Raw genomic sequence first — 144,179 nt, 5'->3', positions numbered from 1 at the left:
CTTGGATTAGTACTACCGTTCTTGTTGTTCATTTGGTTATTTAATGAAGTACAAGATGCTAAAGTGCCTGTACCTGTCAAACATGTTTCTCCTACATTCAACATGCAAGCTGTAGAAATGGCTGAAGAAATTAATGTGCAAATCAGTGCACCAACCGAAAGCTCACAGAGGCCAAAAAGGATTGTGTTGTTATTTTTGTCATGTTCCAGGCAAAGCAAAAGAACTTGTACTTGTTGTCAAGCACAATCTTGGCAAAACAGGATGGCTGTTGTAAGCAGAAGAAAACAGACAGTAAGTTTTTTAGCTATTACATTGTATGTTGTGATTTGTAAGTGTTACTATTGTTCTTGTGTTTCTCACTAGACATGCATTTACAGGCTCACAGGATACTTGATGAGCCGGATGACTAGTGAAGATGCATGGAATTGATGTAAGCTGAAGTAGTTGCTGCTAAAGATGTTCTACTCTGTTTGCTGCTGAAGATGTGTAGATGGAAAGTTGTCCTTTGTCCACTTTTGTATCAACAAATGTCTTTTGTACTGGTTGCTCATTGGATTATTGCCCAGCATTTGCTGGAAACTGATATTAGGGAGTTTTAAATGGTTTTGTGGTGGATCATCAACTGAAGTTAGTTCTTTTTTGCTAGTAGGACTTGGATTGCCATTCTAAACATTGTGTGCAGCTTTGGAGCAACTGATTACTTTTGAAATGAAGTTATATTAGATGCTGTGAAGATATTCATATTAGCTTATGACTATATATTGCATTCATTCAAGCAATGTTTTGTCCAATTTTTTAATCTCAAGCAGGTATTCTTGAATTCTCTTCCTGAACCACTTGGTGTTGAAGTCCTGACTCTACTGAGCAAGAATTTTTTTAATGGTCACTACTTCTGCAATTCTTCCACTTCAATCAACAGTGATGTAATAACATTGAACTTGTCACCAAAAACTCACTTGACCAACCTTGGATCTAAAAACTATTACAAATACTAAATAATCCAAATGCAAAATAGAGTAAACATAGATGAAAACTCAACAATTACTTCATTTCTAAAGTACATATGAACCATAAAATTTCATACACTATCCAAAACTACTTCAACATCTTCAATTCCAACAAACCTTGTATCTTCCTTTCCTTGCCTCCAAGTACAACAAGAAGTAAAATGCAAAAACAGACACAAGCCATAAACAATATTTTCACTTTTGCCTTCAACTAGTTCATTTCAATCTTTAATTTTGCATTTTCTCTCTCAACACTTCTCAGGTCCCTCAAAATTACACCATTATATTTTTCATTTTTTGGGGTATGGGTGGATTATACCACTAAAAAAATTTATGAGCACCACGTTTCTGTATTCAATACCATTTCATAGTTAAAATTCAATAAATATTTTAACAAATTCTAAACTTTAGCACATATAAAAAATTACCCCATAATTTTTACAGCCATGAAACCTTTTTGATGGGTTTGCCACTGTCCATGCAGTCACAATTCGGCATTGTTCTAGGCAATGGCATAGTACGATTTTGTCTCCATTGTAGTATTCCTCGTTTCCTTCATAAATCGAGTTTCCTGTTTCTGAACCATTTGATCCGATGATGGTGTTAACAACTCGATCGCTAGCTGAGCTTGAGTATGTTTTGTCCCAATTCCTTCTCGAATGCATTTAATTGCAGTGATTTTCCTACACGAGTATGCAAAAATTGGCCAGATCTCTCTTTTTTGAAAAAACCAAAGGTTTATAATTGGATTTTTCCATCGATTTACTTCTTTTGGTTAAGGCTCCAGAATGGAAGTCCCTAAATACCCCTTCTGGGTTGCTCGATTAGGAACCTGATGAAAATTATGCAGTGGCGCTGCTGCTAAGCTCCTTGATTGGAACCAAAATATAAGTTTAGGGATCAAATTGGCTATAAATAATGTATAGGGACTAAATCGATGAAAAAAAAGTTTAGGAATTAAATTGGCCATTTTCCCAAAAAATAACGAGAAGAATAGTTTCCTCTTCCTTGTTCATCAAATCCTTCCTCATCGACTCTTTAGGGTAACCGCCGTTGCTTTACTGCATCCTTTCTCGCCTTCACCTTCCATCCTTCGCCTGTTCGCTTCATCAGTTTGTAACGTTCTCTTGTGGGTAGGCATTTCATCCCACTTCTCTGCTCCGTCATAACTTTCTTCTCTCCGCTCTCTCCTCTCCTACAGACTCCGTGTTCATCTTTGCCGCCTTCGCCTTTAAAGGTAACTTCCTTCAAAAAAACTTACATTTTGCACCTTATGATCTAGTAAAATATCCACTGAAAATTTTCTCGAAAATTAAATATTGGATCTTCCCAAATTAGTGAAACTAGGAAAGGAGACTTGGTTAAAAATGAAACGTGCTCAATTTGGTTGAAATCTATAGTTTTTAATTTCGATATGCCTAATTTTAGTTCTTAATTTCATGTTCATTGGTTGTTGCAAGCACTATTCACATACTTATCTTGGCCTTCTTTTGGGATATGTTAAAACCGTTTTGATAATTATGTCCTTATGTAATAAATATTCTTTACCATTTCTGCTTATCAGGTATGATATTTTTAGTTTTCATAGATTCTTGATCATCAATTAGCCATTTACAATTATACGTACTTCTTTTTTCTCCTTACTAGCATTTATATGTTTGCTGAATTGATCTTGAAGATAGTTTCTTTATTTGTGTATGCAAATAAGAAAAACCTTTTAAAACATATATCTGCACGAAAATTCGGTTTTTACACTTTGACTTCATTTGTTTTCTTTGATGATTATGGTCCTAATGGTGAATCTCTCGCATGTCACAAGAGTGGTGAGTTTGGTCACTAGTTTCCAGAGTTGCAAGAGTGATATATTGTTTAAGATATTAATCATAGTAAGTTCAGTTAAAATGTCTATATGTAGAGTCTTTATTTGGTTGGAGTAGAAGAAATTGTAGAATCTAGTTAGGTGCTCAAAATCTGAACGTGTTCAAATGCTCCGTGTTTAGATTCTTCTTGTGATGATTGTATTCAACAAAGTCTTTAAAGTTGTAAGACACAGAGATGATTTAAATTGGTCCCAAGAAAGGTTTTTGAATTTGTTTTCATTAGATAATTTTTGTCACATAGTTCCAATATGTGTAATCACACGAGGTATGATTACTGTCATTGTGGATTGTCGAAAAATTATCAAGAATGAGACATTTGACTAATATATTCATACCCAGAAATTCATGTAATTTTTGTTTTGTGTTGCTAAGGACCATTTTAGGCAGCAAGCAATTTTCTCGTCCACAATTTCAGAATACTAGTACTAATGTTGTGGTTTATGTGATGTAATTTATCGTGCCATGCAAGATTTATCAATCTAGAAATATTTTTATCTTATCTTATGTAAGGATCGAAGACAACCAAGTGGAAGAGATAAGCAATGTAAAGATCACAAATGTAACAATAAGTAAATAAAAAGAAAAGAATTGCAAACCAATTAACTACCCAACTCCTCTTGAGCTTGTAAATTAATTCAAACAAGCTTCTTCAAGTTGATGAATTAAAATCACTCTTGTGTACAAAGGAAGGTTCACCTCCTTCTTGCCCCGAACTCCACTCGGTCAAGTTAGGAAGTTTTACTATCCCTCAGGACAACCCTCACAGAGCTACACTCATAAAGTATTCACTCACAAATGAAAAGTTTACAATGAACCTCACACCACTAAGACTACAAATCTTTTTTGGAGAGTGTTTTCTCACTAAAACTACTCTAAATCTTTTGTATCTTCAGTGTGCAAAAGTTGTTTGAAATATCTGACCAACCACTATTTATATAGGACCAAAAAAGTGCCTCATTAATGCTTCCAACGGATAGAAAGTAGCTGAAGAGTTAACTAGTCGTTGGAGTATCGGACGTCCGGTACTCCTGTTTTTTGCGTCCGACAGCAGGCAGTGAGTTTGAGAAATTTTCTTCAATTCTATCGGACGTCCGGTGCAAACTCTTTGTGCGTCCGACAGCAAACAAAGAGATTTGAGAAATCATCTTATTTTTATCGAACATCCGATGGAGACATATTCAACGTCCGATGGTTTCGTCGACTTTGAAGGATCCTATCGGACGCCCGATGCTTGCGTCCGATCCAGGGGGAATGTCTTATTTCCTTCGGACGTCCGGTGGTGGAGTTATTCATGCGTCCGAAGTTACGCAATAATTATCGGACGTCCGATCCAAGCGTCCGACAGCTTTCAGCAGCCTTTGTCCCTTTCAATTACACTTGATCTTTGAATCTGATTTGCTTCACAATTGAAAATATTTTTTGAAGAGATATTAGTATTATCCATTATTTTGTAAATATCAAAAGTTAGGAACCAAGGTCAACATTCTCCCCTTTTTTTATGATGACAAAATAATGGATGGAAGAAGGAAAAAGATTGAGCATATGAGCATAAGCTCCCCCTCATTCATTGCATCCAAACTTATAATCTCAGAATAACTCCCCCTTACACATAACATTCATTTCTTCCCCTTTTTGTCATCATAAGATGAGAGTAAAAATCTGATACCGTAATCCAGCAACAATAACAAAGTATCCAATATTTCAAACATAAACAGAGAAATGATACCAGAATTCAGCAATCACCAACATACCAATATATCACAGAGACTTGATACCAAAAGAAGTACCAACATATCACAGAGAGTTTAACAAAGCAAATCATCATTAGATCAGAATTATTCTTTTCTCTCCCTTTTTGACATCATACAAATTCAGTAATATTCAAAAATATCAAGAAAAACTCAGTTCAAAACATCAGAAATATCAAAAGACAATTATAAAAAATATTATGAACAAAAATCTCATCAATTTTACCAATATCTCCTACTTATTAGAGTTAGTATCATGTTTAACTATCCACATGCATTTCATGCCTCTTCTCATGTTCTTTCTCACATAACAATCACTTTTCATGTGACCTTTTTGACAACAAAAATTACACATAATCAAAGCGTTATTTACATGAATAGATTTAATAAATCTTACTTGTTTTCTCTTATCAATAGCAAATTCATTTGCACCAGAATTCAATTCTTCTCATGAGTGCTAAAATGAGCCTTTGATTTATTACCTTGAAAATAATCTTATTTTTTATGTTGGAGTAATTCATTTAAATTATCCATTCTTATTTTCAAATCACCTTGTTCTTTTTTGAACATTTCACAAAATCTTGTTTTTCTATGAAATTCAAAGTGTAAAACAGTCTCACTCTTTTTTAAGAAATCACTTTCTTTCTTTTTTTCTAAACGTTAGAAGATATTCATTCATTTGGAAAAAAGAAATTACATGTACGAGCAACGGCTCGAAACCACTATACAACTAGTGCACATCAGGCACTGAGGAAATTCCATTCCTCATCCACTAAAATGCCAAAGGCATGAGAACTTAATTCTCTACTTCGTTTAATACTATCATCATTTGCCAAACTAAACAAGCACATTCGAAATAACTTTTGCATGCTCAGTATGTCCTCTATCAAGGTAGCTAACCTACTGTTAGAGGGGCTGTTGTGCTTTATCTGTCGCATAAGGTCCTGGCTTTGAGAACAGATCGTGATTCTGCTCCACTGATGCTCTAAAGCTTTGCACAAAACCAGATGGACAGCCACTGCTTCATCTATGACTGGGTCCCCTTTACTTCGCTCCTTGAGTGCCCATTCCGCAAGCCTAAAACTTGGGTGCTTTGTTGCCGTGACTCCTATCCCCAGTGTTGCCTGGCCATTCTGGCTTGTTGTAGCCACTTCCAGCTTAATGGTGCCGTCTTCATTACACCCCTGATATTGCTCTTCCTGATTGAAAGATGTTTCTCTTGTGCTCAGTCTAGTTTTTCCTTTCATAACTTCCTCTTGCTCCAGCCACTCTTTTTGAGCTTTACCAATTGTCCGAGCTGGAGAGCAGCTGGTCTTGTTTTCAAATTCCTTACTATTCCTTTCTTTCCACACCTGCCATAAGATATTGGCAGTCAGGCCTATGTGTTCCATCCCCCCTTGCCTATTCTTTGCTTCTAAAATTCTGATCCACCACCTTTTGAAGTCCCCTTTTTGATCAATAGCACCGTCCCATTGTATTAGAGCTGCCTTCCATACCTGCTGCGTGTGTTGGCAGTTTAGCAATAAGTGTTCAACTGTTTCCTGGTCTTCTCCACATAACCTACATACTGGATCTCCCAATCTTGTTTTCCTGAAAATTGCTGCTCTTACTGGCAGTGCCCCTGTTATACATTTCCAGATGAAGATCTTCAGTTTATGTTTGATGTTGAGCTTCCACAAAGTGTTCCACATTTGTCGAGCTTGCTGACCTTCTCCTGTGATGCTTGGGCCAGCTGCCTCTGGTGCTATCTGCTTGGCATTGGTACTCTCTTTCATTATACATTTATAGCCTGAGCTGACAGTATAGATTCCCCCTGGGTTGTGTTGCCAATAGAAGTTGTCCTCCCTCCCCATCAGACTTAAGGGAATATTCAAGATCTTCTCAGCATCGCTTGGCGTGAAATGCTGAAAGATGGTGTTCCTCTTCCATCTATGGTGACTTATCAGCTCATGCACCATCTTCAAGTTGTAACTCTGAGGTCCAAGAGAGGTTGGTCTACCTGAACTGGAACCTGGAATCCATCTATGACCCCAAATGCTCGTACTTCTCCCGTTACCAATTCTTCTTATCACCCCTTTCTCGATTGAACTTCTAGCTCCTAGCAGTCCTTGCCATATCCAAGAAGCATTCTGTTGAGGTCTGCAAGTAAGTATTGAATCCTTAGGGAAGTATCTAGCTCGCAGCACTTTACTAATGAGAAGGTTTGGTTTGGTGAGGATTCTCCATATCTACTTTCCCAATAAAGCTTTGTTGTAAGCTTCAATGTCCTTAAAACCCAAACCTCCTGCATTCCTGTTCATTGACATTTTCTTCCAAGATAGCCAATGCAATTTGTTTTTTCCATTTGCTTCCCCCCACCAGTAGTTAGCCATCAGAGCACTTATGTTTTTACATAGCTTTCTTGGCAGCTTGAACACAGACATGGCATAAGTTGGCATTGCCATTGAGACTGCTTTAAGCATTACTTCCTTGCCCGCTGTGCTCAGTAACTTGTTCCTCCAGTCTTGCATCTTCCTCTTGATGTTTTTCTTAATGAACCCAAAGATTTGCTCTTTTGTCCTAGAGATCACCATAGGCAGTCCTAGATACTTTCCTTGTTTCATCTCTGTCATTCCTCCCAGTGAGCTGCACACATCTTGCCTTTGTTCCATGGCCATATTTTTACTAAAGAAAACAGATGACTTCTCCAGGTTGATCAACTGACCTGAGGCCTCCTCATAGGTTTTAAGAATCTTCATGACTTCTTTGGCCTGCTGTTTGTTTGCTTTGCAGAAAATGAGGGAATCGTCTGCGAAAAAAAGGTGAGTAATAATTGGTCCTTGTCTACTTATCCTCAGCCCTTTTATATCATTTCTCTCTTCAGCTTTCTTCAACAAATTTGAGAAACCTTCTGAGCAAATTAGAAATAAGTAAGGGGACAGTGGGTCTCCTTGTCTTATTCCCCTTTTTGGAACTACAAAACCTCTGTTTTCCCCATTACAATTGAATGAATACGTTACAGTCTTCAAACAGCTAGTTATCCATGTAATCCATTGTGCACAAAAGCCCATCTTTTGCATCATTGCCTGTAAGAAATGCCACTCCACTCTATCATATGCTTTGGCCATATCCAACTTGATTGCCATGTATCCTTCTTTTCCTTGCCTTTTGTTTTTGAGGTAATGCATGTACTCATGAGCTAGGATTACATTGTCTAAAATTTGTCTGTCTGGGATGAAAGCAGATTGTGTGTTACTTATGCACTTGTCCAGAACAAGCTTCAATCTGTTAGCCAAAATTTTGGAAATGGTTTTGTAGATGACACTACACAGGCTAATGGGTCTAAAATTCTTCACATTTGTTGGATTCATGATTTTAGGGATAAGAGAAATGACAGAATGGTTTATGGATTTTAGCATGAAGCCTGAGCTAAAGAAAGACTGAATTGCTGGAACCAAATCTCCTTTGATAGTACTCCAAAAACGTTAGAAGAATAAAGGGGTCATGCCATCTTGGCCTGGGGCTTTATCAGGTTGCATGGAGAAAAGAGCTAATCTGATCTCCTCTTCCTCAACTGATTTAGTTAAATTGGTGTTCATTTCCTGAGTTATAGAGTGGGGGATACCTTCTAGCATCTCAGTCATATCTCTCCTTCCTCCACTGGTAAACAACTCACTGAAGTAATTAGAAATTTCTGTGGTAACTTCCTCTTCATTCTCTGTCCATGATCCATCATCCCTTTGTAGATTTCTAATCTTGTTCCTGGTTCTTCTCCCTTTAACATAAGCATGGAAGTACCTTGTATTTTTATCCCCATCTCTTAGCCATTCGATCCTTGCCTTTTGACACCAGAATTGCTCCTCCTTTTTGTATGCCTCCTTCAGTTGATATTTGATCCCAGCAGTAACTTCTTTTTTGTTACCAGAATCCGAAACTCTCACATCTTCCAACTTTTTCCTTAGTTCCTCAATCTGACTTCTAGAATTTGCTTGGAAGGTGTTCCTCCACTTCAACAGTTCTACCCTACAATTTCTGATCTTCTTAGTAATCCTGAACATACGTGAACCAGGCTCTTCCAACTGCCAACCTTTCTCCACCACCTGTTGGCACCCTTCCCTTTGAAGCCAACGTTTATCAAAATAGAACTTCTTTTTCCTTTTTTCCTTATGTGGCTCAGTGTCTAAGAAGAGCATGCTGTGGTCAGATGCAAAGGTATCCAGGTGTTGACATTTTGTCTTATCAAAAGTCTGGACCCATTCATAGCTAGCTAGACATCTATCTAGCCTCTGTCTGATTTCTCCATCTTCCTCCCAGTGGTTACTCCAAGTCCAAGGATGTCCTTCATAGCCTAAATCTATCAAGTTATTCTGGTCAATAAAGTCCCTGAAATCCTTAAAGCTTCTTTCCTCCCTGAAAGTTCCACCCCATTTCTCATCATTTGACACAATATCGTTGAAATCTCCAGCAATCAAGAATCTATCTCCCCACAGCCTACTTCTATTTCTCAAAACTCTCCATTGTTCCTTCCTAATCTGAGGATCACAACTCGCATAAATTCCTACAAGCCACCAGTCACAATGAAAATCTTGATCCTCTATTCTGACCTCTATGGTGAACGCAGTCTGATTGACTTCCATGATCTTAGTGTCCTCTTTCCACATCACAGCCATACCACCTGCCTTGTGCATTGCTTCCACTACAACACTATTATCAAATCTTAACCCTTTAGCCATCCTGTCTACCACTAGTTTCCTGTCCTTAGTCTCACACAAGAAAATCACATTTGGGGAGAGGAGGTTGTTAACCTCCCTCAGGTGGGGAACTGTCAAGGGGCTCCCCACTCCTTGACAATTCCACACCAAAGCCCTCATTTCCTTTGTGGGGCCCCATTAGGGAAGGACCCCACCTCCACCTCAGTCATAGCTGTGTATCCCACTATCTCCAGAGGCTTAGCTCGTTTGCCTGATACCTCTTGCTGATGTGTATCTTTCATATCCTCATCATATAGCTGAACCTTTCTTTTCCCTCTTCCTTCAATGATAATATCCTGATCATTCCTCTCTTTCAGAGCCCTTCTTGTTTTCATTAGGGACTTCAACTTCTTGTAAGACCTTTTGACTTGCTTGCTAATAGCTTCTTGAATCTTAGCAATACCTTGGGGCTCTTCCTGCCTCCCTGCCATCTGAACTGGAATCTCTAGTAAACTATTCTCCTGTGCCAGCCACCTTGTGCAAAGTTCTCTGTCCTCCTCCATATCCTCCATTTCAACTACGGACTGATTCTCGTCTACATTCACCTGAGCTAAACGAGGAAAATCAAGATTCTCCTTGTTCAAAGATTGGGGATCTTCTATACTTCCATGTTCCCGTCCACTAGTTTCCACACTAATATAGGAATCACTACGATTTTGCAGGACCCCCCTCTCATCCTCCTGTTCTTTCGTAAGCTCCTGGGTACTGCTATTTCCTAGCCCTGAGGTTCTAAGTGCCTTTAGAAGCACCTCTCCAGATTGAATCCTACTCTTCTCCCTCTCCACCATTTCTCCATTCTGAAACTTCCAGTATCTTTTATCGTTCACCGTTTCATCCCTTACCACTCTTTCCTTTGCAGGGCTTCTGTTAATCCCAGCACGCATCCAAGGGCCATATTGGTTCTCTAGCAGCCCTTCTGGAATAGTTATGCGTTCCTTGCAAGTCCTGTCCCCATGTCCTACTATTCCACACTTATAACAGAAATCCGGGCACCTTTCATACTTAAAGGCAACCCACTTGAGTGACCCTGTTGCCTGTACCAAAGTACATCTGAGCAGGGGTTTTGACAGATCAACATGCACTAAAACTTTCAAGTGCCTACCATCTTTTCCCCCTCCCTGAGGGATAACAACGTCCTTTACATCTTTAAACACAGCTCCTATTTTCCTGCCCACCTCTTTGGAAAGCCAATGCACTGGAAGGTTCCAAACTTGAACCCATAACGGAGCAGTAACAAAAGCACCATAATTCTCTTCTACCCCTTCTGACCATCTGTTCAACACTAAGATTTGATTATCCATTAACCACGGACCCCCTGTCACTATTCTTTCTTTATCTTCCAGGTTTGGGATATTGAATTGGAACAGGTTTGGTCCCAATTCCATGACTGTCAGATTCTTGGGATAACTCCATGCTGCAGTAACAAAATTCTTCACCCCGGTGAAGTTAGCTATTTTCTCGCCCATGATTCTTCCTATCAGACTTCCTTTGCAGTCCTTAACTCCACTGCTCAGGTCCTCCAACTCCAATTTAGCTCCAGAGATCTCATTCCCTTCCAGCGAAAATCTTTGTAATAATTCAGTTAAGTCACCCTCCATAGATATATTCTGAGATGCTAGTAGGTATGCTCTCTCTGAACTTAGAAGTTACGCCTTTTCAACTACCAGCTAAGATTTAGAAAAAAGAAAGCTCAAAGAGTAGCTAAGAAGTAAAGAAGCGAAAGAAAAAAAACAGGGGACAAAAACAAGGACTTCTAGACCGAAGCTATCACAGTAAATGGGACCAGCCAGACTAACGACAAGAGAACCAGAAAGCACAGACAAATAATAAACACTGTAAAAAACTAATGCATGTGTACCGGCCTTACCTCTGAAACGGGAGCAAGGAAAAGAGAAAAATCAAGTTTTACCTTGCTTTCTTCTGTTCATAAAGTGTAGAACTCAGCCAACTTTGTGTTCCCCCTGGAGAGACATCCTTAAAAATCCTTGAGTACGATGATAAAAGCTGCGTTAATCTTTCCTTGGATACAGCATCGGATTGGTAGTGGTGATGGTTGGAATAATGTGTGAAAAAAGTGCGGGATCGCGTGAATTTTGAAAAAGTTTGAAAAACATGCTGAAACCCCCACCAAGGGGAGGTTGGCTCTTACCCCAAGAGAGAGCTTCCTTTACTAGAGAGAGGACTGGTTTCAAGTAATAGAATTTAAGAAATCACTTTCAGTTTTCAATTTTTTGTTTTCTTGAAAAAAACGTGCATTGTCCTGAAGAAGAAAGTCAATTTTATGTTTTAATTCCTTGTTTCTAACATAAGATTCTTTCAAACTATCATGCAATTTTATAATGAAAGATTCAAAATTATCATCAGTTTCATCATCACTTTCAAATTGAGAGTTAGAAAATATTATCTCATCATCTCCAATGGCCATAAAAGCGAATTGAAACAGATTCTTCTTTCTCTTCAATTTCATCTTCTGAGTTGCAGTCATTCCAAGTGATCTGAAAGTTGTTAAACTTTGGTTTTCGTTCAATTTTTCCTTATTTCTTTTTCTTCATTGGACACTCGCTCGCATAGTGTCCAGGTTGGCCGCACTCGAAGCATTTGTCAGTTTGTTTCTTATTGAACTCTTGCTTCCCTTTGTTTCTTGAGTTGTTGAACTAATTTGGGAATGAATTGTTAGGTCCTCCTTTTTTGAATCTGCTCTTGTTGAGAATTCTCTTGAAACTTTTCGTGATGAGTGCAATATCACTGTCATCACCTTCCATGTCATCTTCACCTAAGGAGGTTGAATCATCTTCATCTTGTGAGGCTTTTAGAGCAATACTCTTTCTCACCTTTGTGTCTTCTTCCTCTTGCACTTTGGACTTAAGTTTCAACTCATAAGAGATTAGAGAATTTACAAGAGATTCAATAGGCATTGAATTCAGATCTCTTGCCTCTTCAATAGCAGTCACTTTATTTTTCCAATCATTAGACAGAGCATTCAAGATTTTTCTGTTTTTCTCTCCTAAGGTATATTCCTTTTCTAGAACCTCTAAATCTTTAATAAGATCATTGAATCTACAATACATTTGATCAATATTTTCATGAGGTTCCATCTTAAACGACTCATATGTGGTAACTAAGATAGATTTCTTTTGTTCTCTAACATTCTCACTACCTTCATGAATTTCTTTCAGTTTGTCCCAAATTTCTTTAGCTAACTTGCAACCCTTGACTCTAATAGATTCATTTGAGTTTAAAGCACAATATAACACATTCATGGCTTTTGCATTTAAGGTGAGATGAGCTCTATCCACAGCAATCAGTTCATTTCTAGTTTTTTGTCTAGATTTATGAGTATTTTCATCTATAAGAGAGATATCATATGGACCTTCACTAATAATAAATCACAATTCAATATCAATTGATTGCAAAAATATAATCATTCTTTCTTTCCAATTCACATAATTTGACCCATTAAACATAAGTGGTCTAATCACAGAATGTCCTTCAAAAAAATGGTATTATTGGTTGTCATTTTTACTCCTAAGCTGCTTGAGTTTAATCTCTAGAAGACCAAACTCTGATACCAATTGTAAGGATCGAAAACAACCAAGTTGAAGAGATAAGCAATGTAAAGATCACAAATGTAACAATAAGTAAATAAAAAGGAAAGAATTGCAAACCAATTAATTACCCAACTCCTCTTGAGCTTGTAGATTAATTCAAACAAGCTTCTTCAAATTGATGAATTACAATAACTCTTGTGTACAAAGGAAGGTTCACCTCCTCCTTGCCCCGAACTCCACTCGGTCAAGTTAGGAAGTTTTACTATCTCTCAGGATAACCCTCACAGAGCTGCACTCATGAAATATTCACTCACAAATGAAAAGTTTATAATGAACCTCAAACCACTAAGACTACAAATCTTCTTTGGAGAGTGTTTTCTCACTAAAACTACTCTAGATCTTTTGTATCTTCAGTGTGCAAAAATTGTTTGAAATATCTGACCAACCACTATTTATATAGGACCAAGAAAGTGCCTCATTAATGCTTCCAACGAATAGAAAGTAGTTGAAGAGTTAACTAGCCGTTGGAGTATCGGACTTCCGGTACTCCTGTTTTTTGCATCCGACAGCAGACAGTAAGTTTGAGAAATTTTCTTCAATTCTATCGGACGTCCGGTGCAAACTCTTTGTGCGTCCGACAGCAAACAAAGAGATTTGAGAAATCATCTTGTTTCTATTGGACGTCCGGTGGAGACATATTCAACGTCCGATGGTTTCGTCGACTTTGAAGGATCCTATCAGACGTCCAATGCTTGCATCCGATCGAGGTCAGTGATCCAGGGGGAATGTCTTATTTCCTTCGGACATCCGGTGGTGGAGTTTTTCATGCATCCGAAGTTACACAATGATTATCGAACGTTCGATCCAAGCGTCCGACAGCTTTCAGCAGCCTTTGTCCCTTTCAATTGCACTTGATCTTTGAATCTGATTTGCTTCACAACTGAAAATATTTCTTGAAGAGATATTAGTATTATCCATTGTTTTGTAAACATCAAAAGTTAGGAACTAAGGTCAACATCTTAAAAAAACTATTTTAGTATACTATTATGGATCTTCATCGTATTTTGTGTATTCCATAAGTTATGGACCAGACCAATTGTGTGTAGTGATTATTTGCATTGCTTGTGTTTACTTTCTCAACCAAAACTCCAGCAGCAGCTGTGGTTATGAATTTGGAGCCACACAAAAGTCATTAATGGTTCCCCTTTAAAACCAAAAGCTGCACATGCTCTATTCTCCTAATAATTATTTTACTGTATTGCAAATATGTTAATTCAAATTTTTTTGGGAGATCGGCAGTCACAATTTAACTGAAGCAATGGAGTCAAAGCTAATTTCTGCTCATGTAGTTTTTCAGTAGTGGATACATTGAATTCGTTTTGTAAATCTACCTTTAACTTAGATGTGAAATATGGAATGTACACTACTTAATATGATATTCATTTGATTAATATAATGTTAGCATTTTCTAGAGCAATAGTTTTTTCTCTTATTGGCAAGCTTTGTTTTTTTTTAATTTGTTTTTGGATACAATTAATTATTTTTAGTAGGAAAGCATCTTCATAAATCAAGTGATGATATGGTCATCCCGGTTCGGGAACATCCGAACCGGGATCAGTGTTTAGACCTGACTCTAGCCATAATATTCACCTCGGTTATCCTGCCTCACCCCGGCTAGGGTCCATCCCTTGAGAACCGAGGTAAACTTGACATCTGTTGTCAAGTTACAGTGAAGTGCGTCCCAGCCGAGATTGTGACTCAGGATTTGACAGCTGATGAGCTATGGATGCGACTCCTGACATGTTGACCACTGTTCTGACATACTGTCCACCCAGAGTGGTCAAGTCAATGGAGGTGTTGTCTCAATCAAACGTCTAGGGGGCTGGATCCCACTGTCCTTCCCTCCAAATTGTCCCTTATAAATAGCAGAATATCCCACTAAGAAACGGGACAAAATCTCTGGTAATAGAATCCTTCTCTCTACACATAATTCCCTAATATCTCACCCCGAACTAACTTAATCTTCAGAGAAAAAATGGGGGATTTAGCTCCCACCTCTAACCATCTAAACAGGTGATCCCGGTGTCATTATCCCTTCAAGTTGATAGGGTGCGATTTTATCATTTATTTTATTATTAATTTCCCCTATTACCTGATCCGATGTGGATTAATTGTTAAATTCTATTCACTTTTAGTATTTTGAGTTTATTTCAGGGAGTAGAACGAAAATATGATAAGAAGTGCCAATTTGACAGAAAAGGAGTCCAAGTCATAGAGCTTATCCAATGGGCATTGTTGGCAAAGAAAAATTGGTGCCCATTCTGGTAATTGCTGATGAGGACGGCGGATGAAAAGAGGGGGGGATTCATTGGGAGCCGCCGCACAGTAGCAGTATGCGACTTAGATAGGAAATTAGAATGAAAAACAGAGGAGTAGCATGAGCCTGGAGTTTTTTTGACTTTTCCCTTAGGATCTCTTTTTGCTTTTGATTCTTACGCATGTCAGGATCAAAGGGAAGAACTTTGACTCTTCCTTTCTTGCTTTCATAGTAGCTTTCCTCCATATGTCAGGACAAGTGCTAATCAATTTAGTCATTCTCTGGAAACGTGTTATTCTTTCTTTTGCTCGAACAAATTGAACTCCCTTGGTCAAGGACAATGGCCACGGCTTTCTCTTCAATTTTGCGTTGGCTTTGTTCACCAAGAATGAACTAATTTCCTTTATCTAGTCAAGAGACAACGGATGCTTTGGGTCGCCTAAAATTGTGAGATCGATTTAATTTTATCTTTTCCTTTATTTAATGGTATTCGTATATTCCTTGATTGCAACAACACTTATGATTATTTAATTAATTGATTGTCTTGGATCCGGATGATTAGTTAATTTGGTAATCTATTGTCAATTAGGGCATTTAAATTCGTAATTATTTAATTGTCTTGAAATAGTGACAACTGGCACGATTAAGTTTGTGTCAGGGGGATATGCGGGCTAATCTGAAATAACCCTGATAGTGCATTATTTAATTAGAATAGGGCTCCTCTAATACGTAAGGCAATTGGAAAATTAAATTTTATGGGCGTACCTAGGATTATTTCTCAATTAGAGTAGTGATTAACGGGCATACCTTAATCACCAACACAGTAAGGAGGGGTTGACTGTCATCGCTTGTTTGGCAGTTATAACCTATTTATTAATAAATAATTGGAATTACTTATGCATCAATGATCAATTAGGTGAACCATTGCTGAAGTTATTTCTTGGCTAGACCTTTAATTATTATTACTTTGATTTTAGTGAATTGTCATTTAATTTCTAGTTGGCTCTTTATTCTTAGTTGAATTGTTTCAATTTCCACCCTTTATAAAAACACCCCCTGTGTTATTTTGGATTTCTAAAGAGACAAATATCCCCAATCCTTGAGGATACGACCCTACTTGCCCTATCTACAAATTCATAATTATTTGTGAAAAAATCATTTCATTCGGGTATATCGGATCAAGCAAACTCTTCGGGAATAGGGTGAATCAAGTAACCCATTGCACACCTAGAGTCCCTGCTCCAGTACTTGGAATCGGATTTTGATTATTTTAACTGGCAATTAGGTTTATTCTTATTATTGTACAGGCTTCGACACCCTGTCACAAGTCAAGGGTGTGATCCAGATATCCGAGATATCCGAAGTAGCTCGTCTGTCCAAGAATAACCTCCATTTGCCTCCTCGTCTAGTTACCACCACTAGGGAGAGGATGGATTCCATCCGCTTAGTTACTCACGTTTCTTGCTGACTCAGGCCATTCCCCATCCCAGGCAATTATTGCTCTGCTTTCTTTTATTGGACTTTGATATGAAAACTGTGAATTTAATCGATTTATCTATTATTTATTAATATGTTATAGCATTTGGAAGGCGTACTCCACTATTGACTCCTTTGCTGCTTTAGCAAACTTGAGCTCAGGATGCAATCATGGTTAGTTCGCATAGATTAACTTTTTTGAGTTATTTGTTATATCTATAACAAACTTGTGCACTATATATTTTGCAAAATCAAGAGTTTAATTTGTTTTCAATGTATGTATGACTTTTACTGATGACTTAGGAGAAAAGTATTAAGGCTGGGTTAGAACACAAATATAATTTAGCAAGTATCAAAGTTGCTAAGGTTGAAACTAAACTTTTTACTTGTTCTCTAAACTTTTTACTTGTTCTCTAGTATGTGTCATCATAATTGGGAGCACTTTTTTTTGGGTAATAATTTCCTATAACTTTTGTTGTTTTTACTAGTATTGTTTTATCTTGAATTCAGACCAACATGTTTTCTTTGTTTGCTCTTCGACAGTGTGGGGTGAAATTGAGCGGCATACTAACCAAAACCGCTAAATCGATTAGCTTTCAAAATATTCTTGGAAAGGAATTATTCATTGCTATTTGGGATGAACTGCCTACTATTTTGCTTTTTGTCCTCAATCCATTGGTATAGCTATTTTATGCTTGTAGTTGAATTTCACATGTGGTAAACATACATAGTGATTATGTGTTTTTGAATATATGGTTTAGCATGCTGTAGTCATCTACTGATTATGTGTAAATATTTGGTTTAGCATGATCTGGTGATGAAAAATATAGTCAAGATAAATGCTTCATACTATAAGAGGAAATATGCGAATCAAGAGCCCAAGTATGCTAAATTGAAGTGGAATCAATGTAAAGCAAAGCAAGCAGTGAAACAATCCTTAAAGCAATGTTGATGTTTTCCAGGGCAAAAGGTGCAAAAGAAGATTTACACGTTATACAATGGAAACTTCAGACAACAGGCTATTTTTAATCTTTGCAGAATATGTTTTTTGTGTTGAATTGTATATCCTAATCCATATTTGTTTTGAGAGAGAGTTCATGTGTGTAAGGGGAATGGTCTATTGCATTTACTGCTTTTCATTGGGACTTCAAACAATTGAACAAGGAATAACTTACCTTACTTTTGAAATGGCTCTAACATTGCTGGTATTTTACTTAATGCAGTTTTCTTTCGTTAAATGCTACTATTGTTCTGATTGCTAATGCTCTATCTCTTGTTTTTCTTTGTGGAATTTACTTTTATACATTTTTAAACCTCTAATCTTTTTTGTTTGAATTTTTTCCATATCTTGTAATACCTAAACAATATTAACTGCTAGATTTTGTTATTTGATTTTGACAATATCATATATGCTCTTCTTCTTTTTTTACCATATTATACTTCACATCTCTTTCGTATTTTAATAAATGCTTTTGACAATTTGTTTGGGGAATTTCTCTAGATATTGTCCATAGAAAAAAAAATGACAAAAGTGGCATTTGTTGAGGTGATTTTCTAATATAAGCGTCGACGCAATTGGCAATTGAGGCATCATTGAAAAATTGATTTAAATTTCTTTTTTTTTTTTGCCGTTGGAGGAACTAAAAAGAATGATTTTTTTTTTTGGAAAAGACTTCGCCACATGCCATTTGAAATGTGGTGAAGCTTCTTTCTCTTTGTAAAACCCGCATTTAGCTTTGATGCTGCAACCTTTTTTTAAAAATTTTTAAATATAAATTTTTATTTTTTGTATCCATAGACCCTACACCTTAAACTATATTCCTAGTTGGATGCAAAAACCTTTGATTGCACTATATATTTTGTAAAATCTAGGGCTTAATTTGTTTTTCAATGTGTGTACATTTTTTAGTGATGACTGAGGAGGAAAGTATCGAGGTTGAGCTTGAATACAAATATAATTTAGCAAGTATTAAAGTTACTGAGGCTGAGATTGACCTTTTTACTTGTTCTCTAGCATGTGTTATCATAATTGGGAGCACTTTTCTTTTGGTAATAATTTCCTGTAACTTTTGTTGGTTTTTCTTTTTTTACTAGTATTGTTATATCTTGAATCCAAACCAACATGTTTTCATTGTTTGCTCATCAATAGTGTAGGATAGATTGGAGTGGCATACTGACTAAAATTGCCAAACATATTAGCTTTCAAAACATTCGTCGAAAGGATTATTCATTGCTACTTGGGATGAATTGCTTACTATCTTGCTTTTTGTCCTCATTCCATTAATATAGTTATTATATGCTTGCAGTTGAATTTCACATGTGGGAAATATACATACTCATTATGTGTTTTTTGAATATACGGTTTAGCACGCTATAGTCATCTTACTGATTATGTGTAAATATTTGGTTTAGAATGATTTGATGATGAGAAATATAATCGAGATAAATGCTTGATGCTATAAGAGGAAAGAGGCGATTCAAGAGCTCAAGTATGCTGAATTGAAGTGAAATCAATGTAAAGCAAAGTAAGCAATGAAACAATCCCTGAAGCAGTGTTGATGTTGTTCAGCGCAAAATGTGCAAAAGGAGATTTACATATGTTGAATTTGTATATCTTATTCCATATTTGTTCTAAGAGAGAATGTGTATGTGTAAGAGGGAATGGTCTATTGCCTTTACTACTTTTTCTTGGGATTTCAAACAATTGAACAGAGAATAACTTATTGTACTATTGAGATGGCTCTAATCTTGTTGGTATTTTACTTAATGTAGTTTTCCTTCATTAAATGCCGCTATTGTTTTGATTGAGAGTACTCTATCTTGTGTTTTGCTTTGTGAAATTTACCTTTATACAATTTTCAACCCCTAATATTTTTTGTTTGGTTTTTTTCCCTTATCTCGTAATACCTAAATGATATTAACTACTAGATTTTGTTATTTGTCTTTGACATTATCATTTATGCTCTTCTTTTTATTACCATATTCTACTTCTTCTCACGCTCGTGTTTTATTGAATGCTTTTGACCATTTATGTGGCGGGTTTCTCTCAATATTGTCCATACAAGAAAACATCACAAATGTTGTATTTGTTGAGATGATTTTCTAATATAAGGGTTGATGCAATTGGTAATTGAGGCATCATTGAAAAATTGATTTAAATTTCCCTTTTGTGGCTTCTGGAGGAACTAAAAAGAATGATTTTTTTTAAGTATGGCATACGGCGAAGCCTTTTTTTGTCAACGCAAACTGGATACTGTGACCTTTTTTTAAAAAAAAATTCTAAATATAAATTTAAAATTTTTGTATTCCTAAACCCTTGACCCTAAACTGTAGCCCAACGTGGATGTGCATGGCAACCCTTTTTTTAAAATTTTAAATATAAATTTTTAATTTTTGTATCCTTAAACCCTAAACTCTAAAATCTGATATTACATAAAACAAAAATTATGTTAAAATTTATGCTATTTTTCTTTCTTTACTAGTGATTAATCATCGTTGAATGGCAAGAAGTGAGTTTTAGCTTTCAATGTAAAATACAAAATTAAATTAAATTGAAATATGCCTAAATCATCCATTTTTGAATTTTTTGTTTTAAGATTAATTTAAATTACTATAAATAATGCAGCATCCAACGATAAATGTGTAAAATAACTAAATAAAAAGTTCTGTGGTAGTTAAACGGGAGTTGTGATAAGAAAAAGTCTTGAAATCTGAATTTCATCCACCAACGCGCCTCTTACCCTTATAGCACAGAGTGATAAACCAACTACATTTGAAATGTACCCTCTCGTGTGGTAGATCTTGCTGCAATTGTATCTATTTAGACCTCCAAGGTAGTGTATACACTCCTTCACGCATTTGGTCCTCCTCATCATCAACTGAGGAGTCCACAATGGGAGTCTGACCGTATCTAGAACAAGAACGATCTGTAGACGTCGTGGAAGGAGCATGAATGGGAATGCTGTCGGCGTCCATTTCAAAAACAGGTGAAAAATCGATTAAGCTCCCTAGGAAGTCATAGATATGAGTTAGGTCATTCTCGAACTTATTATTGGGTTGAAATGATGTATGTGGCGCAACTGAGGATGATGCAGCAACAAACGTATAGTCGAATACGGGTTAGAAGTAGGTGTCACAGTGAAATGACCACTGAAAGTTAGAAGGCAAGGAGGTGTAAAAAAAGCTCTAGTGTGGGAAAATTGAGTGCCAATAGGTGGGTTATGTCCGGCATGTGCTGAAATCTGCCTAACTTGTGTCAGGCACATCAACATCATGTGTGGAGATGCCTCTTCTGTAACCCAGACCTATTTGGTTCCTACCACATATCTGTTTAGATGGATGACCGATAGACATCTCAAAAGGGGCAATACCAGAGTTAGATGAGCTAACATCTTGATGGTCAAAGGGATGAAGTGCCATTTCCATTTGTCCATGATGGATATAGCAAGCCTTTTAAACAAATTTCAATAAAATAAATTTTGTTTTATAATTGATCAACTAAAACTAGCAAAGCATGCAAAAATATAAATACTGTAGTTGGCCCAACAACAAATATATCTACACTGCTAGAATAATAGGTTTCTCAAAATTAGTTAAATCTAGTACTAGAGAATTTAGAGATAGTAGTTGAAAGATAGCTACCTTGGGTCTTAACCACCTCCTTCGTGGGATGGATATGAGGTTCAGATCTCTTCTCGAACAATAGATTTATGTGAGAATCAATATTTGCTTTGTCCTCAGATTCTCTCTCCAGAAGTCTGTTTTCGTATTCATTGAAATCTATTTCTGCTTTTTTATCAAAAAAATAAGCGAGCCCCGTGCCAATGATTAAAACCCAATCTCTTCTCTGCAAAGACTGCTCCAGTCTTGTTACCGAGGCTAAAAAGTACTGATACATTTTGGAGTTCTTTTCTGGGGTTTTGGGTTTTGCAGACGATAGGTTTATACCCGAGAGAGAAAAAGGTCGTGTTCATAAAACTAACCCGAGGAAAAAGAGTTATGTTAGTACTGGACCTACTGGGATGGATACATTGTAGAGACAATTATATCAAAAAAAGAAAAAGAAAACATTTGAAATTTATTTGACCAGACTTCTGCGGATGAACTGAGACTTGCATTTTTTCCCACCATAAAAGTTCAAGGGATTTTCCCAGAGATTTTAAACCCCTACACAAGTTCTATGAAAGAGAGACTTGTTTTGTATTCAAATGTTAACTCATAGGAATTTGGATTAAATTTTCTCAAAGGTTCTGTTAAATTTCCAAACACCGCAAAATCATAATAAACATAAGAGTAAAGAAATATAAAAGAAGTATGCCGATTTTTTTTAGCATTTGAAAACAATTTATATTGATAGTTATGACAACAGAGAATATGATAACAAAATGATATTGATCGATCACGCATCATTACTGATACATTTAACATAAATTTTTATGATGATCATGAAAAAAAAGAAATGTTCTAAAAAACATAATAGATCTCTACAAATTTGTAAAAATTTCAATAAGCAATTTAAATCTTTGGACTTATTGTGAAATTTTAGACTTTGCATCTACATTTTTTCAGTAAAGTTCTCTAATCACAAGTTATGGTGGTGCTTGAGGAAAAATGATTCGATTTGGGCAGACTTTATGCAGGTTAAGTACATCAAGGGGAAGCACCCCTCCAAGGTTCAGGTATGTCAACCTTTACCGTTGTGGAGACGTTTGGAAAGGATCAGGGAGACAGCAGAAAGGCGCATTCGTTGGTGTGTGGGTAAGGGATTTATCGACTTCTTGTATGACTGGTGGCTCTCCGACCTACCACTTGTCGAGCTGGTTCCTTTATTGAATCCTCCGCATATGTTGCTAGCGAAATTTTTTGACAACGAAAATTGGATGGTTGAGCAGTTGAGGGAATGGGTGCCGGAGAATTTGGTGCGTCAAATTCAAGAAGTCAGGTTATATCCAGATCAGGAGGACTGCATGGTATGGGTGAGTGCTGCCATTAGGGGAATTTTCAATCAGGGCTGCGTGGGATACTATTAGATAGAAGCGTAGCGTCTCACGTGTGGATAAATTTATTTAGAGTAGTAGGATCACCCTCAAGATTTCTTTTTTCGTATGGAAGTTGATTCGGGGGTAGGTGCCCTTGGAGATAGTCCTGAAGAGGAGAGGCTTCTCCCTGGGCTCTCGTTGTTCTTGCTGTCAAGCTACGGAAGAGTCCTTACTACCTGTTTTTGTGACTGGTCTGGTAGCGAAGGAGGTGTGGGATCATTTTCAGAGATGATTCGAGATTCTGGACGGCCCTTCCTCCTCTGTCTCAGCCACACTCTTTTCGTGATTTTACTCGACTTCTATGGTGACGGTGAGTCATATACGCACAATTATTCCATTACTCGTGTTATGGTTCTTATGGAACAGGAGAAATAAAGTACGGTATGAAGGAATTTCTTTTCAGGCGTGAGATATTGTTTTCATGGTTGAGCAGTTTGTCGAGCAATTGGGGAGGACTAGGATGTTATCAGGAGCCAGCTTTAGGGGTGACCTGGAGGATCCATGGTTTCGTTGGACGGTAGCTATGAAGCTGAAGTATAGAGTGATGGCAGTTTCGTGGAAGAGACCTCTGGCGCATTGGCTCACGCTCAATACGGACAAAAGTGTCAGTCACGGCCATGCTTATGGGCAAGGTTTGTTGCGAGACTCGAATGGCAGGTTAATCTTCGCTTTCTACAAGAAGTTTAGGGAGTTGGATGTACTAACGGCAGAAAGTTCCTCACTATTGTATGGACTCCAGCGGTGTTCGGAAGGGTTCAAAGAGCGACTGATAGTACAGGTGGATTCGGAAAGTCTAGTTCGATTGCTCACTTCAGGAGCGATAGCCAAGTGGCCGCTCTGCAACACGGTCAGAAGGATACGAGCATTACTTCTCTTTTTTTTTTTGGCTTCGATCAAGCATATATTTAGGGAGGCGAATTCCTCTGCTGATATGCTATCTAAGCTGAGACTTCCATCTGAGTTATTATGTACCTCGCAAGATCAACTTCCAGGGAGGATTCGGGCAACCCTGAGCCTTGATTGTCGAGAGTTTTGCTATGTACGAATGCAGGTTGACAAAGGGTAGTCTCTCAGTGACAGTTTGTGTACTCGAACTAATTGTAATGTTACTGGTTATTAATAAAAGCAGGGGCTGACATCCCCACCCGTTAAAAAAAAAAGCAACAAAGAGAAATATTTCTACATTAGTTTTACAACTGGTTGAAAGTATTTGAAAAATAAGTTTATCAATATTATAATTTACAATATCAAATTTAGTTAAATAAAAATTTTTAAATTAATATTAAAGTTCATATATCATCAATTTCAACTTCACAGTACACTTAATTCAAAAGGAATAGAATATTATTCTTTATTTCTATATCAATTGCCTCATATTGGCTTCTCCAAATGATCTTGTTTCATTACTCTTTAAATCATATTCCACAGCGAAGTCGATAGTACAATCTTATGCATATCCTAATAATCCTTAGTGACTTCTAGAAGTTTTTTATATGAAACTAAGAGTCTTACACACTGTTGTCATAATTTTTTAACTTCATGAACCTATAAACTTATAACTATATTTCAACAATAAATAGCAAAATAATTTTGATCAATGCAAGTAGAATGTATATGTAGTCATGTTGTACTAACCTAAAATTATTCTATTTAGACATTACTCTGAAGTTGTTTAGGATAATGAAAATATCAAAAGAGATTTGAAACAGGTCATAATGTAACAATTATTCAAGTCATGTTCAAGTATTCAGCAAATCTTTTATGAACTGTCTCCAACTCACCAGTTGAAAAAATTTTAAATTGCCAAAAGAAGAAAAAAAATACATTCAGCAAATGCCATCAGTAAGTCATATAGATAGTTACCTCGAAAAGAATGTGATAGTAAGATGACATTGATCGCATAACCATCATTATTGATATGCCTAGAATAAGTTTTTAGATGGACAATGAGAAAAAGAAGAATTTAAAAAAAATAATAAAGTATTACAGATTCACCAAGATCCCAACAAGTAATTTAAATCGTCGGGTTTCTTGTGAAATTTTCAACTGAGTATATATATTTTCTTTAAAAAAATCCTATAACCATAAACAACAAAAAGAAAAGAAAAAGAAAAAGAAAAATTTTCAGTAGAAATTTGAATCTCTAGATTTTTTGTGAAACTTTCAGGATGTACATCATTATTTTTTGAGTAAAGTGATATAATGATGACCAGCAAGAGAAAGTTAAATGTAATTGAGATTAAGCTAATTAATTTTACAAATAACTTGAAAGAATATGCATAAAAATGTTCATTAATATTCTAAACCAAAATATTAAATTTTATAAAAATTACAATCCTCAAATTAAAATTAACTTCCAGACCTATGGACATAAAACAATATTTAAATGATCAAAAGTGAAATAGTTTGACCGTTGCATGCAGAATATATATTCTATCATAATGTCCTAACTTTGGATTATTTGTTTAAACACCACTCTAAAGTTGTTTGGTATAATTAAAATATCAATGGAGATTTAAATCAAATCACAGCCTAACAATGATATTGTCCATGATTGATATAGCAAGCCTTCTAAACAAATTTTATTAAAATGAAATTTGTTAAGAGATCAGTCAAAACTATCAGAGCATACAAAAACACAAATTCTATAGTTGACCTTATAATTAATATATCCCACTTCTTATTGTCAATTAAATCTAAGGTTAGAAAAATTAGAAATAATAGTTGAAATATAATCATATATAATGTTAAAAAAATAAATTCAATTATTGATCTCATGAAAAAGAGGTTGGGGTCAAATTCATAAGAATTAGGATCAAATTTTCTCAAAATTTCTTCAAATTCTTAGACATGATAGAGATCCAATAAACGAAGAGGCAAAAAATAAAAATATGTATACTGATTTCATTTTTTAGCATTTGAAGACATGTTCTAATAATCAACAAATCATTAACAGAACAATCTTTCAATTATCAAATGAAGAAAAAGAAATTCACTCAAAAAATATCAACTGACAATTCATAGTAATATTTACCTAAAAATGATGTGATAATAGGACGGCATTGGTCGTGGAGGCACTATTACTGATATACTTATTCAACATTTTTACATAAATCATGAGGAAAAAAAACTCTGAAAAAATATAACAAATTGTGACATATTCGCTAATGTCCCAAAAAATAATTTGACTCTCTAAACTTTTTGTAAACCTTTCAGGCTGCACATGTGTATTTATTGAGTGAAGTGCTATAACCTCAAGCAACAAGAGAAAGTTAAAGGTAATTGAGATTAAGTTAATTAATTTTGCAAATAAGTTGAAGGAATATGCATAAAAAAATGTTCATTAATCTTCTAATTCTGAATATTAAATTTTGTTAAAATTACAATCCTCAAATTGATATTAAAGTTCATATATTATCAATTTAAGCTCACAATACATTTATTCTAAAGTGGTCAGAACGTGATTTTTTTATGTTCACAATTATATTATTTTCTCCAAACAATTATATTTGCATTACTATTTGGATTATATTTCATAGTGCATTTGATGTATAGAATCGTGTGCATATCTTGATAATTCTCAATAGTTTCTAGCAGTTTCACAACCTAACAACTATATTGTCTACACTAGAAGTAACAAATTTTTTAAGCCAACTTTATTAAGATAATTTATGTCATATAAGATATGAACAAAAACAAGTAAAGCTTGCAAAATTACAAATACAACAGATGCCCTATTGCTGGTATAACTAACTTCTCAAAATTAGCCCAATCTAAGATTAGAAAATTTAGAGATGGTAGTTGAAAAGCAACCATATGCAATTTTTGAAAAACGAATTCAAACACAGCTTTCAGGAAAATAGACTTGGTTTGTACGCAAATATTAACTCATAGGAATTTGTGTTTAATTTTCTCAAATTTCTGCCAAATTTCTAAGTACCGCTAAGACATAATGAACATAAAAGTCAAAAAATAAGAGAAGTATGCTGATACTTTTTTAGTATTTTAATACATATTCAAGTATTTAGTAAAACTTTGATAACTGTTGTACTATGTGCAATCGTATGCATATATTAATAATTCTCAACAGTTTCTAGAAATCTTTTATTTGAAACTAATAGCAGGAGTTTTCTCTCCCTCTTACTATAACTTTCTAACTTTCTAGACCTATAGACATAAAACACTATTTTAACGATCAAAAGTGAAACACTTTGACCATTGCAAGCAGAACGTATATTCTATCACGATGTCTTAACTTTGGATTATCTTGTTTAAACACCACTCTTAAATTATTCGGTATAATTAAAATATCAAGGGATATTTAAAACAAATTACAACTTAACAATGATATTATCCATGATAGGTATAGCAAGCCTTTTAAACAAATTTCATTAAAATAAATTTTGTTATATAGGTGATCAGCTAAAACTAGCAGAGTATGCAAAAACACAAATATTGTAGTTGGCCCCACTGCTAATATATCCCACTTTTTACTACCAATTAAATCTAAGGTTAGAAAAACTAGAAATAGTAGTTGAAAAAGAGTTATATACAATGTTAAAAAAATTCAGTTATTGATCTCGTGAAAAAGAGGATTGGTTAGTACCAAACCAATAATTTGTAAGAATTGAGATCAAATTTGACATAACAAAGATCCAATAAATGAAGAGGCAAAAAATAAATGATGTATACTGGTTTCATTTTTTAGCATTTAGCATTTGAAGACATGTTCCATTTACCAATAATCAACAAATCATTAACAGAACAATCTTCTAATTATGAATGAAAAAATGGTAATCCAATCAACAAATACCAACTAACAATTCATCGTAATTTTTAGTAAAAAGGAATGCGATAATAATACGACATTGGTCGTGGAGGCGTTATTACTGTTATAGTTAGTTGAAATTTTTATATGAACTATAAGAAAAAGAAAAGTTCTCAAAAAATATAACAAGTTATGAGATATTTCCTAACGTCCCAAAAAATAATTTGAGCTCTAAACTATTTGTGAATCTTTCAAACCGTACATATGTATTTTTTGAATGAAGTGCTATAACCTCAAACAACAAGAGAAAATTAAAGGTAATTGAGATTAAACTAATTAATTTTACACATAAGTTGAAGGAATATGCATAAATATGTTCATTAATATTTGAATTCCGAAAATCAAATTTTGTTAAAATTACAATATGCGATCCTATTTGCATTACTATTTGGATTATATTTCATAGTAAAATCGATTTGTATAATCTTCTGCATATCGTGATAATTCTCAATAGTTTCTAACAATTTCACGACCTAATAACGATATTGTCTATGTTGGATATAACAAATTGTTTTAAACAAAATTTATTAAGATGATTTATGTTATATAGTAAATGAGTTAAAATAAGTGAGATATACAAAAATACAAGTACAACAGTTGCCCCCACTACTGGTATAACTAGCTTCTCAATATTAGCTAAATTTAATATTAGAAAATTTAAAAATGGTTGTTGAAAGGCAGTTATATGTCATTTTTGAAAAACGAATTCAAACATAGGTTTCATGAAAACTAGAGTTAGTTTGTATGCAAATACTAACTCATTGGAATTTGTGTTGAATTTTCTCAAAATTTTTGTCAAATTTTTAAACACCACTAAGACATAATGAACATAAGAGTCAAAAAATTAAAGAAACAAGTTGGTACTTTTTTAGCATTTTAAAACATGTTCAAGTACATAGTAAATTTTTTATAACTATTGTGATGTATACAATCGTATGCATATCTTAATAATTCTCAACAGTTTCTTGAAGTATTTTGTTTGAAACAAATAATAGGAGTTTTCTCTCCATTTTACTGTAACTTTTAAACTTTCTAAACATATAGACATAAAATAGTATTTTAGCAATCAAAAGTGAAACAGTTTGATTATTGCAAGCAGAATATATATTCTATCATGATGTCCTAATTTTGAATTATCTTGTTTAAATTCTAAAGTTGTTTGGTATAATTAAAATAGGGTTATTATCATTTTACCCCCCTAACCTTTATAGCTACTATCACTTTACCCCATAATGTTATCTTTTAGTCAGTTTACCCATTTCCGTTAGCCAACTCATTGTTACTAATTTTTAAGACCAAAATACCCTTAAGCTTTGAAGAACTTGTTTCTTCTTTTTTTTTCTCATAGTATTTGCAACTGTCTTGATTTTTTTTTTTAAATTCCTTTTCTCTTAAAATGATATCCAACCTTTTTTATTCTCTTTTTTCTTAAATAGTTCACAAATCCCTTAAATTTTAAATTTTTTTATTTCTTATTTTATTCTCTTAATTTCTTGTCTACTCTACCAACAAGGTTATAATATAAAATTTTTCTGGACATGTTTATATTTTTCGTAAGTGTAAAAAAATCATCTAGAACTTCTTATACTAGAAACTATTTTTTGCTTTTTTCATACTGATAGATCCTTTTTACAAACTTTCAAAAAAATTTTGAAATTTCATATACCAAGTGACAATGAAGAAGATTAACGACTGTTGTTAGATGCTACCACCAAATAAAAAAAATTTCTATTGACCTTGAATGTATTCTCAATATCAAGTTTAGCTCGCTGTTACATATACATAAAGCATAATCATTATTGTCTAGTTGGGACAAAAAAATCATCTACTATCTGTCATTAGTGGGAATCCATCAAAATTAATAACAAAATATCATCAATTCATCCAGAAAGAAAAGAACAAAACATTATCTTCAAATTGTTGACCATTAGAAACATCATTTTTTGCCAACTGGTATGTTGGACTTTGAAGCAGCACTTGACGATCCTTGACTGGATAGCAAATGAACTCTATATCTAGTTTGCACCTTGTGAACCTAAAAGAAGATGTGAAAATATGAAAAAGCATACCCGTACAACCAACACTACATCACTGGAGTTTATTAAATTGCACAAGGCTTCAATATTCTAACCCGATTTCCAGCATTGTAGTTTTTACTGCTTGAAGTTCTAAATAGAGCTCCGGTCATAATATCACCACTTGTTTTGTCACTCATAATATCAGTACTTGCTTTCTCACTCATAATATCACCATTGCTTCCTCTACCAGCTCTAATAGTAGTCACTCTGCCTTCACTTCCACTCTGACTAGCACATTTTGTAGGCACCATTTGTGGGGAAATCTGCAATGAATTTCATTTATGAGTGATGATTGTACTGATAAAGGAAACTAGGCAAAAGTGAACAATTTTACCATTCTTGAGTGGTGAATAAAAGTTGTTCCAGTTGACATTCCCACACCATTCCAGTTGCCAATCCCACTCAATGGACCATAGCTAACACCTTTGCCATAACCCCTTCCCATTTTAGTTCCCTTACCTCTACTGTAGTTAACACTTAAGCCACGGCCCTTTCCAATAGCAATTCCCCTACCTCTAACACTGCCTGTACGTGCAACTTGGGAATTTTTTGGTTGCATGCTAGTTTCTTGTGAATTGTTACTGGTAACTTTTTCAACCTAGAACAAAAAAGATAAAGAACTAAGTTAACAAAAAGCTGAAACTTGTTGAATTATGAATCAAATAAAGCTGGTTCACTACCTGTTTTCTTTTCCTAACATACAAGCTGCCGGTGTTTTTGCAGCTCCTTACATTGTGATTTGTATGACCACAGTGACTGCGATGAATTGGTATGCCTTTTTTGCTAAGTTTGTTGGATTGCTGGTTCTCATCAGGTCCCTTTCTTCTTTTCTTTGTTGGCCTGCCGGGTGCTTTTCTGATAAGAGGGGGTGCCACTGGATCTGTATTTGATTTCATCCACTTGCTTTCATCTGGAACTGGTATAATGAGATTCACGTAGGCCCTCTTATACATGTCAATTGTGTACCAATCATGAACAAAGTCAGCTGGCTCACCATCCCTATTCATAATTGCCACACAAGCATGAACACATGGGATGCTTGTCATTTCCCACTCTTTACATGTGCAGCTACCTTGATTAATGGAAACTATATAACTCTTAGTGGGTTCAGCAATTTCCAGATCCCACTTTTGGATTCCCAACTTTCAAAAAATGGCACCTGAGTCTTGTGGTTCTCTATTTTCTCAACTATTCTTGGGCAGATTTTGGACTTAACTCTTTTAATCCATTGTCTTTTCTGATGATACCTACACATGATTTGTCTTCTAATATTCTCAAACATGGTCAAAATAGGTTCTTGCCTTGCCTCCTTAACATATTGATTGAAGCTCTCGCATATGTTGTTGGTTAGAATGTCACACTTGGTTCTACTAGAAAAAGTGTATCTTGCCCATAAGTTTGTTGGAACAACTCTTAACCATGCATGAGCTTCAGGTGATATTGCTTGTAATTCTCTCATACTAGCCTCAAATCTGTCTGGTTCATAGGCTCTAGCAGCCGCCCACATGATGTTCCTCAATTGTTTATCTTTGAATTGTAGCTTAAAATTGGCATACATATGCCTGACACAATATCTATGCTCAACTCTAGGAAATCTGTTCTCCATTATCTCAATCAATCCCTGTAAACAAAATATGTAATTAACATCATGTGTAAAATAAATGGGAAAAAAAGTTGTCAACTAAACCAAAATAATAGTTGACTAACCTTTTGTCTATCAGAGATGAAAACCCAACCTCTTTCACTTGGTAATCCAATATGATCAGTCAGTAGGTCAAGGAACCAGCCCCGGCTATCTTTGCATTCCGACTCTACTAGTGCCATAGCGAGTGGATACATCTGATTGTTAGCATCTCTACCAACAGCAGCCATCAACTGCCCCCCCCCATTGTAGATTTTATATGACAAGCATCTAGTCCTATCACAGGTCTACATGCAACAATAAAGCCTTCTTTTTTAGCAGAAAACATCACAAACATTCTCTTGAAGATCGGATTAGGACACATAGGCAACCTCTCAGTTACTACAACAGCAACAAAACCTGGATTCTTACAAATTATTGTAGCACAGTAGTCCCTAATTCTCCAATACTGCATCTTATGATCACCTTGGATCATCTTAGCTGCCTTACTCTTAGCCCTGTAAAGTTGTTGGTCAGACATATTCACATTATATTTTCTTTTCACTGCCTTCTTAAGTACATCAATTTTTAGAGATGGATTATCAGCAATGTCTCTAATAAACCTTTGGGCTATCTATTTTGCATTAGCACTCTTATTCTTGTAGGAATGTGGACATTGATGAGGAGTTCCATCTAGTGTTTTTATTTGGAATTGTTTGGTATCCCTATACTCACTGGCATACACTTTCCAGCCACAATTTCTTTTGCAAGTGATCACAATCCTATCATTGTCATTTCTTTTCCAATTTATCTCAAACTCATTTACTATAGAATGATGCCTTACAGCAAGCCTAAAATCTTGCACATTAGTAAATAGATGTCCAACCTCTAAGTCAGGCTTCTCCATGTCCCTTTCAATATTAAATTTAGGAAAATCTTCAGGTTGTTCATCATCAGATGAGTTTAAAGCAACAGTCAATACATCATCATCACTGACAACCTCTTTCTCTAACATTTTTCCCTTCTCCCTAGAGGCAACATAAGCCTGGTACTTCTTTGCAATCAACTGAGCATATTCACTATAATCTGGGAAGTTTGCTGTTCATTTGTCTCCCCTAAATTTTCTTCCCCTTCCCATGGATCACACTCATCATTCAATCTATCACCATCAAGAAAAAATTCAAAATCAGAATCATCACTTGATCCTCCTTCTTCAGCATGATACGCTTCATCAGAAGAATCACTATCCTCATTTTCATTTTCTAAACTCTCATGATTTTGAACTCCAGCACCATTTCTCTTATCATTGGTAGCATTTCCAACTTCAAGGTGCTCTAGATGAGCACTATTGGCAGCCTCATTATTAAGCGTATGTTCCTCAACAAAAGCATCATTATCAACACCAAAACCAACATATATCTCAATCATATTGTGGTTCCTGTTGAATTCAAACATTTCTAAGACATTACTGTCACTGTTAAGTAGTCTAAGCCCATGTAACAAGTCAAATCCAGAAATCTTATAGTACTTCAGAAAGTTTTCATCCACATTAATTTTTCTCAAGTAACTGAGAATTTCAAAATATGACATGAGATCAGGATCAATGTCAGGAAAGTGTGCTACTTTTCCCCTCACGTACTCAAACACAGGAGCATGGATAAAATGGCCATCATAGTGAATCTTGAAAGTGTGCATACTTGTGGCTCCGAAAAGTCAACCATAATATATATGATACATCCAACTGAAATACGCATAAAAGTACAAGAATAGAAAAGCCTCGGGCCATTGATTCACAATCTACTAATTCATAAAAAGTCCATATACTTGGCTAGGAATATTTTTCTATAGAACAATTGGTAGGTAGGCTAGGACTAATATAATATTAGTTATTGTAACCAATAAGTTGTAGGCTGTATTTCACTTGAATTTCAAATCCAATAACATGATTGATTTAAAGATTACTACCTTGGAACAACAAAATCATTTTAGCATATTGAAAGGATCAACATGCAGAAGACATGTTACATTACATTTTGGATATTTTGAGATGTACCTTGTTTTGTTTTTCTTTCACACCAACAATTCTCAACTCCTGCTACAAAGTCTTTCGATCTTTCTTTGGATTTGTTGATCACTTCATCCTTTGATCGTCAAAGAGCGGAGATGAAAGGTTAAAGAAATTTAGGGTTTTAAACACTGTAAAATTTTCTTTTCTGCGTTAGAAGAGAATGAAATAAGAATTTCACTTCAGTGAGGGAACCCTCCTAAGTTCCCTCCTAAGCAATAACTCTTTCTTTTTCCCTTTTTTTCCTTTTTTTATTTTCGTACATAATGTGCCTTTTTTCCCGCCCATTGCAATTTTGGAACAAAATGGGTATTTTTGTCATCAACTATTATTTTGGGCTGCATACGTCATTTCATCTAAATTATGTAACGCTGTTTGCTTTGACCGTTAGTCTTGGGGGTAAACTAATTAAAAGATAACATTAGAGAGTAAAGTGATAGTAGCTATAAAGGTTAGGGGGTAAAATGATAATAACTCATTAAAATATCAATGGAGATTTAAAACATATCACAACCTATCGTTGGAGTTTTTACTCTCTCTTACTATAACTTTTAAACTTTCTAAACCTATAGACATAAAACAATATTTTAACGATTAAAAGTGAAGCAGTTTAATTATTGTAAGCAGAATATTTATCTATCATGATGTTCTAATTTTGAATTATCCTGTTTAAACCAAACTCTAAAATTTTTTGGTATAATTAAAATATCAATGGAGATTTGAAACAAATCACTACCTATCGCAGGAGTTTTTACTCCCTCTTATTATGACTTTTGAACTTTCTAGACCTATAGACATTAAATAATATTTTAGCAATCAAAAGTGAAGCAAGTTGATTATTGCAAGCACAACACATATTCTATTATGATGTCCTAATTTTGAATTATCTTGTTTAAACACCACTCTAAATTAGTTTGGTATAATTAAATTATCAAGGGAGATTTAGAGCAAATCACAACTTAACAATGATATTATCCATGATGGATATAGTAAGCCTTTCAAACAAACATCATTGAAATAAATTTTGTTATATAAATAATCTATTAAAACTAACAGAGCATGCAAAAACACAAATACTGTAGTTGGTCCAACAACTAATTTTTTCCACTTTTTATTGTCAATTAAATCTAAGACTAAAAAGACTAGAAATAGTAGTTGAAAAGCAGTCATATACTTTGTTTAAAAAAATTCAATTATTGATCTCATGGAAATGAGGTTTGGTTTGTACCAAACCAATAATTCATAAGAATGGGGATCAAATTTTCTCATAATTTCTCTAAGCTCTTTGACATGATAAAGATCCAATAAACGAAGAGGCAAAAAATAAAAAATTTATGTTGACTTCATTTTTTAGTATTTGAAGATATGTTCTGTGAGAACCCTGAAAATAGACATATAAATATCAGTGCATATTTTATTTACATTTTAATTCTTTAATAAATTTTAGCACTAAGTCCAATTGTTTTTAAATGAGTACGTAGAAATAAACGTTAGGTGCAAAATAAAAGAATTGTGCTAAACTACTAAACTTCTTAGTTTTGTTACAATAACTTCATATTTCTATGGTAAACTATTTCATTGATCTAATAATTAATTTCTTTGAATTCTAGTATTGTAACTAATTGTTTTGAAATAAAAGTGTAAAGATAATTTCTATGTAATAAATAATATAATTGTGCCAATATTGAATTATTCGGTTTTGCTATACTAAATTAATATTTCTTGAGTTGGATTAATTCTATTACTTTAAAATAAATTCTTTGATTTCCGATAACTAGTTTTAATCGTTAATAATGTTAAATGTTAATAAGAATTTCCGCGTTAAGATGAAAACCAATGAATTTTAGATAAATATGATTCTAATATACTAAACATACTTAAGGCGTGAAAATTCGATAAATATATCCTTATCTTCTTTGGTTTCACAATAAGTGCGTAAAAATAATCTTTATGTGCAAACTGACACCCTTGGATTAAATTATTGTTTCACTTGACTTTATATTACTAAAACGATAAATTTCGAGTTAGATTAACTCTAATTCTTGAGATATAATAATTGGAAATTCTAATAACTAATTTAATCGCTAAATAATATAAGAATTACTAGGAACCTTAATATTCAAGTTTAATTGATTATTATTCGATAAAAATGGTTTAGGTATATTAGCGTATAATTAGGCGATCAAATCATACTTGGGATTAATTTTTGGGATCAAATTAGAACCAAGGACTTAAGGGTTCGTTAGAAGGAATGTGTAAAGACTAAACTACCCTCCACTACCCCACAAATTACCATGCAATTCAAAACAGATTTACGGACAACATTATCAACCACCACCCCATTCGGCCAACCGCAGCTCCACCACCTCAGCCGGCCAATCACACACTTCACCATTGCAGCACACCACCTCTGTCGACACTCAACCTCCCTCAAATCCGCAGCACCACTTCACAACCTCAAACCATAACCTCTGCTCACCGTCAACCTCAGATAACCCTCTACTCCCACATTGTTATCATCGCCAGAGTAGAGAGGAAGAGACCGAGCTACAATATCTTCCATTTCTGTTCGTGAGCTAGAGGAGAGGAAGGGGAGAGCTAGTGGAAGTTGTAGGAGTTGCTGGCCATCACCATCTTCGACTAACAACCATCAGCTGCAACCAGATTCTACTTCGGGAGTGAGAGCCGAGAGGAAGGAAACTTCTCTAATTTTCTGTCCGACACCTTAGCTTGCTGTGAGGTAAAATTCTGGATCATTTTAGGACTAATCAGAGGTAGTTTGAGCTATCTTGAAGCATGCATGTACTGTGGTACCATCGGATGATGAAGTTAAGTTATTAGAAAAATTTCTGTTTCGGTTGAATGTCCCTGCCGAGAAGCTGAGTTGGGATTGTAGCTCTAGTGTGTTTTCCGGAAATGATTTGAGCATACATTGGTGACTAATTAATCGAACCTTGGATGATTATTATGATTAGGGTCAGGCATGAATTTAATTAGCCTGGATTACTTTGGAAATAAAAATGAAACAGAATTCTTCATGCAAGCTCATCCGAGTGTAGTTGCACAAAGTTCTGGAATTCTGGATATTTTTCTTGCTGCTGCCGAGCTGATTTCTGGTCTGTTATGTTAGCTAATTAACTCAGCAATTGGGCATGTGAGAATTTAAGGGCAAAATAAAAGGCTTCAATTGAAGATAATATCGGATGATGAACTAAGGAGATTAGAAAATTCTGTTTTGGTTGAGTATGATTTTGCCGAGAGGATGGATTGGAAATGCATCTGTAATTCTGTTTTCCGTGAAAACCTGAACATTCATGTGTAACTAGCCAAGTGAAGCGTAATGATTAGGATGTTAGGACCCTGCATGTTAATTTTATGAAGTTGATTAATGAATTAAGGCACCTAGAAAATTCTGTTTTGTTGAGCATGATTCTGCCGTGAATGATTATGATGGGAGGTACTTAATTTGTCTAATTTTGACAAGCTGTGGCTAGAATCCTAATTATTCGAGTGAAGATAAAATGCTTAAGGGCCTGCATGTTGAGTTACACGATTGGGCAATGAAACTAGGAACTTGGAAAAATTCTGGTTTTGTGAATTGGAATGAACTGAAAATTTCCGAGACCTTGAATCTGATATTGATTGCGCAATCTGTCTTATAGTGATGTTATGAGTTGATATATACGATCAACTAGTTAACAATATGTTAATTGAGGTTTGCATGAGGTCTTGTAGCGTGGCTAACCAAGAAAATAAAATGAAGGCAGAAAAGAAAATTGTTTCATGAATGGCCATCCGAGGTTAGGGGATATAATTTCTGGATTTGTGTGAGATGAGTATAATTGTAGTTTGAATCTGGACTTGATTTGGAAGCCTTACTAGCTAGCTACGTGTTTGCATGTTCTAATAGAGTACCAAAAATTCTGTTTTAACCAAAGAAAAACCTGTTTTAAGAATCATTGCTATTGCTGGAATTCCTTTGTGAATTACCGTTAACTTGAACCTGGAAATTTTGAAGATTATAACGGTGGTTTAGCTTCAACACCTGAATGGAAATTGTGCACTGTTTAGCTAAGTCATCGCATGAGAATGTGAGAGTTTAATAGCCTAACTCACCCGAATAAATAAGGTGAAAACAGAAAATTTCTCCATACAAGATTCAACCGCGGTTTGCTAGATAGATTTTTGAATTGTTTCTGGGATGTTAAGAACCTGAGATGCATGATAAAGTAGGCACACGTAGGCTGTAAAATCTGTTTGGAAATAAACCATTTAATAACTTGGGAATTCGATTTGGATATAAGTAAAGTGTAGCTATGGAAAAACTGGAAAATTTTCCAGACTTGGCTTTGAGTGATAAAGAGTTACGTATTGACTTCTTTATATATCTTGGAACTGTGGAAAAATTGTACTACTTTTGAAGTTACTTTATAATACCTTGAGATGGTCATGTATTTGAATTTTGGGGTGACAATGTGATATTGTGGATGGTATCTCTTGGCTTTGGATCAAATACCTGAATAGGAGGCTGCTGCAAATGTGATCTTTGGTTCTAAATAACTGTTAGTAGATTTAAATATTTGATATGTTAGCTTGGTTGTCACAAGAATTACTGGTTGAGTGCTAAGGGCTAATGATTGATGAAGCCCTTAGCCATTGAAATGATTTCTTTTTATAAAATATTACTGGATGACGGAAATTAATTGCTAGAATGTCTTGGGACTTCACTTTTATTTTATTTGCTTATATTGGGTTGCTGAAACCAAGTGCTAATGATTGATGAAGCCTTGGTTGACTATTTTGTTTTATTCGGGACTGCAATTGTTGAAAGCTAGGGCTAATGATTGACGAAGCCCTAGTAACGTGCTATGTGATTTTTGCCATATCTTGATCCATATTATGATTTCGAATCGGAATCGGAGCTGTGGAAGTTGTATCGCACTTGCGAACTCGAGTAGCTGCGATCAAAATTAATCAAAATATTTTTCAGCTAATATTATATCATAAAACTCCATATCTAGTGTTTTGCCTAAAACTTTCCAACTCGATAATTTCATTTAGCTCAATCTAGCCCTGATAGCTATAGTAAATAAGTTCTATAGCTTTTGAAAACTCTAAGTCTTATCTTAATTCCTTTTCTTTCCTTAAGCTTTGCACTTGGATAGTTAACTATAGGAAAAGTTCCAAAATACGAGTTTTACTAATCTTGGTGAAAAGCTTGGGACACTTGCTCGGCAAGAAACCCTATTTTAGGAAAAATAGTTTTAGTAATAATTTTTGCAAAAGCCGTAACTTTAAAGAAATGTTCAAAGTAACTTTCTAACATTCATATTAAAAGGTTTGTCGACTTATTTCAAGAAAATAAAACTAGTTACCCTTTTATAAGGATAAGTATCTTAAGGAAAACTATAATAAACATTTCTTCTATTTTTGTCAAGTTTTAACCTAAGGGACTCTTGATTCTTCCAAGAAAAGTAGACTAGTAGTATATTAAATATACCTCGATGTCTATAAGCTTAAAAGCTGAGTAGAAACTTATAGTTTCAAAATTTGATTTTTAGGATATTGCGAGGACGCGGAATTCGATTCCCAACTTGATATCTGAACTCCACTCTTGGTGAGTGTCCCTGCCTGTTCTTTTCCTACTTGAATTAAGTGCTTTCTTGACTCGATATGTGATGAATTGTAAAATGAGTTTTTGATCCATCGAAGTGAGCAGTGTGTACTTTATCGCACTAGCCGTTCGAGTGGTGACTTGCGTGAATCATTTTTCTCGTGAATCCTTAATCTAAGAGTAGTTACGTCGTTGGGTGAATCCCTCGGCACCTGAATCAACTACAATAATCCTTGAATCTAAAAGTAGTTACGTCGTTGGGTGAATCTCTCGACACCTGAATCAACTACAAAAACGTCGATTCGTGAATCTCTCGACTAATTCTATTACGGGTATATCTCGAGTATACTGCGTCGGTAGACGAAGTTCGGGCCCGAAGCGGAGGTATGAATGGTGACGGGTTAGGATTAAAATGAGTGGATCTACATGGACTATAAGTAGTGAGAGTTGACGGAGGGTCAACTACGATGAATGGTGATCAAGCGAGGAAAATGGCTCCTGAGAGCCCCTGTATCCTACCTTGTGCTGTTATACGCTTTCCTAACTGTTCAGCTTGTTTAAGTTATTGCTCGTTGATTGATTTACGTGACTGCATGTTTTGGGGCACCACTGAGCTTTAGCTCACCCCACGTTTATTGTTTTCCTTAACAGGTTCTGGAAGTTGAAAGCTGGAATACTTGCTTATATTTCCCTTCTTGAATGTACTGAATACTATGACTTATGTTGTGGGCTGTATTGTGTTTGATTCGGATAATGTACTTTTTATTTTGGATTGCCACTTGAAGCTGGAAAATGTGTAAACCCTAGTTCGATATTTGGTTGTATAGTTTTATATGTATTTGGGATTGTGCGATCCTATTCCTTGGTTGTAATGCGTGAGAAGTTTAAGAGCAGTAGGTGGGAAATTTTAATTACTGTTATCTGTGTAGTTAGTGTGGTTTCGTGATGAGACTATTCGAGGAAATTGTTTTGTAATAGATTAGATTTTTATTCGAAAGGATTTGGGTTAGAATGCTTGCGTGAGTCCTGGCGAGAGCTGGGCAGACGGCCCGCCAACCCTTTGGTTCGCCTCAGGGGGAAGTGGGGTCGTCACATGTTCCAATAATGAACAAATCATTAACAGAATAATCTTCCAATTATTAAATGAAGAAAAGGAAATCCAATCAACAAATGCTAACTAGCAATTCATAGTAATATTTATCTAAAAAAGAATATGATAATAAGATGACATTGGTCGTGGAGGTACTATTACCGATATGCTTTGCCAACATTTTTACATATAGTGTGAGAAAAAGAAAAGTTCTCAAAAAATATAAAAAATTTTGACATATTCACTAATGTCCCAAAAAATATTTTGAATCTCTAGACATTTTGTGAGCCTTTCAGGCTACACATATGTATTTTTTTGAGTGAACTACTATAATCTCAAGCAACAAAAGAGAGTTAAAGGTAATTGAGATTAAACTAATTAATTTTATAAACAAGTTGAAGGAATATGCATAAAAAAATGTTCATTAATATTCTAATTCTGAATGTCAAATTTTGTTAAAATTATAATCCACAAATTGATATTAAAGTTCATATATTATCAATTTCAATCTCACAATACACTTGTTCTAAAATGGATAGAACATGATATCCCTATGAACTTTATAAAAATAGAACATGACTTTTATATGTTCACATCAGTCGCCTCATATTGCTTTCTCCAAGTGATTCTATCTACATTACCATTTGGATCAGATTTCATAGCGAAATCAAAGTGTATAATCTTGTACATCTCAATAGTTCTCAATAGTTTCACAACTTAATAATGATATTGTCTATGCTGGATTCAACAAGTTTTTTGAAACCAACTTTATTGAGATGATTTATGTTATATAAAAGATGAGTTAAAACAAGTAGAGCATGTAAGCAGAACATATATTCTGTCAGGTTATCCTAAGTTTGGATTATCTTGTTTAAACTTCACTCTACAGTTGTTTGGTGTAGTTAAAATATTAAGAGAGATTTAAAACAAATCACAACCTAACAATGATATTGTCCATGATGGATATAGCAAGCCTTTTAAACAAATTTCAGTAAAATGAATTTTGTTTTATAATTGATCAACTAAAACCAGCAAGGAATGCAAAAATATAAATATTGTAGTTGGCCCCACAACTAATATATCTACACTGCTGGAATAATAGGTTTCTCAAAATTAGTTAAATCTAGTACTAGAGAATTTAGAGATGGTAGTTGAAAGATAGCTACCTTGGGTCTTAACCATCTCCTTCGTGGGATGGATATGAGGCTCAGATCTCTTTTCGAACAATAGATTTATGTGAGAATCAATATCTACTTTGTCCTCAGTTCTCTCTTCAGAAGTCTGTTTTCGTATTCATTAAAATCTATTTCTGCTTTTTTGTCAAAAAAATAAACGAGCCTCGTGCCAATGATCAAAACCCAATCTCTTCTCGGCAAAGACTGCTCCAATCTTGTTACCAAGGCTAAAAAGTACCGATACATTGTGGAGTTCTTTTCTAGAGCTTTGGGTTTTGCAGACGATAGGTTTATACCCGAGAGAGAAAAAGGTCGTGTTCATAAAACTAACCCGAGGAAAAAGAGTTATGTTAGTACTGGCCCTACTGGGATGGATACATTGTAGAGACAATTATATCAAAAAAAGAAAAAGAAAACATTTGAAATTTATTTGACCAGACTTCTGCGGATGAACTGAGACTTGCGTTTTTTCCCACCAGAAAAGTTCAAGGGATTTTCCCAGAGATTTTAAACCCCTACACAAGCTCTATGAAAGAGAGACTTGTTTTGTATTCAAATGTTAACTCATTGGAATTTGGATTAAATTTTCTCAAAGGTTCTGTTAAATTTCCAAACACCGCTAAATCATAATAAACATAAGAGTAAAAAAATATAAAAGAAGTATGCCGATTTTTTTTTTGCATTTTAAAACAATTTATATTGATAGTTATGACAATAGAGAATATGCTAACAAAATGATATTGATCGATCACGCATCATTACTGATGCATTTAACATAAATTTTTATGATGATCATGAAAAAGAGAAATGTTCTAAAAAACATAATAGATCTCTACAAATTTGTAAAAATTTCAATTAGCAATTTAAATCTTTGGGCTTATTGTGAAATTTTTAGACTTTGCATCTACATTTTTTCAGTAAAGTTCTCTAATCACAAGCAACAAAGAGAAAGATTTCTACATTAGTTTTACAACTGGTTGAAAGTATTTGAAAAATAAGTTTATCGATATTATAATTTACAATATCAAATTTAGTTAAATAAAAATTTTAAATTAGTATTGAAGTTCATATATCATCAATTTCAACTTCACAGTACACTTAATTCAAAAGGGATAGAATATTATTCTTTATTTCTAGGCTCTCAAATAAACTATGCCAATTAAAAAATGGATTCTTATTGATGATGTAACAAATTTTGGACTACTCGATTTATGAATGGGATCGTAGATTTGAGTCTACCCAAATATTTTCCAACTAAGAAAGCATAGGAACCACACTAATAGTCTACAACTATTAAGGTAACAATTTTTTTTTATTCAAAAGACATCATAGGGGATTGCAAGTTTTAATGTACCAAACTTTAAGTAGTAGTAGTTGAAGTAAATGACTATGCATATTTAGTTATTTTCTGAACAATTGCTCTTAGATCTCAATAGTAGCTAATGAGAAGCAAGTGTACATAAAGAAGTTCTAAATTTAGTTGGAGAAAAATAAAAATTTTATTAAAGCCTTATATCTAGTTAGACTTTTAACTTGGATTACTAGAGAACAAACTTAGCCATTGCTTTACATTCCCAACTTAATAGTATTTGTAGTTCCAAAGGAAAAGCAATATGTGAACAACTTTTGCCCAAAAATATACCTTCATATTTAGTGAAACTAATTTGCTTTTGTAGGCAATGACTAGTTTTATGGCCAATTTTCTGTTTCTCACCGGTAATGCCAATGCTCAAATCAAATGCTGTAAACCTTTCTTTGTTGTGATCTATCCTACTTCTCGAATCCTTGCACGAAGAGTATATATTTTGTCTTTGATGATTTTGTAATTTTAAATAAGTATACTAAAAGCTTGAGAATTTGGCCTAAAAAAATCAAGAGAGGAACATGAATATAAGGAGCGAGAAGCAAATCAAAATTTTAGGCACAGAAAATAGTCGGAAGATGAAACACAAAACTATTTAACTTGACGTAAAAAGCGCATTTATGCATGACTATAAAAAATGGTGGTAATTTGTGCCAAAACCATATTAGTTATTAACTGCTAAAATATTTCTGATGAAATTAACTGCATCATAAATATAAGAAATATTGCAAAAAAGATTGAAATACATGTAACTCAAAACTTAATAACGTAACATAACTTTCCCATCATTAAAGAAGGGGGGAAAATAATAAACCCTACCGAAAAGACATCACATTTGTCTTTTTGATAGGAAAATTTCTTGTAAAGGCTTTCGTGATATAAACTAGCTTTTGTAAATATTTGCATTGTAAATGACCAAAGTTCTATTTGGCCAAATTTCTGTTAGTCAATTATTTTCACTCATGACTTTTTTTTATGGTGGGTTACTTTTCTCGAACCCTAGTACGCTCTTTTTTCATTTGGCTTGAAAAATGGCTTTAGAGCACAAATTTACACTCAATTCAATAGGTCCCATAAATGAAAGTGTTCCTTGCATTACCTGAAGCTCCATAAGAGGTCATTGAGTAACTGAGAACAAATCGGGATGAGTTGAAGAGGCCAAGGGCGTAAACTACTTATGGGACATGATACCTATAAGCTACACATCAACCAATTTTACCACATAAGTCAGATGAAGAAATAGAAGATTGGAGAGTGAAAGGCGATTAGGGATGAATAATAGTGATATAGAGAGGACAGGAGAATGGGATTTAGCCAGGGGATTTTAAACAGAAGACGATAGTGAAAGATGAGGAAGAAGGAGGGAGGGGGCGGCATAGTTTTTGGCGGTTTTCAGTGAATCGCTCAAGGAAGAGAAATATGACCCATGAGATGGAAGTGGTGGAGATTCTTGAAGTGTTAGAACTTTCAGTGGATGACATTGCCCACAGTACCACCCAAATTCACACTATAAGTGGCCTATTTGACTTATTAAAATCAGGATGGTGTTCTTTTGAAAATCCCATATATTACCCCAGAAACCCTGGCCCCCTTTTTTGTCTTCCTATTCTCTTCTCCTTACCAAAAGACTAAACCAGAGAAGCACAAAAATTAACTCTAAAATTTACTTTTGTTCATGGTGAAATTACCAAAATACAACCAGTACACTTGCGTAATTACATACAAAAAGGAATTAGATGATAAATCCTATATTTTCCATAGGATTTATACTCATTTGAATGAGAGGATTATGGCTGCCACGAGAGACTCTTTTGAAATGCATTGCTTTTTGTGTTCGACTCTTGCTACCAACACTATAACTCTTTCTTCTGCCTCCTTAAAACCCTACCCATCACATTCCACCTTTCTCTGACCTTTCTCTTTTATTTATCTTTGTTCGCTTTTATTTTCATTACAAAATCCCTTTGTTTGTAGCCCTTTCTCATTCTTCTTTAGAATCAGCGATTATTTTTCATACAATGTTAGAATTCCTGGTTTCGAATGGCCCAATTCCTTCTCAATCTTCTTCACCCTATTTTCTTCTTCATTCTTCTTTAATATCCCAAAAAATGCCCTATTTTTTTCTTTGTTCTTCTTTAAAATCCCCAAAAATGCCTGTGTTTGTAGAATCCCGGATTCGGAGGTGCCCAATTGCTTCTCAATCTTCTTCATCCCTGACGATTATAGTGTCTGCTGCTATGTTTGTAGAATCCCAGACCCAGATATGGAGGGGTAGAATTCTTTCTCAATCTTCTTCACCCTATTTTTTCACCGGCAAGGGTCTTTCATCTAATGGCCTCTTCCCCAAGAGGATGGACTCTGGTATCAATCATGGTCTCTCTTTTTTTTTTGTGCTCTACTACATTGAGAGTCGAATGATTTGCAATCAAATTTTATTTGCTTTATATTGTTTATATTTTGTTTGTAGGATTTTGGAGGTCTTCTTGTCAATCAACTATTGGTATGCATTCCACTTTAGAGCCAAATTGTGGTTAGTCAGTTAACATTTAACTTTTTTATGATATTTTGTGCACTACCTATTTTCGAAAATAGTAGCTTAATTTTGTTTTTGTTTTCGTTCTTTGACTGTATAGATCCTGGCAACAAGGGGATGAGAAGGGATTTGAAGTTGATGAAGCTTGAACATCTTAGCAAAGATCAAATATGCTAAACTTAAGGATAAGGCTTTCACTCATTCAGTCCTGCTAGTTATCCTGTTTGGACTAAATGTTCTTTTGGTTGGTATCTAAGATTATTGTAGTTTAGAAAATTCGTTAAATTCAAATTAATTAGTTTTGTATGTTTTGTGAAGGCTGGGACAAAAGTTTTGGGGATGTGGGTAATGGTTGGCGGTAACATTGAGCTTGTTGGTAGTAAGGTTGGCTGTAATACTGAGCTTGTTGGTGGTAAGGTTGGCGGTAACATTGAGCTTGTTGGTGGTGAGGTTGGCGGTAACATTGAGGTTGGTGGTGACGCTGATGTTGGTTCTTAGCTTTACAGCCCTGTGTCTAGACTCAGCAATGATGGCTCCTACTTCCACATTAACTGCATAGATTTTTAAAATGGGACTCGAGTATTGAATTGAAATATCAAATAAAGCCAAGTACATAGAAATTAATCAATTGAATACAAAGAAATCTTTTTCTTTTGGGTTAAATACTAAAAGTCCCTTGATTTGCCGAATATTGAACTTAACTTCCTATGGCTTAAAAATCTACATTCTAGCCGACTTGGATAGAAACCATCTAAACTAACGGTTTGCTTTGGGTTTAGGTGGTTGGCGTGGATTCAAGGTGTGCTAGCAATATTTTATATATTTAGAATATATCCGCTACATGGAATATAGACCCTCTGATGGTGGTGGTAGTGAATGGATTGCAGTGTCGCAAGTGTGTGTGGTGAATTCGATGAATAGATGTTTTCTAGGCTTGTGCTTTTGCGCCAGAATGCCAAGGTCCTATTTTAATCAAAGACCAGATGAAAGCAGTATAAAAGTTACTCTGTACATGATTCATGACATGGTTGGTCAAAAATTGCAGCTCAGAATAATGGGCTACCATTGCAATTTTGACCTCACCCATAATCCAAGCTAAGATTTCTTCCTCCAGTAGATTAGAAGGCAAGTCCTTAGAGTAGAAATCATTAGCAAGCTCAGAAAATTGAACAAACACGAATCAAGGTGTTGTCATTAACTGAACTGATTTTGCTACAATCACTTTTGATGATGATCTGATAACTAAATGGGATGCAACACATTAATGACATTATTGTCTGCAACCATTTTCAAAGGTAAAAAAATAATTAAAAGGCTTGCTTATAATCTTGAACTTTCTTTTCAGCTACTTGCAAATCCTCAGTAGTCTTTAAAGAGCTAACATGTAAAGCTTCTGAGCTGTGATAATTGAACTATTTATTAATTCAAGGATGGAGACGAGATGCTAAGAAACAAAAAGATGGACATAGGATCATACCAGGTCATGTAGGGCATCAAAAAGAGAATTATTTTCATCCACTGAATGAATGTTACCCTGAAAGAGTAGATTTATTAGTTAAAACTCATGAAGAGACAATATCTATCCAAGAAAAATATCAATCCATTCCATTACTGAATCATAATACATTTCAAAAGTATCTTAGTAAAGGATATAGATATATTCATATAGGATTAATTCAAGTAGCAGTAAAACCTTTATTCCATTTAGGAGTTGATGCTCCTATATACTTAGCCTTAAGAGATACGAGACTCAAAAAATATAAAACTTCACTTTTATCTATGATTCAAACAAATGTATGCAATGGACCAATTTAATTTAATTGTGCTCCAAACTTTTCAGTAGAGTTAACAGATCCACATGTTTTGAACTCAGTCATATTAGATATTCATTTACAAGGTGATGAATTTGAGAAACATACAAATAATTTTGTTGTAATCTATAGAATGTATTACAGGCCTTTGTCTTCACAATTAAATCCAAAATTCATTATGACTCCTACTTTAAAAGAAGAAACAACACTATTACAAGCTGATACAAATAGACCTACTACTTATACTTCAAAGAGATTAAAATGGAATGAAATCACTATACCTAGTGAATTTATAATTCAAAATCCACAAGTACCACGAAATATAGAACAAACAAATCCAAAAGACATAATAGAAGAACCTGATGGAAAAATATTAATGAGATTTGCCTCATTTAGAGAAAGATCTTCCACTTCAAGTCATTCTTGGATACCAGCTAGAAGATCTAGTTATGAATCCATTGATACAAGTTTTCCTGTAGAAAATTCTTCAACATTCAGATTTAAAACTCCTGTTCCAGAAGTAATTAATCAAAATCAATCAGAATGTTCTCCAACACATTCTCAAATGAAAGCAGAAATAAATGTAATAATCAAATGTTGGGCTCTGAGAGAGCCAAACTCGAGGAGAATTAACCATAAGCTAGAATGGGAACCACAATCATGGGTTTGACACCACATCCAACCCAAAACCTTAAGGCATTGGGTTTATGGATCATTCCCACTTATATGTTCCTCATTCTACTTATCTCTTTCCGATGTGGGATATTGATTCACACTTGATATCCCAACAATCTCCCCCTCAATTGTGAATCTCTTCCACATCGGACCTCTCTCCCTAGCCCATCCATTCCAACAAGCCCACTTCAATCTGGAGTGTACGATTCTTGCTCAAGAGCCTACATGCCCTTGCCTCACTGCAGGTCTGCATGTTTTTTTTTCCCCCGCTCTTATCCAAGCCACGCCTTACCACTCCCACTGGCTTTTTATCCTGGAGTCACTGCCCAGCCGAACCATCGGTTCTGATACCACTTGTTGGGCTCTGAGAGAGCCAAATTCGAGTAGAATTAACCATGAGCTAGAATGGGAACCACAACCATGGGTTTAACACCACATCCAACCCAAAACCTTAAGGCATTGGGTCTATGGATCATTCCCACTTATATATTCCTCATTCTACTCATCTCTTTCCGATGTGGGATATTGATTCACACTTGATATCCCAACAATCTCCCCCTCAATTGTGAATCTCTTCCACATCGGACCTCTCTCCCTAGCCCATCCATTCCAACAAGCCCACTTCAATCTGGAGTGTACGATTCTTGCTCAAGAGCCTACATGCCCTTGCCTCACTGCAGGTCGGCATGTTTTTTTTTCCCCCGCTCTTATCCAAGCCACGCCTTACCACTCCCACTGGCTTTTTATCCTGGAGTCACTGCCCAGCCGAATCATCGGTTCTGATACCACTTGTTGGGCTCTGAGAGAGCCAAATTCGAGTAGAATTAACCATGAGCTAGAATGGGAACCACAACCATGGGTTTGACACCACATCCAACCCAAAACCTTAAGGCATTGGGTCTATGGATCATTCCCACTTATATGTTCCTCATTCTACTCATCTCTTTCCGATGTGGGATATTGATTCACACTTGATATCCCAACAATCTCCTCCTCAATTGTGAATCGCTTCCACAGCGGACCTCTCTCCCTAACCCATCCACTCCATCAATCCCACTTCAATCTAGAGTGTACGATTCTTGTTCAAGAGCCCACATGCCCTTGCCTCACTGCAGGTCTGTATGATTTTTTTTTCCGCTCTTATCCAAGCCACGCCTTACCACTCCCACTGGCTTTTTTTTATCCTGGAGTCACTGCCCAGCCGAACCATCGGCTCTGGTACCACTTGTTGGGTCTGAGAGAGCCAAACTCGAGGAGAATTTAACTATGAGCTAGAATGGGAACCACAACCATGAGTTTGACAACACATCCAACCCAAAATCTTAAGGCATTGGGTCTATGGATCATTTCCACTTATATGTTCCTCATTCTACTCATCTCTTTCCGATGTGGGATATTGATTCACACTTGATATTCCAACATCAAAGAATATAAAATAAATCATAAATACTTACAAGAAGATTTTGATGATGAAGAAAATACAGAAAAAAGAATTTGGTTTTTTCAATTATCCTCTAAATATAAAAAAAAATAATATTAGAATGGAAGAAAGAACTAGAGATAAGAAAGTTTGATTTTCCTTTCTTTACTTGGTTATCATTCTATATTTCAAAAGTAGGAATAGATGATGTATATAATACTCCACAAATAAATGTTCAAACCAATTTATACAAAAAATGGAAATTAAAAGACGATCAAGTAATAACTTCAATTCATCCGTCATTGCAAGAAGTAAAAATTAATATAGGACAAGGAGATATAATTGCATCCCCTTTTAAAAAGGGTAGAGAAGCAGAATCAAGTAATAGTAGTAGTAATAATATAAATTTAGAAGATATTAAAAAATTATATCAACAAAATAATTATACAAATCAAATTCTTCACACTATATCTCAACATATAGAAGTAATAAATACAAAAATAGATAGCATTCAAAAACCAGTTACAAGATTTCCTAATGATATTTCAGCACCACATTTTCAACCTAGAAGCTTAACTAGAGAAAAAGAACAAGAGTTAGGTCAAAGTGTTAATACTCAAAGAATAAACAATACAGATAATATATTAAATAGAATATCTCAGACATTGCAGAGTCTAACAACAGAAGCTCAAACTCAAACTCCTAAAATAAGTACATTAGGCATGGTCAATGAAGAAATATCATCAGAAGAATCAAATTATTCAAAAAATGATGAAAATATGATTTCACCTATAGAAGATCAATTTAGAGAAGAAGAAGATAATCAAATAAATAAAATAAGAAGAATAAAATCTTTCAGAAATAATAAAAAAGATTGGCAATTAGTAAGCACTAGAAATTACTATCCAACACTTAGTCCCCCAGATATTCAATATGAAGAAAGATCAAAATTTCATACTACTAAATATGATGGAGATTCAATTTATGAATGAAATATAGATGGAAGAGCAGAATATGAAGTATTAAATACTTTACAAGAAATGGGAATGGCTAGATTAGCGTATAAACTTAAAAATATTCAAGAAAGAAATATTGCAACATTATTAGTATCAGGATTTACAGGACAATTAAAAAATTGGTGGGATAATGCTTTAACACTTCAGGATAAATTATCAATACTAGATCATACACAAGATATTGAAGATGATCAAGGAAATATTCAAGTACAATCAGATGCTGCAGAATTTTTAATTGTAACAGTAGTAATGTATTTCGTAGGAAATCCAAAAGAAGAGTTAAATGCGAATAAAACATTTTTAACAAATTTAAGATGCCCAACTTTGTCAGACTTTAGATGGTACAAAAATATGTTTTTAACAAATGTATTAAGAAAATCAGATTGTAATGCTTCATTTTGGAAAGAAAGATTTATTACAGGATTACCAAGTTTATTCTCACAAATGATAATGGATAACTTACAAAAAGAAATGGAAACAGATGTTATTTCATTTGAAAATATTATTTTTGGATAATTATTTGCTTTTGTGAAAAAAGAAGGTTTAATATTATGTTCAGAATTAAAACTTCAGATTAAGTATGGTTCTAAAACAAAGAAAGTAGAATCATTTTGTGAAGCATTTGGTATAAAAAGAATTAAATCACCATCAGCATATAAAAAGAAAAGTAAAAAGGAAAAAAAATACCTAAGATATAAAAAATCTAATAAAGATGAAAATTATGAGAAAAAGAAAAGCAAAAAATTCTATAAAAAGAAAATTGTTTGTTATAAATGTGGGAAAGTAGGACATAAAGCAAATAAATGTAAATTAAAAGAAAAAATAAATTAAATTTGTGCAGAAGACGAAGAAATAAAGAATAAATTAATAAACTTATTAATAAATGAAAAAGAACAAAGTACAGAAGATGATTATTACAATGATATAAGTAGTTCAGATGATGAAGAAGATTGTAATTGTTCAAATAATCCAAAATATATAAATGTGATTACAAACCCAAAATACATAAATGTAATTACAAAAAAGGAAGATAAAGAATTTTTATTAGATATAATAGAAAAATTTAATGATCCTTTAGCTAAAAAAATATTTAGAAAGATTAAAGAATTTAATAATACAAGAAGATAAAATGCCAAAAATAATTGAACCATTTAGTATTTCAAAATTAATAGATAAATATCCTAATATGAATAATATGAAAAAAGAAACTACTAAAGATCTTCAAATAGAAATTAATAATTTAAAGACTCAAGTAAAACAATTACAACAAGAAATTATAGAATTAAAAACTAAAGATTTAGAAATAGAAGCCAAAATGATATTAATAGAAAATAAACCTTCCACTTCAAAAACATTAACTACAGAAGAAATAATTATTCCAGAAAAACCAGTAAATGAACAACAATATCTAAATATAATAGAAAAAATGACATTTCAAAAGTGGTATGTTTTAGTCACAATAATAGTAGAAGACTTTAAAGAAACATGTGTAGCTTTATTGGATAGTGGAGCAGATTCTAACTGTATAAAAGAATGAATAATTCCTACTAAATACTGTGAAAGAACAAATGAAACATTAATGGCAGCAAATGGAGAAAATTTACAAGTAAAATATAAATTTACAAAAGGATCAATATGTAATAACAATTATTGTCTTAGACATAATTTTTTAATTGTAAAAAATATAAGTAATGATATAATATTAGGAACACCCTTTTTAATTCAAATATATCCATTTTCAGTAGGATATGAAGGAGTTTCTACTAATATTATGGGAAAAACTATTACTTTTAAATTTTTAACTCCAATTAGACAAAGGGAATTACAAACATTACAATCATCCTTTATTTATAAAACAATAAATACTATTACTATAATTAAACAACAAATAAATTACATAAAGGAAGAAAAATTTTATTTAAAAATTGAAGAACAATTAAAAGAGATAAAAATGCAAAAAAGAATTTTAGAATTAGAAGATTTAATTAAAAAAGAAGTTTGTGCAGACATTCCAAATGCCTTTTGGGATATAAAACAATATATGATAAATTTACCTTATGAAAAGGATTTTAATGAGAAAAATATTCCAACAAAAGATAGACCTATACAAATGAATACTGAATTACTAGAATTTTGTAAGAAAGAAATAAAAATATTAATGGATAAAGGATTAATAACACCTTCAAAATCACCTTGGAGTTGTGCAGCTTTTTATGTTATGAATCAAGCTGAAAAAGAAAGAGGAGTTCCAAGATTAGTTATTAATTATAAACCATTAAATAAAGTTTTACAATGGATTAGATATCCAATTCCAAATAAAAAGGATTTATTAAACAGGTTATATAATACAAAGATATTTTCAAAATTTGATTTAAAATCGGGATATTGGCAAATAATAATAGCTCCTGAATATAGATATAAGATAGCATTCACAACACCTTTTGGCCATTATGAGTGGAAAGTAATGCCATTTGGATTAAAAAATGCACCTTCAGAATTTCAAAATATAATGAATGATATATTCAACCCTTATAATTCATTTAGTATAGTCTATATTGATGATGTGTTAATATTTTCAGAATCTTTAGAACAACATTTTAAACATTTAAATATATTTTTAAAGGTAGTTAAGAAAAATGGATTGGTAGTATCAGCATCTAAAATGAAATTATTCCAAACTAAAATAAGATTTTTAGGACATGATATAGATAAAGAAACAATAAAGCCAATAAATAGAGCTTTAGAATTTGCAAATAAATTTCCAGATGAAATAAAAGAAAAAAAATCAATTGCAAAGATTTTTAGGATGTTTAAATTATATTGCAGATTTCTTTCCAAAATTAAGACAAGAATGTTCCATATTATTTAATAGATTAAAGAAAAATCCTAAACCATGGTCGGAAGAACATACTCAAAAGATTAGATATCTTAAAGAAAAAATTGAATCGTTACCATATTTATGTCTTCCTCATCCTAAAACTTTTATGATAGTAGAAACCGATGCATCAGAATTAGGATATGGAGAAATTTTAAAACAAAGACTAGATGATTTAAAAGAAGAATTAGTTAGATTTCATTCAGGAACATGGTTTGATCCACAAAAGAATTATTCTACTATTAAAAAGGAGATTTTATCTATAGTATTATGTATATCAAAATTTCAAGATGATTTGTACAATAAAATTTTTTTACTTAGAATAGATTGTAAATCGGCAAAAGAAGTTTTACAAAAAGATGTTCAAAACATAGTTTCAAAACAAATTTTTGCTAGATGACAAGCAATTTTGTCAGTATTTGATTTTGAAATAGAATTTATTAAAGGAAAAAATAATTCTCTTCCTGATTTTTTGACAAGAGAGTTTTTACAAGGAAATGGAGTAAAGTAAAGAATTGCTCAAGAAAATTCGAAAGAGAAACAATGATAGAAATAATACGAGAAAATATCTTCGTATTATTTCAAGAGATATAGTATAGTATGTGGTTCAATGAGAAAAATTTAAGAGAATCGAAATTTATGATATTCCTAAATATGATGAAGTGAAGATGAGACATTCAAGAGCTATTGTTAGCATTAGAGAAAGATGCTTTGTAAAAAGAAGAATGATTGATTATACTATATTACAAAGAGAATGGGCAAAAAGAATTAATGGAGAAAATGATGAGTCGATAAAAGGATACAATGAAGAAATCAGAGAGAAGAAACAAAAATTGAGTTGTATTATTTGTTAATTTTGCAGGATTATGAATTCAAAAGCAAGAAGTTCTAGACCAAAGACTCCTCAAGACTATGAGATGAGTCTTACTCCTGTAACTCAAAATAGATTTCAATTATTGCAAGGCTTTCCAGCATTGACTTACAGTCAAGCTGCTCGTACTCCAACATCTCCTCAAATAAGACCAATTCAACAAATTCCAAGAACCCCAGAAAAATCCAATGAAAATTCTTATTTTACGAAACCATTTACTCAACATATTACTTTAACCAAATTCCAAGAAGTGTCTCTTTACAATGCACTTAATTCTTTTACTCAAAGACTTTTCCCTTCAAAATGTTTCTGGCAACCAGATGATCCATCAAAAAATTTGGATTATTATGAATTGTTTCTCACTGATACCCAATCTGTTGAGATTTTCCCTATTCCAGATAAAAAGAATTCAGATATAATTAGCCATTCAAAATGCATTATAAAGAAAGTTTATTCTCCTAATGAATGGACTTCTTTTTATTCAAGAAAATCCTTCTCAGTCAGATTCATTTCAGACGGATTCACTTATCAAGATTACAAAATGGCATGGTATCGTGTTTTTTTGTATAGACCATTCAATCATTCATGATTTTTTACATTTAAAGAAAGTTGTAGTAGAGAATTCCCAATTTGGTTCAATCATTGGTGGCAATGGTTTGGTCCTCAAAAAGAAATTCTACCTCCAAATGTTCTGATGGGATTCCAAACATATCTCAAAAAAGCCAGGGGGAAGAATATACAAGACCAATATTATTCCACATGGAATTCAAAGTACCATGGATTTTTTGCTGGAGTTTCAAAGTTCATCCAGAACTAGAAAAATCACTTCCAATGTCATTAGTCAGAGAATTCAAGATCAAATGGTGGATAGGATTTAATCAAGAGTTTTGCGACCAAAAGAATGTTTTAAGATTTTTAGAAACGGGAGAAAAGCTCAAATGGACAAATCCAAATCAGCAGACTACAAAAAGAGTTAATATCCCAACAACTCCACAGAAGAAAGAGAAAGAGAAAACAAGTAGCTCAGCATCAGAAACAATTGCAAATGATTTCTTAATGAAGAAGATGATGTAAAATCTGGAGATACTCAAAGAATATTTGAATTATTTGCAAAATCAAGATACAAAAGAAGAAGACAAAAAAGATGAGTCAGTTGGGTCATCATCGCAATCTACTTTTGATCCTTTCAGTGGTCCTTGTGCTCAAGACCCGACAGAATTTTGATAAAGATGTCGGCCAATTTCAAGATGTCAAATTCAACATAAGGATAAGAATCTCAAAAGCCACCAATTAGAAGAAAATAAGGTGTCCGCAAATGAAATTCAAATGAAAGAGTCGACAATCAAATGAAAATGATATTCAAAGATAGAAGACTCTATAAATACAATTCAAAAATAGAAGGAGGGCATCGAGTTTTGAGTCATCTTAAAAATCTCTTGGTAAACCCCTTCTTTATCAGTTTTTAAATTTCCTTGTACGCACTTCTATTCAACAAGATTAATAAAGATTCAAAGTTGATTTGGCCTCAAGAAGCTTCCTCTTCAAAGATCACTCTGATTTTCTGTAAGATATAATTAGCCATTCAAAATTCTCGAACCCCAGTACGCTCTTTTTTTATTTGGCTTGAAATATGGCTTTGTCTATAGACTAGTAATTCAACGGTTTTTCCTTTTGGTACTAGAATGATTGTGTTTGGATAGGAGATTATTTGAAATTATGTTTTGAAAAAATACTGTAGTACTTTTTATGATGTGATGTATGTGAGATAGAAAAATATTTGAAAAAATAAAAAGTAGTTGAAAAACGAGTTTACAATGTAATCAAATAATCTTTGACAAATAAGAACCTACCCAATTGCCCTTTTTTTTGTTGTGGGGGTAAGGTGAAATTGCTTTATTTACAGATTGGATATAATCTCTATTTATTGGGATGGTGTAATTAACCTGTCAATGTGAAAAATTATGTTTTAATAGTCTATTTACTGAGGTGGATGGGACAAAGTGAAAAAATAAAATGTTGGGGATAAATTGCAAAACACACCAAACCTTAAAGGACTTCTTGTGATTAACTCTTTATAATTTTAAGGGTTAATCACATTTTATCCCCTTAAAGAATACCCCATTTCTCAGTTTACCCCCTAACCTTTAATTTTGCTCACTTAACCCCCTTTAGGACAAAATTGCCCTTACATTATTTTGACTTTTCATTTACCTTGTTTTCCTTTCTTTTATTTCTTTTTCTCTTTCTTCTTTATTTAATTCTTCCTCTTTCCCACAAAAATTTTCATCTTAATGATTGAAATTAAAAAAGAGGAATTGCAGAGATCTATCTTTTCCTTAAATGATTAAAAAAATATTCAAATCACTTTCCTAAAATACAATTTTTTTAGCCTTTCAATTCTTTTAATTTTGGATTTTCCTCTTTTATTTCTAGTTTCTCATTTTATTCTCAAGAAAATATCATAAGATGAAATTGTTTTCCTTTCTTTTATTTCTTTTTCTCTTTCTTCTCTCTTTCATCATTCCCAATAGAAATTCCTTTTCAACGAAAATTTTTGTTTCGAGTTTGTAATTGCATATTTTTGGGTGAAAGTTTAAAAGACATCAAAAACTAATTTTGATTTTTTGTATGATACCACGTGTCACAAAATTCAATCGATGATTATTAATCAGGTCACAATTTCATCTTAAGATATTTTCTTGGGAATAAAATGAGAAACTAAAAAGGAAAGAGGAAAACCTAAAATTAAAAGAATTGAAAGGCTAAAAAAATTGTATTTTAGGAAAGTGATTTGAATATTTGTTTTAATCATTTAAGGAGAATATAGATCTCTGCAATTCCTCTTTTTTAATTTCAATCACTAAGATGAAAATTTTTGTGGGAAAGAGGAAGAATTAAATAAAGAAGAAAGAGAAAAAGAAATAAAAGAAAGGAATACAAGGTAAATGAAAAGTCAAAATAATGCAAGGGCAATTTTGTCCTAAAGGGGGTTAAGTGAACAAAATTAAAGGTTAGGGGATAAACTGAAAAATGAGGTATTTTTTAAGGGGATAAAATGTGATTAACCCTAATTTTAAATACTCAAAACTTAAGGAAACAAATGCACTTCTCATCCATAATATTTAATGTGCTAACCAATTTCATCCCTAAAGTTTCATGCAAAACACATTTCATCCTCATAATTTCATAAATTTGGCTAATTGTGGACAATTGATGGATTGTCAAGTAATTTAAATGGAATATCATCATTTGACATTTTGACTAGAGCATGCCCTTTAGTAAATAAGAACATTAAGTCCACAATAAACTAAAGAATCTTTCTTAATTCACTTTCTTATTTTTGTACAAAAAAACTAAGAAAATATTAGCTACTATTACTCTCTTTTAATCACAATTGAACAAGAAGATCCAAAGAAAATGAAGTCAAGGAAAAAAAACAATCCGACTATAGCCAATTGGAGAAAAAATGTCAAACAATCCTATTACAACTAATTGGAGAAAAATATTAATGTGAAAGAAGGAATGACTTAGATTGTCATTTATTTGCACATACTTGTTTTGTTGTATCATATACATGTTTTTTAATCACCAATTTATCTTTCGATCTATTTGTTTTATTTCAAATATATCATATCACAAGTTAACAAAAAAAGAAAAGAAAAGAAAAGAGATAGTTTCCTATCTAAAAACACTTGTTATTGTTTCTGTAATTTAATCAACAATTGAATTAAGTATTAATAGTACAATTACTAAAGGAACATATGATGATATTATGTTCAAATTGATTAACAATCATCTAATTGCCCTCAATTGGTAAAAAATTATGAAACTATGAGGATGAAATGTGTTTTACATGAACTTTAGGGACAAAATTGGTTAAAATTATAAAATTATTAGGATGAAATATGTTCTGGATGAAATTTTAAGGACGAAATTGGTTAATACCATAAACATTAAGAATAAAAAGTGCATTTTTCCCCAAAACTGAATAAAGGCTAGCACGAAAAGGAGGCGTGTATTTCACGCCTTTTAACTCCCTCCTTCGCTAACTTGAAACAGAGGACAGCATCTCGGAGAAAGGGATTAGCAGTTGTTCCTCCTATGGCGACAACCGCAAGGCGGCCTCCTCCTCCTCCAGCCTCGGCAGCGGCCGCGGTTTCGATCTCATCAATTCCGTCAATTCTCAAAGCATATTCAATTCCTCTTATTCTCTTTGGTATCGCGCTCTTTTTCCAGCTCGTCGTCACCCCTCGCTCCTTTCCTCCTTCTCATTACGATGGTAATTCTCCGCTATTATTTTGTATATATGTTTGCATGAATTTAGAATTCGAGTATCAGTTGAGGAAAATGAAAAGTGTGATTATGCTTGAAATGAATGTAGTTTTGGGTGTAAAGAAGTATGCTTCAGTTGAAGAAGTCACTCAGGCTTACGAGAAGCTCACTTCCACATGGTAATTTCCAATTTTCGTTGGTTCTTTTTTGTTTACCTTTTGCTTTCGGCACTGTTTAGTTACTTCTCAGTTGATATCTGGCTGTAAATTGTTTTTTTCTTGTTTCTTTTTTCAAAGCATAGTCGTGTCATTTTCTTTTTTGGTACAGAAGAATTTTGAAATTGTTTGATTCAACATCTTATATGTGTTAATCTATCTTGATGTATGCCTTTCTTTTTAGTCAGTCTATTTGGGATTAGAAAGAATACCAAACTGGCAAAACTTAAGATTTATACAATATAATTTTTTGAGTTGGAATCAAATGATTAATTGAACGCTTTTCATTTAAAATTTGCAGGTTTTGTATAGTAGAAGGTACAGTCATTTTTGGGTAAAATACAGCTCAAAATGCTTTTGAACTATTATATGGGTTACATTAATTTATCTTCTGTAATATTCTCAAAGTTTCAACATTGCAAATAGATTTCAGCCTTTTTTTTCAATATTGTTTTCTGGTATTAGGGTGTTGTCACATGACTGAACTTTCTCATTTTCAATTAGGATATATGTTAGGTGGATTTGCATTCTTTCTTACCAGAAAGTAGAACCTATAAAAAGGAGATGGTTGTGGCACAAAGTACTCTTGTGCAGCTATGTCATTCTGCTACAGTGAACAAATTTTTTCTAAAACAAATCGGGTTAAATTTTTTTTTTTCTAAAACAAATTGGGTCTTGTAGCGAATTGTTGATACTTATGGGTAACAGCATTTCAAGAGACAGCTCAAAAAAAAACATCGAATGCTTTGATACTGGGATACAAAATTCCTGATTGTCACATATACTTAATGTGAGGCAATGCCATAATGCTGAACATAAATTTTCTTAGTGCCAAATCTTGTCTCATTTTGTTTTTAATTCAGTATCCACATTGTCAAATGTTGTAATCCTGACTTCGCTTTTCCAACAGTTGTAATATCCATAAATCCTTAATTAACTTTTGTTAGCATGAAAAAGTCATGATGATTTAGTTCTATATTCTTCTTTTTTGAGTTGATTTTTTCTATTGTAGCACAATTGCTGTTGTTTTACCTTTATTTGTGCTACTTCTTGAATCAATGTCGCATATCTCAATGATGATGTCTCTTTTCTATCATGAAGTTATCTTCTTTAACTTAAAATATAGCTAGCTTCTGAGTCATCCTTTTCTCACTGATCAGAAACAGCCATCGTTTTCTCTTTCACCTTACTGGTTTTGATTTATACGAGTGACATTTGTTTGAAGCATTCAGTGTCTGCATTATGATCTTGTTCTTGTACCCTCTGTACTAACTTAGTGATGTCCTCTTATTCTTCAGTCCTGTTTCCCTCTCCTTGATTTATTTGTTTCCTGTCTTTTTTGCTTCTAGCCATAGTTTTCCTCCTATGGATTCTTTGTTCGTTCAACATAGAGCTCTAAATTCTTATATGCATCTTATTCTTTTCTTCCATTGGAGCTTACTTTGTTTATGTACAAAATTTGAGTTAAATATTGTTCTTTTCGCAGCCCCAAAATCATCATATATGAAAATGTTTCGCATATATTGAAGCTAAACTGAACAAAATCATATTTTTATGTAGTCATTTTAGAAAATTGCATTTTCTGGGTTCTGACTGGGGGACGTGTATGTATTTTTGCACAGATTATGTGGATAAAGTAGCTCTTTTACCCCTAATCTTGTTCACCATCTGATGCTGTATACTTCTAAACACTATGAGGCACTAGCAGGGTTCCACGTAGATAGTCATATCGAAGTTTGTTAATCCAACCATTGTGCACCGTTCTTTGAATTATATGAATCCTGAATTTGATTTAAGATGTTTCCTCTGCTCTATTGTGCATCTATAGCTTATAGTTTAAGATTCTAGTTGCTTAGATCTTAAATTCTAGTGCTGAATTGAAAATCATATGTAACCTAATTATAATGTTATTTTTAGGGATTCAGGTGTTCCAGTTCCTTCTGTGTTCGATGCTGTTAAGGTATGTTATTTGCCTTCACTACTTAAACTTTGACCTGATATGTAAATTTATTATATCTGTATATTTTGGCCTTATGTTTCAGCATTCTAGCCAAAAACATGTCACATCTTGGTTTCTTTCTTTGAAGTATTCTGGGGAGGTGCCTAGGCATACGGAGATGAGGTTCGAGAATTACTGCAATGCACACACATGGAGACTAAAAAGAAAGCCATAAACTAGGAAAGGATAATGTGAAAAAATTGTCATGCGTCTGTCATCTCTCTCTCTCTCTCTCGTAATAATAAATTTGTGGTCTTTAAAGCAGGGTTCAAAGAGTTGGCTGAGTCTGAGTTGACTTGGCGTAGTCTTTACTGGAACTCAGCTTACTGCACTGATAATGCACCCCACATATACTGATAACACCAGACTCTGCATCTAATTGTACTTGGTGATTCCAGGCAATCATCCAAGTCAGTTCAAGATGACTTATGAACCAAAAACCATGAAATTTTGGGGCACGAGCCATGCACTTTGATGCAAAAAAGTTCAACTAAGAATTGAGGAAATAAAGTAGGGGCTGTTGACGCCAATCTCAGAATAGCTCATGTGAGAGAATTAGTTTAGGTGCACCCACCAAATTAATCCTTCTTGGTACATTTATGGAGTCTTAAGCTAGTGAGGAGGAACTATAGGAAGGATGAGATTACTATGATAATTGAGAGTAAATTGGGAGAAGCATGATAGAGGGGTTTTGGTTTCACGAGGAAAAATGGAGAGAAAAAGAAGACCACAAAATAGTAGATCCTTATGTCTAGTTTAGTCTTTGCAGATTGCAAGTTGCTAAGTTAATAGAATAAATTTTCTGCCCAACCAAGCAGACCAGAAGAGTTTTTGGCTTTTACCTTCAAAGGTTCCGCTTTTGTATAGAGGAGTTTCTTTGCCCCTTTTGACAATGGAAGATAGAGCTTTTCTTTGGGAAGAAAATTTTGGAGTTAGTTCCTTTATTTTCTTTTTGGGGGCCTCTTGAATAGTAGTTCATATGCAGTTTTAAGTTTTTGGATAAATTTTTTAAAGTGTCCCCCTCCCCCCGAGCTAATCAAGTCGAGCTTGAGCTCAAAAACATTAAGCTCGCTCGCGAGCTTGATTATATATATATATATATATATATATTTTTTTTTTATTTTTTTATTTTAATAATAAAATTACATATATATCCCTAATATTTTATTATTTGTTAAAAAATTATTATTTTATTCATTTTTAAAAACAAAATATATATATTTTTTAGCTCGACTTGAATTTGAGTCGAGCTCGAGCTTGACATTTTGAGCTCGGGCTCGAGTTCGAGTTTCATAAAATTAACTGGAGGCTTGGCTCGATTAGGCCAAAGCTTGACTCGACTCGGCTCGTTTGCACCCCTACTCGGGGGAACCCCATTGTTTAAGAAGAGGGTACTGATTTGTTAGCTTTTGAGAGAGATCCTTAATAATTTTACATTTGGAATATTAATGTTTTCAAATTTAGCAGATTCATAATTTTTCTTGTACGTATATTTAATCTACATAGGTTTTAGAATCTAATTACATCATTTTAGTAGTTTGGGCATTGATGTGCTTTACAGAGCCTCTTCAGAATGTTTGGAAAACTCCACATATCACAAGTGTGGATTATACAATGTGGAATGTTGGCATATATGTCCTTGTCCATGACTTTGAATTTTGCTCCCAAGGTTATACATATCCCAAAAGCCATGAAAGCTTTTGGATAATCCAGTAATCTGTTTATTTCTTTACCATTGTAAATTCATTGTTCAAGTATGGTATGAACTTTTGGATATGGATTTGCTTGATAACTTGTTTCTTAACTCTGTATAAACCACATTACCTTGGATGAATGTGGTCCAAAAATGATGCTGACCCTGTGTTTATCTGGAAAATCATGTCACTAAATGCTTACTAAAGCCTAAGACGAACTTGGGAGAGCTAGAAGCATCATAGTTGATCACTGGTTTATTCCTTTTTCCATTCAGTAGCAGTTCTTTTATTTAGTGTTTGTTTTGCAGGTGCAATATGCTTTTGAGCTGCTGACGAATGAATTATGGAAGAGAGATTATGACAATTTTGGGATTGATGAACAATCTGTGAGTCTATAGCTCTCAACTCCATGTTAGAGATCTTCTTTAGTGCTTAAGTTTAATGCATTCTCTATTCCTTTGTCATGTTTTTTGTCTATATTTTGATTGATCAGGTAATGTTTCTATGTCTTTGCAGCATGTGATTAACCCGGCCACTGAGCAGTATGCTGGGGCTACTGTTTCTGAAATTAAAAGTCCATTGATGGAGCCCAATTCTTTTGGTTTGTGAAGCTATTCTATTGTATCTCCTGTTCTTTATTTCCCTTTTACCTCTCCCAGTGAGAATGTCAAAGCCTTAACCTCCTTATTTATTTTGCTATGATGCATCTAATGTGATCTATTCTCTTAATTTCAGATCTTGCTGAGCATACTTTCAATGTCATTAACTCTGAAAATTTTCTGTCCCAGTTTGATAGCACAAAAGCATGGCTCATCCAGGTATCTTTACTTTTTAACATGTTGCCATTCTATGTCATGACTAAATGTGATTGATGGATGGAACACAAGCTGGCAAACACCTAGGGAAGAATATAGCCAAATATGTTTCCACTAGACAGTCTTAGACAGTAACTAACGTTGAAGAGATATTGAGCATTCACTCGAGATTGTAGCTGCCATTTAAGAAGATATGCTCACTTTTGTGTTATACAGCTAACTCAAATTTCAGCAGAACTTTCAGTTATTAATTATGCTAAAAAGTATATTTTTCATATATTTCATTGATCTATTTATACAAGTAACTAGGTTAAATGGTCAGCCATGTACAGCTGTATATAGTCTGTAATTACAGACTATATATAGCTGTATTCTTAGACTAATTACAGCTACAGACTATATACAGCTGTATTCTTAGACTAATTACAGCAGCTATCTTAGACTAATTACATAGCTGTATTCTTAGGCTAATTACAGCTAATTCCTACCAACTCTCCCACTCAAGTTGGGGCATAGATATCACAAATGCCCAACTTGGATAGAGATGCATTGAATAAGCTACTAGTAACAACATGAGTCATAATATTAGCCAACTGATTTGAACTTCTAGTATAGGGAATTTCAATTGTCCCGGAATCAAGATTATCTTTGATGTAGTTCCTATCAATTTCAACATGCTTTGTCCGATCATGTTGAACAGGATTATTTGCAATCTTAATGGCTGCCATATTATCACAAAATAATACCATAGGACCATTTGGACCAAACCCAATCTCATTTAAGAGAATTTTCAGCCAAGAGAGTTCTGTGATAGCATGATGTATAGCTCGATATTCAGCCTCTGCACTAGATAATGAAACCACGTTCTGTTTTTTACTTTTCCAAGACACCAAGTTGCCTCCAACAAAAGCCAAATATCCAGAAGTTGATTTTCTATCCAACTTGCTACCAACAAAATCAGAGTCTGTATATCCAACAACATCAAAATGTTCGTGTTTGGAGAATAAGACACCTTTTCCTGGAGCTGATTCAAGTAAGCCAAGATTCGATTAACAGCATTCATGTGTTGATCACTTGGATTGTGCATAAACTGGCTAACAACACTGACTGCATATGCTAAATCTGGCCTGGTATGAGTTAAATAGATTAGTCTACCCATGATCCTTTGATATCTTTCCTTGTTTGTTGGAATCTGATCAAAAAAGAAGGCTAGGCCATGATTCACTTCAATCGGAGTATCTATCGGCTCACAAGCAGACATACCAGTTTCAGCTAGGAGTTCCAATGTATACTTCCTTTGGGAAAGGAAGAGTCCTTGCTTAGACCGTGATACTTCAATGCCAAGAAAATATTTAAGAGTCCCCAAATCTTTAATCTCAAATTCTTTGGCCAAGTAGCTTCGAAGGTTCTCAATTTCTTCTTTGTTATTACCTGTTACAATCATATCATCAACATAGACAAGAAGCACGGTAATATTATTGTAGTTACGTTTATAGAACAACGTATGATCTGCTGAAGCTTGCTTGAATCCATACTCCTCCATGGCATGACTCAATCTTCCAAACCATGCCCTTGGTGATTGTTTTAATCCATACAATGCCTTTTTCAGTCTGCACACCTTTCCTTCTTAGTGTAAACCCCTGAGGAGGATCCATGAAAACTTCCTCAGTCAACTCACCATGAAGAAAGGCATTCTTCACATCAAATTGTCGTAGAGGCCAGTCTAAATTAACTGCAGGTGACAATATGACACGAACAGTGTTCATCTTGGCAACCGGTGCAAATGTCTCTTGATAGTCAATACCATAGGTTTGAGTGTAGCCTTTTGCAACCAGTCTAGCTTTGTATCTTTCAACTGTCCCATCAGACTTGTATTTGACATTGAATACCCATTTACACCCTACGGTCTTCTTTCCTATTGGTAACTCAACCATTTCCCAAGTAGAATTCTTTTGGAGAGCCATCATTTCTTCTACCATTGCATCTTTCCACTTAGGATCATCAAGGGCTTCCTGAAAATGACTAGGAACATATACAGAAGACAACTGAAGAGCAAATGTCAAGTTAGCCTTAGACAAACGGTGATAGGATATAAAATCAGAAATTGGATAAGAAACATTGGAAGCTTTTGAAAAACCAAGTCTATCAGGTTCTTTTCGTTCACGAAGAGGATATCTTCTATTCTGATCAATATTAGGATATGAGTCAAGACTTTCAGAAGAAGTACATACCTTAGTGTCAATCTTGGAAGATTCATTCGATAGCATGGTAGTATCATCAAGGGAGGTACAAGAATCAGGAGGCATAACAGTGATATCTTTTGTTCTCCTAGAATATCCTTTCTTAAAGAGATGAGCTGGTCTCTCACTGTTAGTTTCAATTTTATTTTCCTGACCATCATCTACACCTAAGGATTCCCAATTTTCCTTTGCATTCTCTATACCTGAGATCCATATCCTTTTTTCTCCTAGCCATTGTTCTTCCTCTTCTTTACTTTTAATCTCCCCCTGAAGAGGAACCGCAGACATATGTCCAGAAAAATAAGACTCATTTTCACAAAATTGAACATCCATAGACACATAGTAGGTTCTTGTAGGAGGATGAAAACATTTATATCCCTTTTGTGAATTGGAATAGCTAAGGAAAACACATTTGATAGCACGAGGATCAAGTTTATCTCTATGATGAGAATGAACATGAACATAACATACACAACCAAAAACCTTTGGACAAATATTAAGAGCAGAAGGAATAGAATGAAATTTAGATAACATTCTCAAAGGGGTTTGGAAATCAATAACCTTAGCAGGCATTCAATTAATGAGGAAAACAGCAGCCATAATAGCTTCAGCCCAAAAATGTTTTGGAACATGCATGGTAAAACATAAGGCTCATGCTACTTCAAGAAAGTGACGATTTTTCCGTTCTGCTGTGCCATTCTGTTGGGGTGTGTAAACACAAGTGGTTTGATGAAGAATGCCATGTTGTATCATAAAATCAGCAAGCGATCAATTCACAAATTCATGACCATTATCAGAATGAAAAACCTTAATTCTAGTGTTGAATTGAGTAAGAATCATGTTATAAAACTGAGGAATAATATGGCAAACATCACTCTTAGATTTCATCAAATATACCCAACTGACTCTAGTACAGTCATCAATAAAAGATACAAAATATTAATGTCCTGAAGTAGAAGTAGTTGAGAAAGGACCCCACACATCAGTAGAAACACATGAAAAAGGAGTGACACTTTTATTAAAACTAACTTTGAAAGGAACACGATGGTTTTTTGCATAAACGCATTGTTCACATCTTAAGCTAGAAGTTGAAATATTGGAAAATAACTTAGGAAACATATGCTCTAAATAAGAAAAAGATGGATGTCCTAGTTGACGATGCCAAAGGATTATTCTTTCTATGTCTGATGTCCCACTTTTTGTTTGAAAACCTTGAGTAGATATTGTTATGTCTCGATTGTCTTCCCAGTAATATAAACCATCCCTCTCCTTACCAATGCCAATCGTCATCTTCATAAGATTGTCCTGAAAAACACAATGAGTAGAGTGAAAAATGACAGAAAAGTTAAGATGCTTTGTTATTTTACTAATGGAGAGGAGATTATTTGAGAGTTTAGGTGCAAGTAAAACAGAGGACATAGAAAACTTTGGTGAAAGAGACACATTTCTAGCGCCTATGATTGGTTTAAAATTCCCATTAGCAACCTGTACAGACTTCACAGGTGGAGATGTAAGAGAATCAATGATAGAAGAGTTACTAGTCATGTGATCAGTAGCCCCTGAATCAATAATCCAAGTGCTAGGATGAGCAGAAATAACGGACAAACCAAAATTACCTTCTTGAGAAGATGCCCGAGACACATGAGAAGCAGAAGATGGAGTAGTGTCTATGGCAGCAACATTTTGAGCAACAGTATTATGAGCAAATTTTTTATTTTTTCTCTCAACTTGCTCAAGTTTATACCATTCTGGATAGCCATGCTTCTTCCATCCACATTAAATTGGATGGCACTAATTATCGAGTTTGGTCCAAGATTTTGGAGATGCATATTGCTGGAAGAAAAAAAATGGGCTATATTAATGGAAAAAAAGCTGCACCAGCAGTAGATGATTCAAGTTATGATGAATGGGAAGCTGAAGATTCTCTTGTCAAATCTTGGCTCATTAATTCAATGAGTGATAATCTGATATCTCACTTTGTACAATGCGGCACAGCAAAGGAAGTTTGGGATGCTGTAAAAAGAAGTTACCTTGATGTATCAGATTCCTCTGAAGTTTATGAACTAATGAAGAAGACTTTTCATTTACAAGAAGATGGTCGGCCTCTAGCAGAATATTACAATGAATTAAACTCAACCTTTATGGAGCTCGATTATCGACGGCCCAATGACATGACATGTGCGGCTGATATTGAAAAATATAGAAATCGTATTGCCGAAGATCGAGTTTATATTTTTCTTGCTGGGCTTGATAATAAGTTAGATCAAGTTCGCAGCCGTGTTCTAGGTACTTCTCCTTTACCAAGATTAGAAGAAGTCTACTTCATGGTTCGTCGAGAACTACAAAGACAAGTTGCCATGGGAGCAGAATCACACTTTGAGGCTTCAGCTCTAACTGCTCAAAAGAGCACTCCTATTGCCATTAATGGAAATTCTACAGCCTCTCAGTCTCGATTTTGCACCTACTGCTTGCTCTGATACCAAGTTATTAATTATGCTAAAAAGTATATTTTTCATATATTTCATTGATCTATTTATACAAGTAACTAGGTTAAATGGTCAGCCATGTACAGCTGTATATAGTCTGTAACTACAGACTATATACAGCTGTATTCTTAGACTAATTACAGCAGCTATCTTAGACTAATTACATAGTTGTATTCTTAGACTAATTACAACTAATTCCTATCAACTCTTTCTTTTAACAATTAGAGGATTTGGATTTATAACACAAGGTAATATGAGAAAGCTATATCCTAAAAGATGATATAAAAAAATTACTGACTGTACTTGTCAAAAACAGAATTACTTGGTTGGAGATGATTTATATGATTCTGGTCTATGCTGCTGTAAAAAGGAAGCATTCCACCATCTGCTAATATAGTAACCAAAGGTTTATGTCTAATAACTGAGAATGTATGTCCAATACCAATCAAATTAAGCAAATGTCATTCTGCTGAATCATGATAATCACCAATGGGTGTTTATTTAGTGACAGCACTTTATGTGATTTGTGTTAAAGTTTATGAATTTGTTTTATAGTTTCTTTGTATAATGATGAAACAATTTTCTATGTTATAAGAAAAACTATTTTCTTCATCAGTGTGTTCCTGATTTAAAACTGAATGGACTTTGATGACTATTGAAATTACAGAGAATTCTAAATTAACTTCTACTTTGATAAAAAATAGATTTTCTAAGTTTCATTTTAGGCGGTCTGGTAATTGATTCGAAGCACTTTATGTTTTCTTTTGAAAGATTTTAGTTTCTCTCTCTTACACATGCCGACAGATATAGACATAGACTTGAGACACTCACCTTGATTTATCTCCCTTGGTGTACTACTGTTTTTCTTGTTTTAAACAGTATTCTGATGCTACAAGAGCTTGAACCACGGACAGTCTTCGCATTTCATGAGATCACCCTTTATCTGGTGCATCTATGCATAGTATCAAATTTGTATCACCACAGGCCTCAAATGTTTTATCATGCTATATCTTATGGGTATTGATATATTCTAATTAACACTTTCTGGTTTATTGTTGAAAATTCATTGATTTGGCAAAGTAAGTATTTATGTCTGTAAATCCCATGCTTAGCTATGATCCTTATTAGCAATCAATACTGGACACAAGCATCTGTATCTGAAGAGATAATATGATAGAAGCGGTTACATATTTCTTAGAAATGCACACACAGAAAAGAAGAATATGACACGTCTTCCTTATTTTGTCTCTCTAAAAACTAACAGAGGTTAAGCAGAAAACGGTAAAGTTGCAAACAAAAAGAAGGGGGAAAAGATAGAAATACTGCTTGGCTGGATATCATCTGAATTTTTTATGAAATGGGCTGGAGTAGGTGGTAAGGACTGGAAGCAGCCTGAATTCTAATGATTATGAAAGTCATACTAAGTTTTTTTTTTTTTTCCACTTGGCACGAGAAGAATGGACATCGTAACAGTTTTTTTATGTCTTGGGATGTTACTGAAGATATTGATCTCTTATCAGTTAAACAGAGAGTGATAAATATAAGTTCCATTTGACATCCTTTCTACTGATGATTAGTCATCAGTAGTTCCTTTTCAAACAATGCATAAAAATGCTATTTGTTGGATCCCCTAACCAATATTTTGAGCCTTTCAATTATCAGGCTTGCAAGTGATTTTTTGTTGTAGAAGTTGAAATAATACCTTGTACTGAGGTCATTATGTTGTGGATTTACATTTATTTTTTATTGGAAGATACGTCTGCACATTTTACTGATCCTTTTTGATTTGCCTTATTTGCTTCTTGAAATTTCATATCAGGTTTTCTCATTTGGGAGCAACCGCTGTGCGAATTTTTCTAACAACTGGAAACACATTGGTAGATTATTGCATCGTTGTCTGTTATAAATGTCTGTATAGATGGTACCTTTTCATTGTGAGGTGCAATCTTACTTCTTGACCACTGCAGTTACTTTGCTTGATGGGGTTGCAAATTCCGGAATGGTCGAACTTGGTGATGTCCGTCTTGCTGCATACTTAGCTGAGAAAAAGCCAAGTGGACATCCTTTCTTTAAAAATGGTCAGCATTCTGCAAAATTTATTTATTCATATATTGTAAAAATATGCTAAATATGTTTAAATGTTGTTCTCCATTTAGCACTCTTATGTTCATATTCTTGTTTTCTGTGCTCCTGCTGACTTATTTGGCATGGATACAGGTCTTCCCACACTTCTGGCCTTTCCCCCTGGCTGCAGCAGTTCCCGTTGTCTTCATAGGTGAGTTTTGTGATGACTGAATTGGATAGAATGCTTTGACCCACAGGCTTCTGAAATTTCATTTCATAAGTTGTTAAAGTTTTTTGTAGCCCTTTGCTCTTTTTTGTTTGTGTAGCAGTTTTGAGAACTGTTTGTCATAGCATTTTTGTTAACTGCAGGGCTCTTTGATAACTTCTATGTGTCTTAGTATCTTTTTCGCTACGTCGAATGAAACACTTGTTCTTCTATTTTAAAAAATTTAGCATTAACTAAGAACAAATACAGTAGTCCTTTACCCTAATAACCAAGACAGTATGCTGTAACTAAATTTGATTATACTCATCTGTTAACAGACTATTGGAAGATAAAAGCCTACATTTTGAAAAATAACTAAAGCTCTAAAAGAAGGGGATAGGAGAGATGAAGTGTTTGGAGTATGATGGGGATTGAGGGCAGGAGATCGAGTCCAGGGTTGTGGTTTCAGCAAGGCAGCTGCTAAGAGGAGGAGGATTTGGGGGCTGCTGTTGAAGATGGTGTCAGCAAAAGGGAGGAAGAAGGTATTGTGGATCAGAGGATGGGGATTGCGGATGTTAGCTGCAACTGGAGAGGATAAGTGAAGTGGTGAGGTGTTTATATACTGGAAAAGGGAATAGCGAAGAGAGGGATATTGGTAAGTGAAAGGCAAGAAAGGGAGAGCAGAAAAAGAGAGGGGGATGAAAGGATGGGAAAGAGAGGTCTGGGGAGGAAGAACTTGAGAAAAGACGGAGAATAGAAGAGTTAAAGGAGAAGGATATATTAGGGGGGGAGGGAGAGAGAGAGGAACTATTGCAGTCTAGTGACATTTGAACGCTTATTAAAGCAAGAAAGCTCCTACCAAACACCGTTTTCAATTACCCTCTGTGCAATTCGTTGAACAGAAACAGAGAAACAAGAAACATAAATGTTACCATACAGTCATGTTGCATAAGTTCTGATAAAACATACTGTATTACTTAGAGGAAACCCGTTTCTAAGTTTTTTGCAATAATTTCTGTAATCTTTTATAATGACCAACACCCCCTTATTTTCTTTCACAAAACTAACCTCTTGTTGAGACAAGAATTATCTTGAAATTCAACAAATCAATCCCCAAAGCCACAAAATCAACCCGTTACACCTAGAATTATCATATAAATGATGATGATACTGATAATTTCCCCACAATTTAAGCATCAAAAAGATGGGTAAGGAAAAACTGACTTATTTTGCAAGTTAATCCCTTCCAGCCGGAGAAATATAGATGCCCCGTATCCACTAGCTCTAATTCTTTCAATTAAAGGGGGATGCTACTCTGGCCCTTGTAAATACCCCCTATTTGAATAAGGCATCTGAGTAAGACTAGCATCTCCTCCATTGCCAAGCTATGCTCAATCGTGTACTTCCTATTTTCCAAAACTTTACCAATAACCTTACTTTTTGAAAGGGGGCTGTGGATGGGGGATGGGACCATGTTCGTGGCAAGAGGTTCTATGTTTTGAACAGTCTAGCTGAAAGCAGGCTTCAATTGTACAAACCTCGAACAGTTCGAACAAACACTGTTGTTCTCTCTCTCTCTGGGTTAAAGTGGAAAACAGGAAACATAAACATTTTCAAATGGCTTGGAGTGTGCTATACCCTTCTTGTTTGGTGTCACGAATATTTTGTTTATTATTTTGGCTATTTTGGTAGGTATGGTGGACAACTCTCTGTTGATGCAATTACTGATTGGTTGGCGACATCAATTCTAGGTTTGCCACGGATTTTGTACTACTCTAAGGAGTCAATGGTAATTGGATAAGTTCTCTAAGGGCTAATGTTGCTATAACAGCTTAGCTTTTCATGTTCTTTTGATTACCAACTCGTTTCCATTGAATTGTGCTGGTCGATTTAATGTCTGGAGTGCTAAAAATAATGATTGGTTGACGAATTGCTTGTCAAAGCCCTTAATGAGATTGTAGCATTTTCAGAAAGTGAAACTTTGTCATTGATTTTGCATTCCATTGATATTCTATTGGGTTTATCATGTTCATCTTTTTGTCTGCGGATTTTGGTTGCTAAGAACCACCTTGTTTCTGTTGGTGGATGTCCTTGTTTTTGGTGATACCAAAAAAGGTGGTGGAATTTGATATAAAGATGTTACAAAGGACCGAATGCACCAATGTGGAAAGTTAAAGGTGTTGCTTTTTTAAGTAGGAAATATATGTTTAATGGATCTGAATCAAGTAGCCATATATTGTCAAATTTTTTCACTGAAGTTTTTTTTTTTTTCATAGTGCCTCTATCATGAAAGAATTGAAGTTGCATAACAGGTCTCACAGCTTGTAATTGAGCACACAGGCGAAGATTGATTTGTAGTTAGAGGAACAGTATGTGACTAAAAGATTGATTATTCTAACTTAGACTAAAGATGAGACTTTATATGGTGGTTCCTGGTGTTTGATGTTGTTGTGGTGTGTAGTTGGCTTTCTTTTGCTATGTAATAATTACAAACAGGAATGGATGGAGGTGTTTGTGTGAAAAATGTTCTTTTCTCATTTCTAAGGGATCTCTGAAGTTGGTGGGCAAGAAATTCCACTGGAGGCCTGTTATTGTAGTATTAGCTCAATTGCTTTCTTACGCTTTAGCAGCTCTATAAACCCCGACATTTCTTTGTTTGGTATTGATGTTATCCCCACCCGCCCCCTCTTACAGGTACAAAATTTTCTTGCTAAAACTAAGCCTCATAAGGTACAATTTCTCTCTAGCCCTTGGTGGCACTTTTTTTTTTTCCTGCTTATGATATTTTTAGTGCTTTTTCTTTCATTTGTATGGGTCAATTTTGGATATCTACTTTATAATTTTATCTGTTATAATTGCCTACTTGGAGGATTTTTCCTGTTGGGTGCAGTGTGAATTGATTGCATAATTTTGAGAAAGATGCATCTTCTCATGTTGTATTATAAGAACAGCTAAGTAGAATTTCAGAGCATGGTGGCTAAGTGAACAATTCTTAGTCAGACTGGTACTAGTTAGGATGTCACATTTGGGGTTATTCTAGTAGCTCAGCCTTATTGATGAGCTCTCTGAATTACTTTGATAAGTCAATTGCTTCTTCAAAGGGATAGCCTATTTTCACTTTTCTGCTTATCATCCATATCTGTTTGTTTACCCTCTTATCTGGAAATTAAAAGGTAATTAGTTCTGTTCAAGTACAGTGATGATCAAAGGATTTAAGCCAAGATGCAAAATCATCCAACTCCTTTATCTTAGACTCATTGCTAGTCGCTTGGCCTGGACTTGCCTAGTTGCTTGGGCTGTAACTGAATGGCATATTTTTACTGCCTCGTGGATAGTAAATTGAATTTCCTCAATGCTACTATAATTCCACCTACTCCTGAAAGATGAGGAACCCTGGTATCAAGGGCCTGAAAAAGTATTAGGTCCAATAGAAAATTATCAGTTATAATTGCTTAAGACAATGTGTAAACTAAAACAACAGATGTAGACACTAATCCAACAACTGGCAATGCTTGTACTCCTCTTCGCCCTGCATGCTACTATTTTTAAAAATTTGTGGCCTGTTAGCTTTTGAGGGAATAAACTAAGAAACAACACCTTAATTAGTGTCGCAAAAAAAAAAGGCTTACAAAAGACTTCTATTGAAGGCTGAAAATAACCTTATGTTCTTCATTCATCAACTAACTATTTATAGCGTTTACATGAAACAAACTAACATAATTTCTAACTAACAAATCGCCATAAAAATCTCAAGAAAACTACTTGTTGACAAATTAACATAATCTTAATCTTAGCAAAAATATTTGTTAACAACTTAAACATGATTTTCAGTTAACAAATGTCCTAACAACAACATTTATTCAGCAATTAACTAACTTATTCTACTACCAAATGAATCTAGAAAAATCTGCAAAAGTTGGCATATCTCAACAATAGACGCTAATAAAACTACGTTCCATGCTTGTCTTTTCACCCTGCACCTCCTAGCTTCTTAAATGTTTCACAAGTTTCAAGCTTCAAGCTTCAGTACACAATTTTTAAATCGGAGGATCCAGATGTGAACTGTCAGGTGCAATTGCACCTAAAATTGTCGAGACTCCTTTCCCACATTCTGTTGTCAAATATATTTTTCTCTTGGACTTTTTAAACTTTATTTGGTATATGTAAGCTATTTTCAACCATTTGACAGTACCAATATCGTAGACAAACGATGATATCATATGATGATGACTGTCAATGATGAAATTGGAAGTAAACAAATTGATTCTTCACTTTATTGAAGACGAGAATGCTTACATATCCCATATTTACATGGTTGACATGCCTATTGGGAGGTGTAAAAATACAATCTACATCATGGTTATCATTTAATGCTTCAGGCATCCTTTTTTTTTTTTTGGTGCCAAGTGAAAAAGTAAAGCCTGTTTCATGTAGCCAGATTCAACATTATTTTCTCGTTTATGTGCCTATTTGGCATATTTATTGCTTTCTAGAATTGGAGAAAGGTAACGCATTTTTCAGGGTTATTTGACATTCTATTGTCCTTGATTTATAAATCGTTTTTTACGTGGTTAGTGTTTTATATCTTCCTTTCTTCTGGCTGATAGGTTAGAGTTATCTTCTTCTCAAGATCAGGAGAACGAGCCACCCCGTTTATCCGTCAAGCTGCTAAATATTATTGGACCTATGCTGCTTTTGCATTTGCTCGATGGGATGAAGGCGATTCTTCTTTCTGGTGGAACATGTATGTCTGTGCTTACATGCTTTTTAAAGTTCTTTAATTGAAGAACCCTTTTCTTTTCTTTCTTGGTTCTAGGCTCATTGCGGTTCCCTGCTTTCGTTTGTGCTTTTGTCATTTATGCCTCAGAGAAATTATCTATGTTTTCCCACATTGAGTAACTGCTCTTGTGTGTATAGTCCTTTATTGCCCAGATGATCTTAGGTTTAAACTATTCTACAATTTGTATCTTTTAATTTTCTCCCCTTTTCTGGAGGAAAGATTTGGCTCCTCTAGCTATAATTAATTGTCTTATGACAACCCTCTATTTGCACTTTTGGCTAGCAAATGGCCAAGCATTTTGAGTTCTAAAATTTTGCAGTTTATTGCTCCCCTGTATTTGCACTTTGGGCTGACAAATGGATGACTCAAGAACCTTTCATGAGAATTGTTTCTCAGTGCACAAATGAATTTAGACTAATTGCTTTTCTTGCAAAATCAACAATCTGTGGAAACTGAGAGCAGAGTTTTGGTAGTACAATTTTTGTTATGAATGTGTCATATCATTGTCACAATTTTGATTTTGCCAACTCTTGTTTGAGTCAAATATTCCATGATGACTCTGGGTAGTTAAAACTATTGTTACTTTTATCCTTCTTTAAGTACTTAAATCTCGTTCTAGCCATCGTAAGGCATGCATAAGCTACTCAGTTCAGGTTTCTATGACTGTTATTAGAAAACATAATGTGAAAATGGTGTAATTGCAGTTTAGTTTCAGTATTTGTCTGTTTGTCGCCCTTAATTTTTTTTAACCAATATGATACTCATATTTTTACATAATTTAATGTTCATTGGCAACTAAATGCAAACCTTGAATCTCTCGTGTTTATACCTCTTTTGCTTTTCTCGTTATCTTGCTCAGAAACAGGAAGCAAAAATATGCAGTTCCATCAGCCATAACAAAGATGGTACTTGTAACTGATATAGACTGAGAATGGGAAAGATGCTTAATTTTTGTTTTCCCAATTTTTCATTATAACATGAGAGCAACGGAGATTCTGCATGGTTGATGTGGAATGAAAAGGAGTCATAGGTCCTGTTACATGATCATTGGGTAAATAGTTTTTGTCGTGTCACTTTTGTGGGTCAGAGTGTGTCCTTGTGCACTATAACATTGCACCTGACATTATTGATTTTTTGTGAGGATAGATCTAGTAAATGAACCCCTGATTTTTTTCATTTTTACTCCCTCCGTCCCAAAATAAGGGACGTTTTTGGGGATTCTAACTTATTATGCACAGTTCAATCAATTTGAATGTGAGACATTTTTTTCCAATCGTGCCCCTTTGACCGATATCAAATCTTAATTGCTGTCTATGGTGATGTGAAAAGAATCTGTGGGTCCATGTAAAATGTAAGCTCTTTTTCATGCTGTTGCCAAGCACGCGCCTATTTATGGCCATCAAAATTTTTGGTGCTGTCCACGCACCTTTTTTTTGGATGTCTATTTTTTGCTTTTGTGGGTTCCATCATACTTATTTTTTATTTTATCAATGTCTCTTTTGAGGCTACAAATGGAATGTTAGAGAAAAAAATTGTAGTGTGACTCAAATTTTGGGACATGAAAAAAGGTGAACTATGACAATAACAATGGGACGGAGGGAGTACTTCATACGGAAATCTACGGTATTTTTTTAAAATATTTTTTCTTGAACAATGGAAAACCTTTCTCTTGCAGCATAAATATGGGTCTGTTCAGTGTATCAAACGCATTTCACTGAAGTTCTTTTCATTTCTAACAGGTTTGGGGTTGAATCTGCTCCAGCCATTGTAATACTTAAAGATCCTGGTGTCAAACCCACTATTTACTATGGCATGTTCTTTCCTTATGTCCCTTTTGAGAGACCATAGTAGCTGCTGTGAAAGTAGCACGGCATGATTTATTGACAAGCTTTAGGTGCTTGTATCTTGCAGGATCAATCAACAATTCGATGTTTATAGATATCATGGAGAATAACAAATATCATGGTATACTTGTTTTAGTACAGTTTTATTAAGTCTTTCTGCATGAAGTTTACCATGTTTGAACAATTCTCTTTGTCAGATATTCCTCCTGTCACTAGTCAATGGGTTCTGCTATTACAGCATCTGTCATCTCAGATAAACTACAAACTTAATCCTTGTGATATGTGTTTTTCAGCTGCTGGTTTCAACCATGTTATTCATTCTCATGCTTAAGTCTGTTCTCAGTTTTATAGTCGAATTATATGGTGAAGTTTTTAAATTATCCATGTTTCTCTTCATAAACTGATAAGTATGTTTTTGTTTATGTTAAGGGTTTTGAAAGTTGACTGTGGTAACAATCATTGTTTCCTGACAAGGACCTTTGAATAAACCTGGTTCCAATGTAAAGATTGCTTATTCATGCACCATAATAAAATCTGCATTTTAACAACATAGAGGGCTGTTATTGTTTTGGTTTGTTAAGAAGCATTTTAAGCTTAGTTAAAGTTCAGCTTTAGAGTTTGTTACTGTTGTTAATCCTTTCACCAAGTCCTTTTCGTGAAAAAACTTATTTTTATGTTTTCATTTTACTGAATTTTTTCTGATTAAATGTTCCCATGATTATCTTGCTTACCTCCAGTTAAAGACCTAACTTGTCTTCCTTAGAGTAAGATAACTTATCCAAGCTTTCTGTAAATGGACTAGCTGGTGCTGTACCCTTAATTTGAAAGGATCACTGGATAGGCAAACGTCATTTTTCCTGTAAGAAGAGAAAAGGTTTTCAATGTAGAGTCTGGATTAAAGAAGGATTACTTGGCTTCTGTTGGCTTCCAAAATCTGAAGCTTTCTAGGATTACTTGGTACCTTTGTTCCCTTACCTAGAACAATGTGTTCATTTTGTCCTAAACCAAAAAAGAAATGGAAATAGGACTAGAAATGCAAGACTCCAGAACTTCTGCCTTACTTGTTCATTGCATGCTGTGCTGAACCTGAGTAAGATATGACAATGGATGGTTTTGCTTTTTGATGTATGGTTTCAGTGCTTCCCCAGCTAAGGAGTGTCACTTCAATGGAGTTGGGTTGTGATGCTCGAGGTTACTCTCGTGCTGGAAGTGAGATGAGGATTTGGTATTGTGTCATCCTTGCTGGAAGGCTGAGCCAAGAACTAAATAAAATGCGTGAAGTGAGCTTCCTTTCCTTGTTATCTTTTGTTAAGTCAATATCTGGATGCTAGTTGATATCTAAGTGTGATACATACCTGAAGCTACAGATTTAAGATAAGACATTTATGTGATTCCATTTGTGATGCAAACTATTCCAAGTGAGTGAAATCAGTAATACTTTAAAAATAATGGCAAGGAAATACTGTAAACTGAATATGCAGAGACAAAGATTTTTGTGACACAAAGGTGCTGTCAAATTTTGTTTTATATAGTAAATGGTGTCATTACACTTGGTCAAAGACCATTCGCAGGGTACAAGAGACACTGAACAATAATGGTGGTGAGTTGAACACTCTTGATCAAGATTCTCTGTCTACACCAGCAGCTCTTGCTGTGAAACAAAAGCGATTGACGTTTACCTGGCTTGACGGGGAGGCACAGCAAGTTAGTTTCTCTTCATATTTTTCTTTGCTTTTGGTTGTTGATCTGTTCAAATCTTCCAGAACATGGATTGCATCTTTTGAAGTTATAAATCAAGATTTGGCAGTTAAGTAAATTGTGAGGCTATGAATGTGATTTCCTAGAGAAAATGTAGGCATTTAAGAACAGTGCGGAAGTTGTGTTTTGTTCTGTTAATGTGTAGCAAGCATATTCCTTAACAAGTTTTCTAACCTCCATCATATATTGAAACCATGGAAGTTGCTGCTGATTTTTTGTCACTACTCCTATTCTATAGGTCTTGCATTTCAATTTTGTTATTCTGGAAGATTGACACCCCACAGCTGTGTAGTTTAGACTGCAAGAGATTATGTGTAAAGTGGTATATAGTTTATGCAGGGCCAGAAACTTCAGTATAAAGGTGATTAAAACCAGATTGATTGTGGATGCCTGTGTATGGGTATCTCTAGTCTTTCCTGCTCTTGAAAATTTACTAGGCAGTATAGGGTTATAAGTGTTCAGCATCCATCTGTGTAGTTATTTTGTTCTAAAAAAGCTTTGAGTTAATGCATTTATACACTCCAAGATCAGAACTGGCAGAGTGCAAATGTTTTATTTTCTGTGGATATAAGCTTTCAGATGCACCTTTTCAGCTTAATTTTCATCTGTGCTAAAATTAGGTTATAATTATCTTAAGTTGCTTGGCTCGCCAATGGAGTGTACTAAGGGCTAGGGGACGATTTAAAGATTTCCATGTGAAGAAGACTTCAGTATCATAAAATTTATGATGGTTATAATTGCATGAAGATTGTATGGTTATTGGACCTCCAGAAGAGGGCGTGTAGCTTTATGTCTTGTGTGTGGATCATGTAGATGTTATTAACAATCATGCCCAGTAAGGTTGTAGCATATCATGTTGTCTTTTCATTCTTGGGATATAGATTACATGCTCCAACAATTCGATTGTTTTGCACAATTATTAATATGATATGCAGCTTTTTTTACCAGTCAATTACTGGTGCTCTTAAATTGATGGCTGACATATCTCCAATTTTTAGAAATATTGTTTCTTCCATGTAAATTCTGAAGACAGCTATGAAACTTGTGGAACAAGAAGGGCTATGATAGATGTACCGCGTTTGCTAATTGTACGATATGAGCGGAATGAAACAGAGGATGAAGTGAAAATTGAAAGGCAGCCAAGAAACATGTTTGAGGCATTGCATCACAGTGAACCAGATCCTGCATCTCAACTAGTGGCAAAGTACAATGGTCCAGATGAAAGTACAGAGGTTTGAATTTTTCATAAGCTTGTAGTTTTAAGCATCTAAATTGAACTAGTGCTTGACCTTAAATAACGGCATCAGTTAATGCTATGGTTTTTGCAATTCTTTTTTATTGGACTGATCTACTTTGCGCTCTTATACCAAACAGCTTTTCTCCTTTGTATCCTCAACTGTACTTTGGGACTTTTTGCACCTAAGCTCTGATTTTGGGTGCTTTGCTCCCTAAATTATCAAATACTCCCAAATGTACCACAATCACTAGCAGTGCTAACCTTGATTAATACAAGCATTGCATGAGACTGTCAGCACCTTTTCTGGGTGTATATTGATCAAAGAAAACAACAGGATTGACGATAATATCTTTTCGACGTGATCATAAATCTTTAATCTTCATATTCTCAGAGACAAACTTGTTCATTTGCACTATAAGAATAAACTAAATGCAACTTTGTTCAAGAACAGATTGATATGAAAATCTGAAGATTTGGGTATTAAATCAAACCAAAGGTTGAAATTATCAGTTAATTATCCCTCGCTTTCTGCATAGCTTCACAGATTTATCCAAATTGCCATCTGATTTTGGAGTGATCCTGGTGGTGGAGTATAGCTGTGGGTGACAGCCAGTTGAGTTGATGCAGTATTTTCACTCCTAAACTCGGTCCTCTCTGCCTCTCCCCAAAGGAAATTTGGTAGTATCGCTATAGAAACTTCGAGAATTGGAACAGCAGCTGTCCAGAACTGTCATGGACTCTTCTGCTTTCATCGTCTAATAAAGCACTTTCGCAAATATTACACCACTTGCTGCTCAAAAATGGACCATGCACTAAAAAATCATTAGTCCAGTGTTTTCTTGTCCAACTTTCTTGGATGCCTTTGGTAAATAAGCACATGAATGTCCCCTGCATTTTGTCTGTTATTATGTGTAGCACATAAGCAATTAAACTACATTAGGGCATATCGTGTTTAGGCCGAGTACAGTGAGAATGGCCAAAGAGCTTAAGGGTGCAAACTGGAATTTGTTGCCTTCTATTATCTACTGAAAGTGCTTGTTTTATGGGCATTTCTGTATGTTGAGAAACTATGAATAATCATATTCGTGAATTGTTCCTGATGGCTTATTTCAAATTCTTCTGAAATATTGTGGATGTTTATTGGCAGATCATAAGTTGGATTTCCAGGACAATAGAAGATGGAGACTCCAGAAATCTCCCTCCTTTTGTAAGTCAACTGGCAAAAACATCTCAACGAGTCCTCAGAGGATTCTTTGTATTGACTTCTTCTCCTTGTGTATTTATATGATGCTAATTAGCTGCTCCTCTTATTCTTTTTGGGGTTGTGTTTGGGTTCTCTTTCTTCTGTCATTCTGTTTTTGGTGAACAATTGCACGGTAGCTAGTTCTTAATTAAACCTGGAATGTTCTTCCTTTGCATTAGTACTCATTTTGAATAAGAGATGCAGACGCGTATATTTTGTATTTTACAAATTCTACATTGGTTGACTGGTAACTTCTTAGTTACTTAAAACGTTGTCAGATGGTCATTGTGTTCATCTTGATAATTTGGCGCCAATATTGTTGACTTTAAGGTGACACTTTATTATGCTTCTGCTATAAGCAACACAAACTTTTATGCTTATAGCAGGCTGGCAAATGGATATTATTATTCAAAATATACTTTGTCCTAGATAGTCCCTTAGTTTACTTTAGCAATCTTGTCTTTTTTGTGTCTTGATTGTACTTTTGGATTTCTGTCATATTGATATCATTAAGTCTAAACTCCAAATCGCTAAGGCTATGTGCAAGTGTGTTTGGATTTGAACCATACATCTGTACGTAGGCAAGTAGGGAAAGGCAAGTCTTGAAGCAATTCTAAAGGTGCTTAATTTTGACCTCGGGGATACAAGTCGGGAGCAACTTTCTCTTTTGCTTTCAAGGGTGAGGCTGTGTAACCTCCTAGGATGTCGTGCGTTTCTAACCATGGTCGTGGGAGTCCCCATTGGATGGACTTTTTATGCATGCATATGCATGCTAGGATTTCAACTCAAAAACCTTTATCAGTTTGTTACTTGTGCAAATGAAATGGGTAAAAGATGCTTATTTTCCCTTGATATCCTTTCGTAGATGAGCTAATTCAGTTGTCTGAGACAGGTTTGCTCTGTCCATGCTGTCTTTTTGACAGTGAAGTATTCTGTCCATCTTGCAGAGAACACAATGTCCTGAGCTGGTTCCTGAGGATTCAGATCCCTTATGGCAAGCAGGTTCTGAGAAAATTATTTCTTCGAGCAAGGACTTGAAGTATAAGATCACTTCCTTCATAAATCAAATGCATAACCAATTAGGTGATCCAAGGATTGGACCAGTTTTACTTTTGGTGGCATTGATGTTGTGTGGGCGCACCTGGCTGCAGAGAAGCCAACCAACTCCGAAGAATGAGCCAAACACTTCAAATGAATCGAGTGATAAGGTTAGTCAGAGTAATTGTCTATTTGCTAATTTGAGACTCGGTAGTTCATTCGTTCCAATAAGTTGTTCATTAGGTCATTCACTTAATATTGGTGTAATACTAGTAGTAGAGCTCAACCCCATTCACATTTAGTTGCAGTCAAGTTCAATTACGCATTGGTTCAGCTACCCATGTAATGTATTTCTTTTTCTTCTTATGAATTTCCTGTTGCAGGATAAGGTTAGGCAAAATCGCGAGACTCGTCCAAGAAATAACCCTACTCGTCCAAGAAACGACCTTATTCCTCCTTCAGTCACTGATGTGGAACCTAAGGATGCTCAACAAGTGCAATTTTCAGGCTCAGATTCAGACAATTAGGAAAACGTAGCTAGCATTTAAATTCAAAGAAGTAAGGAGAACTTTTTGGCCACACTTTCTGTAAACTAATTTTGAGTCCACTTTTCAGTTAATAGTCAATATTTCTTCTTCCAACCCGGGGATCATAGGTTTCATCCATTTTTGAGTTTTCTCAATCCCATAAATCAGTAATGACTTGTTAAGGTTTTTAAATGACGTCACATACGATGCTAGAATGCCATTAACTACTATTTTGAAAGACGGAAGGCTTCGGAATACTTCCAAAGTACAGTTTCTTTGCAATAGGAGACTCTGGAATACTCCAGATCAGGTTGGCCTATCTAAGCCGTCAACAACTCTTGCAATTGAATTCTTAGTTAATGTGAAATCATCAAATTTTTGCTGGACTAGTATTTGGCAATGTCAAGTAAGTAGTTCGCCATAGTCTTGCCCTAATCTTAAAATGCAACTGCTACTGCTTCAAAAATTAAAAAAAAATGCGACTACTGATGTAATTGTAAATTTGTAATCCATATGAATGTCATATATAAAGCAGACAATGCTTTTTGTATGCAAGCTGATACCTGTAGATGGGTAAAAGAAAGAGAGAATTGTAGTTTTGATTTCAAATATTTGGGGTATGGGCGTTTCTATCTCCTAAAATTTGAAAGAAAGCAAAGATATAGTTTCAAATGTTTCAGTTTCTAAGCATATTGAATCCAATTGACTGATTTTTATCAATTGCCACTAACATCCATTCACGTGCTATTACGTTCCAGCAATTAATTTTTAAAAAAAGAATTTAAAAAAAGCTGAAAAAAATATTGCGGCCATACTTTATAGTAAAAAAGGACTAGTTACTCGCATAGTGATCCCATGAGTAATTAGATTTAGACTAGAAATACAAGACTTCGGTTGACAAAAAAAAAAATTTAGGTTAAAGACTAATTATTCATTTGATCCGCATATGAGTAATTAGTCATCTTTTATTCCAATTATGGCTAACGATTAATATTTTTATTTATTTTTAAAATTTTTTAATAATTAGTTGCCAACACGTGACTTGATTCCGGTAGTAATTGGTAAAAATCAGTCATTAGGATTGAATGTGCATAGAAAGGGAAATATTTGGGACTAAAACTACAATTCTCTCTAAAAGAAATGTGTCATGGCATGACTGAACATTTAACCCAATAATAAGTATATGAAAACCTCACGGGATAATGCCATAGAACATTGGCACAATGTATCCTGTTAATGTCCAACTTAAAAGACTGTAAATAAAGTTCAATTTTCAGATAATGATACTGGTACACAAAAAATGATGTATTTTATTCTTTCGGCTGAAAATTTGTGTAAGGAAAAGACAGCATGCAATTCTCATAAGAAAATTCTTCTGAGCTAGTGCGAAGGAATTGACATTTAACAGAGGTGTTGTATTGGGAATGATGGCAACAAACTATAGGTTCTTGGTTGCATTTGATACAGTGGAGTTTGGGTTGGAAAATAATTGAGTGTAAACTTATATATTGGATCTTGGAACAGCCACTTCCAACTAGTTTTTTTTTTTTTTTTTTTTTCCGTAGTGAAACCTAAATGCTAGGTATCAAGATTTGAATAAACAAAATGTCAGACAAGAGATCAATTATAAAATAAAAACAAAAAGAAAATAGAAGCAGCAATCAAACCACTTATTGCCCATTGTTCATTATCCATGCTAAAATGAAATTGTAAAGTAGAAAAGAGTTTTACAGGCATGTTTAACTTTTCCTTTGTAATTTCTTATCTGTACTATGTACATAAAAGGACAGCATGCTTAGCTTATGGTGTTACAAATCTGTGTTATATGATTCCATATCGACCTATATTCTATTTAAATCTTAAAACTTCAAACTCTCCCTTCATCCTTTCATGACATTTTTAAGTTTTAGAATTTCATACTTCAATTTATTTCTTTACCATGATATTTTTAATATAATAACTTATTCTAGTATACCAAAGAATATATACAATTTCCAATAGCAACAAAAACATGCATTTTTCAAGCAAGCAATGTACTAAAACACTACTAGCAAATAATGGAATATTCCCTTACAAGTTAAAAACTTTACAAAATACCAATGTGAATAAGTTAAATATGTTGTAAATTGGCAAAATTTGTATAAAAAAAATATCTGTGCAATTTTACCACATCACTAGAAGTAGATGCCCTTAAATGGAACTTGAATCCTCTCAATTCATTTCCTCCATTAATGTATTTGTTTACTTCTGTCTAAATTGGTCAAATTTCAATCATTTATCCAAGCACACCATTTTTATGTCTTGATCAGCTGGTTATCATACTCAAATGAAAAGTCATTTCCTTCTTAGAAGGTATTGCCAGTCGGGCTCTTATGTAAATCATTCATAAGATGCATTATGTACTCGAATTGTTTAGAGATGATGCATAGTATTGGATCAACTTTTATTTTAAAGTAGAAGGCATGCTAAGCTCCAAGCAGCTAGACAAGTAAGGTAAAAGACAACAACGCTTGAGATTGTGGAGAATAAACTTTGAACAATTGATGTGGATCAAGGAGATCAGCAATATTAATTCTAATTGCTTGAAAAAATTTAAGAATATGAAACACTATCATAGTAATTGTAGATACTAAAAAAATAACTACGTTTGAGTGGCTCGCTATATCTTTTAATTTTTTTCTGTTGTTCAATGTCCTTTTGTGGGTGCATTTAATGCTCACTTATTTTCATTACAACTTACAAGGAATTGTTCTATAACAAGTTATATGTAACAAAACTTTGTTGTTAATCTTTGGCTATGAATTTCAGTGGAAGAATTTACACCTTAATTACATCCTTTTAAATACACCGTTCTCTCAATTTCTTTTAAATAATTGTCACTTCCTTTTATATATATACTGGTAGGGGTGGGCTGTGCTATGCACAGCCAATGCCCATTGAGGTTAATTGATTGCTTAAGAAATGAGGAAAATTTATAAAGCATTCTGAAAAGGGCATCAATAAGCCTACTCAATGTGGCAACTCCAACTTCTGATCTGGCAAATGGCCATACACGCTGGGGTGAGCACCCGGTCTCAGCAGCATAGCTTTCGTTGCATCAAATAACCTAAACCTCAATCCTCGTTTCCTTGCTCCTCCTTCCTGCGCAATTCTAAGTTCCTCTAATTGGATCTTGTACAACTCTAAATTATATCCCTCTAAGACGGCTTCATTTCTCTTGTAAGGCCTGGTCCTAGGACAGTTTCCACCGCGATCCCAAGTTCCATTTTCAAAGTGTGAGGGGGCAAAGGTCCTCAGAAATATTACATCCTTGAAATTTTGCAGGCTATTAATGGCTCTAAATTATCATTTTGTTTGGAATCCCCACCTTGAAAGTACTCATTTTCATCTGCATTAAGCTTATTTAATTATTTTACCGTTTACTTTGCAGATACTTTAAAGGGCCTGAACTTCTTGTTGATTTGCAAGACTATGATTACTCACTGGACTTGTGGAGTCTTGGCTGTATGTTTGCTGGAATGGTAATCAACCATTTTCTTCTTTGCAATCTGTCCTGTTTAAGAGCCGTGGCATATGATTGTCCGCAAAGTGGAGTAACCATCGCGTTGACCAAAAAAAAAATTTATTAAATAGTTGTACCACAAAGATTCATTATGCAGTTGTGATAATACACCACCCCCACCCCCCCCCCCCCCAACAAAAAAAAGGAAAAAAGGCAAGAACAATTCTGGTGTTTATGTAGGAGTTGCACTCGTGCGTTGAAGCAAACTAGGAGGTATAAACCGCGCGGTGTGCGGTGGTATAAAAAAAAAAAAGATGCCCAGACGAGCATATAACGCGGAAATTAAATACCGGATAAGTATATGGTTGATTAGACCAATGGTTAAATTTTTTTTTTTTTTAGCTTAAGAATAAGATATAGGAAAGATAGCAACTAAACAGAATACGATATACAATTGAAATAATTTTCATATAAAGAAAGCTCTTAAGAATAGATCAAGATACATAATAGGAAGTGGAATAGAGCATAGTTCTAGTACTCATCAACTACAAATTGTTCTCAAAGATTAGTGTAATATTCATCAACTTAATATAGGCTAAGTTAGAGGAATAGTGAAATTAAAATGCCATGGATATTGTTTTTCAATGCCAGCTTCGTTTAATACGATAACACCAAAAGAGGTTGCTGATTGTGGAATAAAAAGTAATATGTCTCTCGGGCAAAGAGCATGTTCGACTGCAAAAGTGGCCCAATTCTTGTCGAAGGATCGGTGTTTCATGCCAATGTAATATGCTTTATAGCCGCTTGTAAGAATTACTGTTGGTGTTGTGCCTTCATGTAGTCGAAGGTCGGTGTATCGTGGAAGGGTCTATTTTAAAAAAAAAAAAATTTTTTTGTTAGACAATTGAAGAATACATTTGTGAACAAAATTGTACAAAGGAAAGCACTTACCAGCCTGTACTGTGAGCGACTTGTATAAAACTGATAGAGAGAAACAAATGATGACCAATCATGCTGCAGAAACTGATTTATAGAGGAAGTGATAGTACATAAACAGGCCTGCTGGTTGAACAAGAAAGCAGATGCTTCAACATTGGGTGCAATGCTCGGAAACATAGGCAAAGGAAGTGTCCATGGCATGAGAATATGTGATCAGGAAGTGCATAAAGCCATGGAATCGTAGGATAAAATTCCTTTGATTCTGAAGAAGACCATGTCATTCTCGCGTATTACATTAGTTGTACAGTACAATTCCCAACCTTCTTCAAAATATCCGTCCTTGATTTTAATGTTCTAGGAGTGAAGGCCATGGTATACCGTAATTGTTATGCCATCTTGGAGTCCAATTGATTCAAATAGATCAGTAGAGATTTTCTATAGAAGGGAAAAACGGGCAAGTAAAAATTAGTATGTGACAAACAAATAAGCTAAAAAAAAGATTTTTTTTTTGTTTAACCAACCTGTTTGGTTCTATCAGAACAGAAAAGAACAAAACACCATGGTTGCCCTATTGGGGTACGTTTTCAAAGAAAGCGATGGTTGTATCTATAGACAAGGTTATAGCGTGAAACACAAAGGAAACGTAGAAGTAACTAATACAGAAGATGCAAGATATGAGTATACCAGTAGTTGTAAAAGCTTCAGGAGAAAGGTTGATTATGTTCTGCTGCCATTGGGTAATGGAGGCAAAGGAATATAAAGATGGCTCTCCTGTATGGCTTAGTAATTTTGGATTAGTCTAAAGGAATTTTTTTTTGATATAACATATGTTCTGTTCTCCAGGGGTTTCAACCATTGTTGCAGCATGAATTTTGTTTTGTTGAAAGTGCAGAGAAAGAACCTGGTTTTGTTGCGGTGGGGAACGGCTAACCATTTATTGAACGGATTCTTTGGCGTAGTCATTGGCAAGTCAGGAAGCACAATAGGAAGAAAACGTATGGGGAAAATGCTAAGAGGTGATCCACAATAAGAGCTGCGGCAAGGCTAGAGAAATCTAAGCATGCAAAGTGCAGATGTTCAGACATTTGTGTATCCTTATATGCTGGAGAAGTTTTCTGTCTTCAATCATGGAATAGCAAGAAGGGAGTAAATATGGTAGTTGAATGGAAGTACAAAGGAGTAAAGTTGCAGAGGCGTAATCAATGGCTATTGATAGAATGGTGGCAGGTGTATTCAGCTGTATGGTGCTAGACCTGTAACTTAGCTGGAGGTGTCTCTGGCATAGTCACTGAAGCAACAAACTGGCAAACCTATATAGAACATAGGTGAAAAGTCCAAGAGTGGATCAACATTGACTATGCAAATGGTTATATCTATCATGTTAGGTAAGAACCAGGCACGCTTCTGATGCATTTAATGGCCATCTGCACTGTTATATTGCAATGGAGTAAAGACACGAGTATCAGCACCCCGGGTGAACAAAATCCTGGGAAAAACTACTGGTTTAAGATCTTCCAGAATACATTGACAAAAGAAAAGGCTAAGGCAATTCCATAGTTTGGAAACAAAAGCTGGCAGACTGCAAACTATCGCTAATGCTAGCTGTAACACAAGTAACCAGATGCAATACGATAGGAATTTTTAGATAAACAATTTAGTGCTCAGCATTACGAGCTTAATATCAGAAGTAGTTTGAAGAGCACGTCAGAGATTGCTTCACAACAGTTCCTAATTGACAATCATTTGTTGCGCTGCCTCTTTGGAGTAGCTTCCTCAGATTCATCAAGACTGCTTAGAAGAGAACGGCTTGTTTTAGATGGCAATTCTTCTTTGTCTGTAAAAAAAAATATTTCGACAGTCAAAACAATTATTTAAAGAAAGTGAGTTAATATACAAAAGAGCAAGAAGTACATACCTGGAGTTGAAGCAACACAAGAAGGAGCCTAATCATTACTGATTTGAAGGTAGCTTTCATTGGCTTCAAACGGAAATTATAAGGACAGTAAAATTAGGTATTTTATATACGGAAGCAACTATATTGAAAGCATCATATCTACACCTAAAACATAAGAGCTTTAGGGAGTATACCTGCGCTAGCATTTGAATCACGATGCAGCTGATTTTCAGCAGAGGTAGTCTCAGCATTTTCCTCAAAATAATACACAATAGTGTAACGCTGATATGATCCATCATTCTTGGTGCTTCCTGGTTTAAGCTGTACAATGAACATCTTATTCTTCAACTCTTATGGAGCCTGGCTAAAGGTAGGTCTTCATTCTATCAGCCCAAAAACAAGAGGTTTACAGAAGTCAGAACAATGATATGTCATGGTCTGATATATATATATATATATATATATGTATATTGCTCAGCTTCTAGGTATATAAGGATTAAAATAAGCAAAGAAAATGCGAATTCAGACCCTGTTGAAGTAATGCATTGCTTGTGAAGCAGTAAATCCTAGCAATGTCTCGGCTTGTTCACCAAAAATTGAAGCCGTAATAGTGTCAGAATGATCGGTCAGGTCAATATCAAAACGACATCTGCAATAAATGTGCGTGGGGGGGGGGAATGAACATCTATGCATGAAATTCAGTAGAGTAAAAGAAACTCAGAAATTGCAATAAATATCTTGCCTTGGCTGAGCAGATTGTTTTTCATTGCAATGGTTGCAAGTATAAGTGCATCCATAGTCAGCGGAAGTTAGACGCCGGCACTTTACATATGCCATATACCAATATTTTTGCAGTATGTGCTCAAAAGAGAACATGCACTTGACCCATGAAACCTTTTAGGATGAGAATATTGTTACCTAATTTATAATAAACAGTAGAACAAAATGGAAAGTTATTCAATAAAAGACAACTGGAACTTACCTTTTCAGTTGGCAAAACATCTCTTATTTCAGTTAGTTTTTGCCGGGGACCGTAAAATATTTTAGGAGACTGGTTATTGTACGGCTTATCACGGCGGAGGGCAAGTAATTCCTTTTCATTCCTTGATGCCCTATGTATATATAATAACAGAAACCGGAGCAGATAGATAATCAGAGGAAAAGTATTGTTTGAGAACCTAAATGTGCATTTGAATACTAATGCTCACCAATTTTTTAGACTTCTAGCATCTCTTACAGGGGGATCAACAACAATGACTGAGTCATTTCTTGTTGAGAGTGCTATTCCTGTTACAACAGTAAAAATACTGTGAGTTCAATTAGCAAAACAATAGTTTCTGAGGATGAACAAAACAAATTAAAGATTCTGTGTACCATTGTATGTGACAACTTTAAGCCTGCGGCATATAAGAACTGGATGCTTGCTGTGGTGATCTGCAAGCAGCTTTCCTTCATTTTCAACAAATGTATTCCATAGAGATAGAACAGTAGGGACCATCCTAGCATTCAAAACGACAGCAAGGAATACTTGTTAGATAAGATTGTTAAATATTTTCTTATTGATGAATGGAAGATTATGGATTGGAGAGAAAATGTATACTCTTCATTCACAATGAGAAATCTCTGGACAAAGGATTCCTATGAATCCCTTTTGATTGGAATCACAGGCATTGAGTCAACAACCACGGCCATGATATATGATAAACATTGCAAAGAAGTAAGCAGCTAGATTTTCAATCAAAGTTCTTGTATTGATGACATTGCAATTGATTAGAAGCAGAATGCATACTGACCAACAGTTTGAGACTTTGAATCAGCGTAACTGGCCAAGTCTTTAAAGCTTATAGGAGTAAACTCGTTAGTCAAAACACAGCTTCCCTGTTCACTCAGCTCCTCAACAACAGTTTTTGCACTTATTACCCATTGAATAGTAAGGTCATTAGTCTGATACTGTTCCTCAATTTCTCTAACATCGGCATTTGATATCAGATACTTCTTAAAAGTATGAAGCTTTGACCCCATCTTTTCAATAGCAGCATTAAACATAATTCCCTCAACTCTTGATCCCTGATATTAGATTAAAAAAAAATATGCTAACTCCATGGGGTGACTTAGCTAACGCAAAGGATAGGATAGATAAAGTATTGTAGAGTTTGATTCGTACCTGGTCATCAGAGAAAACAAATTTCTGGTATCTTGTAGGGGATTTCTGTGAAGAAGTGATATGCATTTTTTCCTGAACAGTAACGTGCGCTAACCAACCCCTCATTTTTGGCTTGATATTAGCAATGGAAAGCAGATTCACCATTCTATAAAAAAAGGGAAGCTTTAATGTACAATTCATGAGACAATGTAGTAATATAATTCCTAAAGAGAACACAAACCAGAAAATAGAGCATTTAAGGGAACAAAATGACAAATGGGGAAAAAAACCAGAAATAAATGCTACTGTCTAGCTAATTCAAGAACTTCATGAAAGACAACATTTCTAGTTTTGCACTCAGTAACTACATCTCGACATGTTGCTGAAACTATCAGTGCTTTAATTGCAGATGAACTTTTTGCATGAGAAAGGGCAACGTATAACTGGCTGTGAGAGAAAACAGGCTCGCGCAAATAAATCCCTACATAATCCAGAGTTTGCCTCTGAGACTTGTTAATCATCATTGCAAAACATAACTTGACAGGAAACTGAGTTCTCTTAAAGAGGATGCCATTCTTTTCGCTGTCAGAAGTTTGGAGAGGAATCTTTGGCAAGAAGACTCTTTTACCGCGGTACTGACCCACTGCAATCTCTGCACAAATAGTGTTGTGGCGCAGCTCTCTACATATAAGCCTGGTACCATTACAAAGGCCTTCCATTGGGTTCAAGTTTCTGAGCATAATAATTGGACAGTTCTCCTTCAAGATCAACTTATGAGGTGGTAACCCCTTTGGATTTAAAGAATTGAGAAAGTCTTCATAGTCTCCTTAATCTCTTTCGTTAAGAGTTCTGTCAAAACTTATATAAGTATGCAGATCTCTAGGAAATCTATCAATAATGAGCTGGTTAACATCATCAACAGCATTATTTGTTCCTGATAGAATACACCGATTAATCATCTGATATGGATCCGAAGAATACACATTTAGATCACCAAAAATAGATTCGATTAACCTGGCGAGTAAAAACAAAGTCAGAACAAAAAGTGAGGGAAAACTGAAAGCTAGACAATCATATATATACATGATACAAAAATACTATACAAAAAGATGTTCACCTGTTAAGAGAAGCCTCATTTCCATCATAAGGGATTGTCATATCCTTACATAAAGATATTTTGCCATCTTCGTCTTCTGGTTCGTGTCTCTCACCTATCCGTAGTAAGAATTCAGAGAAAGAATGATCCATGACAGCCCTCATATTTTCTGATAAAGTAATCGTCTGCAAAGCAGTCCATAGATGCGAGTTGACAAAACTTGACTGAACTAAAACATCTCTTGTTGCATCTTTAATCACGGGTAGAGTCTGCCTGAAGTCACCTCCAAAACCCACCAGCTTGCCACCAAAAGGATCATCGCATTCCATTATGTCTTTGAGAAGCATATCAAATGCTTCGATTGTTTCCTTCTTAGCCATTGAAGCTTCATCCCACAATATAAGTTTGGCCTCTATAAGCAACTTAGCGGTCGAGCTTTGCTTACTAACTTGGCAAGACTTATTTCCTGATATATCAAGAGGGATCTTAAAGCGTGAATGTGCAGTCCTCCCACCAGGAAGTATAGAGGCAGCAACGCCAGACGATGCTACAGCAATGGCTATATAGGCTTGAGAACGCAAAATAGAAAGTATTGACCGATAAAGGAAAGTTTTTCCTATCCCACCTGGCCCATCGATGAAAAAACTTTGTTTTTTTGGTGAGAAAACCTGTTTCATGATAGAGCTATAGGCAAATTTCTGACCGGCATTAAGCTTCGAAGACAGTAGCAGATCCTCCTCTGTGAACTGAATATTGCTTTCAGTTTCAATTTCTTTGGTAATCCGTTGATCTAATGTAACACCAAGGTAGTCAGGAACCAAGTGAAAGTCATCCATGCTTTTACCCATTTGCTCCAAAGATTTACTGATCTCCTGAAGTACCAGCATTCTGATGTACTGAGGAGTATATCCAGTGAGTGAACTATTTTTTGATAATGCCTTGATAGCTCAAGCTCATATCTTTCCCACAAGTATTTGGGATTTGATGGGGAGCAGAAACTTAGCATCACAGCAAACAGGTTTCTAAGTGAAGAAGGCATCTGAAAAGTAGCAACCTCATCAAGGGTGTCTTTGGTATACGTATCAGATTGTAACAGACCCATTTGGAAAGCGCCTTCTCTATAAGAAGCCATACGGACTCCATTAACAGTCAACAAGTGGTCGAACGAAGTAGGGCCACAGACACAGGATAAAAGCAGTCTCAAGAAATACCTCTCTCCTTCTGCTGGGCTAACGGTCACCAATCTTCCAACAACTTTTCGACGCTGTCTTTTAGACCACCGTTTCTTGTCTGGGCTCCATACAAAAAACTCAGGAAATTGTTTGTAAAGGAGATTGAGTTTCTGAGCATCTTTATTTGTCTGATTCATATAAAAGAACTCAGTCAGCATCGTTTTTGAGAAGTCAACATCAGCAACTAAATCAACAAGATTGGTTCTTCTGTGAAAAGAAACCATTTGCTCTCCAGGAAGATGAACCTGTAATGCATAGACGCTCGGGGTTATTTCGTTTAAAGTAAATCGAAATATCCACCAAAAAGCCTCTACAGCAGCCACCCAACGGCCAGACTGGAAGTCTAAAATTTCATCTACATCTTCAAAGGTATTTTCAGAATGGATATAAAAGCTCATATGATCATGCCCTTTATAAACATATTTGTAAAGATACTTAACTAACTTAATAGTGGAACATATCTCTACATTCAAATGGCAGTCAAACAAAGCCAGAAGATACGGACTGTACGGAACAACCCACCTATTATCCAACAAATGATTCCTCACTCTTACATAGTGACCATCCATCCTTCTTTTATAGTGAGGATAACCATCCTCTGTATAAGTTGTGTAGTCACTAAAACTCTTTGGATAATGGTTCTTGCACACCCCATCTTTCATACAAACATTATCCTTTTTTAATGAACCACATGGACCATGCATCATGTGCTTCATAACCAGAAAGTATAAATGTGGTTGCTTAGAAGGATCCGGTATTTCGGCCGAAACTATCATATCATAAGCTTCAAGATTGAGGGGCTTATATTCTGGCTTTAAAATAATCAACATATGAGCATGAGGAAGACCTCTCTTTTGACACTCAATCACATGCACATAGGCAGCCACTTCACCGAATATCTTTTTTTTTTGTAACTTCAGCTTTTAATAATTCCAGCTTTGCTCTAAACACTCTTGAAACTAAATTAGGTCTATCTTGAGCCTCTTCTCCATACTTTAGGTTGCCCTGTACTTCTTTCCACATCCTATTGCAAGTCATAGTAATGAATATGTCAGGCTTACCAAATCTCTGGACCAAAGACATAGCATCTATATACCTCTGTCTCATGTCCCTTGGGCCACCAATAAAGGAAGATGGAAGATAAACGTGGCGCCCAACTTTACTGCCGTTAGTCTGATCAGAAGAGATGCTATCTGTTACACATTTAAGAATCTCAGTTCTGATTTCTTTTTATTTTTTCCTATGGAATTCAAGCCTCGAAGTCTCGAGCTTAACATAAATATCCACGGATAACTGCTGCAATAGTCTCCTTGTGTGCAAGAGCATTGAGGTGTCATCATCTCTGATCTGCAATTTGTAGCAATAATACTCTCGAGCAGAAACAGTTTTCCATTTTTTCTTTCCCTCCTTAGCAACTAAAACAAGAAAAGCAATAGCTAAGACCCTCAGATTTTTTTTAAAAAAAAAACTCAGGATTCAAAGAAAATATTTATTGAAAGGACAACCTTAAAAGAATTTTAAACAAGAAAGAACGAATAGATTGAAGTAGCAGAAAGGGATAAGCAAGCACAAAAAAATAAAAGGGAAAAACAGAATTTATCGAAAGTTACCTTCATTTTCCTTTTGAATAAGATCAATAGCATTTCCTATCTTAGGTAAAGCAACAAGGCTGTGATCATCAGTTTCTTCCCTTTTTCTTTTATTAGCAGTAGTGTTTCTTGGAATACCGTAGTGCCAACCAGATTCACCTCTGGGAAACAACAGTGGGTACTGCAGAGAGTCGTAGCATGCAAAATAGTGTTGGATTCTATGGCTTGTATTTGCATGACTATAAACCTGTATGTTGGTGCCCTCCTCTAAGGTTTCACTATCATGCTCTGTCCATATTGCAACGACTTCTGAAGCTGTCGGCATATTATATAACTGTTGGTCAAGGCCCAGATTGGAATTAAGAAATATGCTATGGTCATCTAGATTAGAAAGCTCTCTTAAAGACTTGAAAACTTTGGTATAAGGATTCTGCTCAAGAATACCCATCAGAAGCTTAAGAGTACTCTCCCGTAATCTTGGAGAAGTATAGAGTCTCTACGACAATTCTTCCTCTTGATCATAAAAGTACAGTTGGATACCAGTAGGAGGGTGGCCATTTGGTGTGAGACTATTCAGAAGATGATAAATTGACCTTGGACGCAGAAAGTGTAAACTCCCAGAGGATTTTTAGTCATTTTTTTATCATATTTTGCAGCAAAAGTGATGAAGGCAAGATTGTTATTATAGGTGCGTGCATTCTTGCGGAAGTGAATACATTCCTCATCTGTATCGGAATAAAGGCGGAAGAGGGCATAAGGCATCACAGGATGAACAACAGAAACTCTCCACCTGAACAGCAAAAATTCGAAGGTTCCAAATGGAATCGATGAGCCCTACAGTGTTGACACTTTGGGGCATCAGGGAGGACCAATGATTCGGTTGGAATCTGTTTCAAGCGAGAAAAACTGGTTTTTTTGGTCCTTCGTTGCCTATCTAATACCGCACCAAACCATATATTTATCAATTTATGGGGCAAAAGAGGAAAAACAATATAATCTACAGCATTTTTAAGGCATGGCAACTTTATAATATAGACTAAAACCAACCTGTTCGCGAGTCGGGTGTTAACAACAATTTGTTGGCCACTACTGTGTTTAGAAGAAGCACATGGATCAACGTTGACAATACAGGTTCCTTCTTCTACCAAGGAGTTATCATGAACTGGAACAACAAGTTTATCGAAAGCCTCATAAGCATTAAAAATATTTATAAAGGAGGAATGCAAATAAGCAAACACTGCTTTGTTAAGAAACATAGGATAAACTGAGCAACGCATCTTCAGGGACAGTAGACTGGTTTGTTGAAAGAGGTAAAGAAGACTGGAGTTTTGTTGATATGTTATCAAACAGATCAGCTAATTCATTGTTGCTAGGAATTGGCTGTGGTACAGAGCTGCATGGCTCAGGTACTGAACTATTCAGACATTGCCCTGTTGAAGGTTCCTTAGCAGAGGAACTACAGCTTTTTGGGGAGCGGATAGACTTGGGAACATTGCATACAGGAGTAGAGGCCTCAGCAGGGGCAACCTTTTTCAGCTTTTCCAAAGTAGTTAACTCTTTTCTGCATTGGCATTTTCTATTTTTTTATTCCTCTGGTATAGATGAATAGACAGAACCCTCAGCAGGATGCATATTAGTTGTCTTATTTCTAGCATACCACTCCCGTCTGCACTGCAACAACTCATCCTTTTTCTCTTTTGGCATATTAGCATAATGCATACGTCTAACGGTATTGCGGTCCATGAAAGGAACTAACTATAGTATTTCATATAGTAAGTTAATAGATTAGAGGGTAGCTATTTTTAAAGGGCAAAACACTAAAGGCCAGTTATTTTGAAATAAACAGTTAGCAAACGAATGCATAAACAGAAACATATAAATGCATAATCAGAAGCATTTCTACCTAAATAGGAAAAAGGAAAAGTCAACTGGCAAAGTAAAACTCAAAACAGCACAACATCAGTTGAGGCTAAGGCATGAAAAGAGAGAAATGAACTAAGGAACCTGATGGAAAACAAAAAAAAAAAGTATATTTCAACTTAATAATAATTTTCTTCAATGGATCAAAAAAGAACACGAGAATGGAAAAAAACAAGTTTCAGCAGAACCTCAAGTTCACTTGAACTATCAAGAGCTATCTGATAGGGAAAACAAACAGGAGAAAATGCATGTGAGAACAGAAAAATTATAAGTTGCCAAGCAATCCCTTGTCTAGAAACACACACAGCCATCAGGGACATTATCATGACCAAGTAAAGCAAGAAAAAAAGTTAGCTTGGCAGCTTTCATAGCCAACAAATAGATTATTTAACTACTCAGTGGCTAAAAAAAAAAAGAAGTATGATCTCAGATATACCATGTAAAAAGCTCCAAACAGAACAAGTTGAAATCATAGCCATAAGGGGTTCATTGATAGAGCAGCACGGTATAAAACAGCCAAAGCAAATATATGCAACAGGTCCAGATAAATGTGTCTAAATGCGTAGATGGTAATAACAGAAATACTTTCATCTATATTCTATAGAGAATGAATAGAAACAAATCTGTGTTCTAGGCAGGATAAGTATATTCCTGATGCACAAAAAAAAGGAGAAGAATCTGCAAGATTCTAGCCTTTTTGTTTTCACACCTAACTACAATGGATCACCTAGATAAGTAGAAGAAAGATAAAAAGAGCTCTTGATAATCTAACAATATCTCCCGTAGCACATACAGCAGCCTACACCATAAAAGGGGGAAAAACAAAAGTATAAGCAGGTAAGTACAAACTGAAATCCATGTTCCAGGGTATTAAATGACTGAGTAACCAAAAGAAGGGGACATAGATGCAGAAATCAGTTTACAGTACCTGTATAACTGCAAGAGATTCAGATTGCTTTACAGGAAAAAACTGGCTAACTGCAAGAAATTCAGGATACAGTACCTGTATAAGATGGACATTAAAAACAGGTCCATTCAAATTGTCCTTTTTTTTGTTTTGTTTGACACATAGTTGGTCATTTCTTGCAGGATGTTTCTTGTAGGCCAAACAAAATTCTAAATAGATAAAGGTATTTTGATTTTTTTATTTTTCTCTAAAAATTTCTCACGAGTTCAAGGTGATCAGTTTATTTGTATAAAGCTTCTGTAACCAACTACTCTATGAAAAAGAATTGCATTTGAACCTTTTCTCCTTGATTCTTTATCAGGAAAGATAGGCCAATCAATTTAGCTCATTGAACTCAGTTAACCAGCTAATCTGTCATAACTCAAGAGTCTGCACTTTCTAATTGGCTTAGCAGGGAAATATTGATTAGGCTACTGCTGAGAATCTTAGTCATTATATTTGCTTTTTCTGGAAACAAACAAATTGCATAGGGATCAAAATCCACAAAGGATACAAAGATACCCAAAAATATACTGCATTTTTCCTGATTACACCAATCTTTTCAACCACAGAGGAGTTGATTCTTTATAAGGAAACATAGGCCAATCAATCTAGCTCCTTGAACTCAGTTAACCAGCTAATCTGTCATAACTTAACAGTCTGCACTTTCTAATTGGCTTATCAGAAAAATATTGATTAGGCTATTGCTGAGAATCTTAGTCATCATCATTGCTTTTTCTGGAAACAAACAAACTGCATAGGGATCGAAATCTACAAAGGATACAAAGATATCCAAAAACATATTGCATTCTTCCTGATTACACTAATCTTTTCAACTACAAAGGAGCCAAATTGTATAATAGAAAAAAACAGAGATAGAACAAAAGCATGGCCCAAATAACATCTAAGCCATGAGAAACTCAGCATTGATTAAGGTCTAAAAGTGCAGAATTCCTGAGCAGTTACAAACCAAACAACCAACTCCACTACAAATCTACCATAAGTCAACCTAACGGTAATAGCCAAAGAGAGTTTGATACATTATAGAATATGAGCCATAGATCCAAAAGCAATCTAGGGAAGTATACACTAAGATCTAAAGGGAATCAGGCAGTGGTCGCTTCAACTTCATCGATATCATAGGAAGTGACTATTGTATAGCGAGCACCCTTTGTAGCCCTCACAGCGTGGCTCGAATGCTTAACATAGAACAACATTACTCTTCCCTTAAGTGCACTTGCCACACAATCAGTAAGATGAACATTCTGTTGACAAATTGGAAGCAATGTCTCATTACCATAGGGAAAAAAAACCAAATTAACAACATTAGGGACTAAAACTATATGTACAACAAGGAAAATAGCAGTACCTCTTGGTCAGCTTGATACAAACGGTAAGAATTGATGCCTATCAGCTTCTCGGCCTCGTCCCCCATGGCAATTGCATTGATTGAACCGGTGTCATCTTTGATAGTAAGAGTCACACAAGCCCTTACATTACAAACACAAAAGCAACTCAACTAACCAAAGAGGCCTCAAAAAACAGCAACGCATAATAAAAATCGCAGGAACAAGTTGAATTTTAAAAAACATAATAGAGGCTACCACAAGGGCACTATACCTAGGAAAAGTATAAATGTCTCGGCTGCAATAGCGGCACATAATAACCCAACTTGAAGAAAAATCATTAGGAAGATAACAATGCAGACAGGCTAGATACCATAGCCTACCCATCCTATATTCAAGAAAAATTGTGCCTTTTATCCAAGCAGTACCTATGTCCTGTGGTGAGTAATATATACAGCAAGGGGAAAAGTTATGGTATACTGAAGGTAGACATGAAAAAATTTACAGAGAAAGACTATATTGTCATCCAAAAAACATAATAGCGAACTTACAAAGTTGGTTGCCTGACCAATGTATGAGATCTGACTTATACGATTAGAAGCAATTGGAGAAAGCAATACATATAGATTAGCATAACTCATTTCGTGAACCATTTGTGTGAGCTCCGAACTATTAGTCTGAAACCTAATCAGATTATAGCAGTTTGTTAAAGCAAAGTAATAATAAAAAAAAGAAAGATAAATAGAGAACAACAAATAAGGAAACGATCAAAGAAACCAAAAGCAACATACCATGCCCGCAAGTTCCCAGATTCTTGCACAATCGGCGAAACTAATATCACAGATGAAGACTGAGTTGATAATGATAGATCTGAAAATTGAGAGATCAAGAGAACAAAGCTCAGCCAAAACCAAACTCCAAATAAAAAAAAACCAGCACAGATAAAAGAAGAAAAGCTATCTATAACATAAAGAACCTTACAGTTATCCGTAAGCACCCTAAGGCGGATACATATCAAAACTGAATTCTGTGCAATATTAGCCATTATATCAGAACCTTCTATGGATTCTGTCAACAGGTATTTTGGGAGGAAAACATCTAGTCACTGTATTATGAGTGACCAACTAGTATTTATAGGAGTACAAACCTAACCAACTATTTACAAGAATACCTTTACTAATATTATCTACAAGATTACTGATATTTTCCTAACACTCCCCCTCAAGTTGGAGCATATATATCATAAGCACCCAACTTATTACAAATGTATTTCACCCTAAAACCCCTTAAATTCTTGGTAAACAAATCAGCCAATTGATCTACAGACGGTACATGAGATATCTTGATGACTCCATCAAGCAATTTCTCTCGAATGAAGTGACAATCAACTTCAATATGTTTTGTCCTTTCATGAAACACTGGATTAGACGCAATATGGACAGTTGTCTGATTATCACACACTAAATTCATAGGTTGTTTATGCTCAAACCCAATTTCAAGTAACATGCTCTTCAACCAAACCAACTCACACACAGTGTGAGCCATAGCGCGGTATTCAGATTCTGCACTTGATCTGGAGACAACTGTTTGCTTCTTACTCTTCCACGACACTAAATTACCAACAACAAACACACAATATCCTGTGGTCGATTTTCGATTTGAGGTAGAACCAGCCCAATCTACATCACTATATCCTTTAATATCAGTGTGTCCATGATTTTGATACAGCAACCCTTTTCCAGGAGCACTCTTAAGATACCTGAAAATTTGTATAAATGCATCCCAATGACTAGTAATAGGGGTATCAAGAAATTGACTCACAACACTCACTGCAAACGAAATGTCAGATCTCGTTACAGTGAGATAATTTAATTTACCCACAAATCTTCGATATTGCCTAGGATCATCAAGTAATGCACCTTGATCTCCTACTAATTTCACATTGGAATCCATAGGAGTATCCACAGGTCGGCAACTTAACATCTCAACTTCACTCAATATATCGATTACATATTTCCTTTGACATAAATAAATTTCATATTTAGATCGAGCTACTTCAATACATAAAAAATACTGTAAATGGCCTAAATCCTTTGTCTGAAAGTTTACCTGCAGATTGGATTTAAGTTTCTGGATCCCCACAACATCATCACCTGTAATCACAATATTATCCACATAAACAACTAATAAAATTTTACCAGCATTCGAATGCCGATAAAATACAGAGTGATCTACTCCACATTTTGTCAGACCGAACTTCATGACAACACTACTAAACCGACCAAACCAAGTCTTCGGAGACTGTTTCAATCCATACAAGGATTTTTTCAAACGACAAACCAACCGCGGATTCTCCCCCTGAACAACAAATCCAGGAAGTTGTTCCATATATACCTTTTCTTCCAAATCTCCATGCAAAATTATATTTTTCACATCCAACTGATGCAATGGCCAGTTATAAGTGGCTACCAAAGAGATAAGAAGACGAACAGAGGTAATCTTTGCAACAGGAGAAAATGTTTCGAAGTAGTCAATTCCATACACCTGAGCAAATCTTTTAGCTACCAGACGAGCCTTCAATCAATCAATAAAACCATTAGATTGTACTTTTATAGTGTACACCCATTTACAACCAACAACCGACTTACCAGAAGGAAGAGGAACAAGATCCCAAGTACCATTTTTCTCCAAAGCAAGTATCTTTTCTTGCATAGCTAATCTCCAACTAGGATAATTGAGAGCATAGGTAATAGACTTAGGAATGGATACCGAATCAAGGGAAGCAATAAAAGAAGAATATGACAAAGAGAGACGAGAATAAGAGGCAAAATTAGAAATAGGATGAGAAGTACAATGTCTCTTACCTTTACGTAAAGCAATAGGAAGATCTGACTCACAGGAGGGTGTCATACCTGGATTTGAAGATTGAGAATTAATTGGTGGAGTGCATAGCATATCAGGAGCTTTCTCAACCATGGAACGACGAGAATAAACTTGAAGATTAGGACGAGATAATCGAGTTGTGGAACCTGGTGAACTAGATAACTCAGGTAATAAAGGTGAAGGGACTGGCAAAACAGGAGAAGGAAAAGAGGAACACTGGTCTAACTCACAAGACATACCTTGCTTCATAAAATAAGGAGTGGATTCAAAGAAAGTAACATCAGCACAAGTGAAAAAATGATTTAAAACTGGACTGTAACATCTATACCCCTTTTGCGCTCGTGCGTATCCTAAGAAAATACACTTAATGGCACGAAAATCTAATTTATCCACCTCGGGAGCAAGCTGATAAACAAAACACACACACCAAAAAATACGAGAAGGTAATTTAAATATAGGGTCATGAGGAAAGAGAATGGAGTAATGTAATTTGCCTCCAAGAATATTGGACGGCATGCGATTAATTAAATAACATGCAGTTTTAACTGCATCACTTCAAAAATGTTTGGACACATTCATGTGTAACAAAAGTGTCCGAGCAACTTCGATTATACCGGACTGATGAAGAATACCGGACGTAGTCATAAAGGTATCAAAAAGAGTGGAAAAATATTCTTTCACATTATCACTGCGAAGTATACGTACAGGCACACCAAATTGAATCTTTATTTCTGTAACAAAAGCACAAAAAATGGAATATAGTTCTGAACGATCTTTCATTAAATAAAGCCATGTAACTCTGGAAAAATCATCAACAAAGATTACAAAATATTTAAAACCTAACTTTGAAATGACTTGACTAGGACCCCAAACATCAAAATGAACTAACAAAAAGGGTTCCGAAACCCGTTTATTGACTCTAGGGGCAAAAGAAACACGATAATACTTTCCTAATTGACAAGACTCACATTCTAATGAGAACAACTGATTCAAGGTAGGAACCAACTTCTGCAAATTTTGTAGAGACGGATGACCCAAACGACAGTGAATTTCAAGAGGAGAAACAGTAGCAGGGCACGCAATCGGACCATTAGAGTTGAGAAAATAAAGACCATTATACTCATGTCCTCCACCAATCGTCCTCTTTGTCTTCAAATCTTGAATGACAATAAAATCAGGAGAAAAAGTAACTGAACACTGTAGAAATTTAGTAAGCTTACTAACTGACATTAGATTAAAAGGTAAATTGGGTACATAAAGAACAGAAGGCAGCGGAAGAGATGAGTTAATTTCTACAGTGCCTAGTTCTTTAACTTTAGTTGTAGATCCATCAGTTAAAATAACATGAGGGAAGGAAGTAGACTCTTGAAAATTAGAAAAATTTCTAGAGGTACTTGACATATGATCAGTAGCTCCGGAATCAATGATCCATGAGTCAAAATTAGATGATGTGGAGAGACAAGCCATAGCATTACCTTTTTGTACTAAAGAAGTAGAGGGAAGAGATGCGTGATTTGCAGTTTGATACTGCAGAAATTTGACATAATCTTCCTCAGATATGGTAACAGTCTTCTGGGACTCTTGTGCTGAAGAACTTGATTCAGTTTGGTCAGTGGTAACCGTATTAACAAATCGAGGTGATTTTCCATTTAAATCCCAACAAATATCACAAGTGTGATTCTTTAAACCACAATGATTGCACTCACGGATGCCTCGACCTCCACGACCCCCACGACCTCCTCTACTTCTTCCTCCATGAGAGCCACGTCCAAAATTAAGTTGCTCTATTCGATTGTTGTTAGCAATTAAAGCTGATTTGTCATTAATTAAAGCACCGTCACCCTATGCATTGTCCTTAGATGCAGAACGTAAGACCCGAGTATATGCCTCTGCAAAGGATGGTAATTGTTCACCTGCTAAAATTTGAGATTTGATTGGTTCAAATTCTGGCTTGAGACCAGCCAAGAATTTGAGCACAAGCATTTATTTTCTTTGCCTCTGCATCACCGTAATATCACTTGAGAGAGGCATTACATCATTTAATTCTTCTGAGACTCGCTTAAGATCAGCAAAATATTCAGTTACTGTCTTGTTATCTTGTTGCAACTGAAAATACTCCAAAAAAATATCATACATCCGTGAGAGATTACTACAATATAATAACCGGACATAATTCCAAACTTCTTTTGTTGTCTCACAATAAGAACGCATGTAAGTAATTCGTGGCTCCATAGAATTTCATATTGCTCCAAGAATTTGAGCATCCTCTTGAATCCACATTAGTTTCTTGTTGTCGTCCGTAGGAGAGTCATCTGTCAGATATCGTTGCTTTCCTAAACCTGTCAGATAAATCTTAACGGCTTTGGGCACTGTTGATAATTGGTATCATTCAACTTTCAATTTGTGATTTGTGGCATCACCATTGGTATAATATTAGTGGACATCACAGTACCTTTTGATAAACTTTCAGCCATAGCGAATAGCACTTCAAACCAAAGAAAAGGACAAAACTCGAGACGAACAGTGCTGCGTGAACAGTACGGCGTGAACAGTGTCATCGTGAACAGTACGCGCGAACAGTGCCGCGGTGAACAGTGCTTTTGCTAGATGTTTAACCCTAACCCTAGGACTTTTGCTCTGATACCATGTCAACAGGTATCTTGGGAGGAAAACATCTAGTCACTGTATTATGAGTGACCAACTAGTAGTTATTGGAGTACAAACCTAACCAACTATTTACAAGAATACCCTTACTAATATTATCTACAAGAATACTGATATTCTCCTAACAGATTCGAACTCATTCCAGAGGGTCAAGATTATAGGCCTAAGCCTTAACACAGAAGGAAAAACAAAGAATACTCATTATTAGCCTGAATACAAATGATACAATCAATACACAGAAGGGGGGAGAAAAGGCAATACGAACTCATAGTTAACAATAACATAGTCGCGCACGATAGATGGCCCTCCTTCAAAATACACTTCTCTAGCAGGGAAAGCACACAAAACAATTCCCATGACATCTGCGAATCCTCAAACAAGATAAATTCAGAGAAAAGCAAATGTATGGGCACAAGAAATTCAAGAAAACGAGTAAAAACAACCCAACAGAAAATAAAGCTACCTATGAAATTTTCTGTGTTAGCAACAGTATCACATGAAGCAATAGAGCGCAAACGAAAATAAGATGGGAGCTTTGGAAGGTCAACTACGATCACCTCCTCAATCAGAGTTTCAGCAGTCAAAACCCAATGAAAGCGATAAGAACCAACATCCAAAGAACAGTCAGGTATCTCATGAACACGAGCTCTTGAAATGTGATACTCCCTAAACGGCACAAGAAGATTGGTAACACGATCAATGTTCTCATCAATCACAAGTACAGTCACCTTAACGCCCTAAAATACACAAATCCAAAATCAGCAAAAGAACAAAAGAAAAATAAACAAGAAACAACATAAAACTGTACCTGAAAATCAGAAAAAACAAAGATGCTAAACTTCTTTGCTAGTCCACTGCCACAAGTTGTCTTAACGTGCGATGCCTCGACAAGCTGGACTTGAGATGTCCAACAAACCATGCAAGAATTAATCTCAGGCACACGTAACATCCTATCAGCATGCTCAGACCACATAGTCTGAAGAAAATAAAATGGCAGCATAAATGGAGGCATTCAAGCAAACCATGAGGCAATAAAAATAGAACTAAAAGGTAAACCGGAGAAAAGGCAATCAAAGTACAATGACAGGCTACAACATGTAGTTAAATGAACCACACCAGGTTGGGTTTGCCTATCTTAAATGATGATGTGATAAATTTCTTCCAACATACATATGTACAGGACATTAATGATTCGTTTACCATAATCAGTAAAATTTGGGGATGAGTCTTAAGACAAACAGGCATATTCAGCCATATTAAGCATTCTGCAACTTCAAACAGTAGAGAGTTTAACAAGGGATGGGTTTTTTTGGTTGTTTGGTTCCAAGTCTTAAGACAAACAGGCATATTCAGCCATATTAAACATTTTCCAACTTCAAACAACAGGGAGTTTAACAGGGGATGGGTTTTTTCTATTTTTTCCCCTGTGATAGACCAGTTCTACATTATCTGCAGCAAGTCTTTTGTTAGGCCATTTTTTTTTCGGATCTAACCTATGCAAAATAATAATGCATGCCATCACTCAACCAACAGCTCTAAAAGCAAATAGAAAAGTTACACTAACCAAAATAGAAATCCAAACACGAGGGAGAGGAAGTAAAAGAACAAAGAAAAGAGAAAAAAAGATAAAAGGAAAAAATGAAGGGAAAAAAGGAAAATATGTAAGAGCGAAGAACAAGGCAAAAAAAACCCAAGCAGTAAACAAAGGTACAGCCAGCATAAAAGGAGAAAAAAGGAACTACGTAGGAGCCAAGAACAAGGTAAAATATACCCAAGCAACACAGAAAAAAATCGTAAAAAACACAGAGTCAATGAAGAAACGAGCTACATAAAAAGGAGTACCAGCGAAAAATGTAGAAAAACAGAGCAGCTTGCCGGAAAAGTTTCAACACAGGGGGACGAATCTCTCAGAAGCAAAATAACAATGTCATTTACCCTGCAACAGCACTCAAGTAATTAGAAAAAAATAAGACTAAACATTAGCTTGGTAAAGGCCGGGGGAATAGGTAAGCAGACCCAACCACCAACAGCTAATACTGAACAGAGGAAAAGGAAGAAAAGCAAGAAAACCTGGGAGAGAAAGCAGCAAGGCGAATAATACTAGGAGTGTAATAAAAGGCCGAAGAGAATAATGCTGGGAGAATAAACTCGAACTCATTAATGCTCCGGCTGAAAAGCTGAAAAAAAAAGGCTAAAGAGTAAAAGCAAAAGTAGTACAGTAATTAGATGAGGACGAAGGCTAGCTGGATTAGAGAAATGGGAGCGACCAAGGGCAGACAGGACGAAGGCTAGCTGGATTAGTGAAATGGGAGCGACCAAATGCAGACAGCTTTTCTGATATACAACAGTGGCGAACGTCATGGAAGAAGACAACAAAGCTAAATCACCAGCGAAAGAGGCGAACAACACAAAACGGCGTCATCAGGAACCACGCACAGTGCACGTGAGAGGACAACGAAAACCATCCAGGTCATCAGAGCTCTTCGGTTCTTATTCTACTTATGTTGATAAGCAATTTGGGCAGGTTCACTGTTTGGTTTGATGTAATTATCAAAACAACTGAAACAATCATCAAGAACCAAAATGCGCAAGCTATTTAGATAAGAGGTGGGTATTGCTTTGCCTGCTGTCGCACTCTCTTCTTATACTCCAGAGCATCCTGCAAATACAGGTGGCATCTCTAATACGTGTTGCTCCTCTTCCAACGAATAACTCAACAAATTCACTGGCAGAAACTGAAAAAAATGGTACTCCTGTTTCTCCAGCCACTGCACGGGCTAGTAATGTTTTCCCGGTTCCTGGAGGTCCCACAAGTAGCACTCCTTTGGGTAACTTTGCTCCTAGCTTACTGTAGTTTATTGCTCCTTGTAGGCACGATACTATCTGTAGATGAAGTGCGTGCATCAAAACCAATCCCAATGGCAACAAACAATTGTAATTATGTGTACAATTATGTGTATGTAGGCTCATGCAAGCGCTCTCTCACACAGACAGACACAAAAGTATACTTAGTGACCAGGGGTATGCAAAACCACACAGCAATAAAAGAAACTATTAAAAGAAAAAGGACATGCCTTGGAGATTTTTATCGTGGTCATAATCAAGTCCAGGAGGCGCATTTTGTATGGTCATCAAAAGAACCTACCAAAATGAGGAAGTTCCATTAAGTGCACAAATACAGTTCAAGAACATGTTGCATCAAGCTCGTTATTGTTATCTGGCGTTGTTGCATATAAAGTCCATAACTTCATTGGGAGATATTTTGAGAATGGTGCATGACCATGAGCCAACTCTAGTGTAGTGGTTCCAAACGAGCAGATATCAGCCCTGATACAAAGAAAAATCACTGTTTCTTTCAGAAAACTATGAAACCAAATTTTGCACAAAGGCCATTCCGGTGCTTGTGGAATTCATTGTACACAATATTGACTTAATTTTTCTTCTTTCTTTCGGGCTTTTCCTTACCCTCTAATTTGGTGCCCATGACAAGCTCCAGGTTGCAAACTTAAAAGGAAAGTATACTAACAACCTTCTAATTCAACTAAAATGTATTAGTCACTCTCCTTCCCACTTAAGTGGAGAAAATTGGAGCATTCTATAAGCAACGACCATTCCTTAGCCATGCTTGTTTAACATATAAAAACAGATAAAAAATTTTACAATTAAAACTCTACAGAAATACCAGGTTACTCACTTGAAATCATAACCACTTTGTGGCTGCAACACCTTTGGTGCCATCCTGTGAAGAAACACAGGGAAAACAGCTTAATATTACAAGAAAATAAAGATAATTTCATGGCTATTAATATGAAAGGTTAAAAAGAAAAGGCTACTAATAAATACCAGCATGGGGTTCCCACAAAGTTATTTCTTGATCTCCATCTGTCACCTTCGTCAAACATGCAAGCTGACACACCAAAGTCAGCAAGTTTTACCTCCCCACTACTATCAAGTAATATATTTCCTGCCTGCAGTGGAACCATTAAGGTGGCCAAAACCAAAATACTCATACAGCCATGGCCAAAAGGCCAAACAAGAGGCTATGCCCACCTCCAAATTTTGATTTTCTGCCAATTGAATTAGCTAAACTATTGCATAAAAGCCATCAGAACACAGACTCTCTCTCTTTCTCTCTCTCCAAACTTTGTCTAGTGCAGGAAAAAATGATAAACATAACAAAAATCTTTGAAAACCTTCAACCACCCCCTCCCAAAAACCTTCTCAATGAAAAACAATTAAAATAAAAATGCTAAACAACCATGACAGCAAGCATAAAATCAATAGAATGGGAATTTTAGATTTAATTAACCTTAACGTCACGATAGATGTGGCCATGTTGATGAAGATACTCCAGAGCCTTGAGAGTTTCTTTCAATATAGGTGCTCATTAAACCAGCCCTGACTCCTGAAAATGTCAAATTTCTTGTCAATTGTCGACTTCCGCAAACCACAAAGTACTTTAGGCCCATAGTGGAACATGGTGGACTTGCGAGGAATCCCCAAATAGTTTTTCACTAAATGCAACCTTTTCTCAAACCATTCAGGACTCATATAGGATTGTTAGCAAAGAAAGTGGCGACCTTCTCCTTTGAAAAGCCAAATTTCTGTAACAACAGAACATTGTTGTCCAAACCGCAGCTTTCTTAATCTACATTCAAAAGAGAAAAACAAAACTCACAAAACGCATGAAAATGGTGTAGGAAATTTCCAGATTATTTACCTGCAACATTATAGCATCATAAAAGGGGAAAAAATTAGACAATTAATCTGGTAAATAATACGATGAAGAAAACCAAAAGACTAATACAGATACTTTGGAAAAAGAAGAGAGAAAAATCGCAGCTTAGATGAGAAGAAAGAGGAAGTAAAGGTTAGACTGAGGGAGTCGGATGACTAATCAAAGGAGTGGAGGAAAGTAACCTACTGCTACTGTCACCGAAAAGTCAGAAAGGAGCCGGTAACCCACTTCTCCTATCAATCACATCTGCATCCTTCTTTTTTTTTTCGAAAAAAACACACGAATTAAACACAAAGAAAGTCGGAGAAGCAACCACTTTCATCAGTACAATCACGTTCACTCCAGGAAAGAAAGAGAAAAAATCATGGGGAAAGTGCACGGAAATAACGAGGACAAGCAACATGTTTCATTATCACAACCACCTAATCCTCAGGAAGGAAAGAACAGAGAGAAGGGAAGACACAGTAAATTTTGAGTGGGAACAGCCTCAGGGTCTAGCCGAAAAGGAAAAAATAAACGGGCAGAAAGCAGCACAATAGCAAAAAAAAGTGGGAGGAAAGACGAATGAAGGAGAGAGGAGAGACAAAATCAGGTGCAACCAAGGCAAAATTTGGAGCGAAAACATAACCAATCTGTGGCCGAAAAAAAGCAGGTTGGAGTGGGTAGAGAGGAAGCTGATGAGTGGGTAGAGAGGAGGCTGATGAAGTGGAAGGAAGAAAAGACAGTACAGAACCAGAACGAAAGAAAGACAGGACGAAAGAAAATAAGGGAAAAATCTGGTGCAACCAAGCCTAGCTGACAACCAATCATCTCACGTCCAATTCAACCGAGGAGAAATAAGCTAAACTTCAGCTTTGGAACTGCCACGTGGCAGCATGGAAAGAAGCTACAATTACAACCAACTGGAACTTATATTGTAATTAGATATATATCTTACATATATATAAAAACCTAAGCATTCTTCTCCCACGTTGATCCACGTGGCTGCTTTTGGAGAGGAAGCCAATTGTAGCAGATCTCTTTTGCCAAAAATGCCCTCCAAATTTTAACTTCTAGGCTGAATAGTGAACTACTGTTAAGGGTCATACGTCTTTTATCATCTAATTACAACTTTGTCCTACCAGACATAACATCACCTCAAAACAGTAGATCACTGTTAAGGGTTATTTCCGGCATGTTGGGTCAAATCATCCTCCTGTCATTTTCATTGTTTCCCGTTTCTTCCACTGCTCCTCTTCTCTTCGGTGGAAAAAGAGCAGCAGACGAGTAGCTGAACAGCTTTTAGAGACAGTGGCCAAAAATGGGTTGTCTACCTGCTGGGTGTTCTTCCAAAACAAACAAAGAAAAGCATGAATTCAACTCTTCCGCCCACTTGGTCAACAATCTCATGCTTTTTCTCTCTTTCCTCTTACTTTCTCCTTCATTTTGCTTTTCTGGTTTATAGACAAAGAAAAGTGCCAATTGAATTCCTCCAACATTTGGTCAACAATTTGAAGATTGTCTTCACCAAATTAAGGCTGCTCATCGGATTTTGTGGTTTGTCCTCTTCTATTCCTTTTTATTCCCCAACCATTGTTTTCCTCTTGCTTCCTCTCTTTTTCTCTGTTTTCCGTTCTTTTGTTTCAGACCAAGAACATTTTCTTTCTGGTTTAGACCAAGAAAAGTACCGCTTGAATTCCTCCAGCACTCGGTCAACAATTTAATGATTTTTACCCTAAATTATGGCTATCCATCCAAATTTATTTTTTTTACTTCTGTACTCTTTATCATATCCCAACTATGGGATTGTGGTTTGTCCTTTTGTATTCATTTTCATTTCCCGGTTGGTAAATTATCAAGAGTCAAAAAGAAAAATCTCTGACAACTTATCAAGTTTGCATCTGTATCCACTCTCTTCATCATGGCTAATACCATTGCTAGGGATATAGGTATATCATTTTGCTTTCCTTATTTGTTGACCAATTGGCAAAATATCAAGAATGAAGTAAAGTGTGTGCCCTTATATTAGGAACAGAAATACCAGTCAAAAAAACTTCATGCTTCTTCCACCTTCTTCTCTACAACCTTTTGTGCTAAAGGTAACTACTCCTTTTCTTTGTCTAATTTTTTGCCCTAACAGTATTAAAGAGATTGGATAATTTGTCTCCTTTTTATTTTGGTTGTTAAATTTCTTCAGGGGGTTAATTGCAGTTTGAAACAATTGGTGCAGAGAAACCTCTGATTTAGCATCCACACATTTGCAGTAAGCAGTTGCTTAAATTTCACGTCTCTCTCTTCAGTCCTTCAGTTTCTTGCCTTTTCTTTTCCTACTAATAATATAGTACAACTAATTACCAAGGAAGGGTTGTTACTACTTACTGAATAGAGATAACCAACCTAAAACAAGTTAAATTCTCAATCTGAAGTGTAACCTTAAGTTCCAGTCCTATGAAAAAACATTAGAATGAGTCTTACATATTAAGGTTTTACCCCATGTTGAAGCTATTATGCACAAAAGTTAGGCAGCCAATAGAAGAAACCGAATTTAAAACAGATAATCCTAATATTGAGCTTATAGGATTTGTTGTAGCTGCCTTAAAGATGTAGAATATTAATTCCTCAAAGCTATTTCTAAAGGCAGCGTTCCAGGTTCTACAAAACTCTCAAATCTTAAAACCACAACATGTTTGCTATTTTATGCATCTTACATATATATAAAAACCTAAGTATTCTTCTCCCACGTTGATCCACGTGGCTGCTTTTGAAGAGGAAGCCAATTGTAGTAGATCTCTTCTGCCAAAAATGCCCTCCAAATTTTAACTTCTAGGCTGAATAGTGAACTACTGTTAAGGGTCATACGTCTTTTATCATCTAATTACAACTTTGTCCTACCAGACATAACATCACCTCAAAACAGTAGATCACTGTTAAGGGTTATTTCCGGCATGTTGGGTCAAATCATCCTCCTGTCATTTTCATTGTTTCCCGTTTCTTCCACTGCTCCTCTTCTCTTCGGTGGAAAAAGAGCAGCAGACGAGTAGCTGAACAGCTTTTAGAGACAGTGGCCAAAAATGGGTTGTCTACCTGCTGGGTGTTCTTCCAAAACAAACAAAGAAAAGCATGAATTCAACTCTTCCGCCCACTTGGTCAACAATCTCATGCTTTTTCTCTCTTTCCCCTTACTTTCTCCTTCGTTTTGCTTTTCTGGTTTATAGACAAAGAAAAGTGCCAATTGAATTCCTCCAACATTTGGTCAACAATTTGAAGATTGTCTTCACCAAATTACGGCTGCTCATCGGATTTTGTGGTTTGTCCTCTTCTATTCCTTTTTATTCCCCAACCATTGTTTTCCTCTTGCTTCCTCTCTTTTTCCCTGTTTTCCGTTCTTTTGTTTCAAACCAAGAACATTTTCTTTCTGGTTCAGACCAAGAAAAGTACCGCTTGAATTCCTCCAGCACTCGGTCAACAATTTAATGATTTTTACCCTAAATTATGGCTATCCATCCAAATTTATTTTTTTACTTCTGTACTCTTTATCATATCCCAACTATGGGATTGTTGTTTGTCCTTTTGTATTCATTTTTATTTCCCGGTTGGTAAATTATCAAGAGTCAAAAGAAAAATCTCTGACAACTTATCAAGTTTGCATCTGTATCCACTCTCTTCATCATGGCTAATACCATTGCTAGGGATATAGGTATGTCGTTTTGCTTTCCTTATTGTTGACCAATTGGCAAAATATCAAGAATGAAGTAAAGTGTGTGCCCTTATATTAGGAACAGAAATACCAATCAAAAAAACTTCATACTTCTTCTACCTTCTTCTCTGCAACCTTTCGTGCTAAAGGTAACTACTCCTTTTCTTTGTCTAATTTTTTGCCCTAACAGTATTAAAGAGACTGGATAATCTGTCTATTTTTTATTTTGGTTGTTAAATTTCTTCAGGGGGTTAATTGCAGTTTGAAACAATTGGTGCAGAGAAACCTCTGATTTAGCATCCACACATTTGCAGTAAGCAGTTGCTTAAATTTCGTGTCTCTCTCTTCAGTCTTTCAGTTTCTTGCCTTTTCTTTTCCTATTAATAATATAGTACAACTAATTACCAAGGAAGGGTTGTTACTACTTAATGAATAGATATAACCAAGCTAAAACAAGTTAAATTCTCAATGTGAAGTGTAACTTTAAGCTCCAGCTTTATGAAAAAGCATTAGAATGAGTCTTACATAGTAAGGTTTTACCCCATGTTGAAGCTATTATGCACAAAAGTTAGGCAGCCTATAGAAGAAATCAAATTTAAAACAGATAATCCTAATATTGAGCTTCTAGGATTTGTTGTAGCTGTCTTAAAGGTATAGAATATTAATTCCTCAAAGCTATTTCTAAAGGCAGCGTTCCAGGTTCCACAAAACTCTCAAATCTTAAAACCACAACATGTTTGCTATTTTATGCATCTTACATATATATAAAAACCTAAGTATTCTTCTCCCACGTTGATCCACGTGGCTGCTTTTGGAGAGGAAGCCAATTGTAGTAGATCTCTTCTGCCAAAAATGCCCTCCAAATTTTAACTTCTAGGCTGAATAGTGAACTACTGTTAAGGGTCATACGTCTTTTATCATCTAATTACAACTTTGTCCTACCAGACATAACATCACCTCAAAACAGTAGATCACTGTTAAGGGTTATTTCCGGCATGTTGGGTCAAATCATCCTCATGTCCTTTTCATTGTTTCCCGTTTCTTCCACTGCTCCTCTTCTCTTCGGTGGAAAAAGAGCAGCAGACGAGTAGCTGAACAGCTTTTAGAGACAGTGGCCAAAAATGGGTTGTCTACCTGCTAGGTGTTCTTCCAAAACAAACAAAGAAAAGCATGAATTCAACTCTTCTGCCCACTTGGTCAACAATCTCATGCTTTCTCTCTCTTTCCCCTTACTTTCTCCTTCGTTTTACTTTTCTGGTTTATAGACAAAGAAAAGTGCCAATTGAATTCCTCCAATATTTGGTCAACAATTTGAAAATTGTCTTCACCAAATTACGGCTGCTCATCGGATTTTGTGGTTTGTCCTCTTCTATTCCTTTTTATTCCCCAACCATTGTTTTCCTCTTGCTTCCTCTCTTTTTCTCTGTTTTCCATTCTTTTGTTTCAGACCAAGAACATTTTCTTTCTGGTTCAGACCAAGAAAAGTACCGCTTGAATTCCTCGAGCACTCGGTCAATAATTTAATGATTTTTACCCTAAATTATGGCTGTCCATCCAAATTTATTTTTTTTTACTTCTGTACTCTTTATCATATCCCAACTATGGGATTGTGGTTTGTCCTTTTGTATTCATTTTCATTTCCCGGTTGGTAAATTATCAAGAGTCAAAAGAAAAAACTCTGACAACTTATCAATTTTGCATCTGTATCCACTCTCTTCATCATGGCTAATACCATTGCTAGGGATATAGGTATGTCGTTTTGCTTTCCTTATTGTTGACCAATTGGCAAAATATCAAGAATGAAGTAAAGTGTGTGCCCTTATATTAGGAACAAAAATACCAGTCAAAAAAACTTCATGCTTCTTCTACCTTCTTCTCTGCAACCTTTCGTGCTAAGGGTAACTACTCCTTTTCTTTGTCTAATTTTTTGCCCTACCAGTATTAAAGAGACTGGATAATCTATCTATTTTTTATTTTGGTTGTTAAATTTCTTCAGGGGGTTAATTGCAGTTTGAAACAATTGGTGCAGAGAAACCTCTGATTTAGCATCCACACATTTGCAGTAAGCAGTTGCTTAAATTTCACGTCTCTCTCTTCAGTCCTTCAGTTTCTTGCCTTTTCTTTTCCTATTAATAATATAGTACAACTAATTACCAAGGAAGGGTTGTTACTACTTACTGAATAGAGATAACCAACCTAAAACAAGTTAAATTCTCAATCTGAAGTGTGTTCCAGCCTTATGAAAAAGCATTAGAATGAGTCTTACATATTAAGGTTTTACCCCATGTTGATGCTATTATGCACAAAAGTTAGGCAGCTGATAGAAGAAACCAAATTTAAAACAGATAATCCTAATATTGAGCTTCTAGGATTTGTTGTAGCTGCCTTAAAGGTGTAGAATATTAATTCCTCAAAGCTATTTCTAAAGGCAGCGTTCCAGGTTCCACAAAACTCTCAAATCTTAAAATCACAACATGTTTGCTATTTTATGCATTCACATATTCTGAATACAGTAAGTGATGCATAATCTTTTCTATGAATACTATTACACCCAATTAAACATTACAGAATATGTGGTAGTTTCTCTAAAAAAACTTGTTTGAGAGGTGATTTTTGGTGGTTGTAGTAGCACTGGTGCTATACATTTACTCTGGTTTTCATGTTAATGTGAGAGTACAAGTGCAAGAGACAGGCTATGTATATTTCTCTTTTACCCTATTGTGGGGTTTATGTTAGAAATTCGATGCAGGAAGCACTGTTGTTTGGTTTTTTATTCTTTTACAGATATTCACATGGATGGAGGCTAAAGAAAGATCTCGAATGTCTACTGCTGATCATGCAATGAGATTGGAATTGACAATTAAAGTGCACACTATAGGGGAAGCAGGAGTATTTTGAAACTTTGCCTGACACTATTTCTAAGAAAGCCGCCTGTCTCCATATTCTTCACTCTTATATTAAAGAAAGGTCCACTGACAAGGCTGAGGCTTTGATGCAGAAGATGAACAGTTTGGGGCTAATTGTAAATCCTCATCCATTTAATGAGATGATGAAGCTTTACATAGCAACATCTCAACATAAGAAAGTGCTCGTTGTCATTGTGCAGATGAAACAAAATCGATTACCAAGAAATGTCCTATCGTACAACCTTTGGATGAATACGTGTACAGAGCTGTCGGGTGTTGGATCAGCTGAGGAGGTTTACAAAGAAATGATACATGACAAAAATGTTGTGATGGGATGGAGCTCTTTATCTACTTTGGCAAATATTTACCAAAAATCAGGAGTAGTTAACTAGGCTTTTTGGGCACTGAGAGAGGCAGAAAATAAACTATCTAGCTGTAATCGCCTTGGTTATCTATTTTTGTCAACAATCTATACCTCTTTCAACAGGAAGGATGAAGTTGTGCGGCTCTGGAAAGCTAGCAAAGGGGTAAAGGGCAGAATCACATGTGCGAACTACATGTGCATCTTCTCATGTTTGGTGAAACTTGGTGATATTAAAGAAGCTGAAAATATATTTCTTGAGTGGGAGTCACAGTGTAGGACATTTGATATTAGGGTGCCAAACATTGTTCTAGGCGCATACATGAGGAATGGCATGATGAAGAAAGCTGAATCATTATTTATCTGTTCATTGAACAGAGGTGGATGTCGAAATTATAAAACTTGGGAGATATTCACAGAGGGATGGGTAAGGAGCAATGAAATTGATAAAGCTATAGATACAACGAGAAGATCCCTTTCTACGTTGGAATATTTGCCTTTCGTTCTATAATTTTCTTTTGTTTGCATCCTCATATAGCTCACTATACCTGAAGATATTCAGCTTTGGTTCTTTCCTGTTAAAAAAACACATTTCAATATTTTTTACACAATATCTTGGGCATTGGCACAACCAAAAATGCTCTAGTATATATATAGTGGAAAGGGTAAATTTACAAGTGAAATTCATCATGTGGTTTAGAAATCAATTTTTTAGCATCAAATCAACTGACACAGTGAATATGTGGAGAAAACTACAATATAACTATCATAAGGGAGATAGGTGTGATCATGAAAACTTGGGCGGGGCTATGTGGAATTGTCAAAAACCTTAGGGATGCTTTTTCAATTTATCCCTTTTAAGGGCCTAAAACGGCTATGTGGAATTTCCCAAAAAAATGCAAATTTTCAATAGCTGCTGACACAGGCAGAGCCTCCCCTTTGCAGTCTTCTCGGCTGTGCTTCAGTTCTAGTCTGTTCAATGTTCATCACAAGAAAAAACTTCAAATTCTAAGGTAAAATTCCGGAAACGCTTCTCTTAAAATTTCATTTTTTGATTGTTCTTTATTAATTCTAGAGTAAATCTGGTCTTTATTCATTTGGCTTTTGTTCGTCCTGCTTGTGAACTTTCATATTAGAAGATGCCAAATTTCAACATAGAATTACTTTGTTGCTGATGAGGGTTAATGGATAGTCGACATACTTGTTTTAAAAATTTGTACGTAGTAACTTAAATTGTTGTGGTAGAAGTATTATTTGTTCGAATTTTATTGTTCCAAGATTTAGTAACTTTACATGAGTTATATCAAGTATTTATTACCAGGGTTAGGTATGGATTAACTGATGAAATTTTCTAGTAGTTTGAGAAGTGTACAGTATTTGTATAGCCATTTTTATACATATTATTCTATCATGCGTTTGCTGCTGATTGCTTCTCCTATGATCATTTCTAGTTCTATTTTTGGAATCTTACCTCCTCCTTTTATTACTCTTTTATCATATGCACTTAAATACTAATTAAGTTCTTTTACTGGAGAAAATGGATTTTTGCCTTTAATCTGGATAAATGATGGAAATTAGCTTCTGTAACAGACTCGAACATTGTTTTCAGAAGTCGAAGAACATTCTTCATAGGGTAGTTCTACAGTTGTATGAGTATAAACAAACAATTGTTGCTCGAAAAGATGGTGAATTTGTCACATAAGAATGAAGTGCAATGATGTATCCACCACCCTGTCTGTCTTTCATCTTTGGAGCTGAATATGTTCAGCTCCCATAAATTGAAGTTCCTATCTTTACCTTTTCTTTACTTTTCTCTTTAAGGGGTAATGTGGTTCAGCTACCACAAATTGTACATACAATTCTCTGATGTGAGATATATATGCATGTTAAGAGTGGTACTCAAGCAGCCTGCTCAACAGAGAGCTTGCAAAGATGTCATGTTTGGGAAGAGTTCAAGTAAAAACAAGAAGTTGTGTTATCTGGTTTACATTGCAAATAAGAGGAAATTCAAATTGCTACTTTACCTGCCAACTGACACCCCTGCTGAGAATGGATGGTGGCCTATATGTTGCACCAGCATATCTAGACACTCCAATAAATGCACTGGTAGGCTGCAGGAAAAGACAGCAGATATGAAAGAAAAATGCAGCTCAAAATGTGTTCTGTCTTGTCGTTTCCAGTAGGAACTTCACGCAAAGGCCCACGTCGAAAATTTCCTGCTCCTGAACTTTCCTGTGGCTTAATGCCACCAGTAGTTCGGATCACTGTAGGAGGTACTGCTGATGCCTTTGCAATTTTGGTTTTTGTTTGACAAAATAAACTTTTGCTCAAGAACAGGAGATCTACTTGAGTGCTAATCAGTTAGAACAAAGAAAAGCTCATTGTATGGATTCCTTTTCCAGTTTTATAAGATCTATATTCTTAGCTTTCTGAAATGGCCTACATTGTGATTGTGGTTTTCAATCATACATATCTGATAAAGGCTGCCCAGTACATCTGAGATTTTTAGAGTTGAGCAAGGTAATAGAAAGCGTGATTCATCTTTTTCTGGAATTGTACTTCAGTTCCTGGCATCTCTTCCTTGCTGTCAATTTAGTTTCTTATGAACCAAAACTAGAAGCAAAAGGAATAAGAAAAAAGATTACTCTTGTATTCATCTTTTAACAAAAACTCTTAGGATTATGGCATCTGATCATATGTTCCTTCTCATATGAATTCTCTCTGTTTATTCTAGAATGTCTAAATTGCATTTTTTTTCCGGGTTTAGCTTTATTCATTCTTTCACCATGTTTTCCTAAATTTTAGGGTATTGGCATCTTATGGTCTGGAGTGTTTGGGACTGAAAATGGATCTTCTGTCTCAGTCTAAGCAGTGTTCATTTCTGCTAGTTGTCTGCAGCAATATTTAATTGAGCAGATGTCTTATGGATGAAACTGGATTATTTGGCTTACTCAGTGAGAATGCTGGCTTACTAGCGTTGAATTGTGTTGGAAGTCGAAGAGTGGTTCAGATTTCTTCTGAATTCATGCTTTTGTTTTCTATTTTAGGTTTGTTTTGGCATCTGAATTTGCAAAATTTAGTTTACCCCTTCGTGAATGCATTTTTGCAACAAAATTAGAATGACTTGCAGGAAAATTTGGAGCAGACATTGCTTCAATTCCTGCACCTGCTCTGTACTGCATTTTCTTTGCTTATGTGGGTGTGTCTGTACTAACCTGTGGCAAGCTAGGACTACATTCTTAGATGCTGATTTTGTAATGGATTCTTGTTCACCACTTTTTTGCAGGTTCAGCAGTAAGTTTTCTTCAGTTCTGCAACCTGAACAGCTCCAGAATCAAGTCCATACTAGGCTTCTCAATCTTCTTGGGCTTGTCTGTGTCCTGGCATTTCAATGACAACACAGCTATCTGATGATATGGTCTGGTTCACAGCAGCAGAAGATGGGTACATAGTTGATATTCACTACAGAATGCCTTTTTGAGATATTTTTGAATTCCTTTTGTAGTTAATTTAGAATGTTTAAATTTTTGATAAATTGTAGTCAAAATATAAAGCTTGCAAGAGAAAGGCTATGTTCTTCCATGCTCTGCAGGTTAATGACATGGTCAATGTCCCTTTCTATCGGAAGCTTTTGTTGTGGGGGTGATGGCTTATTTGCTGGATAACACGCTCCACAAGAACGATGCATAAGGAAAGAGGTAAGCGCTGGCAGGACAAGTTCAAATCCTTCAAAACAAACACAAGAAGCGAGGAATTTTATTCCCTTACCTTCCATCTAAACCAATAGTACCCGTCTGTTTGAGTTGCCCACGCAAGATTAAAGATGTCAGTAGAAACTAAGCTTTTGATTCCTCATTAGCTCTGAGAAGCTGGAAGTAGCGCTGCTCCGCTACAAAATTGTTCTTCAATTCGCATCTTTTTTATATTCTAAAGAAGTGTAAATAGTATGACCATCTAAAGCCAAGAGCATTTGTTTATTAGTTTCCTTTCTGTGAATCAAATTTTGTGGCAATACGGAATTGAAATACTGGTGGAAGTCGTATTTTTTTGCCTGGAATCATCTTTCGTTTCCTCTCTCCCAACTTTCAGCTTCTGGTCTACATAATCTGATTGTTGGAGGCCTAAGCTTTTGTACAGTAGAACTTTGGTCCTTTGTACATGGGATTTAGCTTCTTGTCATTCCCTGGATTATGCTGTTGAGTTCTTGAACTGGTTTAAGGTAAACTAATGTAATTACAAATCTGTTAAATCTGTTTTCATAACTCTAGGATACTCAAAACCTAGCATAACTGAAGACTCTACACGTCCATGTAGATAGGCATGGTCATGGTTCCATTTGGAACCGGACCAGAACCGGAACTAGAACCGTGGTAGAACCTTGGATAAAGGTTTCGGTTCTGGTTCTTTAAAAAATAGAATCAGAACCGTCGGTTCCAGAACCGTTAAAAAATAATTAATATAAGTAGTGAGATAATTCGAAAAAAAATAGTTGTGTTTAATAGGTTTTAAGAAAGTTTAAATTTTATGAACTTTCTTTTTTATGAATTTTAAGAAAGTTTAAAAGGTCAAATTAAAAGCTATTGGTTTGAAACTAAAAGTCCATAAAACTAAAAGCCCATAAATGGTATAAAACTTGGTTGCTTGGAGTCTTGGACTGAAAGCCCACCATCGTTTATTTTTTTATTTAATTGCTGACTAGCCTGACTGACTTGGACAAAAGCTCACTGATAGTCTGATAGCAAAATGCAATTCCATTTCCAAGTTCCAATGTTCCAAATTCCAATTAATAGCCGTTGGCCCCATCTGAAAATTAATAGCCGTTGGCCCTTGCTGATTACAACGTTCCAATTTCCATTTCCATTTCCAAGTTTCAACTTTTGAATTACAACGTTCCAAATTTCCAATTTCATTTTGTCCTATAAATAGGACTTGAAATTTCATTTTCTACTACACCAAAATTAGTCTTCTCCCTTCCATCTCTAAACTACTTTTAATTTCTTCATCTACTCCCTAATTTTTTCACTTTTATTCTATTTTGCTCCCTTTCACTTTCTATATATTTTACTAATTACTTAATTCTTTCTATTAATCTAATATCTATCATCATAACTTGTAAGTATTAAATTATTACTTACAATTTTTTTTTGCTTATTTGCTATCAAATGGCAAGTTTTGATGGTAGTAGCTCATCTTCAAAATCAAGCAAGCAAAACAATATTTTTTGCAATATTCCTTCAAATGAAATCTTCAACATTGATGATTGTCCAACTCAAGAAAGTCAACACATGACAACCATCCTTAAAGATCAAACAATTGAAACCGAGGAAAGAAGTGGAAGCAAAACTCCTAAATCCAAAATCTTCACAAAGCACTTCAACAAAGAAGTTGACGTTAATGGCAAAGTCAAGAAAAGTGCAATTATTGTCAAAAAAGTTATCAATACAAAGTGGGAGATGGCTATGGAAAGTATCACAAGCATTTGAGAAAGTTTCATCCCCAAGAATTTGGCATCGACAACAAACAAACACAAATTACTGGGTTTGCTACTTCTAACCTTTCTCTATTTTGATTTAGTGAAGAAAGACATAGGAATGAATTAGCAAAAATGATAGCTATTGAACATTTATCTTTTAGTTTTGGTGAAAAGTTGGGTTTTAAGAAATATTGTCAAAATGCTTTAAATCCACAATTTAAAAATGTTTCTAGAACCACTCTTAGACGAACACTTAAAAAATATTTATAATCAAGGGAAAAAAGAGTTAATTCAATTATTCTCAAATTTAGATAGTCGTGTATCTATATGTTTCGATATTTGGAGTGACCATTGGCAAGTACATTCTTATATGGCCATAACTTGTCATTGGATTGATAATGAGTGGAATATACAAAAAAGAGTGCTAGCTTTTCGTATTTTTGATGAATCTCACAATGGTCTAAATATTTTTAAAATGATTAGTATTATTTTGGGAGAATATGGTTTATGTAAAAAAAAAATTTCAATTGGTTTTGATAATGTATCCGCAAATACCGCTTCTATTGGAGAGTTGCGAGATCTTTGCCAACCCGAATTAGGTGGTAAATTTTTTCATATTAGATGTGCATGCCATACTTTAAATTTAGCCGTACAAAATGGTTTTACGAGCACTTGAAAATCGTATAAAACCCATTAGAAAAGCAATTTCTTCTTTATGGGCACACCCTAAATTAATGAAAGAGTGGAGCACTTTTTGTATGCCCAATGGAAAAAATCCAAAAAGATTTTCAAGAGATGTTCCTACTCGTTGGAATTCAACATTGGAATTACTCAAAGAATCACACAATTATAGTGAATTATTATGTGCATTTTTTGCAACTAACATGATCGAAAAAATGTTGCATGAAAATAATTGGATTGTTTGTAATAAAATTTTAGAAATTTTATCAGTCTTTAATGATGCTACTTATACTTTGTCCGGTGTATATTATCCTACCACTCATTTATTCCTTACCGAGGCGTGTAATATTGTTGGTTGTCTAAATGAAGCTAAAAATGATGATTTTCTAAAACAACCTATTAGGGAAATGTTTACGAAATGGACTAATTATTATGAACATATTCCACATATATATTTAGCTGCTTCTGTTTTTTATCCTCGTTTTAGATTAGATGGTTTGCATGAATAGTTGTCATCATATTATGAACAAATATATGGTAGTGAAAATTATGCCCACGATGTTAATAAAAAAGTGTTTGAAGTTAAAGAGCTTATTTGTTCTTTATATAATGAATTTTTTATTACTTATGGTGAACAATTTCCTACTAGTATTTTGGAACCCTCTAGTAACACTGATAATAGTCTTAAAAGGGCTGTCAAAATTGGTGATAGAATACTTCTTGAAAGGTCGATACAACAAAAGGGTTCACTTAATACTAATATGGAACTTGAGTCATATCTAGCTACCAAGTTTGAGCATGATGATAGCAGCTTAACTAAACAGTTTAAAGTCCTTGACTGGTGGTAGCGAAAATCAAAGAATTATCCTATCCTCTCCCTTATTGCTAAGCAAATTTTAGCACCTCCAACATCACTAGTAGCGGTGGAACAAGCTTTTAGTGCGGGTGGAAGCATTTTGGATGAGATAAGATCGAGATTAAGCCTAGAATCACTAGAAATTCAAACATGCATGGATGATTGAACTAGAGCAAAATATAGACAACAAGAAATGGAAAAAGATGAAGAAGAAGAATTCAATTATACAACTGATTCTAGTGTCGTCGCAAGCAATGAAGATGATTAAATAATTAATGTTTGTTTTGATATTTCATCTCAATTTCAAAGAAAAAATCATGTATTTTCGTTTCCATTTAAAATGATTATCATTTGATAGTGTAATGTATTTTTTAATTTGACAATGTAACGTACTTTTCATAAAATTTGTATTATCTATTTATTATTTCGTACTTTGTAGAATAAAAATAAAATTAAAATATGATCTTTATTTTGTATTTGTTTTTTTACATTCTATTTGAAAATTTAAATATATTGTTATATTCGTATTAAAATTGGTAAGGATAAGGAATTAAATAAAATTGTATACAACCATACGGAACCAGAACCAGAACCATAAGAAATCGAAATCAGAACTATAAGGAACCAGAACCAGAACCAGAACCATCTTAGATGGTGCGGTTCTGGTTCTACCTCTTTGAAGAACCAGAACCGGCGATTCCGAAACCGTGGCCATGCCTACATGTAGAGCTCGCGTGCTCTCTTGCAGCTGGTTGGGTTAGCTCTTAGCAAATCAGCTACAAGTTGAATCAAAAAGGCTTTTTCCTTGAAAAAATTTTGAGGGTCCATTTATAAGCTCTTTGGGTTGCCAAGATATTCATTCTTAATCTTGCTGGCTTCTGCATCAGGGGATTGCTGAGATTGAAATCGGGTTACTTAATACTAAAAGGTCTTGGCATACCTGAAAATGTAGATTCTTGGTAGTTTTTTTGCTTTGAATATTGAATTAAAGTAAAAAGATAGTACTACGAGTCCCCATATGGTTATAGCTTCCTATGAGCTTTATTGGCCAGTCAATTGGCCTGCATGCAACTTTTCTCAATGGAAGTTGATGAAGTAATGATGAGAGAATAGCTTGGAAAGAGGAAGATGGGCAGATCTTCTATTTTTTGTAGTACAAGATTTGCTTGCGGTTGGAGATGCTTCTCAAATGATTAAAGAAGTTCTTTGCCCTTTGCGAATCACATTATTCTGATTTAGTTTGATAAAGGAATGAAACAACTTGGAAGGGTTTCCCGTCACTTTTCAGTCTAAAAATGAAACACTCTGTGGATATCCCAATTATGAAACAAGCTTTTGTTGTGGGGAAAAACAAAAGAGAAAACCTTTCCAAGAGGCAAAGGGAAATAAAATAAAAATAGAGAAAACTTCTCTTAAATTAAACAAATTGTACGTGCTTGGTTTACTAGGTTATCCTTTTTGGTATGATAAATGAATTATACACACCTATCGTGACTTTCAACAACACTAGTAATAGGGCCTGAACTTCCAATACAAGAGCTTTTTCACCTAAAATGATAATTTCTTTCTTATATAAAAAAATGAACGAAAGAATTTGGAGAGCATTCTATTTACAGAAAATGAATCTGAGATGAATATTTTTATATAACATTGTATCTATAGAAGATCGTATATCGGATAGCATTCTGTTTACAAAATGGACAATATATATTAATGATACCATTAGAGAGATAAAGTGGACAAATCATCATATATCCCACTTATTAACTCAAAAAATTACATTTATTTAGAAAATGGGCAAGATATACGCATTTCATGTATATCACTTATTAATTCAAATTGTTGGTTACAATTAAAAAAAACTGTTAATCTCTAGCTAGGAATTTCGGTGGAAGAATTCCTATGTGTATTGTCTACTATACTATTTAAATACACTTTTCTCACAATTTTTTTCTTTTGTAAATAATTTTTATTTCCTTCTTTATATCATGGAAAAGGTGAATTTGGCTTGATGATCAAGTTTTAACAACAAACCAACTGCAGGGCGAATATGTCAAGAAAACCACAATACGGGGGAGATAATTGTAATCATGAAAAGCTGGTTGGTGCTAGGTGAGATTTTCACAAATATTGGGGAAGATTTGTAAATTTACCCCTTTAAATGGCATTAGATAAGCAGAAAAAAGGTCAATTCTCAGTAGCTGCTGACATAGCCTTCCCTTCGCAGTCTCAGCTGCTCTTCGGTTCTCATCCGTTCATAACTAGAAAGGAAAAAAATTAAACTCTTAAGGTAAAATTCCTGAAACCCATTTCTCAAAAGTCCATATTTTGATGTTCCAAAGTAATTCTAGTGTAAATCTACTCTTTTGTTGATTTGGGTTGTTTTTTTCTTTCTGCTCTTGAATTTTCATATTATGGTGGGAAGAAATTTGGATAATCGGATAGCTTGTCATGGCTTAATATAGGACAACTTGAAGATGGAAAAATTAAACATAGAATTACTTATTATGTATTAGGATCAATGGAAACTCGCCAAACGTTAGTTATTTTAACAATTTTTTACGTAGTAATTAAAATTGTTGTGGTAGAAGTATTATTTGTTTGAATTTTATTGTTTCAAGATTTAGTAAATTAACATGAGTTATATTTTGGTTTCAAGTATTTATTACCAGGATTAGGTATGGTTTAGCTGATGAAATTTTGTAGTAGTTTGAGAAGTGTGAAATATATGTATAGCCATTTTTATACAGATTTTTGTGGGTGCATAATTAGAAAGAGCAACTTTGGCTTACTTTCTTGTCTTTTTTTGTTTTTGGTTCTTTCCTCTTTGGGTTGAAATAAGCTTTGAGTGTAGCCCTTTTTGTACACATCTTTTCGGGTGCATTTGTTAGCAAGGGCAAAATTTGCTTGCTTTCTTGTCTTTTTTTTTAAAAAAAAAAAATTTGTTAAATTTTCTTTTGCTTTTATAGGACTTATGATTTTCCAGCTCACCATAATCATATTTTGAGTGGAAGTCTATCTGGACTTTTAATGCATAAAATTGTATGTTGGGAATATTGCTTCCATGGCCTCGGATACTAACTTCCATGGACAGATGTATATTTAAGATTTTAAGTTTCTAGTTTTGTGCTTCCATGTTACTTTCGTCAACTGTATATGAATAAATGCAGATAATTCAAGAAGATGATTATCTATTTTGTTTTACCTGAATTCATATTTGTCGCTGACATTTGTGGTATTTCATTGGCTATTCTAAAATCATATTGATGTACTTTAAAACTATGTATTCCTTCCTGTAACATCTAGTATCATATCCAGTTATGGGTAAGGATTCCAAGCCTAAAGATTCAGGAAAGGGCAAAGGCAAACAGGCTGCTGGCGGGAGTGATGATGGTGCTTCCAAGGGCAAAGGAAAAGCTGGAAAATCTGATGGCCTTGGGACTTGCACGTATGTTAAAGGTCTATCCTTCACCTTGCCACATTTTCACATATTTTTGTGCTTTCAATGGCTGCATGCATTGAATTTTAGGTATCATGACTTATTTGTTGCTCTTTTTCTTTTTCTACCAGCTAGGCATATCTTATGTGAGAAGCAAGGGAAGATCAATGAAGCCTACAAGAAACTGCAAGATGGCTGGCTCAACAATGGAGAAAAGGTTCCCCCTGCTGAGTTTGCTAAGGTGAAATTATTCACATCTCGTATGTGTTGTATGCTTTCATTCATAATTGTTGGGGAAACTCGTATCTTTGCCCTGTGAGCCTTCTGTCCTGCAAAGCAAAAAATAAATAAATAAATAGTTCTCTGTAGTCTGTACACTGCAAGCAAAAGAGATTATATTGAAACTGATGACAAAGTGTTAGTGTTTTCTTCCCAGCAAGTAACTTATATCTATCATTTCTAATCAATTGCATCAAATTTGGAGAACTTAAAAATATTGGACAAAATCATTCACTTTCCTTTGAATTCTTCAGCTAGCAGCAGAATATTCAGAATGTCCATCTGGTAAAAAAGGCGGGGATCTAGGATGGTTTCCACGTGGTAAAATGGCTGGTCCGTTTCAGGATGTTGCTTTCAGCACAACTATTGGAGCTACAAGTGCACCGTTCAAATCAACGTGAGTTTGAATTTTCATGGTTTCCTTTCTTACCCTTGTGAATCTGACTTTATGTCTTCAAAATCATCTGAAACTTATCTTGCACGTATTGCAGACATGGATACCACATTATCTTGTGTGAGGGGAGGAAAAACTAAGGCATTTCAGAGTTTGATGGAGTTTCTAAAGGTGGCTTTACCGATCTAAATGTCATTGTGACTATCTGATACTAAGTTCAGCAATGATATCAGGCTTTGAACATCACTGTTTGATTATGCTTTTCAACTTGTGTAATGGATCTTTGCGGTTTATTGCAGAGTAAATGTTTTGTGTATACATTCATCTCCAAGTTGTCTTCGTATAACATATATTTCTTGGTGAAGCTGTTTGGATTCAGTTGTGGAATCAGTTATGCTTAATAACAAATATCCTCTAGCGCAACTTCTGTAGGGCTAGGGACAGGGCATTTGCTCAATCTCTCTGTTGTGCAGAAGCACCTGCGTGAATAATGAGCAGAGGGTAATCAGTTTAATCAATGAGAAGGTGAGAAACCTCTAGATAGCATGTTTTAGATGAATAGGGTAGTCATCAGCTGCCATGAACCAGTGTTCCATGCACTCAGCTTGGCTCAAATGTGTGGCTCTTTCTCTTGGAAGCAGTATCGAAGTATTGAAGTCTCCTTTGACCAAAAAGGGATAAAACAGCATCAATGGCTACCATAGCATTGTGCTCAAGGTTCTCGTTTCATTTCTCTCAAATATACGAGGAATAGCTCTTATGATAGTGGAGATGTTATGTGATATTGTATTTGTTAGCCCATAAAGCCAGTATCGTACGTTTTACGCATTCATCCTGTTTGTGGTGCTACAAGCATAGTTTCCCTACAATTCAAGCTCTTTGCTGTTTGGTTAGATTTGCCAATGAGCTTTCGAGCTTTTGCTGCTTGATGAGATTTGGTTAGTGCTTTACAGGAACTGGAATTGCAATGCTGGAGCAAAATGGCGCCCGTGGTTCCTGGTTTTAGATGTTAAGCTGAAATGGCCATGTATGAAGCCCTCTGGTAAAACTGGCTTACTACATTGTCCTTCAGGCAATCTTTGAGAAAAGAAGAAACAATATTTGGACTATATCACTGCAAATATTGAAGTGTACAAGGGAAAATTTTTTCTTTCTATTTCTCCAGGAATTAACAAAATGGTCACTAGTCCTATTCTCTGTCAATGAATTTAATACCCCACCATTTGTCATCACAATGCTGTACATTAGGATCAAGTTTACCACCTGGGCCAGTCCATTTTTTACTTGTGCAATCATAATATGGAGGGGCATGCATGCAAGGTTCCATTGACACGCCCCGCTGACATGGTGGATTTGGGATTACATGATCCTCAGGCTTGTAAAGGATCCATGGCTTCAATCCTCCAAGACTATGAGCTATATAGCCAAAAGTTGAACCTCCGCTTGTGACCAGCTTATCAGTCAAGCTCAGCAGATAGATTTCTGCCCATGCTTTTATATTGTGCATTCGTCTTCTAGTATGCTGGTACTGCTCATGGCTTGGCTGGTGTACTTCAACCACTTCGCCTGTGACGGTGGAACGTTTCCAGTACATGCTTTTTATTGCCTCGGAGTACCAAGATCTTAAAGATGTAATCAGAAGAGCTTTAGTCTTGAGCTTTCCAGATTGAATGACGACAGGTTTGGTCCCGTTGATTTCTGGTAGCAGATTCTCCCTCAGCATACAACCCAAAGTCTGATTTAGCACGCGCTCAAAACGACCAAAATCTTTGTCTAGTACTCGTATCTGAATGCCTATCTTTTCATCTGCCCTGGCTAAATTGATGTTGTAATACCTGGTGACAAGCCCCCAAATAAAGTTGGTGGGATTAAAGAGATACCGGCCCAGGTAATGAAACACAGTTCCTAAATTTGGGAATAGATCGCTAATATCTTGCTGAAAAGATGGAATTGAAACAAGAGATGGGGCAAAATATATGTTTGATTTCACAATAAGCCAAGGTATATTCTGGAGAATAGTATGATCATGATCACAAAAGATACGCTTGTCAAAATCATCATAGTCATGGACTAGATAGAGATAGAGATATGGTGGCAGGGAAGATGAAGTTGAATTAGCATGGCTTCTGTTTCTCAACAGGTTTCCAAAAGTCTCAGGAGATTTCTGATCAACGCTACTGAACTTACCAATAAGGGGGAAGTTAGAGGGGAGTAACCAGGAAACCTCAGGAAATGGTTCACAGAAAAGATCAGAAACTCCACTTCCTGGATCAACAAGTAGGACTCTATTTGTTAGCAGGGCATAAAGAAAAGCAGATGATAAGCTAAGCATTCTGTTTCCTAAACCAGCCATTGGAATCCAGATTACGTACTTGCAACCAGTGGAATTGGAGTCTTGGCCATGGTTGCCTGACTTGAGATATTCCAAGGTTCTGTTGTAGGACTCTGTAAATGGTCCACATTGTTTATGCAGGGCTTCATATTTTCTTAACCTTGAGACTAGATTGGGAGAAGGCTGGTGTTTTTGTTCCTTTCTGTACAAGGCTGATTGATACCTACTTACACATGTATTTACATCTAATCCTTCTGGGAAAAGGCCACCAAGAAGCTTATCCTTTGGCACCTCGACTGGCTGGGGAAAAGAATCTCCAATGTACCTGATCTGTTCTATAATGTCGTCCAAATTAACATCTGTGGAAAGAAAAGAGAAGAGTTATGGAAAAAATAGTTGAGGACAATGATGGCAAATGTCAAGCAAATGGCTCTAATATTTCATTGAGAGCAATTTGTATGTGAAGCTAACAGACATGAGGCAACAGCCTCTTCTGAAGCAATTCAATGAGCCAGAGAATACTAATCAACTAAAGGAAGAAAATTTGGAACAATTCCCACCAAACAACATTAGACAATCACATCTGATAAATGAAACAAAGAAATCTTTGATTTCTCAGTGTTCAGGGAGCCAACATAAATATTTCAAAAGTTCGAAGGATCGCGTGAGTTATTTCCTTAAATTCTTGACCATGAAATATGATGAACACTTGGTGTAATGGGCGGCATGGCAACTTTAAGTTTTTTGCTGTTTAACCACATATAGATCAACTATTCTCATGTTTGAAAAAAATGAGGCCTCTCAATGAACCCTTTTTTTTTTTTGGAAAAATCTCAATAAACCATTATACATTACCAATGTTCATGTAGGTTTAAAAAAAAATCATATTGCTCAATAACTTAATATACAGTTTCAACTATGAAAATTTCACTCATTATACTGGTTGTTGTTTTTTTCTTCTCCTGAAATGTTTTAGAAGGTGCAGGAAAGGAGATGGGAAGGTCAGAGTCTGACTAGTACTCTAGCTAAGGAAGAAAGACATTTTACATAGGATTATATTGACCATTAGGTATCCTGGTGACCATGTTCATTAGGATTTCATAGAACATTAGACACTAAAATTCACTAATTGGAAAAATGAAGAAGAAATAAGTATAAAAGATTATATTATTTCACACTTTCTTATCTCCATCAATTTAGGAAACTTATCCTTAAATATCAAAGCCTTAGCTAGGAATAAAAAATAAACCAAAAAAGAAAAGGGACCAATAAGAGAGAGAGAGAGAGAGAGAGACATTCAAATAGTATATATGAAGATTTTACCTTACCAAAAACAAAAATGATAAGATATTGTAATGATTAATCACAACTGACTAAAATTAAATAGAGTATGACATGTTTAAAGTAATCTGAGAGGATAAGAGACCAAAGATTAGACACCTTTGACTTTCTAAATTCCACTATGTTCAATTGTTCAATGCATCAAAATTTCGCTCCAAATAGTACTGTGTCTATCTTTGTGCATTTACCCGATTATATGCATAAACACCTAATCCTATCCAAAACAACCTAATGGAATATATTACCAAATAGCCTAATAATAAGTTAGGTAGTTTCATGTACTACAATAGGATCTACCTAGTTAATTATCTCACTAATTCTTCCATCGGTAGAAATATGCATCTTAGGAGGATTTTAATCCATAGAAATTTGTTTATGTGTTCATAGTGCATACACATTTGTTCGATTGATTTTCTAATCTAAGTGTTTCATGACTAATTGTTTGGATTTTGGAGCTCTCAATCAATAGTTTCAAATGGGATCAATCCCATTTTCTTGAGAAGGTACCTAATCTAGCAATGACTATGTTGATTTGGTCCATTCAATCATGCATCCAAAAATTGTACTCGTATCCTAATCAATTTAATTTCTCACAGTATAAAGGACATAAGTTCCAAGATCTTATATCCCAAAAAGTGTCAGTTCTTGTAAGGTCAATCTAATTTGGAAATCTGCACATTAACCTAACATGCTTTTGCACCTTGGAGAAAGTTTTAATGAACAAGATCAAGGGTTCTAATTGTATATAAATTTTGCAATTGGAGATGTAATAATCATCAAAACAATGCCAAATTCAGAAGCAATTGAAGTTGATTTGAATTTTCTTAAAAAAGTGTAAAGTCTTATTAATTTCTAGTAATTCTTGCTAGTAATGATGCCTCGTAATAATAATTCCACATAAGAATTACTCAAATTCGGTCAACGGGCACCCAATTCACAATAATTACTCAAACGCGGAGATACTTAGCAAAAACAGCAACTTCCAAGATTCATTGGTTCAATGCAAAAGCTACAAGAGACAAACCACTTAAACAGATTCAAGCAAGCTCTTGAATTTTGGATTATCTTTGCAAATCAAAGAAACAAATCAATGAGATTTATTCTGCCAAACAAGAAAAAAAAAAAAGAAGTAATCAATAGCAAAGCAGGAGCCAGCTAGATACCTTCTTTCCCTGGTTTCTGACTCCATTGAAAGCCATAGGAAGGCCAGCCGCTCATTGCTGAGAACCAAACCAAGAACCCCACCAAGGAAGCTACAAAAATCCCCATTACTTTGACTGGATTGCAGAAGAATCTATAGGCCTCTGGACACCTGGTCATCATCATCTTTAACGTTTGATTTACGGGAGAAAAAGAAAAAAACAATAACAAATGGATTAGAGGGGGATCTGTGCAATGTATAGTATCAGAAATCTTGAGTTGGGCTGAGTCCAATTCTCAGGAAAGATTGGGGAAGGAGATAAAATTGTTATGAACAAGGAAGTTGGCTGACTTGCTCCTGACAAAGGATGCCTATACATTTCCGTTGGTTTTTGTTGTTTGAACTTTGAAATAGTGAAAGTTCGCAGAGTCTTCTGAAATTCTAAGCCATCTTTACTTGGCAACTAGCATATTGTCTGCTAGCCCCCACCTTTGGCCGAATGGTTTCTTTTGGGATTAAATATCCTTTCAACTTGCAGCTTTGGAAAGATGGAAATGTCCCACTTGGCCATGTTTAGTTTGCCATTTGAAAAAAATAAAAATATATATATGGTTTGGAATACTATTTTACACTTAGTTTGACATTATTTGCAAGAGTGAAATAATGAATGACACTGGGCCACGAATATCTGTTTACGTGCGACAAAACAAACCGAGTAAAACTACAATAAATTTATAGGTTGAAGAATTTGTATTTTGGTTTTTTCAAGGCTACACATGATTTTTTCAACTCTTCAAGAACATCTCTTCTATGGCCAAGTTAAATGGGATGCTTCCTTTTTTCTTTTTTTTTTTTAATTGGAATGAGAACAAGCCAATAAATATGGATTCGGAGCCTCTCTAGTTAAGGTTCTCTTCAGCTCTAACTAATTGTGTAAACTTGCACAATTTCGATGTAAATTAATATATTTTTAACGTAATTGTTAGTTTTACATTAATTCAATTATAATTCAGATTTATATTAAGATTATACCTATTTACAAAAATTCTATTTCCAACAAATATAACTTTTTTTTTGTCAATCGTATATTTACTCCTATTCCTACTCTAATCTATATTGAGGAGGAGAGTCCAACTGAATCATAAGGGAACCGACAGAGATTGAACCACCGTCAGACCAGACGAGTTCAATGCACATTCATATGAATTTAAACCATTTAAAGTGACAGCCATACTGATCCACACATAATAGTAAGTAATGAAAGACACGATTTGAATTTTGACCTCCCACCTAATCAAATCTTGAAATGCTATGGTCGTGGCGAATAGCAAATATCGCTTCTTTAGAGGGGGGACTTTGTGACGTCCAGACAAACTGTCAATAGTGGTGCGTCCATCGTGCTTTGTTATTTCATTTTGTTGACAAGTTCAAGAACCGTGTATGGAATTGGTCATCTTGCTTGATGGTCTGGATTGCCATTCTTTAAACGTGTGACACTGGGGAAGTGCATTCTTGAGAAGATATTGTGGGCTGTGATTTTGTGGTGACAAAAAAGTCATATTGATGAGACTGATTATATTGAGATTTGACAAGTAAATGGTAACAAAATGTGAGACTAATTCTGATATTAGGGTGGGTTTGGTAGAGCTCAAAATTTTGTACTTTTACATGAAACTTTCTACTGATTGATTGTACGTGTGGATTAATTTTTTTGTACGGAAACTCAAAATATACAAACTGTACTAACGGACTGATGTTGGGAAAATTGAAATTACCAATCCTACATATACACGTACTAATAATTGTTATTATCCCTTGTATTTATATATATTTTTTATTTAATTTTATCTACACTTTCTTATATTTATTTATTTATCCTAATTAATCTTATATTTCTAAAAATATCACATTTGAAATATATTTTAACAAAGACAGACCGATTGATTATTTGGGACCCTCCAACTTCTATGCAGACAGATTTAGTCTTTGAATTCTTTTTCCTAGCCTAATTGATTCTCCCATTTTTATTTTTTTGGACCTATTTAGTCATTGTATAGTTTCTGCACCCCAAAAATCACCACAGACAATTCAAGAGCAAAATGCATGATATAGAAAAAGAATTAATCTTTCCTACATCGACAGTGTATATACCGCCAGTATTAGATGAATGACAATTATATAAAATTTAAATTTGAAATCCAACTTTCACACATGTGATATACATGATGATAGTGTATATACTGTCAATGTATATAAGATTTAATCCATAAAAAATCCTTCATCTCATGTCCGTTAGACAAATCCAAGAAAACAATGAAGTTACTCAGTCTCTCTTTTTTTTTTTTTTTTTTCAGCAACGGTAGTTTTTATAGTGATTGGCAAAAAGATGTACACTTATATGAGTAAAGGCTCAAGTAGTACTATACAAAAGTGTTAGACTCAGTCTCTCATGAAAGGAAGAGATGAAATGAAATGAATTTTTTATAGTAGCAAAGTAGCAGATAAGACTTAAAATAGAAAAAGTCTTTCAATAGACAAAAAAGAATAGGTAGCCGTCATATTGATGAATATGCTTTTTAGGACTCTGCTCATTGGCTTCGGAGCTAAGCATTTAAATGTTGGCATTGGAATGTACAACTAATCCTTTAACTCTTCCAGCAACTTTATCTAAACAAAACAAATTAAGAAAAATCCTCCATGTGCACTCCAGCACTATTGATCCCATTTCCGCAAATGGAAAAAAATCCATAAAGCAAATAAAGTTGTGAGTTAATTTTATATACACTGATAATATATACACTATCACAGTTGAATGCATAACATATGTGTAAATTTTGAATTTTAAATTCAAATTTAAATTATGTGTTATTCATCTAATGGTGAAATTGTATATACTGTCACTGTATAAAAAATTAATCGTAAAGTGATTAAATAGCAAAAATTAAAAAAGGGGAAAAGGTTCAAAGCGTCTTGATAGTTCCAACAAGTGGAGCACATGAAATATTAAATAAAAGGATAAAGCATCAAACTTTCCTTTTGAATCATGCCTTGAACCAAAAAGGCAGCTATTGAAGTTTGAAGGGTACTACTTTAAAATACTTTATTTTAGTAAGTGTGTGACAGCCCCACCTTCCCCTAAGGCGAACCAAAGGGGTTAGCGGATTGCCTGCCCAGCTCTCGCCAGGACTAACGGTGCAGTTTAGAGCGATCTATTGCGTTCCGGAACTTATAACGCGCGTAAACAAGGCAAAAGGGCAAAATAACCCAAAAAAAAAAAAAAAATTCGGAGTCGGCCATGAATAGTAACCGACCCGTCAGAACGCAACCAAATATCGAACAAACATTCACATCTTGAACTTTAGCAAATACAATCCAAAGTGACATACAAAAGTTTTCAAAAGTTAATATATATACGATTTGCCAAATTGAAAGTGAAAACGGCCCTAAAGATACATTTAGGGTTTCACTTCATATACAATACAAAAGAAATATACATCTAGTTCATTCGGTAACCATCTATCAAGATTCATTCCAAAAAGAGTCATATTCCTGTAAGGAAAACAAAAGGAACGGTGTGAGCTAATTGCCCAGTGAGATACTATCACTTACGCAACCAAGTGCATATAAGCATCAAGCTTTCATTCAATATAGTAAGATAAGCAAAGGCACACGTCAAATATGGTGATAAAAGGATACAGATGGCTCTCAAGAGCCTTTTCCTCGTTTGCATTTCTTGATCGGACGTCATTGACTCTCCGTCAATGTTCGAAAAGTAACCAACCGTAGACTCCACTTTCCCTCCACTCCTTCCACCTAACATCCCCCTACCGGGCCCGAACTCCAAACACTTGCACTTTGGTATTACTCGAGTATACCGGAATCGAGAGTCTCGCATACTACAAGATTCCATATAACTTTACCCAAGGTTCATTAATTGGCACGACCAAGCCCTCGCCGGCTCGATTCAATCAACTACCAATGAGGTTGAGCTCATTGATAACATTTGTAATCGTTGGATACTCGTCCAATCGAAAAGTACTTTCATTTCAACTTTCATTTCATGTAACATTTCATGTAACATTCCAATAACATGACAACAATGATATAAGGCATATAAGTGAGAGCGATAAAGTACACTTTCACTTCAATCAAGTCACATTCAATTTACTTCAAACAATTTACATTCAAAGCCATATAGTAACACACAAGTGAGTAGTACACTCACCAGGGTCAGTGCAGATACCTCCCAAAAGAGAGCTTTAATCACCAAGAAACCCTAAAATAATCCAAGGAAAACAATGGAAGATTCCACTTTCAAAATCGAGTATACAGAATGCACATGTGAGGCTCGACTACCAGTCGTATGCCTCGCCAAATAATTACTAAAGCAAGGGTGCAAAACATGATTTTTGGTAACAAAAAGGTAACATGAAGACCTAGGCTCAAACAACCCAAAAGCCCTTCGTTCAAATCACAAGTAAATCCAACTAGCCTTCAAGAAAAATTCCGGCAGCATAACCCTTGTGTTTACCTATTTTCCAGCCATCATGGCTTCATTATTTCCTCAAATTAGTCCCAACATCTCGTCCAAAAATAATCTCATTCCCAAAAGCCGTTCACTAGGCTTAATGGCATTCAAGTACAAAATTTAGCTAGGAAATGACCGGATATGAAAGTCAAGCCCTAAACTATTCCAATAAAACACAATAAGACTCGATTACAAGTCATAAACCAATTCTACATACTACCAAAACAGGGTTCCCTAAGCATACACAAACAATAGAGGAAACCAGAAAATTCGGAAATGCAATTAGCTTTAGCCCTGAAAAAAAACAGTTTTTGTCCTCATTTTGCGGTAATGGTGCCAAAGGCACTACGATTATCGGATGAAGGTGCAAGACCCACCGTTTCGAAGCTAAGAGATAGGGCTACAATATTGAAGAAGGTCACTCAACCCATTTTTGAGTGCAAACAGGTCAAAAATGCAAGATACTACATCAAAAACGTAAAACAGATTCACCAAAACGCATTCTAGCGGAAACATCATAACTCAGGCTCTCCAAGTCCAAATCCAGAAATTCCAAAACCAGCTGAAAGCTAAGAAACAGAGCTAAATTTCATTAGAAGGCCTCAACAACCAATTCGGAAGAAATTCCAGCCAAAACAACCCATTACAGACGCACTTCTCAATTTCGGGTAAAACCAGAACAGCAATAGTAATTTCGACTTATCTCATTCTACACTACTCCGATTAACCTGAAATTTTGTAGTCACCTCTAAAATGTTATTCCCTACAACTTTCATGTTTTAAGCCAAGGCCAATTCGGCCTCTATCTAGGACCTAAAAATTCGGACAGAATGTAGTTTCATGAACCCTAGGTTTTTCAATTTTCTTCCAAAACAGAAATTACTTGCAATCTTCCACTTTTTCCACCTTCTAGATGCCTTATATACCATTTCTAATCATCATAGATAGCCACACAATCATGCTTATATTAAAACAGAAAAATCTCCAAAAATAATAAAACTTCATCATTTCAATCACAAATCAAGAAATAACCCATAAATTTGCATCTCATACAACCACTAAGCATGATTTAAGCATCAATTAAGGGAGGAGGGTGGTTCTTCACAACTTACCTTGAACACAAGAGAGAGAGAGAGTTATTGGTCACCTTAACTTTCCAAATAACTTCACACAACAACTCACAAACACTACTTGAAGGTGTTTTATGGAGGAAAATCAAGGTTGGATGGTTGGTTTTGATGATTGAAGCAAGATTGAAGCTAAAATCTTGAAGAGCTTTCTTTCTTTTGTTGCTCAAGAAGCTCGGCCACCATGGAGGATATTTTGATGATTTTTGGGTCATTTTTGGTTTATTTAAGTCAAATGGTAAGACCATGAATAGTGGTCTTAAGGTTCAACCTCTCAAATGGTGACACTTGTCACCTTTTAATAAATGTTCACCAACCTTGTCTCTCTTATATCAATCCACTTAGCACCCTCTACTTATCTCTTAACACCCGGTAAATTAATTCCAGTATTCAAAACTTAATCTAGTTGGCCGAATTTTTCCGAACTTTTCGCACCAGTGGGTCCCACGTCCGGTATATGCTCTTAATTTCTAAAAATCTATTTGATACTAGAAAAATCATCTAAAAATTATATCTGCTCCTTAAAAGTATCTAGAAATTTTCCTAATCACGAAAATGCAGAAAACAAGCCACGGAAAATAATAAAACCTAAAAAATGGGAAAAATACGGGTTCTCACAAAGTGATTATACAACTCTTCTTTTGTACTTAAAAGATATGCAGAGTGCCTCTATTTTAGATTTCTTGGTAAAACTACCTTACTACAGTGGCTTCATGTACAATCCATTATAATAGAAAAGAACGGAATAAATTTACTGCCAAAAAGAAAAAAAAAAGGATAGTTACAAGAGTTCAAGAATCAGAATTTGGTCAAATATTTTCGAGTGCCAGAATTTGGTCATATGTCCTCCAATTCTTTCAATATTCTTTTGCACTCAAAAAATAAAAACAAAAAAGAATCTGCGTTTATCCCTTCTTTCCTTTTGCAATAGTAATATTGGGTCATCTTCATGATCACTTATCAGAGATACATTTCTGCTGACACTTTCAGGTTGTATGAATGCGATTTATTTTATCAGAAATGTATCCACTGATACCTAATCTAGATAGATACTCCCTCCGTCCCACTTTAATAGTCTTGTTTTCCTTTTTTCGTTTGTTCCAAATTGTAGTCCACTTTCCAATTGAAAAATGTAGTTATCTTTTAATTTCTCTAAAATACCCTTATTTAATGTAAGTTGTTATTACTATAAATTACCTTATTTAATATAGATTATTAGTATTGAATATAACATACCCCATTTAATGCATTTAGATTTTTCAAAACATATAGATATATGAAAAGCCAACTTTATTTAATGTAAGGGTATTTTAGAAAAATAGCAATCTAAATTTGTTTTTCCAACAAAGTTAATTACTTTTTCTTAAACTGTGTGAAAAAACTAGGACTATCAAGATAGGACAGAGGGAGTATTCAATAATGCTTTAATGTTGTCCAAATGCTCCGAGTATGTTACAACTTTTTTTTTTGACTTTTTTTTAAGTATAGGTGTGAGGTTTTAAATTTCGAATCTCTCATTTACACTCTGTTTTCCTGTGCCATTTAATTCATTCCTTCCTGAAATATGTTACAACTTTGGTAGTTTATTTAATATTTCAATCTCCTCTATATTGAGATCTAAGTACACGTTTCCAATACTTAAAAGACCTTCATTGCTGTCAAAATTCTTATCTGGATCCTATCCTTTCATCTACTTTAAAATATGCATCATAGGGTGAATAGTTTCAAATAAGTGGGAGCTCTCTCGAGAGAGAGACCTCCCACTCACAAAAAAAAAAAAAAAAACTAGTTGTAGATAGGGTTGCAAACGAGCCGAGTCGAGTCAAGTTTTGAGCTAATTGAGCCGAGCCTCGACTGAATTTTACCAAGCTCGAGCTCGACGAACCGGCAATTTTCAAGCTCGAGCTCGAAAAAAATTTAAAATAATTATTTTATTTTTTAAAAAATAAATAAAATAATTTTTTTTCTTAATAAATAATAAAATATTAAGGATATATACGTAATTTTACTATGAAAATAAAACATAAATATATATATATAATATACGTAATTTTATTATTAAATAAAAATAAAAATAATAAAAAAATATATATATATTCAAGCTCGCGAGCCGACTAACGAGCTTAATATTCTGAGCTCGAGTTCGAGCTCGAGTTTGACTCGAGCCGCTCGCGAGCGGTTCGATTCGTTTGCAGCCCTAATTGTAGACCATAATGATTCATTGCATTGGACCAGAGAGCGTTTTTTAATTCCTCTTTAATTTCAAATTCAGGGTTCGTATTGGCAATTCGGAGTTGAAATGATATGGGAAGGGATTAAAAAAATACTTTTTAGTTTAATTGAGCTACCTCTTTCACATCAAAAGAAAAAACAAAAAAAGTTAAAACTCCTTTTGACTTATCACAACAATTGGAGCATCATCAGTGAAATCTTTGAAAGAAAACTTGCAAGCTGGTATTTATAAAGGTTGTGTCGGCTAAAAGTGAAGTAGGAAGTTGATGGGCAAAGAGTTGGACATGGGAAATGCAAAATTTTCAATTGAAAAGCTCATTTCCAATGTGATTACTCTCTAAAAAAAAAAATCAATGCATCAGATTTATAATGACAACTTGAACTTAGTAGCTGATGCTTGATGTGATCTCAAGTCTGTAAGCTAACATTTGATCTCCAAATGGAGGGAGATACCCCTGAACAAAGTATACAATTTGCATTGCCCTGGTCCCGTAGCCGAGGGCGGAGCTAAGACCCCTTACGGTAAGTGGGGTCAAATTTTAGTACAGTAAAATTTATTTTTTAAAAAATAAAAAATTATTAATATTATATATAGGTTATAATTATATCCTACGAGTACTCTTTTTTTTTTCTTTTAAATGATGCAAAATCAATTCATTATCAATTTTGTTAAATGCATCTTTTTCAATGTAAGTAATTGAATCTCTTGAATTTTTAAAAATAATCTACGAATCACCATCAATTTGATCTTCTACAAGTTTTTTTTATATAAAATTTATCTTTACCCTATTATAAATAAAAAAAATCATAATAACTTAATTTTGTATTATAAATAAAACGTTTACCGTCCACTTGAATAATTCTTGTTTTTGAAAACTTTGAAGTTTGAGAAAAAAAATGATTTGAAAAATTGGTTTTCTCACTCCACTCAAGAAAGTTCATCCTTTTTGTTTGAAAATTTTAGATGAATTTATTCTTGAACTAACTTCCATAGATAATTTGAAATAAGTTCAAAATTATTGTGATGGTAAGAATTATGAATTTTCAATTTTTTGGGATCAATGTATATAGGAAAGAGAATTTGATAAAATATAGTGGGGTCAAATAAGATGTAACTTTAAAAATTTTCAAATTTCCTAAGTCTAAGAACTAATTTTCAAATTTTCAAATTTTTTAAAGTTAAATGGGGTCAATTGACCCCACTTTGCTTGTACGTGGCTCCGCCACTGCCCGTAGCTATAGTAATTATCTTCCAATAGCATGAAAAAAGAAGCCACCAGCGGTGTAGCAGAGTTTGGCTTGTTGCCATGTGGATAGATGAGGGTGAATTGGTTACAGTCGCTAGCCGAAGTGTTTTGCGCATGTTTTGTAAGCATTTTGACTGGAGACCTATGTAAAGACCGTCCTGCCCTCACACGTCACATCAACATGCACAGCCCAAAAAGTGGATGATTTTGTACTTTTAAGTGGGAGGGGGCAAAATAATAATCTCAATTGTTGGTTAAAAAGGGCTATAATCATTGTTAAGCACTTAAAGATCAAATTAGCGCTGTGGACAGTTTCTTACTGTTCAGGGATGTAATTGTAAATTACAAAATGGTTCTTTGTCTCTTTTATGTCATTGATGAAGTTTCTACTAGTTTTTTATTATTCAACTATTCCTTAACTTATTCCGGCCTGATTAATTACGGATTGGATTGCTGTCATAATTTTGATCATTGGTTAATCAATCAATTTAAGTCCAATTCTTATGGCCACTTGATCAAGATTAACAACTAAATATGGAGGTTATTTTGATAAAGTACAAATTGGTTTCTTCATTTAGGTCCAATTATGTACGGCCACTTCATCAAGATTAACAGCTAAATATGGAGGTTATTTGATAAGTACAAATTGGTTTCTTCATTGGAAATAACCACTTGACTGTGCTTAGGAGTTCTGACAAAAAATTTTCAAGACAGTGCGTCATGAAAAGAAACACAGACCATTTAGCTGAGTTTATTGCCACAATAATCTCTCTCTTAAAAAATATTTCCAAACCAATGCAGTTTCAAAATTTATTCTCTTGTTAATATGTTTGTTGCCATGTAGATTTTAAATACGGAAAACTAATCACCCTTAAACTTTTGCTCTTTATCTTCTTTGAACTTGAAAAGTAAATCCCATTCAAATGTCAATAACTACTCCTAAAATCTTAATTAAAATTCACACTAGACGAATCCTTCATTATTTTTCAATTGCTCAAATTTTGCTACTTCTTCTCTATATATCGTTCATTGTCTACCTCGAGGAAATTCTTAATATATTTGAAAATTTCTTAAATCGTCATAGCAACTAAAAAATTTTCTTGCCATGTGTATGATAAATTGCCATATAGATAGACAGAAAATCTTTAGAGATTTATTGTGTTAATTCATGATTTTTTATTGCTAGAATGCATAATGATAACTCTTTCAGATATCAACTATTAACTAACTTTGATGTTAATTCTAATGCTACTTATGACTTAGATTCTCTATGATGGATCAAAAAGATGTGAGACTTTTTTTTTTCATTTCTCTTTTCCTTTAAAATGGAACTTTTATAGTCCACACTAAACTATGATCATTATCAGAGTCAAAGTTAAGCGTGACTAGTTTTCTATATTTAAAATCACACAGTAACAAATATATTAACAAGGGAATAAATTTTGAAATTGCGTTAGATTGGAAATATGTTTTAAGAGGAAGATCATAATGGCAATAAACTCCACATATATTAGAACTTCCCTCATTCCACTATTGCCATCCCTTACCCCATGTGGCCATGTCATCGTATTATGGCATCGTAACTGTGCATTTGAATAGCATTCTAGAATGCTTCTTTGTTGTTTTACCCAGATAATGAAGTTTCCACCAATTTTTTATCCATTGGGTATTGCTTGATTGTTATCACAAATTTGATATGGGCTAATTAATCAAATTAATCCCAATTTATTGATAAGATTAACAACTAAATATGGAAGTTATTTCATGAAGTTCAAATTGGCTTTGCCTATTGGATTTATCCATTGGCTTGGTTGTGTTTTTGACAATGGAAAGGGGAGACTACGTAGGAATTCAGCCTTTAAATCACCTAAACTTCACTTCAAACCCAACAAAATTCTCTTTGGATCAAATGTTTAATTTAGCCTTGATGTTAGAATTTTCCTACAACAGTTTTGAGCATTAGATCATCCCCAAGTGTACTTTCTTCATATCTCAGGCCTCAGCCATTAGATTACACCAGAGAAGTGATAATGGGATTTGATGGTTGCTTACTGATAAAATTAAGTAATAATTTGGGATTTTTTGAATTGAGGTAATAGAGATTAAAACATATTAGAAACTTCTCTTATTTCCCTTCACAGTCATAAAAAAAAAAATAGAAAAGGTAAAAGACTGCACTACTCACTTGAGAGCAATTTGTCGAGATATTCATCCTCTTTTTTTTTCTAGCAAAAGAAAAGTGGAATTTAAAAGTCGAGGAGGGGCGGAGAATTAGAACTCTAAATTTTTAATTCTTAGAGTCTCAACCTTAGCCACATCCGTCCTCATTTTCTTGCCTCTTTTACTTTTTCATTATCACAACATTGTTGTCTGCTGATAAACTACTGCTTTTTTGTACCAGAGTGTCATTTCTTTCGGTGTTACAAATTATAATCATACTATAGTCATCTATGAATCAGTAAAATACAGCTTGGCTACTAGGAAATGCAGAATTATGTTATTACCATTTGCCAGTCAGGTTATTGGTAAATAGCTGGTGTGGATTCCCACAAATTTGTCAATGTTGAATTGGATTGGAACATAATCATGTTCATCTTGCAAAGAAAACACTTAACCAAACTACTTAAAGAACCTCATTTGGATTTATAGCACTATAATATGATTCCAATATGCTGCAGGTGCAGCAATGGAACCAAGCTAACTTAATCTACAGGAACAATTAAACACTACGACTCCAATCTTGATGCTGCAAAAACTATTCCATTTACAGCTGCACAACTCTATGAGACATATTAAAACTCATTTACATCATATTGCTACCTACATCTGCAAAAAAATTGTTGCTTTTTACATCAGGAATGTAAGTTATACTTCTCTAAAACATACATAACGTCTCATATCTCTTATCTTGTGCAAATGTCAGTCATACTTCTCTGAAATATACATAAGGTCTCATATCTCTTATCTTGTTCATATTGCACAAAACTGGTGATGCACTTGATGACTAGCGGATTACTGCTTTGTCCACTTTTATGCTATAAACTTCCAAGGACAAGCACAAAAAAGGAATAGCATTGT

The 144,179-nt window shown here is 35.0% G+C and overlaps 7 protein-coding genes and 2 pseudogenes across 8 annotated transcripts in view; 4 read left to right on the top strand and 5 right to left on the bottom strand.

The window, feature by feature from the left end:
* Positions 1-5,375: 5,375 nt before the first annotated feature.
* On the bottom strand, positions 5,376-7,985 carry LOC113769349. Its single transcript, XM_027313805.1, has 2 exons — positions 6,868-7,985; positions 5,376-6,774 (listed from the first exon to the last, which is right to left on the bottom strand). The coding sequence occupies exons 1-2, from the start codon at positions 7,983-7,985 to the stop codon at positions 5,376-5,378; spliced, it is 2,517 nt and encodes an 838-aa protein (XP_027169606.1).
* A 49,833-nt stretch (positions 7,986-57,818) lies between these two features.
* Positions 57,819-82,388, top strand: LOC113769550. Its single transcript, XM_027314027.1, has 20 exons — positions 57,819-58,058; positions 58,161-58,230; positions 60,184-60,226; positions 62,268-62,345; positions 62,476-62,560; positions 62,695-62,777; positions 69,320-69,377; positions 69,468-69,578; positions 69,718-69,775; positions 71,462-71,558; positions 72,464-72,499; positions 74,377-74,513; positions 76,289-76,359; positions 76,461-76,514; positions 77,531-77,673; positions 77,954-78,097; positions 79,150-79,383; positions 80,536-80,595; positions 81,579-81,839; positions 82,053-82,388. Exons 1-20 carry the CDS (start codon positions 57,881-57,883, stop codon positions 82,194-82,196), a joined length of 2,145 nt encoding a protein of 714 aa, XP_027169828.1. The 5' UTR covers positions 57,819-57,880; the 3' UTR covers positions 82,197-82,388.
* A 5,988-nt stretch (positions 82,389-88,376) lies between these two features.
* On the bottom strand, positions 88,377-91,393 carry LOC113769348 (replication protein A 70 kDa DNA-binding subunit B-like). Its single transcript, XM_027313803.1, has 10 exons — positions 90,981-91,393; positions 90,696-90,840; positions 90,321-90,598; positions 89,906-90,030; positions 89,740-89,818; positions 89,514-89,643; positions 89,274-89,425; positions 89,060-89,180; positions 88,726-88,852; positions 88,377-88,471 (listed from the first exon to the last, which is right to left on the bottom strand). The coding sequence occupies exons 1-10, from the start codon at positions 91,391-91,393 to the stop codon at positions 88,377-88,379; spliced, it is 1,665 nt and encodes a 554-aa protein (XP_027169604.1).
* Positions 91,394-91,501: 108 nt separating this feature from the next.
* On the bottom strand, positions 91,502-95,039 carry LOC113769347. The gene is made up of 5 exons (XM_027313802.1): positions 94,613-95,039; positions 93,918-94,195; positions 92,780-93,814; positions 91,792-92,642; positions 91,502-91,688 (listed from the first exon to the last, which is right to left on the bottom strand). Exons 1-5 carry the CDS (start codon positions 95,037-95,039, stop codon positions 91,502-91,504), a joined length of 2,778 nt encoding a protein of 925 aa, XP_027169603.1.
* An 18,268-nt stretch (positions 95,040-113,307) lies between these two features.
* LOC113769346 lies at positions 113,308-116,542 on the top strand (annotated as a pseudogene).
* Positions 116,543-118,640: 2,098 nt separating this feature from the next.
* On the top strand, positions 118,641-120,073 carry LOC113768552 (annotated as a pseudogene).
* A 5,170-nt stretch (positions 120,074-125,243) lies between these two features.
* LOC113767801 (peptidyl-prolyl cis-trans isomerase NIMA-interacting 4) lies at positions 125,244-127,561 on the top strand. Of its 2 annotated transcripts, none has more exons than XM_027311999.1 (5): positions 125,244-125,331; positions 126,348-126,500; positions 126,612-126,721; positions 127,014-127,156; positions 127,251-127,561. In XM_027311999.1, the coding sequence occupies exons 2-5, from the start codon at positions 126,362-126,364 to the stop codon at positions 127,291-127,293; spliced, it is 435 nt and encodes a 144-aa protein (XP_027167800.1). In that variant the 5' UTR covers positions 125,244-125,331; positions 126,348-126,361; the 3' UTR covers positions 127,294-127,561. The 2 variants fall into 2 exon arrangements, with proteins under 2 accessions (XP_027167800.1, XP_027167799.1); XM_027311998.1 differs by having other exon boundaries at positions 125,250-125,331; positions 126,360-126,500.
* Positions 127,562-128,183: 622 nt separating this feature from the next.
* LOC113767799 (galactoside 2-alpha-L-fucosyltransferase-like) lies at positions 128,184-132,435 on the bottom strand. Its single transcript, XM_027311997.1, has 2 exons — positions 131,990-132,435; positions 128,184-129,844 (listed from the first exon to the last, which is right to left on the bottom strand). The coding sequence occupies exons 1-2, from the start codon at positions 132,150-132,152 to the stop codon at positions 128,343-128,345; spliced, it is 1,665 nt and encodes a 554-aa protein (XP_027167798.1). The 5' UTR covers positions 132,153-132,435; the 3' UTR covers positions 128,184-128,342.
* Positions 132,436-143,845: 11,410 nt separating this feature from the next.
* LOC113769466 (galactoside 2-alpha-L-fucosyltransferase-like) overlaps positions 143,846-144,179 on the bottom strand; it is a 5,718-nt gene continuing 5,384 nt past the window's right edge. Inside the window, exon 2 of the mRNA XM_027313917.1 lies at positions 143,846-144,179. This exon is cut by the window's right edge and continues 1,854 nt beyond it. The gene's annotated coding sequence lies outside the window, so the exon portion shown is untranslated.

This window comes from Coffea eugenioides, chromosome 4, assembly GCF_003713205.1.
Source record: "Coffea eugenioides isolate CCC68of chromosome 4, Ceug_1.0, whole genome shotgun sequence".
NCBI classification, from domain to species: domain Eukaryota; kingdom Viridiplantae; phylum Streptophyta; class Magnoliopsida; order Gentianales; family Rubiaceae; genus Coffea; species Coffea eugenioides.
The sequence above is the reverse complement of the archived record's forward strand: the minus strand, read 5'-3'. Positions and strand labels throughout refer to the sequence as shown.

Coding starts and splice junctions, on each gene's coding strand:
- LOC113769349 (XM_027313805.1), bottom strand. CDS start 7,985: ATGAATCCAACAAATGTGAAGAATTTTAGACCCATTAGCCTGTGTAGT. Junction 6,775..6,867: donor AACAAAGCTTTATTGGGAAA/GTAGATATGGAG, acceptor ACTTACTTGCAG/ACCTCAACAGAATGCTTCTT.
- LOC113767799 (XM_027311997.1), bottom strand. CDS start 132,152: ATGATGATGACCAGGTGTCCAGAGGCCTATAGATTCTTCTGCAATCCA. Junction 129,845..131,989: donor TCAGAAACCAGGGAAAGAAG/GTATCTAGCTGG, acceptor TTCTTTCCACAG/ATGTTAATTTGGACGACATT.
- LOC113769550 (XM_027314027.1), top strand. CDS start 57,881: ATGGCGACAACCGCAAGGCGGCCTCCTCCTCCTCCAGCCTCGGCAGCG. Junction 60,227..62,267: donor CTGTGTTCGATGCTGTTAAG/GTATGTTATTTG, acceptor TTTGTTTTGCAG/GTGCAATATGCTTTTGAGCT. Junction 76,515..77,530: donor GGAGAATAACAAATATCATG/GTATACTTGTTT, acceptor GTATGGTTTCAG/TGCTTCCCCAGCTAAGGAGT.
- LOC113769347 (XM_027313802.1), bottom strand. CDS start 95,039: ATGGGTATTCTTGAGCAGAATCCTTATACCAAAGTTTTCAAGTCTTTA. Junction 93,815..93,917: donor TGGAATTATTAAAAGCTGAA/GTTACAAAAAAA, acceptor ATTATTTTAAAG/CCAGAATATAAGCCCCTCAA. Junction 92,643..92,779: donor CACTTAGAAACCTGTTTGCT/GTGATGCTAAGT, acceptor CTGGTACTTCAG/GAGATCAGTAAATCTTTGGA.
- LOC113767801 (XM_027311999.1), top strand. CDS start 126,362: ATGGGTAAGGATTCCAAGCCTAAAGATTCAGGAAAGGGCAAAGGCAAA. Junction 126,722..127,013: donor CCCCTGCTGAGTTTGCTAAG/GTGAAATTATTC, acceptor TGAATTCTTCAG/CTAGCAGCAGAATATTCAGA. Junction 127,157..127,250: donor AGTGCACCGTTCAAATCAAC/GTGAGTTTGAAT, acceptor CACGTATTGCAG/ACATGGATACCACATTATCT.
- LOC113769348 (XM_027313803.1), bottom strand. CDS start 91,393: ATGGAAGGCCTTTGTAATGGTACCAGGCTTATATGTAGAGAGCTGCGC. Junction 89,181..89,273: donor AAACAATCTGCTCAGCCAAG/GCAAGATATTTA, acceptor CATTTATTGCAG/ATGTCGTTTTGATATTGACC. Junction 88,472..88,725: donor TGATTCAAATGCTAGCGCAG/GTATACTCCCTA, acceptor TTTTTTTTACAG/ACAAAGAAGAATTGCCATCT.